This window comes from Lissotriton vulgaris, chromosome 2_1 (genome assembly GCF_964263255.1).
Source record: "Lissotriton vulgaris chromosome 2_1, aLisVul1.2, whole genome shotgun sequence".
In the NCBI taxonomy this organism is placed as follows: domain Eukaryota; kingdom Metazoa; phylum Chordata; class Amphibia; order Caudata; family Salamandridae; genus Lissotriton; species Lissotriton vulgaris.
The window spans coordinates 246,669,801-246,813,979 of record NC_141687.1 but is presented as its reverse complement, the minus strand read 5'-3'; the positions used below and the strand labels follow the sequence as shown (position 1 = coordinate 246,813,979).

The 144,179-nt window shown below is 45.8% G+C and overlaps 1 pseudogene; it reads right to left on the bottom strand.

Moving 5' to 3' along the window:
• Positions 1–35,125: 35,125 nt before the first annotated feature.
• Positions 35,126–133,452, bottom strand: LOC147729920 (uncharacterized; annotated as a pseudogene).
• Between the last annotated feature and the right edge of the window lie 10,727 nt (positions 133,453–144,179).

Sequence of the window (144,179 nt, the reverse complement as noted above, 5' to 3'; positions counted from 1 at the left end):
GATGATCTGTTTACAACATAACCCGGGAGGCAGGAAACCTGTTCTTAGCGGGAATTTTGCGCCACCTACCCTCCCTTTTGAAGTTCTCCAGATGAACTACATACATATGGAGCGTGGTAATAATCTTAAGTATGTTTTGGTCTTGGTATGTGCTTTTAGTAAATGGGTGGAAGCCTATCCAGCCAAGGAAAACACTGCCCTGGCCACAGCAAAAGCTCTAATCAAGGAGTTTTCCCCCGCTACGGATTGCCTCAGGTGATCTGGACAGATAACAGGGGGCATTTTAATGCAGAACTCATAAAACATGTTTGTAATGGGCTACAGATTAAAAAGAAAATTCACGCAGCTCGACATCCACAATCTGCAGGGTTAGTGGAAAAGTACAATGGAATACTGAAATTGAAAATGGCTAAAATACAGAAAACAACGAAACTAAAATGGCCTGACACTTTGCCATTAGCTTTGATGTCAGTAAGAGTTACCCCTCATTCCCGATCAGGATTGTCACCTTATGAGGTTGTCTTTGGACGACCAGCAAATGTCTCGAGGGTGCCAAGACCTAGGTCATTTAGAGACATTGAGTATCCTATGTTGACATATTACTTGTATGCATTGACTAAGGATCTTTGTTCCATTCATCAGCAGTACTGCAGCCCCTGCCGGATGGGCCGGGACATCACTTGGAACGCGGCCAGTGGGTACTGGTCAAGAATTATCAGCGAGACTCCAGCCTGGCTCCCAGATGGTCTAAGCCGCACCAAGTTCTTCTGGCCACATGGACAGCGGTAAAGGTGGATGGTAAGAGGCATTGGATACATGTCTCCCATGTAAAACGGATACCACTGCCGCTTCCTGGTGATCAGCAGCCTCCAGAAGGAATTTTGATCCAGGAGAGTGAGCAAGCCACTTGCTTTGTTCCTTTTTCCGATGCCCAGGAAGTTGAAAGAGGGCAAGAAAGAGGAGTTCCAGAAGTAGACGGGGTATTGCCAACTGCTTTGGCAATTGCCCCAGGATCTGTTGTTTCTGCAAGTGATCAACAAGCTCTTGATATTCCAGAGGTGGCGGATGCATCTTCTCCTATTTTGTTTGCTGATCAGGTAACACCTGGCCATGTTCGCTACAAAATGTGGCCCAGAAAACGACACGATACCCCAGATGAAGCTGGTAGGAGACAGGGAAAGACTTAAGTGACAGGGTCTGTTAGAACCCTCTCTGGGGTACTGAGCGAGACACTGGACTGAACTAGTTGAGAGCTCGGAACACTGGTATTCCTCTGTTCAGAAAAAAAGACTCAGAAGCAGTCAAGAAGCCCAGGTTGTAGTTTTCTTCAAGGGTTGTGTATGGACATAACCCTAACGAGAGGATCTGTTTGGATTGCTTTGAGATGAACGATAGGAGCCTGCCTGTGAGGCTCTAGACGGACACAGGAAAGAAGCACCTTCTGGCAGGTTGGACTGCATTGTCAGAGTTTAGTTTTGGACTTTTAGCCAGCATGTATCCCTTTGCCCGTTTTGTCCCTGAAGAGGAACGACCTTTTGTACGCCATCATTACCCCGCTTACATACCAGTTTTCTCTAGTTGGACCATTCGTGTAAAAATTCCTTTTGTGATTACTATTATGATTCTGTTTATAACAATGATGAGTGTTTTTGTATATTTGGAACTTCGTCAGCCAATGCATACTGTATTAGGAACTACTCCCTCACCTCCAGAACATATGTTTTCCACTTTGGCCCCTCACAAGGAACAACATCGTCAAACATATGCTAAGAATGTAGAATGTATTTGTTGAAATGCTTCACCAAAATCATAGAGCAACCAACACTACAAATTGTTGGGTATGTGGTCTTTTACCATCAGTGATGTATAAGCCCGAATTGTTCATATCATTGCCTTTGTCCTATTTAGGAAGTTGTGAGGCCTGGTACAAGATATTGTCAGCCATGTACATGCATTATACCATAGACCCCAAACAATATTCTGAAAAAGATTATACTATGATTTTAGCATATATAGAAGTACATCAAGGTTTTGACCCAGAGGTTGGGGAGGGAGAAGGATCACTAGATCCTAATGCTTGTATGAATTTGTATACTACCTACGAGAATGTTACTTGGCTCCAGAACAAAATTCTTTATTTTGTTGAGTTCAACCATACTCAGTATTTTCAGCAATTTATTGAAAGAAATGTTACCGATGATAGAATGTTGCCTATACCTATTTTGAATAGCACCTCTGCGTTTTGTGTACAGGGAGCAGGACATGTCCTGGTAGGAGAAAATGAGTGTAATTTCACTTATCGTTTAAAAACATTTAGTAGCCCCCCACTTTTGACTCCCCCGAATGTATATTTTGTGTTTGGAGAAAATGCGTATACATGGCTCCCAAGTGGATGGTCAGGACGATGTTATTTGTCCTTCCTGTACCCCCCAGTATATATAGCTCCCTCCAATTATCCTAAAGATCATCGTCTGGATGATCCAAGCCTGTCAATTTTTAGAAATAGGAGACAGATAGATACTTCTGATGTAGATCAAACGGATGCTCCTCTGCAATTGTTTTCTGATATTGCAAAGGGAATATTTCCTATATGGGGTCCAATCCTAACGAGTAGAGAAGTGCGACAGTTGTCTAGAGTAGTTGAGCGAGTCATTAATATTACTACGGATATCTTCACTAATATGACAGAGGAGCTTCAAGCAACGAGACTTGTCTCGCTTCAAAATCGAATGGTGTTAGATGTTATCTTGGCCAATCGAGGAGGAGCTTGACGCGTGATCGGCAGCTCCTGCTGTGTGTATATTCCTGACTCGGCCCCCACTGTCCATTTGGCTATCCAGAAATTGCATCGCTTAGCCTTAGAAATTCATGCAGAGAATGGCACCTGGTCTTTCTCTGGGTGGGTCTGGGGATTATTGTCTACCTGGGGTTGGAAGCTATTAATGATTCTTGTAGGGATAGTTGGGGTTATATTCATTTGCTGTCTTTGCATACACTGTGGGCCAGCTTGCTGTTCCTATTGTGCCACTAGACTTTCTTCTGCAATAGTTCCTTCTCAACCCGCGGTGAAAAAGGAGATGGTCCGGCAAGAAATAAATGATCTAATGAAGACTGATGAAGGTATTTTTAGGGACTGAGTTACAGTTAGTTAGCTACATCATGCTAAAAGGGTGGATTTGAAGGATAAAACTTGTTTTCTTTCTCAGTTATCAGCATTAGACCTAGTTATATAGTTGTTAGCATGATGTACCTATACATTTTCGGATATATGTCACATACATGTATCAGGGTATATACTTCTCTATATTCAAACACGAGTGTTTTAGTGTGTTCCCTATGTTTAGTAAAGTAGGCCGAGGATCCGTGTAGACGCCATTTTATTGACCCTGTTCTGTGTTGAGCCAAAGTCAGGTATTCTCCTTTGCTACCGATAAAACTCTTTCTCTCTGAGTTATAGAGGAGCAGCTGAATGTGGACTGTCTTTCCCTCTGTCTGAAGGCCCAAGGTTACATCTGGGTTTGAATGCGATAAAGCACATTCCTGTAGGTGCCGTGCCTGTACTTCCGAGTGCTGGGGCGAGGGGAGTCAAACTCTTTGACCTTACTATAACGAATAGAGTTATTCTGAGCCAATTCTGTGTGCCTAATATGGTCTTTCCTTGAGGCCCCTAGAAGCCTCCTGTAATTTTCCATTTAGGGTGATTGCATGTGTATTCGAAAAGTATATATGATCTGTCTTGACTGTAAACCAGCAGTTCTCTCTGTGCACCTCGAGGGATGAGGTCGGAAGAGGCTGCCAACTTACTGATTATTTATTTGATTAAGGCATTGGGCGAGCTGGGGTAAGTACAGCTCTATAGGTGATTTATTTTGCAATACGTCACAAGGACATACACACACTGTTCGTGCTCTCGCCTGACCACAGACTGACCAACACATGCTCAACCAGAGCAGGCAGGGAGTTTCCCAGATGCTTATTGTCTTCATCTTGTGCACTATGTCCTGCAGGGGCCCAACAAATACCATCTGCTGACTTATCAGATTGACCTATATCTGTTGTATGCTTTAAACATGCTTTTCACCTATGCCCTGCAGGGGCCCAACAGTGACCATTTGCTAACTTATCAGATTGACCTATAATTATGGCAGTCATTGTTTACTGTACACATCCCCCCTTTTGCACAATCATGGTGTTCACGCAGGGTGGGGATGAAGGGTATATATGACGTGGAACCAAAGTGCTTGGCAGACTGCCTCCTCAGCATCTATGGGTGTCTGTTGTTGATGCTTTCTCTCTGATGAGATTATAATAAATATCCTTTCTCTCCGTGCTCCAGTGTTGGTCTCAGTTTGTATTTCGGACCCGTGGACTATAGGGTGACCCTGCACCTTTGGGTGGTCCCCCAAAAGGCCCCCAAATCCACATCGCTGCCGCACTGCCCACCCTGGATTCTACTCGAAATCCGGCGACAGTTACACCACAGGCTTGGCGGTCCTCCTGTTGGTGCACCGATGTTGGTCCTACAGGAGGACCACCAAACTTGTAATCAGGCCTTCAGTCTGTCAGCACAAGGTCTACCTCAGTGAAGAAGCAATTTCTGGGAAATATATGAGGATGGTAGTGAAAAAGTAGAGAAATCTTGAATACAATAGCAAATTAGTGATGGTTATTTTGCCCATGATAGAAAGGGGACGTTTTTCTAAAAGTAACCAATTGTGTGTAGTCGATAAGGTTCTCATTTGGTTTCCATCTTTCAGGTCTGTATCCATTCGATGTAGACATAGCTTCCCATGTTTAGATGTGTATCTCACTGACCCTTCCAAGGATCACCTGTGCCCGATCATGGTCTCTCACATAATTTCAATATGTATCAGCCCATCATCCACATATAATGAAATACTGCATGTGTCCCCTATCCTTATTCCACTAAGTGTACATTTCTTGCAAAAATCCTCCTTCCATTGGCTCTATTGCCAGAGCAAACAAAATTGGAGACAGAGCGCATAGAGATAGAGGGCACCCATTGAGTGTGCGTTGCATGATGTAGAATGTTTCTTGCACTACCTTCCCTACTTTTACCCTTTTAGTCAGGTCTGGATACAGAAGTGTTATACATGTCACAATTTCTGGGATAAAGCCAATTGCCACAAATAAATATTTCCAGTTAGGAGAGCCAACAGACTTCTCCATGTGTATGGATGCCTAATCCCATAGCCATCCTTACTTGCAGCTGATCATGACATGGAAGAGTCTCCTAATATTTGCCACCATGCTTCTCAATGGCACAACACCTGTGTGGTCTGGGTTGCCTAGAGCAGACAATAGCAGCAATATCTTATTTGCAAGTATTTTACCATTAATTTACAGTCCAAGTTAAAAAAGCGAAAGAGGACAGTACAAAGTCACCTCCAGTAGGTCGTGGAGGAGCTTGGGTTGCATCACTATTACAGCTTCTGTGTCTGTGGGCAGCCACAAACCGTGTGCCGGGGTACATGGCATGGCATTTGGGGGCCAGTATCTCACCATTATAAAGAGAAGAACTCAGATGGGAGTCCATCTCTACCAGAAGGTTTGCCTTTTGTCTGATCCCTGTTTGTTATTTTGACCTCATCTACAGTCAATGGTCAGTGCCAGTGTTAATGTTGTATCTTCGTCAGGTTGGTGACTGGATTGCTGCCAACTGTTTAAAACTTAATACGAGTAAAATGGAGGTCTTACTCTTCAGTGCCCACACCAATTTCTGGTCCCCGATCTTTGGCCTTTGAAGTTGGGTCTTCTACCAACGCCAGTAATCAAGGTGAAGAATCTGGGAGTCTTAGTTGACTCTAAACTCTTGTTTGAAATTCATGTTAATCAGGTTACTTCCCTTTTATTTTACACGCTAACGCTTCTGAGAAAGATTCTCCCATTCATTCCAGATGAGCTACATTAACTAGTAGTCTCAGCACTTGTTCTATTTAGAGCAGACTATTGTAACAGTCTTTTTTATCAATCTTCGAAAAAAGTGGCTGTCCAAATTACAGGTGGTGCAGAATACTGTGGCACGACTTTTGCTTAATGTCACAAGACATAAATCTGTTTCTAGGATGCTCAGAGATCTGCAATGACTTCCAGTTAAGAGACAAATTGAGTTTAAGGATCTGTGTATTGCTTTTAAGGCCACGCATGACATAGGGCCTGGTTTCCTAAAACGAAATTTACTACTATTCCCGCTCGAGCATTGGCAACAACAGGAACATTTTTTATCCTTGGAAAGCTCAGATACTTTTTTCCAAATGCTAAATTAATGTAAAATAAATACAAACACACACACATATATATATATATATATATATATATATATATATATATATATGTATATATATATATATAATTTTCAAAGTTTTACCGTAGTAAGCATCACATGCACTCAGAAAGGTACAGCTGGTGAGCGTTTATTCCCAAAGTCACGCTACGCGTTTCAGCACAGAAGTGCCTTGTTCACACGTTTAACCTAAGTTGAGTGAGGAACAGTTTTAAGTACACACTTACAGATCACAACGTGTAGTAAACATAAAAGAGGTACATGCTGTCCAAAGAAACTTTGGCGGCCATTGTTAAATGTACTAATTCACATAAATCCTCTATAAACTCATAGGCTTTCTGTCAATTGTATGATAGAATTCAAATTAATGCAATCATTGTAAAACAGTGTAACTGGTTCTGAAAACATAAAAAAGGGGGGGGTCTAATAGGTAGTTATAGTTAGGATTGTTTTCCATAGGAAATCCGCAACATTCTATTGGGAATAACTTTGGCTTTAACTTTGGCGCCGGTTGAGGAATCTGCCTGTAATTTTCCTTAAATATGCCTCGCTGTGCTCCGCTCCTTCCCTGAAAGTTTGGGGGGGATTCGTCAAGCTAAAAGGGGGGTCTCAAAACAAAGCTTGGCAAAATTGTAGGGACTGGTAGCCCGATGTGCCTTTGCTATGTCTCAAGATATGTGCTCCAGTGGATTTTGAGTAATTTAGGTTCAAAAAAATATATATATATCTGGGTGTAGCCTAACCACACATCTGATCTGATTGGCTGTCAGCACTTCATCCAAGAAGTGTTGGCAGCCATCTTGGGACCAATATACATGATAGCACCTCATTAAAAAGCATTGTAGTTAATTGAGGGTTTTAGGACTTTAGTTACATTATAAATCATTTGTTGATGGTACCATACTCATTTTAGGAATTGTGGTGTGTTCTAAGGTGATTTTACCACGCGAAAAGGCCTTCTGCTGTGATATCATGAATCATGTTTGAAAGAAAACTAATATCTCATGATTTTCCCACAGTGGTTTGGAAGGGGATATATAAGCTAACCTGAAAGCATATTTTCTGTAAATCCACATTATCTTTCTCAGTCATGTGAGAATGAAGTCTGACATTCTCAGTAAAACATGTACATCCAACAAGGACAGAGACTGTCAGTTGATTCCTTGGTTTTGTACTGCAGCCTCCTAGAGGGTTCTAAAGAACAACTAGAGCGCTAACAGTCCTACTTATTACAAAGGTATAGCACACCTGAAGCCATCGTGATGGGAATAAAGTGTTAACTCTTAAAACATTTAATTTAAAAAGGAACAAAATGAGGGGGTATTTTATGCCATAGAAAGTATTATTAGTGCTGCAGAAAGAAAAATTAGGGCACATTTTGAGTGACTTCTCAAATCCTCTTCTATTTCATTAAAAAATACTGACATGCAGTCTCCAAAGATGGCCACCAGAGACAAAAGAGCCCAAATGTAGCCCAAATATCACCCAGATGTAGCCCAAGTATAGCCCAATGACAGAATGTCCCAGAGTGTTCTAAAGAACAACTAGAGCGCTAACAGTCCTACTTATTACAAAGGTAGGGAACACCTGAAGCCATCTCGATTGGAATAAAGTGGTAACTCTTAAAACATTTAATTGAAAAAGGAACAAAATGAGGGGTATATTTTGCCATAGAAAGTATGATTAGTACTGCAGAAAGAAAAATTAGGGCACATTTTGAGTGACTTCTCAAATCCTCTTCAAAATTCTGACATGCAGTCTCCCAAGATGGCCACCAGAGACAAAAGAGCCTAAAAGTAGCCCAAATATCACTCAGATGTAGCCCAAGTATAGCCCAATGACAGAATGTCCCAGAGTGTTCTAAAGAACAACTAGAGCGTTAACAGTCTTACTTATGACAAAAGTATGGCACACCAGAAGCTATCTTGATTGGAATGAAGTGGTAAGTCTGAAAACATTTAATTTAAAAAGGAACAAAATGAGGGGGTTCATTTTGCCATAGAAAGTATGATTAGTGCTTCAGAAAGAAAAATTAGGGATCATTTTAAATGACTTCTCAAATCCTTTTCTATTTCATTAAAAAAATTCTGACATGCAGACTGAAACATGCACTTTGAATACCAGCAGCAGACTTCTCTGGTGAACAGCAGCTTTACTACAGTGATCTAATGAGCAACTAGAGTGCTAACATTCAGAATTTATGGCAAATGTGTGACACATCTGAATGCCTTCTTGATGGAACCAAAGTAAACAAGCATTGAAAATGCAATAGATCTCGCCCTCATTTAAGTTAAAGCCATTCTGTTTCTAATGAGGTGGCTTTTTAGCTTTGCTTTTATTAGTGTTTTTTAAACTTTCATGTAAATAACATGCATCTGTAAGCATATATGTATATGTATGCATGCATTTATATTTGTATTTATATAGATATACAGATTATATATGTTTATATATGTATGTATATATATATATATACATACACATACATATATATAAATGCATATGCATATATATGCATATATATATGTGTATATGTGTGCGTGTAGAGAGAGGTAGAGAGGTAGAGGTGTAGAGGTAGAGAGGTAGAGGTAGAGAGGTAGCGGTAGAGAGGTAGAGACTAGTAGAGAGAGAAGTAGAGAGAGGTAGAGAGGTAGAGAGTAGAGAGTGAGTAATAGAGAGTAGAGAGTGAGTAGTAGAGAGTAGTAGAGAGTAGTAGAGAGAGTAGCAGAGAGTCAGTAGTAGAGAGTAGTAGAGTGAATAGTAGAGTGAGTTGTAGAGAGTAGTCGAGAGTGAGTAGTAGAGAGTGAGTAGTAGAGAGTAGTAGAGAGTAAGTAGTAGAGTGAGTAGTAGAGAGCAGTAGAGAGTGAGTAGTAGAGAGTAGTAACAAGTGAGTAGTAGAGAGTGAAGAGTGAGTAGTAGAGAGTGAGTAGTAGAGAGTAGTAGAGAGTGAGTAGCAGAGAGAGAGAATAGTAGAGAGTGAGTAGTAGAGTGAGTAGTAGAGAGTGAGTAGTAGAGAGAGAGTAGTAGATAGTGAGTAGTAGAGAGTAGTAGAGAGTAAGAAGTAGAGCGTGAGTAGTAGAGAGTAGTAGAGAGTGAGTAGTAAAGAGTGAGTAGTAGAGAGTAGTAGAGAGTGAGTAGTAGAGAGTAGTAGATAGTGAGTAGTAGGGAGTGAGTAGTAGAGAGAGAGTAGTAGAGAGTAGTAGAGTAGTAGAGTATGAGTAGTAGAGAGTGAGTATTTGAGAGTAGTGGAGTAGGAGAGAGTAAGTAGTAGAGAGTAGTGGAAAATATTCCAAAGTTTGGCACAGCACCACTTGCACAATAAGTCCAATCAAATCATATCACTTAGAGTCCTTATTGAAGCGCTGAATCTTGGTATATATTCAAATGCTTTTATTTTCCTTAAGTTTATGTACCACAGCCAGCCGAAACATTTCGTTCCGTACAACAGAACTTCTTCAGGGCGTTCCTATTTCCTTCAAGTTATGTCGGTATCCTGTTGTCATATAACTAGATATTTCTTCCAAATGTTAGACAAAACGTAAGTACATTGTTATTCAAAGTGACTAGGTATCAATTTTACCCACACAATTCGGGCAGACTTGAGTAATTTATAGCATCCTCAAAGTCAGTCTTTCAAAAATTCCAAAGTATAGGACATTATAATCCATATCCAAATGTTTCTCAAGAAAAGTCATTTTCCATCGTTCGGAATATCGGTGTTTGGGCAGATATGACCCAGGGACCCCCAGTATGCAAGGGGAATTAGTCCCCCCTCTGCAAACGCGCCAGTGGCCTGCGTTGCAGAGAGGTGTAAAAAGGGGCATAGCCTCATTACACCTCTCTGCAATGCAGCCCCCTGGTGAATACTGGAGGCTCCTGGTGGGCTAGTTGGCCCCCAGGGACCCCCAGTATGCAAGGGGAATTAGTATCCCCTCTTCAAACATGCATGGGGGCTGCATTGCAGAGAGGTGTAAAAAGGGGCGTGGCTTAATTACACCTCTCTGCAATGCAGTCCCCTGGCGCATACTGGAGATTCCTGGTGGGCTTTCAGGTCTTACATAGTTAGGAATTAGCATTTAAAAACCTTGCAAATTCACTTAAAAAACCATAGGTTTCAGGACTTATAAAGTTAGGAATTAGCATTTAAAAAACCTTGCAAATTCAATTAAAAAACCATAGGTTTCAGGCCTTATATAGTTAGGAATTAGCATTTAAAAAACCTTGCAAATTCACTCAAAAAACTATAAGTTTTAGGGGTGTTATAGTTAGCTGGACATTTCTCTCATACAAAACGATTGGAATTGCTCCTACATAGTTAGTTGCACTAACTATATTTCGCGCTTATATCGTATGCGCTCGGGTGCTTCCGGGTGCGCTTACGCCGTGCGTATCACGCGGACGTGGCTACGCGATACGTCACAATGATGTTTTCGTTGGCGGCAATAGCGCAAACGGGACGCTCACCGGTACGCGCACCGGGAGCGCTCCAGGGCAAAAAAAAAAACAATGAAGAATATACATAAAAAAATAGTATTACATAAATATACAATATAGGATTCATTATAAAAAATATTATATTTGATAGCAATAGAAATTTGCTATTAAAAAACCTTTGAAATTCACTGGAAAAAAAACATAGGTTTGAGGCACTATATATAGTTAGGAATTAGCATTTAAAAAAACCTATTAAATTCACTGAAAAAACCATCGGTTTGACACCAGTTATAGTTAGCTGGAAATTTTACTGACATAAAACCATTGAAATTCCCACGTTATAGTTAGTTGGACTCACTATAACTTGCGCGCCTGCAATGCACTGCTGATGACGTCACATATTACATCACTCATGACATGGTCAGTGACATCACTCCAGGAGCATTGGGAGGCAGCGAAACGTAGGACGGGATGTACTTTACACTCCTGCCTCTGCCGGTACTTTGACCTGGAGCATGGGGCGGCAGCGGAGTCTGGGGACGTAAGGAGACACGGCAATATCATTACCCACAGGATATAGGCATTTTCACACACCGGTTGTTGTCCTGTACCCGCCATTCCACTTTGGACAGAATTCCCCCGCGCAGCACCTACCTGGACTATTGGTGCATCCTGGGACCTGCAGTTTCTACAAATTGCGGTCTGGTGAGCAAACATGAGGAAAGGGGGCGGAGCGGATCCCCACCAATGGGGAAGTGGCAGGACCTGTATATTTCGGTGTTTCTAAAGCCGCCTGAACATGAAGGCATCAGAAGAAGGCCAGTGTCGGCCGAAATGCATCATGCCGTTGTAATTGAATAAAGTGTTTCCTGAACATCCCCTGCGTGGCCTTCACTCTTTCCCTGGGAGGAGATGGTTTGGATATTTTCACGTTTGCCAGCAACGTGACTTGGAGGCTCCCGCTGCGCAAGTGGCCGCGGACATTACTGGCAGCTGCTTCGCCAGGTTCTTTGGTGTGTCCGAGGTATCGGGAAGTCCGTGGCCAGCCTCTACATCCAGGAGCATTGGGAGGCAGCGAAACGTAGGACGGGATGTACTTTACACTCCTGCCTCTGCCGGTACTTTGACCTGGAGCATGGGGCGGCAGCGGAGTCTGGGGACGTAAGGAGACACGGCAATATCATTACCCACAGGATATAGACATTTTCACACACCGGTTGTTGTCCTGTACCCGCCATTCCACTTTGGACAGAATTCCCCCGCGCAGCACCTACCTGGACTATTGGTGCATCCTGGGACCTGCAGTTTCTACAAATTGCGGTCTGGTGAGCAAACATGAGGAAAGGGGGCAGAGCGGATCCCCACCAATGGGGAAGTGGCAGGACCTGTATATTTCGGTGTTTCTAAAGCCGCCTGAACATGAAGGCATCAGAAGAAGGCCAGTGTCGGCCGAAATGCATCATGCCGTTGTAATTGAATAAAGTGTTTCCTGAACGTCCCCTGCGTGGCCTTCACTCTTTCCCTGGGAGGAGATGGTTTGGATATTTTCACGTTTGCCAGCAACGTGACTTGGAGGCTCCCGCTGCGCAAGTGGCCGCGGACATTACTGGCAGCTGCTTCGGCAGGTTCTTTGGTGTGTCCGAGGTATCGGGAAGTCCGTGGCCAGCCTCTACATCCAGGAGCATTGGGAGGCAGCGAAACGTAGGACGGAATGTACTTTACACTCCTGCCTCTGCCGGTACTTTGACCTGGAGCATGGGGCGGCAGCGGAGTCTGGGGACGTAAGGAGACACAGCAATATCATTACCCACAGGATATAGGCATTTTCACACACCGGTTGTTGTCCTGTACCCGCCATTCCACTTTGGACAGAATTCCCCCGCGCAGCACCTACCTGGACTATTGGTGCATCCTGGGACCTGCAGTTTCTACAAATTGCGGTCTGGTGAGCAAACATGAGGAAAGGGGGCGGAGCGGATCCCCACCAATGGGGAAGTGGCAGGACCTGTATATTTCGGTGTTTCTAAAGCCGCCTGAACATGAAGGCATCAGAAGAAGGCCAGTGTCGGCCGAAATGCATCATGCCGTTGTAATTGAATAAAGTGTTTCCTGAACGTCCCCTGCGTGGCCTTCACTCTTTCCCTGGGAGGAGATGGTTTGGATATATATATATATATATATATATATATCTATATATATTACCTACTGGCGGTCGCCAGTAGGTATATATAGTTAGGACCTAGTTTCCGTAGGGAATCCGCAACATTCTATTGGGAATAACTTTTGTGCCGGTGGATGAATCTTTGTGAATTTCTCAAAGAAGATGGCCCATTACGCTCCGCTCCTTCCCTGAAAGTGTCGGGGGGATTCGTCAAGCAGGGGCCGAGAAAAAAAGGGGGGTCCCAAAATGTGTTTTCCCCATGTTAATTTCCATAGGACCATTAGACACGGCTACAGCCCGAACCGCTGAACGGAATTACACCAAACTTGGCAAAATGGTAGGGACTGGTACGCAGTAGGGCCTTTTGTTTAAATGGTGTAAATCCCTCCAGTAGTTCCTGAGAAAATCAAAAGAGAAAACAAATATATCTATAGCAGCTTACAGTAAGCTTACTGTACAGAGTACAGTAGGCTTACAGCAAGCTTACCAAACGTGTAAGGTGCACATACCCCACGATTTAAAAAAAAGACAAAAAAACATTTTTGGGGCCTGGGGGGTCCTTGTGGTACCCCCTGAGCAGGCCTAGGGGGTCAGGGTGCTTCTACCCTGCTCACTTTGCGTGTTTTGCACCTTTGTTTTACTGCTTTCTTGTGCCTTGGTTCTACCGAGGCACAAGATGACAGCCAACACTACCTGGTTTGGAGTGTTGACAGACAGTGGCAGCCAATCAGCATGGCTTCCCGAGAAAGCTGCATGCTCATTGGCTGTCAATACTTCTAACCATGAAGTGTTGGCATCCATCTTGTGCTAGTGTTAACAGACAGTGGCAGCCAATCAGCATGCCTTCCCGAGAAAGCTGCATGCTCATTGGCTGTCAACACTTCTAACCAGGAAGTGTTGGCATCCATCTTGTGCTTGATAGACAAAGGCAAAAGAAAGCAAAAAAACAAATGTGAAGAACACAAAAAGGGGGCAGGGTAGATACACCCTGACACCCTAGGCCTGCCCAGGTGGTCCCAAAAGGACAAAAAAGGACCACATTTTTTTTTTTAAACCTGGTCTGTTTTTTAAAAAATTACCCCCCGGGGGACCAAATCGCGGGGGCATAGTGATAAAGAAGTGTGGGGGGTCCACAATCCCCCCCACACTTCCCCGGGGACTGCCGCACCTGGGACAAAGCAAGGCAGCCCCTTGGCGCATACTGTAGGCTCCTGGTGGGCTAGTTGGCCCCCAGGGACCTCCAGTATGCAAGGGGATTTAGTTCCTACTCTGCAAACACGCCAGGGGTTGCGCTGCAGAGAGGTGTAAAAAAGGGTGTGGCCTCATTACACCTCTCTGCAATGCAGCCCCCTGGCGCATACTGCAGCTTCCAGGTAGGCTAGTTGGCCCCCAGGTACCCCCAGTATGCAAGGGGAATTAGTTCCCCCTCTCCAAACACGCCCAGGGGCTGCGTTGCAGAGAGGTGTAAAAAAGGGTTCGGCCTCATTAATCCTCTCTGCAATGCAGCCCCCTGGCTTATACTGGAGGCTCCTGGTGGGCTAGTTGCCCCCTAGGGACACTCAGTATGCAAGGGGAATTAGTTCCTCCTCTGCAAACGCGCCAGGGGCTGCGCTGCAGAGTGTTGTAAAAAGGGGGCGTGCCCTCTGAACACCTGCCTGCAAAAAAGTAGTAAATCAGTATATAAAAAAAATGGGTTTCAGGCCTTATTTAGTTAGGAATTAGCTTTTAAAAAACCTTTGAAATTCAATCAAAAAACTATAAGTTTTAGGGGTGTTATAGTTAGCTGGACATTTCACTCATACAAAACCATAACACCTACGGTAAGCATAACCGCCTACGGTATGCGTACCGTAGGTGTACGTGCGCGTACCCTTATGGGCACGAGCGAGTTTCTGATCGACTGGCAGTCGACTGTCAACATTCCAAACTGCCCAAACCAGGAAGTGTTGGCCACCATCTTGTTTTTCAGGAGAACTGAAGCACAAGAGAGCCCAAAACAAGAGTGGAAAACACGAAAAGCGGGCAGGGTAGAGAACCCCAACCCTCTAGCCCTTCGCAGTGGGTCCCAAAAGAACCCCCAAGGGCAAAAAAAAAATCGCAGGGTACGCGCACCGTACACGTAGGGTACACGAACCTTGCGCGTACCCCCCGATTTAGAAGGGCTAGGGGGATCAGGGGGTCACAACCCTGCCCTACCCTGCTCCCTTTGCGTGTTTTGCACCTTTGTTTTACTGCTTTCTTGTGCCTTGGTTCTACCGAGGCACAAGATGACAGCCAACACTACCTGGTTTGGAGTGTTGACAGACAGTGGCAGCCAATCAGCATGGCTTCCCGAGAAAGCTGCATGCTCATTGGCTGTCAATACTTCTAACCATGAAGTGTTGGCATCCATCTTGTGCTAGTGTTAACAGACAGTGGCAGCCAATCAGCATGACTTCCAGAGAAAGCTGCATGCTCATTGGCTGTCAACACTTCTAACCAGGAAGTGTTGGCATTCATCTTGTGCTCGATAGACAAAGGCAAAAGAAAGCAAAAAAACAAATGTGAAGAACACAAAAAGGGGGCAGGGTAGATACACCCTGACACCCTAGGCCTGCCCAGGTGGTCCCAAAAGGACAAAAAAGGACCACATTTTTTTTTTAAACCTGGTCTGTTTTTTAAAAAATTACCCCCCGGGGGACCAAATCGCGGGGGCATAGTGATAAAGAAGTGTGGGGGGTCCACAATCCCCCCCACACTTCCCCGGGGACTGCCGCACCCGGGACAAAGCAAGGCAGCCCCTTGGCGCATACTGTAGGCTCCTGGTGGGCTAGTTGGCCCCCAGGGACCCCCAGTATGCAAGGGGATTTAGTTCCTACTCTGCAAACACGCCAGGGGTTGCGCTGCAGAGAGGTGTAAAAAAGGGTGTGGCCTCATTACACCTCTCTGCAATGCAGCCCCCTGGCGCATACTGCAGCTTCCAGGTAGGCTAGTTGGCCCCCAGGGACCCCCAGTATGCAAGGGGAATTAGTTCCCCCTCTGCAAACACGCCCAGGGGCTGCGTTGCAGAGAGGTGTAAAAAAGGGTTCGGCCTCATTAATCCTCTCTGCAATGCAGCCCCCTGGCTTATACTGGAGGCTCCTGGTGGGCTAGTTGCCCCCTAGGGACCCTCAGTATGCAAGGGGAATTAGTTCCTCCTCTGCAAACGCGCCAGGGGCTGCGCTGCGGAGTGTTGTAAAAAGGGGGCGTGCCCTCTGAACACCTGCCTGCAAAAAAGTAGTAAATCAGTATATAAAAAAAATGGGTTTCAGGCCTTATTTAGTTAGGAATTAGCTTTTAAAAAACCTTTGAAATTCATTCAAAAAACTATAAGTTTTAGGGGTGTTATAGTTAGTTTGACATTTCACTCATACAAAACCATAACACCTACGGTAAGCATAACCGCCTACGGTATGCGTACCGTAGGTGTACGTGCGCGTACCCTTATGGGCACGAGCGAGTTTCTGATCGACTGGCAGTCGACTGTCAACATTCCAAACTGCCCAAACCAGGAAGTGTTGGCCACCATCTTGTTTTTCAGGAGAACTGAAGCACAAGAGAGCCCAAAACAAGAGTTGAAAACACGAAAAGCGGGCAGGGTAGAGAACCCCCAACCCTCTAGCCCTTCGCAGTGGGTCCCAAAAGAACCCCCAAGGGCAAAAAAGAAATCGCAGGGTACGCGCACCGTACACGTAGGGTACACGAACCTTGCGCGTACCCCCCGATTTAGAAGGGCTAGGGGGATCAGGGGGTCACAACCCTGCCCCATTTTCGCGTTTTCCACTCTTGTTTTGTGCTCTCTTGTGCCTCACTTCTCCTGAGAAACAAGATGGCTGCTCAGGTGGTCCCAGAAGGATAATAACATATATAAATGTTATCCGCTAATAGAATTAGCATTTACAAAACCTTTGAAATTTATTGAAAAAAAATTTAGGTTTCACGCCTGATATAGTTAGGAATTAGCATTTAAAAAACCTTGCAAATTCACTGAAAAAAACCATAGGTTTCAAGCCTTATATAGTTAGGAATTAGCATTTAACAACCTTGCAAATTCACTTAAAAAACCATAGGTTTCAGGACTTATAAAGTTAGGAATAAGCATTTAAAAAACCTTGCAAATTCAATTAAAAAACCATAGGTTTCAGGCCTTATATAGTTAGGAATTAGCATTTAAAAAACCTTGCAAATTCACTCAAAAAACTATAAGTTTTAGGGGTGTTATAGTTAGCTGGACATTTCACTCATACAAAACGATTGGAATTGCTCCTACATAGTTAGTTGTACTAACTATATTTCGCGCTTATATCGTATGCGCTCAGGTGCTTCCGGGTGCGCTTACGCCGTGCGTATCACGCGGACGCGGCTACGCGATACGTCACAATGATGTTTTCATTGGCGGCAATAGCGCAAACGGGACGCTCACCGGTACGCGCACCGGGAGCGCTCCAGGGCAAAAAAAAAAACAATGAAGAATATACATAAAAAAATAGTATTACATAAATATACAATATAGGATTCATTATAAAAAATATTATATTTGATAGCAATAGAAATTTGCTATTAAAAAACCTTTGAAATTCACTGAAAAAAACATAGGTTTGAGGCACGATATATAGTTAGGAATTAGCATTTAAAAAACCTATTAAATTCACTGAAAAAACCATCGGTTTGACACCAGTTATAGTTAGCTGGAAATTTTACTGACATAAAACCATTGAAATTCCCACGTTATAGTTAGTTGGACTCACTATAACTTGCACGCCTGCAATGCACTGCTGATGACGTCACATATTACATCACTCATGACATGGTCAGTGACATCACTCATGACATCACTGATGACACCATCCTTGTGACAGAGTAGGTGTACGTGCGCGTACCCTTATGGGCACGAGCGAGTTTCTGATCGACTGGCAGTCGACTGTCAACATTCCAAACTGCCCAAACCAGGAAGTGTTGGCCACCATCTTGTTTTTCAGGAGAACTGAAGCACAAGAGAGCCCAAAACAAGAGTGGAAAACACGAAAAGGGGGCAGGGTAGAGAACCCCCAACCCTCTAGCCCTTCGCAGTGGGTCCCAAAAGAACCCCCAAGGGCAAAAAAAAAAATCGCAGGGTACGCGCACCGTACACGTAGGGTACACGAACCTTGCGCGTACCACCGCGATTTAGAAGGGCTATGGGGATCAGGGGGTCACAACCCTGCCCCATTTTCGCGTTTTCCACTCTTGTTTTGTGCTCTCTTGTGCCTCACTTCTCCTGAGAAACAAGATGGCTGCTCAGGTGGTCCCAGAAGGATAATAACATATATAAATGTTATCCGCTAATAGAATTAGCATTTACAAAACCTTTGAAATTTATTGAAAAAAAATATAGGTTTCACGCCTGATATAGTTAGGAATTAGCATTTAAAAAACCTTGCAAATTCACTGAAAAAAACCATAGGTTTCAAGCCTTATATAGTTAGGAATTAGCATTTAAAAACCTTGCAAATTCACTTAAAAAACCATAGGTTTCAGGACTTATAAAGTTAGGAATTAGCATTTAAAAAACCTTGCAAATTCAATTAAAAAACCATAGGTTTCAGGCCTTATATAGTTAGGAATTAGCATTTTAAAAACCTTGCAAATTCACTTAAAAAACCATAGGTTTCAGGCCTTATATAGTTAGGAATTAGCATTTAAAAAAACATTGAAATTGCTCCTATATAGTTAGTTGTACTAACTATATTTCGCGCACCCGCAATCCACTGCTGATGATGTCACATATTACATCATTCATGACATGGTCAGTGACATCACTGATGACATCACTGATGACATCTCAAATGACATCACTGATGACATCACTTGTCTAGGCCCTGGGGACCGCCACCCCCCAGGGCCGGCTCCTGCAGTGTCCCGGGGAGCCCACCCCCGGGACACTTCTGTTTGCAATGGCAGGGCGGGAGCCTCGCAGCTCCCACCCTGCCATTGCAAACTGCTTTGCTTCATTGAAGTGAGAGCAGGGAAACCTGCTCTCGCTTCAATGAAGCAAAGCAAATTGCTTTTCCATATGGGGAGCAGCATGTTAGCTGCTCCCCATATGGAAAAGCAATGCCGGCTCCCGCAGGAAGCGTGGAGCTGGCAAGACCGTGGGGGTGTTCCTGATCCCTCCACGGTCTTGCCATGGGGGGATTGGGAACCCCCCAGGGTCCTCAACGGTGAGGGTCAGCCCCAGGGATGGGGTCCCCGGGGCTACGAGTGCCCCGGGAGGGGGGCCATGTGGCCCCCCTTCCCATTGTGGAATACATATATATATATTTTTTTGAAAGGCCGGCCCTGGGGGATGGGTCCCCGGTGCCTTGAAGTGGCCTGAGGAGCCTCCTCCATAAAAAAAGAAAGTGAATTGGCCATGCCATGGGGTATGGGGTATGGGGTCCCCGGGGCCCGGAATTGGCCACGGGAGGGGGGCTGTAAAAAAATGAAAAAATATATATTTGGGGGTCAGGCCCTGGGGGATGGGGTCCCCAGGGCCCAAAAAAAGTAAAAGGAAGGGGGGCCACACAGCCCCCCTTTCACATTTTTTAAAAAAAAAGACGCAATAGTCTCTAGGCCCCGCCCCCTCACAAAAACACACTCTGCAAACGCGCCCTGTGGTGCGTTTTCAATTTTGGGGAATGAATTCCCCTTCAATACTGGGGGTCCTTGGGGGCCAACTAGCCCACCAGGTACCTCCAGTATGCACCACAGAGCTGCGTTGCAGAGAGGTGCTCTAGGCCATGCCCCTTTTTACACCTCTCTGCAACTCAGCCTTGTTGCGCCTACTGGAGGTACCTGGTGGGCTAGTTGGACCCCAGGGACCCCCAGGATTCAAAGGGACTTAATTCCCCAACTTAAAATACGCCTCAGGGCGTTTGAACAGTGGTGAAGGGAGGGCGCGGGTCCTGAGTTCATATGTGTGCAAACACGCCCTGTGGCGCCGTTTAAGTTGGGAAATTAATTCCTTGTCAATACTGAGTGTCCCTGGGGGGCCAAATAGCCCACCAGGTACCTCTAGTAAGCGCCAAGGACCTGCGATGCAGAGTGTTGTAAAAAGGGGCGTGGCCTCTGAACACCTCTCTGCAACGTAGCCTCCTGGTGCATACTGGAGGGACCTGGTGGGCTAGTTGGCCCTCAGGGACCCACAGGATTGAGGAGGAATTAATTCTCTAACTTAAAACGCGTCACAGGGTGTGCTTGCAGACATATCACCTAAGGCCACGCCTCCTTCCTTCACCACTGTGCAAACGTGCCCTGTGTTGTGTTTAAGTTGGGGAATTAATTCTCTTTCAATACTGAGGGTCCTTGAGGGCCAAATAGGCCAACAGGTATCTCCAGTATGCACCAGGGAGCTGTTTTGCAGACAGGTGTTCAGTGGCCACTCCCCTTTTTACACCTCATTGCAACGCAGCTCTGTGGCACTTACTGGGGGTACCTAGTGGGCTAGTTTGACCCTAGGGACCCTTAGGATTGAAGGGGACTCTCAACTTAGAATGGTGACAGGGCGCATTTACACAGTGGTGAAGGGAGGGGAGGGGCCTGACATGATGTGTGCAAACACGCCCTGTGGTGCATTTTAAGTTGGGGAAAAAATTCCACTTCAAACCTGAGGGACCATGGGGGCCAAGTAGCCCACCAGGTGCTTCCAGGAAGCGCTACTGCGCTGCGTTGCAGAGAGGTGGTGCAGGCCGTGCCTCTTTTTACATCTTTCTGCTACGCAGCTCTGTGGCGCTTACTGGGTGTACTACGAATTCGGATTTACTCACCTGTTATCAGGAGAGACCTCAGTGTAGCATCTTTGAGCCCAGTACTGATCCTGAAAAGTAATTCTAACCATACTTACCAGTAGCTTGAATTTCCTTACATCGGCTAACATTGACTGGTTTCACTTGGAAATTCTTCTGAGTGTGTAGTTTTGGAACTTTTAAATATTCACCTAAAATCATCTGAACAATGAATTCTGATTGACTCACCTGTTATCAGGAGAGAACTCAGTGCTGCACTTTTTTAGCCCAGCACTGACCCTGAAAAGTAATTCTAACCATACTTACAAGTAACTTATATTTCCTTCCGTAGGAATTCATTGTCTGGTTTTCACCAGAAAAGTTTCTAAGTGTCTATTTACAAATATTCCTTACAAATCACCTGTATGACTTAAACATTCTTTCAACTGTTTACAGGAGATGCACCAGTGCTGGATCCAGGATCTACCACTGAGTAAGAAAAACTAATGATAACACTACTTTCTTGCTAAGTGAATTTCCTCCCATAGGATAACATTGGTGTGTCAACTTTTAAAATACAATAATATTCCTTAAAAATCACTACTGTAACCAAAACGCTTTTACTCAACTGTTTACAGGAGATGTCCTATGACGGAATCTTGGATCCAGTCCTGTGGCTAGAAAAGCAATCCATAAAGTAACTAATTGCATTTAACTAGAAATTCCCATTCAGCTCAATGTTGCATTGTGTGGTCCATTGCAACAACTGTAACTACTGTACTTAAAACTATATTGGGTATTTGCAAAGTATTTAAACTAAAGTAATTCATTCTGAGAAATTATATTTTGTAATGTAATGTATAATGTAATTATAATGTAATTTAAAAAATGAAATATCTAAAAATAAATAGTTTTAAAAAATTTAGTAAATCAGTATCAAAAAAATAAATATAAGAATTAATGCATTTAAAAATTGTAATTTACAAAACCTTTGAAATTCACTGAAAAAACCATAGGTTTCAGACATGTTATAGTTAGGAATTAGTATTTAAAAAACCTTTGAAATTCACTGTAAAAACATAGGTTTCAGACATTTTATAGTTAGGAATTAGCAATTAAAAAACCTTAGAAATTCACTGAAAAAAACCATAGGTTTTAGGGGTGTTAGTTAGTTGGACATTTCACTCATACAAAACCATTGAAATTCCCACATTATAGTTAGTTGTACTAACTATAACTTGCGCGCCCGCAATCCATTGCTGATGATGTCACGTATTACATCATTCATGACATGGTCAGTGACATCACTGATGACATCACTGATGGCATATCAAATGACATCACTGATGACATCACTGATGACATAATCCACGTGACAATCTGATACATCTTATCATACACTAGTATAACCTTTCAACACTCATTATAAAATATGGAGTACCATATTTGAAACCATTGACACACCAATACAAGTTTCTAAAAACCCACTCAGTGATTTCTACATCTACACACACACATCTAAACACTTACCTATAGACTCATACATGCTAAGAAAGATCAATAGAACACTATCAAATATACTTATACACCTACATCAACATTACACACCAGCACACATCCTATTCACTTATGCAGGCATCCTACTCACTTATGCAAACAATTGATCATACTTATATTTGCTAAGCTACAAACTTACACAAACACCACTCTATTTATTCATATAGATAGTAACTCATACTTAGGGGCTCATTAGGATGGCGGGCGGATTGCCCCCGCCAGGCTGGCGGTAGCCACTGCAGGCCTGGCGGGGGCAATGTACCCGCCATCCTCAGCTAAATGCCCCCCGCCATATTAGTATGGCGGGGTGACCACGGCAGACGGAAAGACCGTCCGCCGCTTTTCCGCCCAGTCGCCTTGCGACCGGGGCGGAAAAGGTCTAACATGGTGGCGGTGTCTATTTGACCCCGCCAGCCATATTAGGATGGGCCAGGATAGATGCCTTTCCGTGGCAGCATGCAGTCTTCACTTTGGGGGCCCCCTGCAGGCCCCCGGAGTGAAGGAGAGGTGGGGGGTGCACAGGGGGGTACCTGTGGTACCCCCCTGCATTTGCATTAACAAAGCGGCAGGCACCGTACGATGCCTAGCGCTGTGCTAATGCAAATGCATTTGTGCATGTTTAGCATTGTGGCGGGAGGTGCTGAGAGCCCCGCCCGCCACAATGCTAGACATGCAGGATGCACCCGCCACAGTGGCGGGCGCATCCTAATGCCCCCCACGGGACCCCCGCCCTTATGGCGGGCGGTCCTAAAAACCGATAGTATGGCGGGTGGACTAAGTCCGCCCGCCATCCTAATGACCCCCTTAGTGTGTTACAAAATCACTATTACAAGTATGCAGTTATCCATACGTCACTCATACAATCACGGAGTCTTATGTATACTTATTTAAATACGGTTGGTTAAAATAGGAGAGGTACCCCTTAACGAGAGTCAAGGGAAATAGGGTTCACCAACCAGTATAAAAAAGCAATTCCCTTGAACAAAGTCATATACATAAACACTATAAATGAGAAAAAAAAATTTAAGGAACTATGACAATTAGATCTGGAGTAAAAAATTCAGCAAAATTTATTGTATACAGTAAAGTTAAAAAAGCAGAATATAATAAACTGCTTAACACAGGTTAAAATAGGAATTATAAAAAAACAGTACATAAACAATATTGACCCGCAATATTGCTAGAAACAGACAGAAAAACAGTAAGACATATGATTTGTTCAATACAAGGCGTGTGTTCTGATGCTCTTTTGGGACAACGTAATGTACATATGTGGTAATACTGTATCAACAACGATGTTTGAGCCACGAATCACACTGTATTAAGGCGTCGACGCGTTTCGGTGGTCTTTTGGAATTCTATCCACCTTTATCAAGACAAAAAATCAATTTCTGTCGTGGTGTACATATGGTCCTCTTTGGTATGAGAGACCGATCTGTATGGTTAGAATGATCTTCCTCTATGGTGGCATGGTTGATTGGGCCGAGAGTGTCTTAGAGCAACGTTCGGGCTTTGTCTTTGTAATTGTCCCTTATCCGTAATGTGTTGAAAGTTTATGGTAAGGTGATTCAGGTCTGGACACAAAAATGATTCCTTGTATAATAGCTTTTATTCTGGCCTTGTGGTTCAGAGTACCTGCAATCTGTTAGGTTGGATGGCAGTGTACCGTCAAATTAATTTTGTTGCACAGAGTTTTAATTTTCAAATGCGCTGCGTTAGACCAGAGGCGCATAAGTCTTGCCCCAGTAGCGTGAGTCTTTATTCCCTCTACGTCTGCTGGCGGCTGCACGCTTCTCTGGTCCTAGTTCTCCAATGTGACTTATTTATATACAACAACTGTCACATACACTGCCTTTTATATATCTAGTTTGTTGGACATGTATCATTGAGAAATATATTTACTCATCAACACACCCATAAAGAGATTCACTCACCTAAACAACTGTTTCCACATACAGTCTTAACCTCATATACCTACTAAATCAACTATTTACACATCTTTAGACAGTCACACACCTCCCACCCAACCACTCACACATTCATTCACTATCCCATACAAATACTCACGTAACTAATTAATAACTAATATAGACTTTCACCTAGCTAGTAACCAACTTATGTAGTAGTTTACACAACAAGAGATAGAGTGATACAGGTTTTCACACAGTTTAATTACTATACTATATATTTAGTGAGATACTTTAAATTCGTCACTTAGACAGTCAATCACATTGCTACTAAATCCTCCATTCAGACACTTATACATCCACTCAGTCTTCAAGGCAGATTGCTATATATATACATATATATAACACTTATTAAATACCGAAGCAAACCACATTCACTGAATGATGTCATCGGTGATGTCATTTGAGATGCATTCAGTGATGTCATCAGTGATGTCACTGACCATGTCATGAATGATGTAATATGTGACATCATCAGCAGTGGATTGCGGGCGCGCGAGTTATAGTTAGTACAACTAACTACAACGCGTGAATTTCAATGGTTTTGTACTAGTGAAATGCCCAACTAACTATAGAACCCCTAAAACCTATGTTATTTTCAGTGAATTTCTAAGGTTTTTTAAATGCTAATTCTTAACTATAACATGTCTGCATGTTTGAAACCTTAGGTTTTTTCAGTGAATATATATATATATATATATATATGTATATATATATATATATATATATATATATATATATATATTACCTACTGGCGGTCGCCAGTAGGTATATATAGTTAGGATTTTTTCCCTATGGGATTTCTGAAAATTCTATGCCTAATAACTTTGGCGTTTGTGGACGGAATTGGCTGAAATTTTCAGGAAAATGGCACATTTTGTTTCTGAGCAGCCCTTGAAAATTTGGGGGGGTTTTGTGGAGGGGGGGCCGAGAAAAAAGGGGGGTCCCAAAATGCGTTTTTTCCATGTTAATTTCCATAGGGCGGTTGGACTCACTTTTAGCCCGAACGGCTGAATGGATTTGCACGAAACTTGGCAAAATTGTAGGGACTGTTAGCCCGATGTGCCTTTGCTAGGTCTCAATATATGTGCTTCAGTGGATTTTGAGAAATTAACGTTTAAATCAAGATATATATCTGTAACAGCGCTCCGGGCAGCGATCCGGTTAGCGAACCTTTCGCGTATCGGAACTTTGCGATGCGAAGCTGATTGGCCCTCCGGTGTCTGTCAACATTCTAAACAGTCCGGAGCGGCCGCCATCTTGTCTCTCAGTAGGATCGAGAGACAAGAGGAGGCCAAAACAAAGGGGGAAATTACCATAAGGGGGCATAGTAGATCCTCGTTGACCCCCTAGGTTTTATGTGGAGGTTTTAAAAGGGCCTAGGAGGGTCCAAAAAAAAATTTATTTTTTTTGCGTGGTAAGCGCCAAGTTCGCGAACCGGAAAGCGTTCTGGGCAGCGAACTTTAAGGATAAAAGAATGATAGACTTTTCTAATACTGTATGTTAATTATTTGTTGTTTTTGTTCGTTTTTTTATTTATTTATTTATTTTGATTTAAAAAAAAATTATTTATTATTTTCATAGTTCATTAAAACTTCCAGCATTATATCATCTGGTATCTCGTCAAACATGGATGTTTCTGTCTCTTGTAAGGTTTGAATAAATTGTTCGTCAAAAGATTGATCCATAAAATCTTCATCCACATTTTCTTCAGTTACAATGTCTTCGGATGTAATCTCGAAGGAAACATTAGTTTTTTCTTGCTCCCCTTCCATTTTTTTGCTGTAAATTGCATAAAAAAAATAATTAAATTAGAAGAGTTAGGGCACTGTTGGGTTTAAGTTCAGACAGGTAGTTCTGTTTTTTTAACAGTGAACTTAAAGTAAGTAAATTCATAATTATAGCAGAGAAGTGTAAGTCAATCAATAAATATAACAGAGGAGTCTATCTGTATCTATAACTATAGCAGGGGGACAGTAAATAATTATCAAAAAACGTTTTTACAAATTAATTTAAAGTGCCACTTACAAATTATCAATTTAATTTACAGGGAGGTGAAAAGGCTCTTGAAATGTAGTTCAGGAAGTAGTAGTCAAAATGGCTGTGTTTCCTTCTCTTCCTTTATATATATTCAGGTACATAACCAATCAAATGTCAGGAAAAAAAAATTGAAAATGAAAGTAACATTTTCATTGGTTGTCAATTCCAACACTTCAGATGTGTTTTGTGAAGTAATTTACCTCACGGTACTTAGAGAGGTCTACAGGCTTAATGGCTAAATGGAATTTCAATCAAATTTGTGAAAATGAAAGGGATTGTTATGTAGTATGAGCTAATCTATATTTGGTGAGAGTGTCTCTAGTCGTTTTTCTGTAAATTACTTTCCCACCTTTTTTTAGGACCGCTTTCCGGAAAGCGGCCCGGTTAGCGAACCTTAAGCGTCACGGGAGTCCACCATTTTGTGTTTCGGTCGCATTAAGATACAAGATGGAGGGCAAATAATGTTTAGAATGGGTAGAAGGGGTCATGGTAGACTTATCTTGACCCCCTAGGTTTTCTGAGGGTGGCTGAGGAGGCTTATATGTGCGGAAAAAAAACATTTTTTAAAAAAATCCGCGAGGTTAGCTTTCGGTTAGCGAACCGGGTAGCGCTCCGGGGAGCGTATTTTGTGGAAAATTAGTGAAAAAAGTTAAAGAAAAATAATAATTGTGAGTGATCAGATGTAGGGTAGCTCTGAGAAGAGCTTTTGGGTTTATGGTACATTTAGGTACTTATAAGTAGGTACCAATGCACAGTCTTAAATTCAGAATGAAAATTCTGTTGCCCTCATCTGAGAAGTGAACTCCATCTCCTCTGTAGATATCTTGCATGTAGTAACGCAAGTTATTGTTGTACAGAGAGCCCATTCCATGGTCTCTCATGTAAGCTGAAACAGATTTGTTTACATGCTTCCTCGCTTTCTCAATTTGTGGACAAAATTGGTTGGACCACCTCCATTTCTGTCTTTGGCATATATTGGAATATACCAAGGCAGTTTGAGGAAAAAGTGCCATTAATTGCTCAAAGGTGTCCTTTAAAAGCATTTCCAGACCTACCCCTGTCAAAGTGCCCAAATCATTACCTCCACAGTGCACTATTAACAGGTCAGGTTTTGGCAAATGCATAAAGGTTTTCACCAATGGTATCAATTGGTGACATTTTAATCCTCTTTGGCCCAACCACTTAATTTCCACATCTTGTAAATTGAGGTTAGGTAAATTTCTGTTCTCAGCATACCTTTGAGCCCAGTGGATGTAACTATGTCCAACAATCCAGACCTTAAACATGGTGGGAGAAGGTTGTTCTGCAGTCAGATGAAGTGTGGTAATGAAAGGGCAGTTGAAACAGTAGGAGTTTCTAAAGAAAAAAAACTGTGGATTTCCAATGCTAATGATTCATTAGCAGTGATTGGTGCATTTCCATTTCTGAAAACAGAAAGTTAGGGTGCATGGATGTGTTCTTTGAAACATGTAATTTGAATGGTCAAGGAAGAAACATTTAATGAAAGATTGCACTGGATACGCAGGTGCACTGAGAGTTCAGAGTTCAATTGAAACATTGTTGTGTGAATTTGCAAACATGAGAGGTCTTCCAGGAGGTGGTTGCTATGGAAACAAGGCAGAGAGGGCAGAGGGGGGAAGGGTTTTGATTTGAAAAAAGTGAGGGAAGAGGTATGATTGGCTAATATGAGAGATATGTGAAATGAATATCTGTATTTCTGTGCTTTCAATAGCTGCAGCCTTTGGAGTGCATCCCTTTTCTTCTGCTGAAGACAATTTGGTGTATTTCTGAGACTGTTTTCAAAACTCAAAAAATATTTGCTAAGGTGAGATAGAGAATAGTATGATTTAAGGAGAAAATGATGAAGAAAGCTGTGTTTTTAAAATGTGGTTTTGTCTCTAGTGATATACTAATAGAATTAGTTTCTTTGAGAAATTGTAATTGCATATTCGGTGTAGCATTCTGGCATGCAGTAACACAAGTTATTGTGGTACATGGAGCCCATTCCATGGTCTGTTATGTAAGCTGAAACAGATATGTTGTTTTTAAAAACGATTTAAGAAATCAATTACATTTGTGGATATGTACTGCTAGAGCTTCATAGGTTGTTTTGAGCCATATTTATAAGGCATTTGAGTGTCTTTGATGTTATGTTTTCCTTTTAAAATGTAAAGTGTTCCTCATGGGGCAAGTGTCTTGTAAATACGCTCCCACTTGTGCTTTGCAAATTTAGATTTTGATTATGGGAGTTACATAGCCATGTTAATAATGTCCAAACAATGGTGGTAGGGCATTCAAGAAAACGTTTTTCTGTGTCTCTAGGACATTTTCAGTCCTTTCCTCTTGAATGCAGGTATACAATTGATTTATATGCTGTGTTTAAAAACGAATTTTCAAATCAATTACATTTCTTGATATGTACTGTTAGAGCTTCATAGGTTGTTTGGGGTCATATTTAGAAGGCATTTTAGTGTCTTTGATGTTATGTTTACCTTTTTAAATGGAAAGCGTTCCTCATGGGGCCCTGAGCAGTTCTGACCGCCAGTAGGTAATATATATATATATATATATATATATATATATATATATATATTCACAGAAAAAACCATAGGTTATAGACCATATATAGTTAGGAATTTGCATTTACAAAACCTTGAAAATTCACTGAAAAAACCATAGGTTATAGACCATATATAGTTAGGGATTAGCATTTAAAAAACCTTATTTTACTCGCATAAAACCATTGAAATTCCATATATAGTTAGTTGCACTAACTATATATCGCGCACCCGCAATCCACTGCTGATGATGTCACATATTACATCATTCATGACATGGTCAGTGACATCACTGATGACATCACTGATGACATCTCAAATGACATCACTGATGACATCTCAAATGACATCACTGGTGACATCACTCATGATATCATTCATGTGATAATACGATGAACCTCTTCAGACTCTAATATAACCTTAGATACAATCAGTGTAAACAGACACTCACAGACTGTCACTCATCCATGGAGTTACTCACACAACTAGTCAGTCATGCAAACAATCAATCACACCTCCATTTCCTGAACTATACAGTTATACAAACTTTACTTATTCAAATATATACTAACACATATTTTCTCTCTTATACAATCCCTGATACAAGTTCACAATGATCCATACAGCCACTCACACATTCACTGGCTCTTATGCACAGTTATTTATATATGTCAACTCTCACATGTACTGTCTTTTACATATGTACTTACTTTGACATGTAGCACTGAGATATCCATTCACTCACCAATACACTCATACACACAGTCAACCACCCATACAGTTGTTTCCACATGCAGTTTTGAACCCATACATCTAGTGAATCAGCTGTTCACACATCTATGCACAGAGTCACACACCTCCCAGCCACTCACACACATACTCAGTCTCCCATACAAATACTCGGGCAACCAATCAATAACCCATATAGTTACTCATATAGCTACTGATCAACACATGCAGCAGTTTACAGAACAACAGATATAATGATGCACAAATTAATACAGTTTAATCACTAACCCATGCACTCAGTGAGACACATTTAATCACTCCCTCATACAGTCAGTCATGCACCTACTAAATCCTTCATCCAGACATTTATACATCCACTCATTCTTCAATATGTGAGACATATTTTAACTTTACAGAAACATACAGTCACTGGGTGTTGTCATCAGTGATGTCATCAGTGATGTCATTTGAGATGTCATCAGTGATGTCATCAGTGATGTCACTGACCATGTCATGAATGATGTAATATGTGACATCATCAGCAGTGGATTGCGGGTGCGCGATATATAGTTAGTGCAACTAACTATATATGGAATTTCAATGGTTTTATGCGAGTAAAATAAGGTTTTTTAAATGCTAATCCCTAACTATATATGGTCTATAACCTATGGTTTTTTCAGTGAATATATATATATATATACACACACACCTATATATATATATATGTATGTATAATGAAGAAACATAAACTATATTTCCACAAACATTGTCAAATATGTTTAACATTATATGATTTATATAAATAATTATAACCTTAAAATATGAAATCAATATATAAAATTTAACATAAAAGTACATTACCCAAGGATATCAATTAAAAAAAATTAAACCAAAAATATTTTACGAAATCCCCAAAAATAAATTAACTTAATAATAAAAATAAATAAAAAGCTATTATTCTAAAAAGTAATAACACTATAAAATATCCAAATAATTCAAAAACAATTACAAATTCAACAAAAAAGAATTATCTAATTCACCAAGTAGTAATTATAAAATGGTCAGATTTGTATAATTATCCATTCAAAAAACAATGTACATAATGTTCTACCAAATTAATATATTAACACCTAAAAAAACATAACTAATAACAAAATTACATTTTTTTTAAACTCCATACCCTATTTTCCTATAGAGGAGTTGGCCTAACGGCTATGGTGGGCATCATCGAATCTGGGGAATTGGGTTGGAGTCTCAGCAACGACGCCAAACATCCTGTATTTCTGGGCAAATCACTTAATCTCCACGTGTCTAAAAAAAAAATGTGTGTGTCCTCATGTAACGCAACTGGTGCTATGTAAGGCACTCTGATTACGGATTCGGGTCAAGTTTGCACTATATAAAACTCTGTAAAAAAAAAAAACACCAAAAATAATTCTAATAAAATAATTTGTGAAACATATTTAACATTAAAATAATCCCAACTTACAGGCCAAAAAAGACAAAAAATCAAGAAAATAATTAAAAAACAATATTATGTTCAACTATATTTTCATAAAGTGAGATAAAAGGCTTAAAAATGATATTCTTACCTTCAATATTCTGTCCCACAATATTTTTGCATCAGAGTATGTTTGCCACAATGGTTGTATTTATTGATATTTTAGACACAATAGTTTGGTGGAATACCAGCTTTAAGTTGTACCTTGCTTATAAGTGGTAGCAGAAAAGTTGGAGGTGCCTGATCGATTTAGGGCCAGTGCTTAATTCGAACCAGTCGCTGCAGGTTGGGTGCACTTGCAATCACTTGCTGGGATCAACACTTCTTTTTTCTCCTCTGACTTTCACCCAGGGCAAGCGAGAGAAACACAAAAAGAGGGAAAGAAAGAGGAAGAGAAGGAAGGAAAAACAATGAATCAGAGAGAAAGGCAAGAAAGAGAGCCAAAAAGAGTAAAATTAAGTAGCAGGCAGGATCTAGTAGTGGATTGAAAAGTTATGAGGTGAAATTAGCACTACGCAGTCTTGGTATTTGGCACCTCCGATATTCTTAGCGCTGGCTGCACATTTCTTAGCAAAACTTTGAGCTGAAGCACTTATTATTACATGGTTGTAAATAGGGGTCCCGTGGGTACCCCATGGGCCCGAACGGACGCCTGCGGGTGAAGGGGGGCCTGCTACGGGCCCCCAAAGTCAGTTTCTGACAGCCGTTCTGTGTCAGACAGACCGATTCGGAAAGGCTGTCCAAAACCGACATCATAATATGTTGTTCGGAAACGCAGTCCATAGACCTGTACGATTCAGCTTCGACCGATTCGGAGTCTCTGAATGGCAGTTGGAATCGAGTCTGCAAGACCAAACAGTTACCTTTCCATCATAATCGCTCAGTCGGAAATGTTTCTGAGTCAGTCGGAAACATGGGTTCCGACACGGGTTAGGAAAATCCAAATGCCGTTAGGAGCCTTTCCGACCGACAAAGTGATTAGGCACACAGTTGTGTAATGAGAATACAACGGCAACAACAGGACATCCATTTTATCTTTATCAATGTCCATCCAAAGATCCATAAATCCATACAGGAAGAGCCTTGTCTTGAAAGTACAGGACGACAATACAGTAGGATGATTGTCTTGAAAGGACAAGAGTTGTGTAATGAGAACACAAGGCACCACAACGGGCCTCCCAGTTTATCTTCATCAAGGTCCATCCAAAGATCCATAAATCAATACATGAAGAACATTTGCAATGTATGATTTCTTATAGGCCACAATCAGATTTCCACAATGTTGCCAATTAAATTTGCGAACGCATCTTATTTGCAACCAGAGATACCCAGCTGTCTAATATTAATTAAAACGTTTAAATCATTATAGCTAGAAGCCACTTTCATTTTGGTTGTGCCCAGGTGCCAGCTGTAAGATATCTTTCCTTTTTTTTTTTTTTTTTTTTTTTTGATGCTCAGCAAGATTTAATGTTTGGATACACTTTGGGGGAGCCTGTGCTGGGTTAAATTGTGCAATCCTTGTGAACAGACAATGGCAGCTCTTTTAAATTAAATTACTTGGTAATCAAATGTTCTATACAGAAAAGAAATGACAGAGACTTTACACTACAAGCAGAGTGCAGGAAGAATTAAGCTAAGCAACAAAAAGGTTAATTTCATTTTTGTGTTGCACTGTGCCATCCTGTATTTCCGGGGTGGTCACAGTTTATTGGTGCAATATTTCTGGACAAATTATTAAATTAGAAATATAATTTTAAATCCCTAGCTGCCAAATCTGACTCTTGCTTTAACACATCTCTGTACCTCCACGAGGCAGTGTTTAATTAAGCATGGTGGCATAACAAGTATTTTTTTTTAATCTTGTTGAGCACATGACAAACTTTACACCCCCTTTGCTTGGGGCTCTATCTTTCAAGGGTCAAGTAGCAACTGCCCTCTTGGGTGCCCTCCCCTCTGATTATCGATAATTTCTGTGCACCTGGATTCAACATCTTATGTTATGTTATACTTTTATTTGTATAGCGCACGGCTACTCAGAAAGAGTGTCCCGGCGCTTTGTACAGGCAGCTCAGCGTTAACAAACATAACAGCATAAAACAGAAACAGAAGAAAAGAGAGACAACCTAAAGGTTAAAAAGCCAGGTCTTAAGGCTCTTCCTAAACAGGAACAAATTGGGAGTACTACGTAAAGCCAAAGGTAAAGAATTCCATACCTGGGGGGCCCTGAGACTAAAGGAACGACCCCCGGTGCGCGCCTTCCTCACTCGAGGGACCACGGCCGTGAACAGAGATTCCGACCGAAGTGAGCAAACCGGGCTATAAAAAGCAAGCCTTCGCTGCAGATACCTTGCTCCCGAGCCAAAAAGTGCTTTATGCACCAAAGTCAGAGTTTTAAACATAATCCGCTTCCGGATGGGCAGCCAGTGAAGCGACTGTAGCAACGAGGATGCTCTCACTCGCCTATGAAGGCCAAAGATGGCGCGAGCCGCGGAGTTCTGCACCACCTGCAGCAACTGAACCAAATAATCCGGAAGCCCTAAATAAAGGGCATTGGCATAGTCAAATCTAGAGCCTATTAAGGCTTGAACAGTGATCTTTCTGTGCTCTTCTGTAAGCAAAGGTAGAAACTTACGGAGCATCTTCAAGATACCAAAACAAGTGCCCGTCAGACCAAGAATGTGAGATCTTAGCGTGAGATTGTTATCCAACTTGACTCCCAAGTTTTTGGCCACCTGAGATGACTGAGCAGGGGGACACATGTCCGTTGGCCACCACTCCCGCCATTCAGGGTCTGCGGCACAGCCAAAGAACAGAACCTCCGATTTGCTGGAGTTGGTCTTAAGGCTGTTCCGCTGGAACCAATCAAAGACCATCCCCAGACACCCCCGAATGCTCTCTCCATCGAATGCCTGATCTTTCCTGCACGTAAAGAGCAGTTGCGTGTCATCCGCGTAAGACACGGTCTGGGCCCCAAGAGCCTCCACCAGTGCCGCCAGAGGGGTCATAAAGATATTAAAAAGAGTCGGGCTCAACACAGAACCCTGTGGAACTCCGACTCCCAAAGGAGGCATCTCAGCAGAGCTCGGGGAGGCCCAGACCGTTTGTCGGCGGCCCTCAAGAAAAGATGTAAACCATTTGAGCACCGTCCCCTTAGACCGATGTCATAAAGTCTGGCGAGGAGCGCCTCATGGGGGACGGTGTCAAAGGCCGCCGACAAATCTAGCATGACAAGCATGGCCTTGCCTCCTGCGTCCAGTGTCTCCCGAATACCCTCTGACACCTCAAGGAGTGCCGTCTCCATACTAAATTAGGCCGGAATCCGGATTGTGAGGGGTGCAGTAGGTCATTTGATTCTAGAAAGCCAGAAAGAACGCCATGCACATGCTTCTCCGTGATCTTAGCCAGAGCCGGGAGGAGGGAAATTGGCCTGCAATTGGCCAGAACCTCGGCATCTAATCCAGGCTTCTTGAGGAGGGAGATCACCATAGCGCTTTTCCAGGACCGCGGGACCCTTCCCTCCCTCAAAGACGCGTTCAAGAGAGGATTGACCAATGGGTTCACCACCGGCGCCATCCTGGCCAGAAATTTGGCCGGACAGGGGTCTAATGGCGAACCTGATTTAAGACTGGCCAAAAGCACCAGGGAGGCATCGCTGGAAACAGCGGGGAACTCCGCCAAAACAGCATCTGGCGTGGACGATGGAGCAGGTCCCGCCCCAATGCTGAGAAACCCTTCATCGGACCTCTCTGAAAAGGAGGCCTGGATCGCTTTGATCTTATCCGTAAAGAACTTGGCAAGATCACAGACCCACGACTCAGATGACACTAATTGAGGCAAATTGGATCTAGGGGCCGTAAACTCCCTCACCACAGCGAAGATCTCCTTGCAAGAGTTGGAGGACGCCTCTATCCTTCTGGCAAGATATTCCTTTTTAGCACAGAGAATATTGCAATGGTAGGCTTTACCTGCCAACCTATAGGCAAGTCTGGCCTTACTAGAATCAAATACTGTTCCTCCTCTCCCCACCAGACACCAATAGGTGCGTCTCTACCTACTGCTCTAGCATGTGCCTGGATACAAGTGCAAACATTTGTTTGGTGGCAGCCTAGTGTGTTTAGCTAATGATCCTGCTGATTGCTTGCAAAGATGGAAAGTCATCGTCCTCAATGTGCAGGGTTTTGTGCGCTGCAGTGTCCTGCTGGGACAGTACTTGCTTGCAGGTGGGACAGGTGCAGCAGTCAAGTTGGTAAGTGCTGGAATTATTCTGCCACACATTCTTCTTATTCTTCTTCTGTTTGTTGGATCCTTGCTTTTCTTCGATGAGAAAGTCATGGTGGGCAGATAGCAGCTCTTGTTGGTTGCCATTATCAGGAAGGAGAACCAACAACTCATTAAAGATTCTCATGAAATTGTCTCCTAATAGTAATATCTTTCCTGTACCAAAGTACATAATTTTAGTTTTATTTCAACTGACTGAAAGGGCATTCATTTAATTATAGCACCCCAAATAATCCAGTCCACACTGTACCACAACCAGTCTTACGTCAAAGAATAGTAGATCATCTGTAAAGAACAGAGTGGAAAATGGATACTTTTCCAGTTTTGAGGAAAAGCGTCCTTTACCCATTCCACTCTCTGAAAATCACTAATGTAGGTATTAAACAAGATAGGGAGTACTCAACCCTGTCACACTCCAGAAGCACCATAAATTCATGTTGGCATCTTTATGTCCCCCAGATCCTTGAGAAGGGTCCGTGCCTCATTACGGATTATGCACAATAGATGAACTAACCATTGTGCACCCACAGAAGAGCATCTATATCCATCACAAAGCTTGATTCACTTTCTCAAATACAATCCACATATTCATAATGCATTGGCACACCACCATCCCTAGAGGCCTACCTTGCAATTAATATACGTGTCACTATATTGTGCATAGTTGATATTCCCAATCGAAAATCATATGTTTTCTAGTAAATGATATTTCTGCAAAAACTTAAGCAAAGCAATTGTACATTTGATTATTATTTACGAAGTATATGGTTACTGAGGATAAGGTCACCAGATGAAAATCTACTATCAGTAGCACCATGGACTTGCATGAGTTGTAATCCCAGATCAATTCAATTGAACTACATTTCTATATAACAATGTTTGAGGATGGAAAAATGTTGTGTGCCTGATAACATGGAACCAATTTGTGGTGGAAAAAATTATTTACTAGTAAATATCAGGTTTAAAATGGCCTAGTGAATGTGGCACACTGATTTTGTAAATTTACAGTGGTCATATTTTCAGTACGGTGAATAGACGTCCGCTCTGTCAGACTATCGTCCATCGTATTTTGATATCTCTACCAGCCCTGCGGAGACGTCTGTGCCTTCAAAAGAGCTCCGCCAAAGGCACAGATAGTTTGCTATGCGGTCCCAATGCTTTAGTGGCCGCTCAGTAAACTTTTTGGGGAGTTTGTTCCGGATTAACAGGAAACTAATAACCCTGATAGTTTTCGCCCAGGGTGTGTCAGTCATTTTTTTTTTCAGTTTGTGAACACCAGAATGTTCCTGGCCGTCCTGAACGGAATAAAAAGTAGACCAGAACGTCTGCTCTAAATGGGATGGATGATCTGATGCACCTACACAGACGCCCCCAACTCTGACGGGCTAGAGTTTTCACTGGCAGAGACAGCAGGGGTAGCGCCATCCGAAACATGAAGGTCTAGTGGCTCAAAATAGAACGAGCGGACTGTCAGTATGGAGGACAGGCTACTTGGCTTCTTTTGTAGCAGAGTACCCAGTCCACCAAATTCAAATTCCGCCTCCCCTGTAAGGTTAGAAAATCCATGCGTGATGCAAAATAAGAACTTATATATTGTGGTAGCAATGCAATTTGGTTTTACAAGTGTAGGAACATCTTTTTTTTCTTCAAATAGCTATTTTGATAATTCTTATTAAATTATGTATTGGAATAATGTGGTGTTTTTATTATTCTTTATGTTTTTTAGGCAAAATATATAAAAATAAACAAAAGTTGACTTGTTGGTTTACTACCACCCTTCACTGCATATTGGCACTGCAGAACACAGGAGAGAAGCAATGTCTGTGTGCTAAAGGTATTTACCCTTATGCATCAAGGTTCTCAGATCGAAGAACCAACTTCCTATCGCTTATCAATAGGTGGAGGTTCAACGGCTGGTGATCATTTATATACATTTATACATGTATGAAGTCTTCACTAACATATCTCAGGAAGTATTTCTCTCTATTACACAAATGGCTTATAGAGGCACTTTTTTTTATTTCTTTCCTGATTCCTCCATTGGTCTCACAATTACGTCACTGAGAAAAACATTTTTAAATGACAGCAACCCCCTTGAACTCTCTTATTATTTTCTGCAAGAAGCTGGTACCTGATTAACTGTGATATACAATTGTTAGATTCATGCATGACCAGCACACGTAAAACAGTCATGTAAATGTTCACTAATTTATGTGCCTCTTGCATGCTCTACGAAGAGTCTCTTCATATTCATCAAATGCCTCATTGCCTGCTCCATCCATGAGAGGCGGTAAATATTCGAATACACCCTAGCCTTCAAAATTAATCACAAGTGCTTACTTTCCTTGTCATCATTAATGGATCCCAGGAACATATGATATTACCTACCTTGAACCTTTCCCTCCATTTCATCACTGGCTAACCTGAGTTTGCTAAAAGCAAGCAGGTGTGGCACAATCAACTGTGTGGTAGCAGCAATGGATAATTCCCACACTGGTTTAATACAAACAGTGCAAGAGCTTTACATATATCCCTTGCAAAATTACCGAAAATGTGTATCACTAATTTTACATGTTGCAAAAACTCAAAATGTAGGTTTTTTAATGGATTCAAATTCTACACAGGAAGCGAGCACCTCTCTGAAAAGTGCTTTATTTTGTTGCTGGCATAGCTACACTGCATCCAGGTACACACCACAGAGTACTTCCACCATGTGATCCTTCCTACATGGTATAAATAATAATTGATACTTGTATAGCGCACTACTCACACCGCAAGGGTCTCAAGGCGCTTGTACGAATACCGCTGTGGAACCAATCCTGGCTTTCCCTGTGAGGCGTCCACTCCTGGGCACCCCCAAGGTGTAGGCCAGGCATCCTTATCGTTGTGGGGGCCGTTGTGGAGATTAAGCAAGCTATTGCCTACAGTTGCAGAGTGGGACTCCATGATTGGAATAGGCACCGAGGCAAGAATTATCAGGTCCGTGGAATTTTTGAGCCCTAGACCCGCCGAGGCGGGGAATTGAACTCTGGTCCCGGGCTAGACCTCTGCATCAGGCTCTGCCGCTCTAATCATTGAGCCACACTTCTAGTTAGCTTAATGTCCATGTGTCTTACAGTCTTCAATTGTAGGTGGAAAAAAGTTGAAACGTTACTTGGGGTGTGCACTGCACATATAGAAACACATTTTTGGGTAGCAAATCTTGTCTCTACTTTGCATATTATGAGCATGCGCTTCACTGACATGTGCACCATTTCTCAAAAATCTGGCAATATTAAACACAACGGTAAACTACATATTGCTAAAAATAAGTGAACTGGTGCACTCTCAAAATGGCCGCAATCAACAGTGAGGCTTGTGTTGGGTCTTAAGTGTGGGGTAGAACTGGAATGTATATTGGAATGCAAGTGTTGGGTAGAACTGGAACGTGGGTTGGAATCTGGAATGGTGTTTTTGAGGGCAGTGACAGTTGCTTGTTTCCCTGCTGCCCTGCTGGTTGTGTTTCCCTGCTGAAGGAATAAAGTTAATTCCTACCGGAGTGGAGCCTCTTCATTCTTCTGACGCAGCATTCTTTCAGCTTGGCAGGGTAACTCGGACAAACTTAGATAGAAGTAAAGGCAGATTGGTATGACACCACATGATCCCAAGAGAAGGGGTCACCAAATGACAGATGTCGAGAGAACCATTATGACAGAACATAATATCGACACACTCGCTGTGCAGCCAGTCACCTTCAAGATGGCAGACACTTTAAGAGGTGGCCTAAAACTGAACTATTTCTACGAGAAATAGAGCTGTATATTAAGCCTGCCAGCCCAAATCCATTTTACTTCACAGATCATATTTTAAATTAGCAGGCGACGATTTACAATCCGCTGTCTATTGATGTTAACACACCTCCCAGTGCCAGTATGGTGCGTGGTGCCTTTATTGAAGCACGCCGAGTTCCACAGTAGGAAGGCTGCAGTGAATACAGAATAATAGCTCTGCCAATGTCGTGTCTGAAACCTGGTAACAGGCCGCAGGACAAGGCAAAGCTCAAGAGCTTGTAGTGCATAGAATTAAATAATAGAGACTTCCAGCTAGGCAGGTAGATTTCCTAGCATAAGTATACGATAAACATATCCGAGCAGCAAAGGAGTGTTGCTTGTAAAGTTAGGAGGAATGTCACGGAGGCCGCCCCCACAGGGGGCTTAGAGGGCCGGCGCCTTAACCCACACCAGGCACCCCCCGGAAAAAAACAGTTCGGGGCACTCCCAGAAGCGGGAAAGTCCGTGCCACTCCTCCCAACCCCCCGCTAGCTGCGCCAGGTGGGCGACGGGCCCACCGGCCAATGGGGTCAGCGCAGGGGTCAAACCCCCAATAGGAAAAAGGGGCCAGCTAGCCGGAGATGCAAAAAATGGGGCATAAAAGCGCCGCGCCCGAGTCCAGCTGGCATCATGGACCGGGGCAGCGGCAGCACAGCAGAGGAATCTTGGACCTGGCGAGATCACCTGGGGGATCCGAGGCGAAGCGCTGCCCGAACAGCAAGCGATCAGGCTGAACGAGTGACAACCCCTCCCCCGACCTCTCGCGGAGGCTCTTCGTGGATGTAGCGTTACCTTTGGGGGGCAGTGCCGAGCTGAGCCAGGAGCACAGGGCAGAGAACAGCAGAGAAGCGGTCATCCGGGATGCAGCGCTCACCGGAGGCCCGTCGGAGAAGGGAATACACAGCGTCAAGGGCCGGCGCCTGCAAAACAGGAACCGGAAGCGGCCGAGCAGTTCCGGGGCAGCGGGGCCGGGTCAGGCTAGCGGTCCAGGCGCTACGGGCCCGGAGCATTCGTCACCCCAGCACAAAGACGCACGGCAAGCGGGAGGCCAGGGCTTGTCGCCTGCTCGTCAGTAGGGCAGCGGCACGCACACGGCTCTGAGGCCGAATCTCAATGTCGGAACTGTGCCAGCGGGAAGTAAGGCACCAGCAGGCAGCCCGGTGTCGGTCTGGAGCCTCTCCGGCCACGGGGAAACCAGCAGGCGGCAAAAAGCATAGGTTGGTGCATCAAGCAGGCGGCAGCACCCCGCCAAGGACCTAATACTTTGAAAATCGGACAGCAGAGTCCCGAGAGGGCAGCAAGCAGTGTGAAGGCAGGGGACTGCAGGGCGGCAGACAATACAGCTAAAGGGTTAGATTGGTACATTGATCGGGCAGCTGCACCCCGCCAGGGACCTGAACAATTGTTAAATAGGTCAGCAGAGTCACGTGAAGGCAGCAAACAGGTAGCAAGCAGTGCAGCTACACACTGGCAGGAACATTATTGGAAACAGCCGGAGGCAAGGCGAACAGCAGGTGCAGTAGCAGGCACAGTCACACGGCAGCTCACCCACCCACACTTCCAGCATGAGCAGTATCCGGGCAGCCTCCGAGGTGCACGGAACGGAGTGGCTGCAGCCACACTTGGGGCTGGGCGCAGGGGAAGGACCAAGCAATCAGCCGCCAGCAGGAACAGAGGAGCCAGCGCGAAAATGACTGAAAAGACCACCAGCCAAGCTACAGGACGCGGCAGCAACTAAGAAAACACAACAGAAAAGTAAAGCCCCCCCGCCTACAGACAACCCAAGGGCAGCAAGACCGAGCGGTGTGATGGAGACAGCAGCAACACGTGGTGCTCATCATGCAGGGGCGTAACATGCAGGGGGATGGGAGTACTAGCGACCCAGGGGAGGGGGAATGTTCTGCCATGGCACCTGATAGACCCAGGGTGGGTTAGACAAGCACAATTAAGTGCACAAGGCCCCATGCCAGGAGGGCAAGGAGGTTTAGGGTCACCTGTAGCAGGCTGGGGCGGACCACCCATTGCCCCTCCGGTGCAGGAGCCATATGCACGCCCCTCCCCCGGCCTCGCATCCTTGACAACCAGGGCCACGGGGCTAGCAAGCCTGATACCATTGTCAGTTAAGGAGAGATTTTGGGAAAAAGAATTTATAGACATCTTTACATTATTAGAGATCCAGTTAGATGGGCTAGACCTCACAGCCTGTGACAAGAAGGACGAGGATAGAAGAGAGAGGAGGAGAGAAAGGAAGGAGCGGAATTTTGACAATTGGCTAGACGCTTTTAGGATCATGGTGTGCATAATTGTAGAGAAGTTCCCGCGCTGCACTGCAGACCTATGGCTCTATGAATCTAACATACACAATGCACAGAGGCAGTTCCCCGGGGATGCATGGTTAGAGTATGACAAAGGTTTTCGCTTAAAGAGGCAGAGCCATCCAGAAATGGAATGGAATGAGGAGGATGTGTCTGGCTTCATCCACAAGATGATGATTGCCAAGGAGACCAGGAGCTGGACAGGGAGGAACGAGCAGCCCTTTCGTTCCCCCTTTCACAAGAGAAAAATAGGACTTTCCAAAAAAGCAGAGCGCGCAACACATGGAGGGCCTCGCCACTACGGGGAGGGGCAGCCATATGCTGGAAGTACGAAGCCAATGAATGCTCATGGGGTCCTCTTACAAGTTCCTACACATTTTCTCCAGTTGTGGTGGAGGGCACCCAGCAGCTGGGTGCAAGCACAAGGGCGACCAAGGAAGAGACAAAAAAGAGAAAAGGAAGAAGCATTAAGGCGACAGCAGTGCGCAGAGGGGGTCCAAGGGATTTTCAACAATATAACCTGGCCAGGTCCCCCATCTACACAAAACAATTGCGCAGGCTTGCAAACACTTACAACAACAAAGCGGACGCAGCGATACTAGTGAAAGGTTTTGAGGAAGGATTTGTTATCCCGTTTAGGGGAACCCCACCGCTAGGCGGTGCAAAGAACCTAAAATCCGCCCTCCATTACCCTGGGGTGGTCTCCAAGAAGTTGAGAAAAGAAAAAATGTTGGGCAGGATAGAGGGCCCTTTGCCACCCCACATGCATTCAGGGCTGGTGGTCTCACCATTGGGGGTAGTTCCAAAGAAGGAGCCAGGACAATTTAGATTAATTCATCATCTGTCATTCCCTGAAGGGTCATCCATTAACGATGGGATCAGCCCTGAGGCTTGCTCAGTGGGTTACGCTACAGTGGACGACACCATTGACCTACTGCGGGCATCGGGCCAGGGGGCCCTTATGGCAAAAGCAGACATAGAATCGGCATTCCGCCTCCTGCCCATCCACCCAACCAGTTTCCACCTTCTGGGATTTCAATGGGAGTGGGAGCTCTATTTTGATAAAGCCTTGCCCATGGGTTGTTCAGTGTCCTGCGCATATTTTGAGACATTCAGCACCTTCTTAGAGTGGGCCCTTCACGACAGGCACCCAAAAGGGGGGAAGCTCCATTACCTGGATGACTTCCTGTTTACAGGCCCAGCCGCAACAGACGATTGCGGCCGGGCATTAGCGGCATTCCTAGCATTAGCCGAGGAGCTAGGGGTCCCCCTGGCAGCAGACAAAACAGTGGGCCCTACGACAACCATAATGTTTCTTGGGATAGAGCTGGACTCGATAGCAGGCACCTCAAAGCTCCCAGAGGAGAAGGTGAAAGAATTCAGGGAGGACATCAGAAACATGTGTGGGAGAGAAAAAGCGACTCGCAGGGAGCTACAGGGGCTGATAGGTAAGCTCAATTTAGCAGCAAGGGTGATCCCAGCAGGCAGGGTTTTCGCTAGACGGCTGACCCAGCTGACATCAGGTATGACACGCAAACACCACCATGTTAGGTTGGGTGCGGGGGTCAAGCAGGACCTGCAGATGTGGGACTCCTTTTTAACGAACTTTAACGGGATTCTCATCTGGAGGGAAGGATGGGTGACATGCAAGCAGATTGCACTGTTCACACATTACGCCGGCAGCCAGGGATTTGGGGCCATCCTGGGCAGCAAATGGTGCAGGGGACAATGGCCAAGTGAATGGGACAGGTCAGGTAGAACTGGGAACATAACATTTCTCGAGCTATTCCCCATCGTGGTGGCCTTCGCTATTTGGAGGCACGAGCTGCGCAATATGAAACTCACAATCTGGTCCGATAACAAAGGGGTAGTACAAACTATCAACAAAGGGGCAGCCAGGTGCCCGGAGATACTGACACTAATGCGCCACCTGGTTAAATTGCAGTTGGAGGGCAACATAGACCTGAGGGCACGACATGTACCAGGGGTGGAGAACGAGTTGGCGGACGCCCTTTCAAGAGCGCAGATGGACAGATTCAGGCAACTGGCACCCGGGGCAGATCAGGACATGACCCCTTTTACCGCGCACCTGTGGGACCTGGGGGAGTAGACCTCCCCATACTGGTAAACCAGGCCCTCGCCCCCGAAGCAGCCAAGAGGTACAGGAAGTATGTGAACACAGTAATGCAGATAGGGGGTATTCAGAACCTAGAAGACCCGGGGGCCACAAGCAGGGCAGTGGAGAATTTCCTTCTGTGGGATTACAACAGTAAAAAATCAAGGTCCTGGGCTCAGGCACACCTAGCGGCAGTGACACACTTCACCAAGTTAGCAGCAGGGCATGACCCGGCGGCATCACATTACGTCAAGGCAGCCATGAAGGGCTGGAGGCATGACGAAGGCACGAGGAGGGACAGCAGATGGCCAATAGGTTTTCCAAATTGGCGCTCCTGCTGGAACCCCTGGGTAATGTCACAAGAGACACATTTGTGCTCCGCCTGTTAAGAGCAGCCTTTGCCACTGCATTCTTCAGGGTCTTCCGGTTCAGTGAGCTGCTGGCCCCGAATAGGAGGGGGCCCGCAGCGGATTGCTTACAAGCTGGGGACATAACACCAGAAGGGGCCCAGGTGGTGATCCGGCTTCGGCGCTCCAAGACCGACCTAGCTGGGGCAGGGAGCACAATCCCGCTGCATTGCATCGAAGACCCGAGGTATTGTGCGGTATGCTGCCTGCAGGCGTTTATGTTAATCAGACCAGTAGGGGAGGGACCAATCTTCAAGCACCAGGATGGCAGCCACCTTAGTAAATTCCAATTCACAACGGTGATGCGTTTGGCCCTAGTCAAGGCGGGCCTCCCTCCTGCTTCCTTTGGGTTACACTCATTCAGGATCGGAGCTGCCACATCTGCAGCACAACATGGGATGTCAGAGGCAGGTATAAAAGCCGTAGGGAGATGGCGGTCCCGCGCATTCAAGGCATACGTTAGGCCCCACCTGCAGTAAAAAGCCAGCCGCGCGCCAGGGTGGCCCCAGCAGCACCACCACTCCCCCGAGCAGTGACCAACGGGGAGCTGACCATTGGGACCATTAATTCAGCAGGGAAAAGACCGCGGCTGGTGCTGGTGGTGGGCCACTCTTTTGTGTCCAGGATGCAGGTGTGGTGGCAACAGCGAGGCTGCAAGCGGAAAGGAAGGCCAGTGGAAAATTGCATCCGTTGGTTGGGCAGGCCTGGGATGAAATGGGAGCAGCTAACGGCGGCGCTGGAGAGAGTGCAAGCAGACACACCCTGGCTCCCTGACATCTTGATCATCCACCTGGGGGGGAACGACCTGGTGAACAGGGGTAGGAAAGCGCTCCTCCATGACATCCAGAGAGACCTCACGGAGACAGCCAGGTCATTCCGGAACACGGCTGTATTATGGTCGGAACTCATCAGCAGACGGGAATGGCATGAAGCGGAGTCAAGGAGAGCGGTAGAGAATTCCAGGAGGAAGCTGAACATAGCCACAAGCAAGTTCTGCAGAGTCAACTGGATGGAGAGCGGGAGGCACAGGCTCATCCACCCGGGCTGCACAGAACTCTATGCAAGCGACGGAGTCCATCTCTCAAAAGAGGGGATGGAAGTGTTCTGGAGCAACATATGGGGTGCAATGGCACTGGCAGGGTGCAAAAAAAAAAAAAAGAGAGAAGAGGCACCTTTTTTCGGACACTGGGTGGGAGCTGCAGGAAGACGTAAGCCTCCCTGGCGGCGTGGCGGTGAATAGGGAAACAATGGGCACAACAGAAACCAACAAGGTGGCGAGTATGGTCCTAACTCCTGGAAGGAAGCTACCCCCGCGCAAAGTAAGCGCTGAGACAACCCAAAGGAACTAACGAACGAACTGCCAGTCCAAAGGGAATAGACGACAGATGGGATCAGCAAACACAGACTGATGATTTATGACCATGCATAACAATTTACAAAATAGTATTGTATGGCAAAAACCACATGTGACGTATGACAAACAGTATCGCATGTATTGTAATAAAAACTGCGGCCAACACTGACCACTAAGAACCAAACAGGTGTTGGCTTGTTCATTCAAAAGACCGGCATAGGTCCTATACATGTGTGTACATACTCTGGGGTTGGGGCACAGTGTGAGGGTTATCGCAGAGGCCGCCCCCACAGGGGGGTTAGAGGGCCGGCGCCTTAACCAGCGACAGGCCCCCCCCCCCCCCAGAAAAAAATGGTTCGGGGCACTCCCAGAAGCGGGAAAGTCCGTGCCACTCCTCCCTACCACTCCCGCTAGCTGCGCCAGGTGGGCGCCGGGCCCACCGGCCACTGGGGTCAGCGCAGGGGTCAAACCCCCAATAGGAAAAAGGGGCCAGCTAGCCGGAGATGCAAAAAATGGGGCATAAAAGCGCCGCGCCCGAGTCCAGCTGGCATCTTGGACCAGGGGCAGCGGCAGCATGGCAGAGGAATCTTATCCCACCCACCCACACCGAAGAACAGCAATGTCGCAGTGATGGAACACGGGCGGGGAAGGGGCAACAATATGGCGGAGAATAAGGAAACATTGGTTGCTACGGAGGCGCACCATCGGGCGGTGTGTAAGAATGGGCACCCTCACACTGGGATGCCGGACGGCAGGGTGAGGGGCCAACCAATGAGAAAGGAGGTAGCAAACGGGGACGGCACTCGCTGCCCAGCCCCCGCCGGTTGGCAGGGCACAACAGTAACCAACAATGTGGCGAGTATGGTCCTAACTCCGGAAAGGAAGCTACCCCCGCGCAAAGTAAGCGCTGAGACAACCCAAAGGAACTAACGAATGAACTGCCAGTCCAAAGGGAATGGACGACAGATGGGATCAGCAAACACAGGCTGATGATTTATGACCTTGCATGACAATTTACAAAATAGTGTTGTATGGCAAAAACCACATGTGACGTATGACAAACAGTATTCGCATGTATTGTAATAAAAACTGCGGCCAACACTGACCACTAAGAACCAAACGGGTGTTGGCTTGTTCATTCAAAAGACCAGCATAGGTCCTATACATGTGTGTACGTACTCTGGGGTTGGGGCACAGTGCGAGGGTTAAGGGACGGAGCTATGGGATTGATGCAGGACAGAACGAGTTACATCTAACAATGACGGATAAGGGGCTCCGTAAGCAAATGAGTTGTAAATTATTTTCTAAAGTGCAGAACCGATTGGTAAGTCCAGTGTCTGGGGTTAAGACCTTCCTGATCATGGGGGGGCGGGCTACAAAAGGCTTGTTTCCACTTTCTTCATTTCTGTACTAATTGTTGTTGGGAGTGGCAATATCTTATGCTCTTTTAATGTTGAGAAGGCAAGAGAAAGTACATGTTTCTGCCACTTGAAGTTGTGTGCTGGGCACTTCTGCTGATGAAACCTGTGAAAGAGTAGATTAGGTCGTGAGTGGTATTGGCATTTCTTGTAGTTGTTTAACATTGTACTGAAAATTATGCCCTTTAGTGGGGGAAGCATTAAGCAAGGAATGCTAGCGAAATACGTGTTGGCAAAATTCATAAGGCAGTTGAGAATGATTCACACTGAAGTTCTACAATCTATTTCCAAAAGGTACGATTGCATACCCTGTACAAGTTATGGTGCTACCCATGCTGGGTAAGTTCTCTGAGCCACACAAGTCTTCAAATAGAGATTACTTTGCAGGATCAAGCTAAGGGATTTGTCACAACCAGGAAATTAAGTGGGAATACATCTAGGATCATGTTTTGAGTCAGTCCTAAATGTAGCATTTATAATAGCTTTTGTCAATGAATATGAACTCAGGTTTTGCAGAAGTAAAACTTAGAGTCGGGGATAAACATTGGGCTAAGGGGTTGGATGCAGCTGACATATTAGATTTCCAGATACAGCTACAGTTAATTTGGGTACACACTTTGGCTACGTGGTTGGTGCAGAGATTTCTGAAGGGCTCGATGCAGAGGCTGAATACTGCGGGGGTCAGGATCATTCTCTGGGATGCACAACAAGCCGCTGGCAGTTTCTTAGATTTAAGGGTGCTAGCTGTATGAATTGGTGTTGGTTGGAAATATATGTATGCACAGACGTATGTGGTATTTGATTAGTGTGAACATAGTCAAAGGCAGTAAAGTGTAGTACAGAGCAAAGGTAAAGATACACTGGATGTGTGTTTGGAGGATACACTGACAACATATCAGCCCTCAAAATATTCATACAAAAATATCGGGAACAAAATATCGATTTCAAAAATATCAACGTCCTATACTTACAATGGTAAGTACAAAAATATCGGGGGGAAATATTGATGTCAATATTATACTATATATATATAAAATAAAATGATACATTTTGAATATATTAAATAGTAAAATTAATAACAAAAATTTAAAAAATATGTAAGATATATCTTAAGAAATATAATAAAAAAAGTTATTTAAAAAAGTTAAACACACATATATAATAATTAAAATATATTTACATAAATCTACTTACCAAAAAACTAATCATTTTAATTTATATTATAATTTAAAAATAGTAAAAACAAATAAATATATATATACATATACCATTAACATAAAATCTTTAAACAACACACCGTTATAACGAAATAAAAAATTAAACACATTAAAAATACTAATAATTAAAAATATTATAATTCTAAATAAACAAAAACATAATAATATAAATTATAACAGCATAATACATATACTGATCCCAACACAATTTACCTGGCTTCCAAGAGTCACCTGGAGGCCCAGAGGACTGATGGTGGTTCTACCAGGCCCCCCTACAACTCATGCCCTAGGAAGAGTATGTCTTGAAAATCCTACATCCGTAGGCTTGAAAGGAATACCTGGTCGAGTGGTGTCTGGTGAGCAATGTCCGGTTTGTCCTCAGCTGAGCTCTTGCCAATTTGTTCTGCACATATTTTCCTAACATAGAAACTTAAAGTATCATGATCAGATCATTTGGATTGTTTGTGTGAATCTGTTGTGTTGCATCTAAGATTACAGGTGTCATTTTCTATTACATGGCACAGATAATGTAGTGCCTGTAAGTTTTAGAACACTAAATAACCCATTACCCATATGTGTGTAAATATATATATACATATACCATTAACATAAAATCTTTAAACAACACACCGTTATAACGAAATAAAAAATTAAACACATTAAAAATACTAATAATTAAAAATATTATAATTCTAAATAAACAAAAACATAATATATACATTATAACAGCATAATACATATACTGTTCCTACCACAATTTACCTGGCTTCCAAGAGTCACCTGGAGGCCTAGAGGACTGGTGGTGGTTCTCCCAGGCCCCCTTATAACTTATGCCCTAGGAAGAGTATGTCTTGAAAATCCTACATCTGTAGGCTTTAAAGGAATACCTGGTCGAGTGGTGTCTGGTAAGCAATGTCCGGTTTGTCCTCAGCTGAGCTGTTGCCAATTTGTTCTGCACATATTTTCCTAACATAGAAACCTTAAAGTATCACGATCAGATCATCTGGATTGTTTGTGTGAATCTGTTGTGTTGCATCTAAGATTACAGGTGTCATTTTCTATTACATGGCACATGACAGCCTTCCTCGAGACGAACGGATCCCTCGACCCCTCGCAGTCCGGCTTCCGAGCCAACCACAGCACCGAGACCGCCCTCATCGCAGCCACCGACGACATCAGAACCCTGCTCGACAACGGAGAAACAGCGGCCCTCATCCTCCTGGACCTCTCTGCAGCGTTCGACACTGTATGCCACCGCACCCTAGTTCAACGCCTCAGCAACATCGGCATCCAAGAGAAGGCACTAGAGTGGATCATCTCGTTCCTCACCGGAAGAACACAGAGAGTCCGCCTCCCCCCGTTTCGATCCGAGGCAACCGAAGTCATCTGCGGCGTACCGCAAGGATCATCACTCAGCCCCACCCTCTTCAATGTCTACATGAGACCTCTTGCAGCCATCGCACGCCAGCACAACCTCAACAACATCTCCTACGCCGACGACACCCAACTGATCCTCTCCCTCACCAGAGACCCCGCCACCGCCAGAACGAGCCTACACGAAGGGATGAAAGACGTCGCCGAGTGGATGAAGAACAGCCGCATGAAACTGAACTCAGACAAGACGGTGGTCCTCGTCCTGGGACCATCGCCCTCCGCCTGGGACGACTCCTGGTGGCCCCCCGCTCTGGGCGCCACTCCCAAGCCAACAGACCACGCACGCAACCTGGCTTCATCCTGGACTCCTCTCTCTCAATGACCAGACAAGTCAACGCCGTCTCCTCATCATGCTTCAACACCCTACGCATGCTCCGCAAGATCTTCCGATGGATCCCGACCGAAACCAGGAAGACGGTCACCCAAGCACTCGTCACCAGCCGACTGGACTACGGAAACACCCTCTACGCCGGAACCACAGCCAAGCTACAGAAAAGACTCCAACGCATCCAGAACGCCTCCGCCCGACTCATCCTGAACATCCCCCGACACAGCCACATCTTCGGCCACCTGAAGGACCTGCACTGGCTCCCCGTCAGCAAGAGGATCACGTTCAGGCTCCTCACCCACGCACACAAGTCTCTCCACGACCTGGGTCCCAAGTACCTCAACGACCGCTTGACCTTCTACACGCCCACCCGCCAGCTACGTTCTACAAGCCTCGCCCTCGCCGCCGAACCACACATCCGAAGAGCCACCGCCGGAGGTAGATCCTTCTCCTACCTGGCGGCCAAGACATGGAACTCCCTCCCCATCCATCTTCGGCTGACGCAGGACCATCTCGCCTTCAGTAGACAACTCAAGACCTGGCTGTTCGAGCAATAGCGGACCCCTTCCCCCAAGCGCCTTGAGACCCTGCCGGGTGAGTAGTGCGCTATACAAATGTTATGATTGATTGATTGATTGATAATGTAGTGCCTGTAAGTTTTAGAACACTAAATAACCCATTACCCATATGTGTGTCATTTTGTAAGTGTCTGTCCCATTTCGTCTGCATATTTTCCAAAGGTACGCTCCACTAACCATTATGCAAGTATTGGAAAGTTGTCTTTGAAATGACTACAACTACTATGATGCCCTATTTCTGCTTTGTCACAAGAATATTGCTATGTCATATTGCTTATTCTCTCTTGTCTAACAAATTTCCACATATGGTAAAGTGTCATGTAGTGATCACTCCCTATTCAATCTCTATCCTGAAAATGGTTTGTGTTGTTTTCTGAATGTTGTCCTGTTCTTCTCAACCAATTGAATTAATGTCATGAGTTTCACAAATCAAATTATGTTTGCCCAAAAATGATAAGGTATGAAAATTGCTATGCTGGATATAAGTTGTAATTGCTATAATTGACTCTGCAGTGTTCACATGATGACTAATGCCAAACATCCATCCAAGTTGTGTAAATGTCTATTTGGAAGTCAGCTAGACCTTGGAATTGTCAATTACACATTTCACCTCTCCATTGCATTGGGTTGAATGGTTGGGAGATATTAGATATACTTCCTAATCACTTCATAAACATTTCTGGACATCTTATTACCTGCTTCTTTGAAGTTGTACTGTTTGAAATTGCAAACATTTAGCATTATATGTCCAATACAACTGAAAGCTATAATCATAATAATCACTATCTTTTTTTCTAGGTTTCTACATTGTTTGTCTCAAAAGATGTGGATGCATAATCCACACTTTTACTAACAAAAGTATTCACATTAAGTCCAACTACTGGACCATGTGTCCAGGAATCTGCCACTGAAGAGAACTTCACTCCAGCCCAGGATCAAGCCTTCACTGATGACAATACTCTTGGTAATCTGGATGAGGATCCGTGTTTATCTGGTCAGCCTGGGCAGATGCCTCCAGTGAGTCTCACTAGGCCCACACAACACCTATCACCCTACCTATAACACCTCTGCTAACCAAGTCTCTACTTCCTGTGTTCCTACCACTGTAACACCAATCATATTTTCCCCAGTCCTGGCTAATGTTGAGACCACAGCACTACAAGCTCAAGTTCTGCCAGGAACCAATGGGAATGGTGCACACTGGGCCAAGGGCACATGGTTGTAGGAGTAGGGGTCGTGGGAGGGATTCTGTGGACTAGCCACTGGGGTCACTCTCACCCAGACCACCCTCGACCAAGTCTTGAGAACCTTTCATCAGTCCCAAGACATGTTGGGCCAGGTACTCACCAAGTTCCGTGGATGAAGTAATTGCAGAGGAAGCTCAATTATCAGATGGAGGCACACAACTCCAATATGGGCTCCCTGACGAGGGTGCTGCAGGACATTAACACCCACATATGCAGGGCTTTCCCAGCACCATCTACCCCTTCCTGTGGTCTTACAACATCTGACAAATCTGCATCTGTCACAGCCACAGGAAGGGAGGCCCTGCCATAGGAAGAACTATCTCTAGCCATCCCAGGCACTGCAACTGTGGATCCCCCCTACCCTGCAGGAAGGGACATCTACCCAGATTATCAGGAGTTGAGGATGGCAAGACCTCTACCACATCAGCAAAAAATCCCGACCCTAATTTCTTCCAGTCTGTAACTACCACTCACTCTGTGGACTATTTCTGGACACATTTACCTTTCCGATGCTAGTCGTATTTTGGACATTGGGCATCAAACAATTTTGGCTCTTCAACTACGTTTTCATTCACCATGACTGACTTCTTCACTTTTTGGTTTGCTCTTTTTAATTTTCACTGTGCCTAATTTCTTCACGTTTGTTCAAAAAGTCACAACTCAAAGACTCATAGACTGATAATGTGTTTCCTTCCATCATAGCTCTAGTGACAAACATCAAATTATTGTGTATAGATATGTTGCACGTAGGCAATGTTTTTCTCAAGTTCCCAACCATGTATCCCCCAAAAATATACCATTCAATCCACTACTACTAATTTTGTTTCATTTGACCAATAATTGCCTGTCAACATCTTCACTAACATAACGTTCCATACAAGACACTAATACTCAGTGCCAGTTTTTACATTTCCAGTTGCAGACCTTTCCAACATGAAAGAAGAGGATATATCCAAAACATTCAGATTGATTATGCAAATTATCATAGATTCATGTTGTCAGGTGGACCAGATCTTCTGGCTCACATAAGGAGTCCCACATTAATAACACCAATAGACAAAAGCATGGCAGTAGTATATTTTGTAGACACAGGATCATTCCCATCCACTGTACCAATATCTGGTGGAATGTCACAACCATATGTTTCAGTGGTGTGCCACAAGAAGTATATCCCATAATGATGAGAACCATCAACAGCTACATACGCTTTACACACAATAAGAATGTTGCAAACATGAAGAGAGATTAGCATGATTTGAGCTAATGAAGGCACACATATTGCCTTAGTGACAACACGTGATAGAGAACAACTCCAATGTAATCTTCAAATCTTCCATTCAATCACAATGCACATTGCTGTGTACAAGATTTGTACACCCAAAGTCTGTGTTTGCCTTTCCCAGGATCATCCCACGCTCCCTTTGTACTTAAAAACAGCACCATTAACCTGCTTATGTCACAACTCTGAAATGTCCAAATGAAGATGATATCAAAAAGGAACCTAAAACAGATAAAACCAAAAAGATTACCAATCAAACAAAAGATGCTAGACCCATCAGCAAGCCAACTTTTGCAGGGCACAGTTTCACAAAATAATCACAAACAATATAACTGCACACAGTAGTCAATGTGTCAAAACTTTGATCAACAGACACCTTTGGCCTGAATTTCCCTGAACTTGCCCTTTCTAACGAATTACCACTACATAATTCTCTCATCATAACATCACTAGTTGGTGTAACAGTGAAAGTGATAACATGTAAAGACATACTTACACTCATGAGAAGATGTCAATGGCATCTTGACGTGAGTCAACTCTTTCCTCTTCACCACTATCATCTTCATTTGGCCTTTCAGGATCCTCACCCGGTGGCTCTTCTTGGTCTCCATCCCCTGCGATGTAAGGGATGTTCCTTTGCAGAGTGATGTTGTGCAGAATGCAGCAGGCCACAGTGATTTTTAACACCTTATCAGGTGAGTAGAGGAGGGCTCCACCAGTTTTGTCCAGACAACAAAATCTTGCCTTTAGGAGCCGGAAAGCCCGCTCCACTGGCCACCGGGTTCTTACATGGGCCTCATTGAAGTGGACTGTCCCTGGTGTTGTTGGATTCCTCAGTGGTGCCAACAACCATAGTAGGTTGGGAGACTTCTTGATGGAAGACAAAAAAAGTACCAAAAATTGAAACACAATTTCAGGTTATTCAACTAGAAATTGCCCACTCACAGTATTATGAAAGATTGTAATGACCAACAAACCAAGCCATCTCAGGTCCACGTTGTGACATTCACAGGTGTATGGAACGTCTTGTAAAACACCACTGAAAGTCGGTTGTGATATTCCCCCAGATACTGCCACAGTGTATTGGAAGAATCCTGTGGCCTTAAAAAATGAAGTACTGCCATGAGTTTGACAGTTGGTATACTATATGTGGGATTTCTGTTGTGATGCTGAAGATCTAACTCCAGCTTATGGCATAATTCCAGTGTAGTTTGCCTATTTAACCTAAACTTCTTACATACTGTCTTCCATGATGGAAGTCTAGAAATGGGTGGCACAATTTAAGGCTCTCCTCACTCTCCCATGGTTCATATGTCTGCATTGGAATATCATTTGAATATTTTTCACATTTTCCACATTTTCCACAGTAACATATTTGATAATTAACACTAAAGTCATGTAGTTCTACAAAATATATGTGGTTTTAATACATCTTTTAATTAAAGTTTTACTTTTTGTCCTTTATTCTTTACAAATGACATTTATAACCTAAAATAAATGTCCAATAAACCAAAATGTGTAAATAATACATTTCAAATTTATTATTTACACATTATTTTTTTACATTTATTTCTCAAAAAAATACTGTCAAAGGATGTGTAAAGAACACTGTACAAATATCACATTTCAGCACAGTAACACACTACATATAAATATTTATTTAAATCGAAGTTTGAATTTGTAAACAAACTAGCTCCCATTTTGAGTGATGGTGATGCATGGCAGGTAGAGCAGGTGAGAGAACCCCGCCTTCATGCCAGAGGAGCTGGAGTTGCTGGCAACTTATCCCTGTATGGCCACCTCTATGGCTCACCAGAGGAACAGGTACATATTTATAATGCATATGTGATTTTGTCTGTTTTTTCCCATTACCACAGGCTAGAATTTCCCTTTGAGTTCCTGAGTGATGTGAAGTGATTGATGTTAAGTGTCATATATTTTGGTCCTTACAAAGGACAATGATGTTTGGGATTTCTAAACACCTAACAATGTTAAAAAAAAACAACATTAATATGTGTTGTGTATTTAGAGCCCTAGATTCCATTTGGTGTGTATGTAGAGATATTTGCATGTATATGTTTGATTAACTTGTGATATGCTGAAAACTCACGTCATGGAACTTAGAAAACACATTATATGCTCTTTATAAATGTACATGAATATGTATTCTGTACAAACCAAATAAAAATGGTGTTAGCTATGTGTGTCATCCCACAAATCACTAGCCTAGATCAGGGCTCTCCAAACAGTTGTTTGGGAGCTACCAGTAGGTCCCAGACCCCTTCAGAGTAGTACACAGCCTTGAGATCACTTGTAGAGAAGTGTGGCTCACTGGTTAGAGCAGGCAGACCCTGAAGCAGAGGTCAGACCCGGGACCAGGGTTCAATTCCCGACGCGGCAGGGTGTTGAGCTCAAATGTCCACGGACTCGATAATTCTCACTTCGGTGCCTGACCTAATCATGGGTACACACTCTGCAACTCTGGGCATTAAGCTTGCTTAATCTCCACAACGGCCCCCCGCGGCGGGATGCCTGGCTTTCACCTTGGGGATACCCTGTAGGGGCTATCTCACAGGGAAAAACCAGGACGGGTTCCCAAGGCAAGCGCGGAGATACCCCTTCGGGGGTCGATTCTGGCGCTATATAAGAAATATAATAATAATAATAATTATAATAATAAGATGGGCACACGATCATTTTTAAAAGTAAAAGTTAAGGGAAGGCTATGTTCATGTGACATCATGATGATCGGGCTGCAGATAGCAGGTCCTGATAATGAGAAGTGCTCAGTCAGAATCAGGGCCAGGCTGGGGCTGAGTCACAGGGACAAACAACTGAGGTATATCTGTCATAAAGATATCCTTGCAAGGTCAAAATTTGAGGTGTGCTCAAAGATATGCCCTTGAAATCTTTAAATGGATGACAATTGAAAGGGAGTGTTACCTAACTTCTTGCGCTAACACTTTCATTTTACTTCCATTTCAAAGTGTGTCATGTCCAAACTGCAAGCCCCTTACTACCAGTGGCCAGTATTCAATTTGCTATAAGTATTTATGTTTAGCCTTCGTGTAGTTCACAATGGCTTGCACTAATCAGAAGTAGGTCACCTCACAGATTATGTAGGAGCCCCCTGGACAAGTTGATGTCACAGGTTTGGATTAGTGAGTTTAGGGATGAGTGTAGTCAACAGGTCACTACAAAATGTATATTAAGATATTTGTTTTAGTCTGCTTGTGCAAATACACATGTTGTATGGAAACTTATGAGTTATGCTTGTAGTAGAAACATCAAAACAGACTAATAAAAAGTCACAAAACCATTGTTTTTTCTTTCATTTCTTTGATTCATACAGGTGAACGCCCATCAGAAGCAGAACATTTGAAAGGCCATTACCAGGAAGGTGTGGGCCCTGGGGGTCTACAAGTGGTAAAGTGTCCATTGTCGCAAGAGGTGGTAAGACATAGGATGATGGACCAGAATGTCAGCCGAAGTCCATTTTTGGTAGTCCTCCCTAGTTTTGCACAATGTGCATGATGATGTGCTTTGTCTATTAATTAGTTGTAATGGATCCCACCTGATTCCTGTTCACAACAAAAGTACTGTTCTGAGCAGACACATGGCTGCCTAAACTCCACGTATACATCAGGCTGTTTGATATAATGAGGGGAAGCTGTACCAAACAGGCCAATAGTCTTTGTTGCATCAGGTGTGATGCTCCTTCACTATTGTGGATGATTTAATGGTAGACCAATTAATTGTGACATTGCATAATATGCAGTTATGATACAGTGGATGATCTCAACGTCACATTGTACTTACTTGAGATATTGTGGAGTCAAATGTGAATAAGTAGTGGCTCTATACTAAAGTGGATTAGAAATAAAGCAAACCCAGTGTATTTACTTATGCTAATGGAATCATTTGTTAATCCACAATGACAATGTATCTACATGTCTTCAGCAGCATAGGTAAATACATATTGTGTGTTACATTCATGAGGTAGTTTAGTACTGAAATCATATGATATATTGTACATTTCTTGAATACTTGAGTTAGTTGAGGTAAGTGTTCCAATTGTAAAATGCCAAAGAAAGGAGACAAGCTTTCAGTTTTCTACAAATATTGTTACAACATTGAAGTATTTGTTGACACACATTGATTCATATTTTACTTTTAGTACGTGTCTTTAATGCAGCTTTTTGCACCTTGTACACACAGTGTACAAAAGTATATTTGGTGCATATCCTAATTGGTGACATAAGTTCACTATTGTGGAGTACAAAGGCCAAACTTGCAGAGGTGTTCAACAGTTCCTTTAGAGAAGTGATTATGGTTAAGAGCCAATATTATATTTGATGCATGAGCTTTCATGGGGAATTACAGAACTGTGGGCAAAGAGTGCCTCAAGATGAACCCTACATACATGAGTTGATGATGTAAAGAACCAAGGTTTGTGAGCCTTGTAGCAGTTCAATATTGAAACTAGGAAAATGTTGATCAGTTCTGTTAAAACTGCTACAGTAAAACTATTGTAAATGTCTTCTCAGCATCATCCAGAAGCAGGCAAAGGAGACGTTGGCCACGAAGGCGTTGTAGCAGCTGGACATTGTGTCTCACCTGGTGAGACACCAACACCGGGGGGCACAGGGCCACGTAGGTGGAGGGGACTGGCATGGAGGGATCCAGCTAAACATCTTGGGAGACCTCCCCAAGTGACCAGTCCCTAGTGATAGCAGACCCTCCTGCTCTTGTTACAACTGCATCCTTGTATCACACAAAGTACCGTCTCCACCTTCCCTCTTGCTCCCCCCAGTTGGCCAACCCAGCTCCCATAAAAGGGGCTTAGCTGCCATTTGCAACAAATAGTTGCTTACCTGGAAGGCATTCACAGTGGTATGTCTGGCCTACAGTGGCCTTTTCAATGCCTGACCTCCTCACCGACCTCAGCCTTTCAACCATCCCAACCATGTACCCCACCTCCCGCCCCTTCCTCATTCCAATTCCCTATTTCCAGCCCTGTCCCAAGCACCTGCACATCTTTGCACACAACTACTTCAACACACATAGGCAGCATGAACCCACATAAACATAGATGCCACAAAAACACATGCACACAACCAAACATACAGACACCGCAGCCATCACCACATGCACCACTCCTATCACCAGTACTTTCACAGACACTGTACATGCACCAAACCCAGCACCTCCACAGCATACCAATCCACACACACACACTAGAATTCACACCCACAAAATTCAAACACGCACACTCATCCAAAAAGCAGACAACTATGAACCAAGACACACCCAAATGTACACAACATACACCAGACCCACAGGCACCTGCACCCTCAACTGACACATGCACATCAAACACTGCCACTCCCTCTACCTCCCAAACCCAACTCCCTGCCAAACACTTTACCCATTTTCCCATACAAGATGTCCTTTTTACCCCTGCCCTAACCCCTTTCTGAACCCCAACCAACCGCTAGCAAATGCAAATCTACCCTTCAGCACCCCAACCCACCCCTACTAAATGCAAATCTACCCCTTCCACACCCTAACCCACCCCTTCCACTTCCCGACCCACCCCTCCCAAAACCATCCTACCCCCAAAACAGAGAAAACCCCTCCTAAACTCAACCACCCCTATAGGACCTTTGAGGTGCCTGCTCTGCAAACTAGATGCTCTTTCCTGAGGAAGTTCCCCTTGGCAATAAATTAGGAGGCAAACTGAGAGCCACATTCTTTATTTGTAGAGTTTTATATAGCGCAAACTTGACCCGAAGGCATCAAAGCTCTGCACAATGTTTGCATGGTAGTAAATGCGAGGTTTACACATAATACATATTGGGGTAGCCAAAGCAGGCGGAAAGGCAGTACACAGGCAGACCTGCTGAGCTACAACTTATTTGGACTTCTAACCGAGGTATTTTGTGTGTGTCTATGCTTCTTGGCCTGCGCAATCATATTTTTAAAAAAACTAAACAAAGTCACTTTCTGAAACTAAAGAGAAAGGTTTGTTTTTTTAATCAGCGCTTGTAACTGCCAACTGCCCTGCTCACCATACAGACTTATCGTCAATGGCTATTTTGGGATTTCCTTGACAGACACAATTTTATTTTCTGAACGTGAGAGAGAGAGAACGCGACTACTTGGTTACTTGTGTTTCTAACTGCCATTTCTCCTCGTGCATCTTTTTTTTACCATATCAGCCTCGAGCACACCTCATACCTTGTTCGTTCCAGCTGCCTCCTCAAGCCTGTCTTCCTCCATCCATAAGTGGGGATCATCCACGTCCTCGTAGAGTGACATCATCGTGTCACATCACGTTGCTTGGAAGAGGCAATATTAACTCTTTGGGAAGTTGATTTTCTTCTGCGCGTAACGTGGTGGCTATTTTGTTGCAGTCTCCAAAAGCTTTGGCTTTCCTTGACTACATGTGTCTCTTCATCGACGGTGACACACACACACCATTTTCAGCGATTGTTAACATCACAACACTTGTCTCTTCATTGTCGCTGACACGCACACCAATTTAGGCCTTCATCTGCTATTTTGGGTGAAGTTTATACATTTTGGGTCTCATTGACAACACGTGTTTCCTCATGGTCGGTAAAACGCACACCAGTTTCAGAATTTGGTTCAGTACTATGCGTAATAAATTGCTAAGATTAAAGTGCTAGTGCATGTTCATCTTATGGCAAATGCTCTATACACATGAACCGGCGCATAAAACATATATAATGTAAAAGATGCAAGTGCAAATTTATATGTACACACCAGGACATGGAACTTATACAGAACACAGCATAAGAACTAGTTTTTTCACAGAACAAATGGGTGAAAACAGATACATCCGTTTCCCCATTAGCTCCTATGCAAGCACTGATGTAAAAACAGAGAGATTAGATCGTCTCTAGCGGTTTTTAACTTGCCAGCCAGGTTGGAAAAAAGGTCGATGTTGTGCAAAATACAGCTAAGCCTAAAGTCTAATGTGTGCAAAAAAGTGCTGTGCAAAAAGAGCTAAAATAAAGTGCCTATGATATCTTAACTACATAGCAGCGGAAGCAAAAGAACATCTATTTATAAATGTGCACAAAGTAGCTTGAGCCCAAGCAATACTATACAGTACATAAAATCTCCATCCATGCAAATATTTACAAACAGTTGAGTTAAAACCAAGGAGACTTCAGAATAATCATGACGCTCGGCAGACTGACTTAGGATATTAAAGAAAGTTTTGTAAATCTTCATTTATATTTAACCCGTTGGGAACTCAAGTGTCTAGAGCAAGAATTAATTGGGATTCTCTTTGTCTAAGCAACTTATCACGGTTCCCGCCCGTCCGGGGTTTGGAACCGATCCCAACACAGTATATTCGAGATCCTTAAGTTTGTTGGCATGGACTGATCTAAAATGCCTGGCCACCGGGTAATTATGGTCTGAATTTACAATCACCCTGACATGCTGAAGTATACGCTTATGTACAGGAAGCTTTGTGTTCCCTGTATATTCCAGAATGCATGTACAGCGTAGTTTGTAAACAGCGTATTCTGTGCGGCATGTCAGATGTTCCTTGATGGCAATCAACTTCTCACTGAAAGCTGTAACATAGTGGGTTGAGTTTTTTGCAAAGGTGCAGGCTCTGCAGAACGTACATTTAAAACAGCCTGGTTTTTTCAACCAAGTGCTTTTTGCTATCACCTCAGGCATTGATTTAAACAGGGCATCCCTCATAGAGGGAACATTTCTGAAGGTGATAGCTGGCAGATCTGGTGGAATTGGCCTCAAAATGTCAGTCATAATTATTGGCCACTCAGAATATATAATTCTACGGATATAGTGCTCCTGTACATTAAATGTAGTAATAAGCCTGACGGGCTGCACTGCATTATCAACTGCCATAGTTGCAGATATTAGAGTCGACTTCGGTTTAAGAAGAGTTTCCCTTTGAATGGCATTAGCTTTATTTAGGCCCGAGGTCAATTGTTTTTTAGTGTAACCTCTGTTTAGAAACCGTTGGAAAGCTTCCATTTGACACTGTCTAGATACCTGTACTGAGCTGTAGATACGACGTATGCGAATATATTTGCCATATGGTATGCTATTTATTAAGTGCCTAAGATGTGAACTCTGGGCATGCAGGATGGAGTTCCCAGCAGTAGACTTACGATGTAACATAGTCTGCAGTACTCCCTATTCAACATATAGCAAAACGTCCAGGAATTCTACCTTTGTCTTGTCAATGGTTGCAGTAAATCTAAGGTATAGATCATTGATGTTAATATCTTTGACAAACTTGATCGCTTCTTCCCCGAATCCTTTTCATATGAGACAAACGTCATCAATATATCTCCAGTAGTGCGCAATGAGATTCCACCAGCGACCGTGGGCCGTTCTGAGAACATGCTTCTCCCACCAACCTACATGTAAACATGAATAGCTGGGGGAGAAGCATGAACCCATCGCGACGCCACGTAACTGCTGGTAGATCTCATTATTGAATTGGAAGAAATTATTGGTTAGACATAATTCAATAATTTGCAGCAACATAGCATTATGTTCCCTCATGGAGATATCACGCTCATCTAGAAAATGCTTAGCGGCCCTATTGCCATGACTGTGGTTGATACTTGTATAAAGGGACTCAATGTCCATCACAATTAAATAGAAGTCAGGACTCCAAATTACATCATTGACCTTGTTGAGAAAATCAGTGCTGTCTTTCAAAAAAGAAGGCAAACTATTCACAAACGGCTGCAAAAAATAATCAACATATTTGGACAGATGTTCATTATTGCTACCCTGGGCAGAAATAATAGGCCTACCAGGCACCGGGTGAGTAAGCTTGTGAACTTTTGGAAGGAAATAAAGGACTGGTGTGATGGGATATTCATTAATTAAAAAACTTGTTTCCTCTTTGGTGATCAGTCCAATCCTCCGCCATTAATGTATCTTTTTGCGTGTCGATTCTTCAGCTTTCCTTATTTCATATTTAGTTGACTTTTTGTAGCAAGTTAGGTCCTTTAAATGTCGATCCGCCTCAATCAAATAACCTTTCTTTGACCATAAAACAATGTTCCCACCTTTGTCGGATTTGTGATAATCACATCCGATTTGCTTTTAAGTTTTTTGATGAGAATATTGTACTGTTGATTCCGATAGTCTCTTTTACGTTATTGTGTCATAACAGTTCCATTCAGAGTTTTCAATTCCGTGATCACTGTGTCACCAAAGACATCAATTGCATCTTTAGGCATAAGAGGCAAAAACGTAGATTTAGGGCGAAAGGGACTGGAAATAGGTTTACATACATTGATCACTTGACTGACAGAGGGCACTGCCCCCTCATCATCCTCATGAGCTAAATCATATAGCACTTGCAGATTTGGATTATCTTTGACCTGTATGCCTTCAACATTGTTGGAATCAATCAGTGCAGCTGTTTTACCTTGAAATGTATTAGGTTGAAAGTACTTAATCAATTTGATTTTCCTAATAAATTTAAATAGGTCAATCCGTGTTTGATTATAGGAGAAGAGATTTTTTGGGCAGAAAGATAACCCCAATGAGAGAAGTTGTTCTTCAGCTTTGGATAGTGTTAGGTCAGTCATGTTGATCACAGTGTTCTCTGTTATTTTTTCCAGGTCCACATTGCATTGCCTCTTAATGAAGGCTTGCTAGTCTGACACTTCTCCCACGCCTTCTTTTGCTTGCTGGTTTCCCTGCATATACAGAGGTTTGCGAGGGCGCAAGGAATATCGCCGGTCCTCGCTCACAAAATTCAGTTCATCAGCTAATGAAAAATGAATTGTTGCTGGTTGAAGTGAGATCGAAGTCCCTGGCCTAATATCATCAGTGTCACTAGTTGTCGTGAGTGATGCAGAGTCAGAATCGCTTTGTATCATTGTTGTGTCAGTACCACTATTAGCTTGCTTGCCTACAGATTTGCCCTCTGACAATGCTTGAAGTTTATAATTATCATATTTACGGGCAAACGTAAAAATTCTTGCAGTGGCATAATCATTTTGGTCTCTTGATAACTTGAAGATCTTACGTTCTTTATCCTAGTCCTTATGAATTATGCATCAAAGTGACTAGAGTTGAAGCTAGTCACAGAAGCCATCACTAAGACTATTGTGGAGTTTCCTAAAAAACTTTGGCTCAGAGAGGGTTTTCCTGAAACTTTGGTTTCAGATAATGGAAAGCAGTTTATTAGTACTGAATTTGCGTAATTTCTCCAAGAGTATGGTGTTAAACACCACAAGAGTTTTCTTTACCACCCACAGAGTAATAGTTTTGTTGAAAGAATAAATCGGTGGTGGGGGAGTGTTTTAAGTGGGCTAAAGTTGGTAGTCATGATATTTGCAAAGCGTTTAATGCTATGATTTGATTTTATATAACTACATCCCACTTGGTTACTAAAATTGCACCTTTTGAATTGATGAGGGGACGGAAACCCAACACTGATTTCAGACCTGCTTGGATGAGTAAATAGGTCAGATCTGAATCTGATGTTGCTCATTTAATGTCTTTGGCATGTGAGAATATGTCTGCTTCACAATCTAAGCAAAAGCTGTGGTTTTACTCCTGCAAAGGTGTGAAAGTAGCTCCGTTGGAGGTGGAAGGCAGCTCCTGTATAGAGCACCCTCAACACCAGCGACACTCTAAATTTGCTCACCTCAAATGTCTGCTTTTCTATCAAAGTTTTTAAGCATTGGATTAGCACAGTGCTATCCACACCGAGATAGAAAAGGACAAAGTCTTTTGCCATTTGTACAGCAAAGTCTATAAGCACAGGATTAGCACAGTGCTATCCCCGCCGAGCTGTAAAATGACAAAAGCCATTTACCACTCCAGGCACAATATTACAGCTTTGGATTGGTAAAATACCTTCCAAGCCAACCTGAAATGAATGAAAGCTTTACTTTGATAGAAAAGCAGACATTTGAGATGAGCAAATCTAGTGTCGCTGGTGTTGAGGGTGTTCTATACAGGAGCTGGCTTCCACCTAAACTTGGGAACTACCCAGAGTTCTCTCCTTCTTTTTTGCATAATTTATGCATCACTCTATGCCTGAAAGGGTATTGTTTTGATTCATTTGCACATAGGTTACCTGGGAGTAAATAGACATTGAAAGGACCAGAGGTTTACAATGAGCTACAACCAGCATTAGAATTAGATGGGTGAGAAAGTTTGCTGATAGCTAGGGATGGCCTCTTGGTGGAGTGGGAATGGAGGCCTGTGGTTTTTCCCTTAGATATTTGGGGCTGAGGTTTTCCTTGACTTCGTGTGTGGCACCACAGGTCTGTCAGAAGCTTTAGGAGGGCATGTTAACAAATGTATTGAGGTGAAGGAGTTTTAGTTTCACCTTAAAGAGGGGTGAAGATTGATTTTCGCCTAAGTCATTCTAGATTTTTGGAGCATTCTCAGAGAAGGAACATGCACAAGATTTCTCTTGCTTGAATTTAGGCAGAATCAGGAGAAGACTGTTAGAGCTTTGTAGAAGTTGCTTTTGTACGGCTTGTGATAGTTTAATGGAGAGGTAGGTTGGTTTATCCTTGTGAAGAGCTTTGTGAGTTATGCATGCACTTTTGAATATAGCTCTTGCCTCTATTAGGAGCCAGTTGAACTGCTTGAGTGTGGAGTCGATGTAGTCATGTCAACTCTCCCCCAATAGTAGCCTGGCCGCAGTGTGGAGTGCTGCTTACAGAGGGTCTAGGTATGTTTTTGGGGCACCCGTGTTAGCTGGATAACCGTAGTCCAGCTTGGGGAGGATAATGCTCGCACCACAGTCTTTAGGTCATCGCTGGGTTTGAAGGGTTTGACTTTCTTTTTGAGTTTCAGCGAGTAGGAAGCACTTTTTGCAGAGGCGTTAATATGATCCTTCGTGTTCAAGTGACTGTTGAGTGTGATTCCCAGGGATTTGACACAACTGTGCAGAAATTTGGACTTTATGGACTGCCATTTGGCTTGATTACTATTTTGAGAGCTTTATCTCATTTTGTGGAATAAACCCATACTTTTGATTTCACCAAATTGTCCCTGGCATTATTTTTCCTTATCAATTGTTTGCTTCGTAGCAATGTTTCTGAGTAAAATGTGAAGTACTTATTCTCCATTACCATGATGACAGGTAATACAACTGATGTCGACTTTGTTAAGTGCATACACTGGTTAACATAGTATGTGATGGTCATTTGAATTTAAGTGCAGACATTCATCATAGTAATGGCCACTTGAACTACCTAATTGATGTTACACATATAGATGTGATTGTTTCACCTTGATTACTGATCAGTATGAACAGTATTGTGGCTTTTGAAACTGGATAACGTACAGGACTTGCACTAGACAAGGGAAAATATTACATAGATGCATATGTTGAATAATTTTACAATTAATTTCTAAGGTACAGGTTACACCTTGTCTAGTGTAATTTCTACATCATGTTACATAACACGTATCTTTATGATGTGTATTGCAAATGTTTTAATGTAGGAATTTTTGAAATTTCTTTAACCACAACTGTATTGTGACTGTTTGATTTTTATGTGGATAACTTTTTTTGTGCAAGTTTCTATTTTTTGAAGGCAGCGTGCACCAAATTTCTACATACAATGTGATCATACGGGATTGTTTCTTTAAATTTCTTAAACATCAACATGACAGACATGCATTGCACATTGGTATGCTATTGCTTGTAAGAGTGTGAAAGTGAGAAACAGTGATTTATTGCCTGATATCCCTTCCATTCCGCCAACTCAGGTGTAGAGGTATTACCACCACACTCACGTCGACACGAAGGCCCATTGTGATTGGCCCACCCTGGAAACTGTCAGTCCTCCCTCTGACAGCTGATTTTGCCTATCCCACCGTTGACGCGGTGGAGATTTCCTGGCGGTGATGGCGGGACTGTAGTGGGCTTTCGTGTATGGGCCCTCAACATTTAAATGGGGCGGGCAGACCGCCAAACTAGCAGGTGCCATGGGCATAGGAAGTGTGGGAGACGCAGGGGATATATCCCCCCCAGATTTTGTAGTGGGGGGACCACGGGGGACAAGGGTACAAAATAATTTCCCCTTTCACTTCTGTCAGTCGCAGGGCTATTAACCTGTTGGAGCACTAATGCTTTGACATGTTAATGGTCCTGCACTTGACCTGTGACCTCCCCGTTTGTTGTGCTGCATACCTCCAGGTATTTTTTCTCACCTTGCTCTCACTGCCATGCTGCCTGAGCCTGCACTTCCAGGACAAGGTAGTTTGTTGATTGCTGTCTGCATCCTACCCCTCCTCAGCCCACCCTCCCTTATTTTACTATTTTACACTATGCAATTCCGCCACTAAAAGGCTAATGTTTTGTTTAAATGTTTATTTTGAGCAGTTGAACCTCAAATTAGCATCAGACATAGTTTAAGCACACATCTTTGGTTAGGGTGTGTCAGATGTGTTGGTCTGTTCTAATATTTACACAAATAACAATTAAATACCACTAGTTTGTCTTATGACCTTTATAACACTACTCACCCCAATCCAGTGTGTCAGAGCACTTTACATCGCACATACATATTATAAGTTGACAATAAGCCATATGTGTGTAAGTCAATTTACAGGATGTGTTACATAAGATAGTGAGGGTTACAAGGTGTAGGAATCACATGTCCTTTCCTTTATAATTAACTGTGCTAAAGGAGAAGGATTACAATTTATGAATTGCAAGTAACTGAAGGATCTCTATGTTAAAAGCAATAACCCATTTACCCATCTACATGAAATAAAAATGTGTCATCTGTGTGTCACATGATGTGCTTTGGGGGATACATATTAACCCTCTATCCTACTTTAATTCAAAACTGGTATGAGACAAAACACCTGTCTCTCCAGCAAGTGCATTAACCTCCAGACTTATCTTACAATTATTATTATTTCCTGAGATTTACTGAGTACATAAAGATCTATGCAGCAGGAGCCTTAACCCTTAAAAGATATTTTAAAATGGAGACTTTGCAACCAATTAGGAAGAACAGATATACTGCCACGTTTCGCCTTGTTGCCAATTTCATTCTGGCAGCGTTTTAATACCTAAATATATACGTAGAGGCCTAGGTCTTGCTCCAGGGTTGCATCACTTTTTTAGAACAGCTGCAAAGCAAAATCTAATTTATTAAATATTGTTTTGTTATGTTATGTTATGTTAATTTATTTCTTCTATAGCGCACGGCTACTCCATTTGGAGCATCCCGGCGCTTTGGCGAAGAATATCAGCAAATAAAAAACAACCACACAACAACAAAAAGCAGAGACAAATGAAAAAGAAAGTCTGTTTCGTGTAGAGCCACGTTTTCAGGTCTTTCCTGAAAGCAAGAAGACTAGGAGCTTGTCTCAAGGACAATGGTAGATCGTTCCAAGCCTTTGGTGCTAGATAGCGAAAGGACCGACCTCCTATTCTCGCACGCCGAATTACAGGAACTGTCATCATGGGCAAACAGGATGACCTCAGGTTTCTGCTAGGTAAGTACCGGGAGAGACGTTTCCCAATATACTTGGGGCCTGTGCCATGTAGAGCTTTAAAGGCCACGGTCAGGCTCTTGAAAATAATTCTCTTTGAGATAGGTAGCCAGTGTAAGGTGTTCAATAAAGCAGTGGCACCAGCTCTCCTCGGGAGTCCATAGATGGCTCGGGCTGCCGAGTTCTGAACTACTTGGAAACGGGTCAAAAGATATTTCGGTAGACCCAGAAAAAGAACGTTTGCGTAGTCCAGTCGAGCGCCAATCAAGGCCTGGACGATTATTTTCCTATGTTTGAGTGATACTAAGGGAAGAAATTTCCTCAACATCCGCAGAATGCCAAAGCATTTTCCTGAAAGACACGAGATGTGAGGCCCAAAAGATAGTTCACAATCCACTATCACTCCCAAGTTTTTGGCCTTAGAGGACACATTATCGGGGGGAAACATGTCTTGAGGCCACCAAGATTTCCAATTAGGTTCGGGAGCGCAACCAAAAAAGAGGAGCTCCGACTTATCGGAGTTGCACTTTAAGCCATGACACCTAAACCACTCAAAGACCGCACCAAGACAATCCCTAATCTGTATGCCATTAAACAACCCGCCCCTATCACATGTGAAAAGGAGCTGGGTGTCGTCAGCGTATGACACGATCTGGCCGTCAAATGACTCCGCGACTGCTGCCAGAGGAGCCATAAAGATGTTAAAAAGCATGGGGCTGAGAATGGAGCCCTGGGGGACTCCAACCTCTAGCGGAGCCATGTCAGCGGAGAAAGGGGGCGCCCAGATCGTTTGCCGGCGGCCGGCTAGAAAAGATTTAAGCCAGTTCCACACCGTTCCGCGAAGGCCACATTCCCAGAGTCTTACAAGGAGGCCTTCGTGAGGAACGGTGTCGAATGCCGCCGACAAGTCAAGCATGACTAACATGGCCTTTCCCCCAGAATCGAGCACTTCCCTGATGGCATCAGTGACCTCGAGTAGAGCCGTCTCCGTGCTAAAATTAGCACGGAAACCAGATTGCGAAGCGTGCAACAGGTCGTTTCCTTCGATGAAACTGGAAATTGTCCTGTGCACATATCTTTCGGCCACTTTCGCCAGAGCAGGGAGAAGGGAGATTGGCCTGTAGTTGGCATGGATGAGGGGGTCCAAGGTAGGTTTCTTGAGCAGTGGTAGGATCATGGCATGTTTCCATACCTGAGGCACCACACCTGTGGACAGGGAGGAATTCAAAAGAGGGTTTACCAAGGTGTTTAAGGCAGATGCCACTTTCACTCATGATAGACCTGCTTAATGCAAGGTCTTTTTTTTAAGTGTTTTATATAGTGCAAACTCGGCCCGAAGGTATCAGAGCGCTTTACATGAGCATTGTTTACGCTACAGACACATTCATTTTTGGTAGGCAAGGCGGGCGATTAAGTGATTTACCCAAAATCACAGGATGTTTAGCGTCCCTACCGAGATTTAAACCCGGTTCCCCAGCTTTGAGGTCAACCGCTCTAACCATTAGGCCACATCCTCTCCCCTTTAAAGCTGATGTCATTTTTCGTGATTTCACTTCCTGTGAGTTCGTAGGTTATGATGTCGCACTGTGATGTCACTTACATACTGCCTAACTTGGTTAGTGCCCCACTTCTTTTATGACTAGTTCCCTGCTAGGAGAAGTATAATGGCTCCAACACCCACACTTTCTGTCCAGGCTGGTAAACTTCTAGTACAGCCTTTTGGTCATGCCAAGCTATCTGAAGCGCCTGGCTGGCCTCAAAATGTTTGGTGGCCTTCTTCATGTACTCAGCCATGCAAGAACCCAGGCCGAGTAGATAATCTACTATGTCCTGTTTAGGAGGCTTGAGAGATTGCTCCCATCCTTCTTTGACTAGACATAATGGAACCCTAGATGGATGTCCAAACAGAGGTTCAAAGAGGCTGTAGCCTACTCCTTCTGAGGAACCCCTCTGTAGGCAAAGAGAAGACAAGTTAGTATTACATCCCATTTTAGCCTCAGCTTTTCTTGAAGTCCAGTGATCATACCTTTGAGGGTGTTTATGAACCTTTCAACAAGCCCATTGCCCTGTGGATGGTATGGTGTGGTAAACGTACTGTTAACACCACACTCTTTCCACATAGCAATGATTTAGCTAAACATGAAGTTGGTACAGCTGTCTGGCAAGACCTCCTTAGGGAACCCAACTCTGGAAAAGATTCCCAGGAGGACCCTGGCCACTACAGGTGCTGCAGTAGTGCTAGAGGGAATACCCTCTGGATATCTAATTGCATGGTCCACCACTACTAAGAAAAAACTATGTCCAGATACTATTGGAGGGTTTAAACGATCTACAATGTATATCCTCACCCTCTCAAAGGGAGCCCCAACCACTGGTAGTGTAATTAAGGGGGCCTTTGTAGCGACACCCCACTTACTACTGGTGTGGCCGGTGACACAGGAGTGATAAGACCCCTTGGTGTCTTCAGACATGTAGGGCCAGTGAAAGTAAGTTTTACTTTGCCCAAGATGCCTTGCAAGGGGAATGTCGTATGCCAGGGATAAGAGGAAACCCCTGAACCTCTGAGGTATTACCAACCTCCTGGTGGCACCAGGCTTGGGGTCACTATTTTCAAAAACAAATGCCCATCTTCCTAATAAGTCCTGTGAGACCCACTGACATTCCCTGATTCCTCAGCAGCAGCTTGTGTTCTGAGTTGTTCAAGTTAGAGGCAGGCCTTCTCCTCCAGACTGAAGTCTTCCCTGGAAGGCCCCCCTGCCCTCAGTCGTTCTGCCTTGTCAGGACAAAGTTCCTCTGGGACCGTTCCTTCACAGGTACTGAGATCATTTACCTCAGGAGGCTGATTCTAATTGGGAGTTTGAGAGGAGGCTACATATTTACCCTTCCTGCTCCTTCTCTTGGAAGCTGGCTGGTCCATTTTTTCAGGATCCAGGGCTCCCTCTGGGCCCAACTTCTTGGCCTGAGCCCTAGTGACAGCAAAGATACTGGCTGAATTCTCATAATTTCTGATTGAGTCCTGAACTCCACTTCAGACCAGGCTGAAGTTTCAAAATCAGTGCCCAGTAGACAGTCCACAAGTAGGTCTGAGGATACCACCACTCGCTTTGGATCTTTTACCCTTTCCCAGCTGAGATTGACAACTGCTATGGATGATCTGTCCTGACATTGCTACATTGGTCATTTGGTAAATCTGACCAAGTAGAATCTACTCAGGACACACAAGTTTCTCTGCCACCATAGTGACACTGGCCCATGTGTCCCTGTAAGTGGAAACTACATGACAATTCATGAGAGGCTGTTGTCTGTATTTGCCCAAGTTAGTGGGATTTAAAATAAGGAAGGGAAGCTCAGTGCCAGACTAAAACAGCTTGAATGGGTGCCCTGACTAGGCCAGAAGTCAATTCAATACCCACGGGTAACCATGCTAAACTTGTGGAGCCTCTACAACTACCAATGCTATTTCTAGGGGCACTAGGAGCGTTAGGAGTCGTATTAGTAGCAGTATTGGTTCTAGACTTATCGAAATTGGCATACTTTGCCTTATGGACACAAATAGCACCAAGGTTTCTTGTTAGATGAGGAGGCGGAAGAGGATTGGGACCCTCCCCACAGAGAAAGATTTTTGGGGACCTTCAGAAGACTCTTTCTTTTTTTTTAGATTTCTCCCCACCTTTCTTTCGGGCCTTAGAAGAATTTTGCTTTTTCCAGTCAACACCACCACCACTTTTGTTTCGCCGTGGTGCAGACCATTGTGTCTGCCTTCTTTCCCAGTTCTTGGGCAGAGGCCAGATCTGAGTACACCAGGACTGGTGCAGTTGCTGATTTTGGCAGTTATTAAGGAAGTGCTCCCTCAGTCACAAGTAAATTGTTCAGTCCTTCATAATCATGCACATCACTTCCATGAAACCAGCCTTCCAGAGCCTTAATAGCAGTCTCTACAAAATCTACAGCCTTGAGTGTGTGCCTTCTGTGTGTTACTAAAATTAACCCTGCATTTTTCAGTGGTTAACCCAAAACCATCTATAAGTGCACTCTTCGAGACTTCATAATTGTCTGCATCTTCTTCCTTATAGTCAAGAGTTTGTCTCTACCTTTGTTAGCAAAGGAGAGCCACAGAATAGCTGCCCACTGCCCCAGAGGAACCTCCTGAACTTTACAAGCCCTTTCTAGCAGTAATCCACTTATGGATGTCATCACCCTCCTGGTAAGGAGGGACTATCCTGCTCAAGCTCCTAGTGTCAAAAGAGTGTTCCCTGACCACTGGTCACTAAAGGTATTCACTGGAGGACTTAAATTCTCCACTAAGGGCTCTTCAGGCTCCTCCTGGACATGCGCAGAAGCAGAGTTATGGGTGTTGGACACCCATGAGTCATCTTTTGGAGCATCACCACCCACATCCAAGTTATCCTGCTTATCTGATCTTTTTTCTGGTAAAAATACTGTTACCCAAAGATTATTTCACTGTTAATATGCAACTCTCCAAATGTCACGTGTAAATAAATCATCACAGTCTTGAGCAAGGCCTCCATGCCTTCAATCTTTGTTTCACTTACAGGCTCAATATTTTGGCTCCAATAATTCTAGCACTAGGCATATTTGCTAGTGTCGTGTTCTTATCTAGGACCCTAATTCGATTTCCCGATTTATGCCCTTGTGAGGTTATAATCAATATTGTCCTGACAACGGCATAAGAATCAGATTCATATTCAGTAATAGCCCATGCAATCAAAAGCACAGCACGGCTACTCTCATCGACTCCTAGAAAGCACAACGCGTTCTTTAAACAAACCAAACCTTCAGCAGCCCGGGAAAACCCCCTGCTTTTGTTTTGATTTGAACAAGAACTCCTGAAGTCCTGCAAGAACTGTTAGTTCTTGGTGACGTCTTATGTCTAACCTTACGTCAAACCCGGCACCTTTCAGGTATAAAATACCAACAGTTGCCTTAAGCAAACACACGGTGGTTTGGAGCAGAGCGGCTATCTACTTGCCCGAGAGCGCAGCTAATGCGAGTGCCCACGGAAGCCGCCCCTCCTGTTTGACGCACTGAGAGAGAGGCTGTCTTTTTCTCCAGCCGAGAAAATCCAGCTCCGGTGTTTCCAGCCTACCCTTGCGGGTTGCTGGAATATCGAGTCCTGAGGAAAGAGATACCAGACCTCCCACATTCTATTACCAAGGTACGGAGCTGACTAAACCCTTAGGAGAATTCTTGATGCAGATTCTTGGCAAAATTAACCAACTTAACTTAAACATCGCTACTTACTTGTCCCTTCCCGAGTATTAGGCTTAGGTCAGGTACACAGGGGTAGGCTTAGTTAGAAGCTCCAGTTGAGTATTTTAGTCAAATGTATTTGTGTATGTATATATTTTATCCATTTTAAAGTATCATATGGCTAAGAAACCGTATCAATGCTTTTAGAGTATTATTTCATAATACTACTTTTACTCTACGCACTTTACTTTACTCTAAGTATTGCAATTGTGGCAATTCACTTCTCTTGTATGAGAAAGAAGACGGCTCAATAAATAACACCTTTTTATTGAAAACGCCCATCTCTCTATTTCTCTGCACTCTGGTAAAACTAAGTATGCACTGCTGACTGAGTGAAATATCTGTCTATTGTTTTCACACGACTCTAGAGATATACTCTTATTCTGAGGGAGCAAAGTTGTCATGTTTATGTCGGAAACTGAATCCCTTCTTGTCTGAGCCAGGGAAGGTTATCCATCCCTCTTCATTCCAGAAAGTTTCCAGTGATCTCTGAGCTAGCTGGCACAAACCTAAATTAAGTTTAGCATAGTCAGTAGAGACCTAGATGACCTCAGTCCTAAGTCTACACTGCTGTTTATGTTATTCCAATGCGCAGAGCCTATTGGGAAAATAGGAACTACACTACACTAGTTTTGGGCATTTTAGTGCATCCCATATAACAAAATGTTTGTGTTTTAGTGCATCCCATGCACCGTTAATTTGTGACCTTCCACCCTCTGTATTCATTTGTAAGCTTCACACTCAAACACTGTTTCTGGTGTTCATCACTAACACCTCATATTTGAGATTTGCCACACATCTCATTCTGTTTATCTCACTATACGTATCTTCTGTGAGCATCTCAAATGTGTCTCTCACAGCAGGCTTTTTACATTGGTAAGCATGTCTCTTCTACACAAACACTATACATCTCATTTTTGGGAGCATCCCACATAAGGCTAATTTTTATTGAAAATTTATCTCATAGGACTTTCTATATTTTTGTGCAAGATAATGCATTTGAGTGCACTCTACACTCATATCACCCATCTGCAATGACACTTCTCATAGATTAGACAACAAAAGTTTAAGTATTGCGGTGTATACTTTGCAATGCATTAAGGGTTTCTCTACCCTCCAGCCACAGGAATGTAGGCAATAAACTTCCAGTGTTTGAGAAAATATTTTCACTCTCCCTGCTAGACCAGGGGTTTCTAAAAGGGATCCAACTGACTTCATAATTCAGACACACAGAATCCTATACCATACTATTAAATCTGCCAACCTTAGGGTGGTCTTCCGCCTTACTTTTTGTCTGCTTACCTCCTCTTTTTGCGTATTATTTTTGGTGGCTGTAGGACTGAGCATTTTACCACTGCTGACCAGTGCTAAGGTGCATGTGCTTCTCCCCTAAACATGGTAACACTGGTGTATACACAACTGGCATATTAAATATACTTATAAGTACCTGCTAAAGTGGTATATCACATGCCCAGGGCCTGAAAATGAAATGCTACTAGTGGGTCTGTAGCACTGACTGTGCAATCTACACAAGTAGCCCCTTAAACATATATTAGGCCTGCCACCACGGAGCCTGCATGTGCAATTTTACTGCCATTTCAGCTTAGTATCAAAAACCCCATGCCAAGCCTTAATCTTTGATTTTATTACACATGTCACCTCAAGGTAGGCCCTAAGTAGCCTATAGGGCAGAGTGCTATGTTACTAAAAAGTAGAACATGTAATTTTAAGTTTTGCATGTCCTTGTAGTAAAAAACACCTACATTCGTTTTTCACTACTGTGAGGCCTACTCCTCTCATAGATTAACTTTGAGAATTCCTTAATACACTATTTTACACTGTAATTCCTGATTAGAAATGAGTAGCTGTGTCATGTTTTATATCTGTGGAATGGCAATGATAAATCCTCTTTACTGGTAAGGTTGGACTTCATATTACTATTTTAGAAAGACCAATTTTAGAAAGTGGACATTTCTCTGCTCTTACAGCTGTGTGCCTGCAGCCTGTCTCCAAAACACTCCGATATTAGTCCAATTGCATTTTGAGATTTAGGAATGTTGTGAAGAGCATTAAGGTTATTCTTCCTTTTTTCGTCCCACCTTTGTTTGCTTGAGGCATGAGATGTAAGATTCAAAACATGTTTTTTCACATTTAGTCTAATTGCTGTATGAGTGTAAATAACAATTAAAGCATACTTGCAAACTGTGACTACATGCCTGCCTTTATCAATGTTTCACTACAAAACTATGCAATTGTATTTGGTTAACAGAGCGTATGGCTCTCATACAATGGGCAATTTGTATAGGTTCACTGGAAAGTTCAAAAGGTTATCCTTGTCCCCAACCCCCCATAAATGTAGAGGCTCCTACATCCCTGGCAGGTGGGAAGACAGGCGAAAAAGTTACTGCAGGACTCGAACTGCCAAGATTTAATCAGGCCCTAAAGCTTTGAGGATAGTACTATAATGTGGGGATTTTATTTTTAAAACCATCATTTTCGTTGTATCATTGTTGTATCTTTCTGTTTCCAGCGCCGGGATACTCTACTGAGTAGCTGTGCGCTCTATAAACCCATTACAATATTAACATTAACATAGCATTACATGCAGAAAATTTAACTAAGACTGATGTGTAGGATTCTTAGAAAGGAAACTACCCAACCCATGAGGATGCACAGTGGGCACGTAGGATGTCCACTGATGGACTGCAGCAACAAAAACTGGAAGATGATGTATGCACACCTGGAAAATATATTACACTGTGTCTATCAATGAATGAATGAATGAATAAATGTATTTGTGTGGTTACTCAAAACCATTAAAATAAAACAACAAAGTAGAAAAAGAACACTCCATTTTAAACATTTGAACAATTTAAAACAATAAACATTGTGATCAAATCTAAGGGTCTAAAATTCAATGATCATTGAGTCCAAGAAAGCTTTTTTTTTTTTTTTAAACTCGGCCAACAGTTGTACATGCTCCCGTTAAGCTAAGCAATTAGTTCAGGATGGTATGTGACCTCAGTGCAGGTGCTTGCCTGATTGCTTAGCTGGGAGAGTCCATCAGCTTCATACGAGTCTGTTGTACAAATGTACCAAACATAGCCATATGCTTCACTGTGTCCAGTGGGTACAGTTGATGGACTGCCTCCTTTGCAGTTCTAGTCCCCCGTTGTAGCAAGATGGGCCTAAGGTAAAGTCTGCGGTCTAGACACAAGGCCGGCAGCAAAATAGAATATGGGCCAAGGACTCACGTTTGTATATGCAGAGCCGACACTCCATGATCGCCATTTTTATCGACCCGGAGGGGTATAATTCTTTAAGGGGGGGGGGGGTAATCTGAATGCTACGATCCTGTGTAGGGCTTGTCTCCCCACAGCCTGCGTAAGATGAAGTTTGGGGTCGTACTTTATATGTGGGAGGCTTTGGGGCTCGTGAGCTCGTGAAAGCCTCTTGCTTCCAATGATTCCATGTCTGAGGAGCGAGAGCAAAGGCAAACTTGTTTTTTTATTGTACTTTTGATAGCAGTATACTTGATTATCTTGGGGTCCCAGTTCTCTATTGCAAGTTTCAAAATGTCTTTGGCAGCGGAAAGGCTGGCTGACCAGGGATTACCAGGTTCCAGAAATAAACTTTTTACGGTAGACTTCATTGTGTTTTCTGGTGCCACCATGGTAAGATAGAAGTATTTGCTCAGAGAGGCCATCTCTTCCAGCTTTTGTTGGTTCAGGTTAAATTCTAACTAAGCATTGGCGAATTTTGCGAATTGGCAATTCGCGAATTTGCGGATTTGCGAATTGGCAATCCGCAAAATTTGCGAATTTGCGCGAATTTGCGGATTTCTTTCTTTTTGCGTGTTCCCGAGGCGCTTTGCGTGTTCGCGGGTGTCGCGAGGCGCTTTGCAATTTCGCGTTTTTTTTTATTGTCTGCTTAATCACTGCCACCCTCTCGTTTTTTATGCCCATCTGCCCTCTGTACCACTCGTTTCTGTGCCCTTCTGCCCTCTGCCTCACTCATTTTTTGTCCCCTTCTGCCCTCTGTCCCACTTTTGTGCCCTTCTGCCCTCAGCCCCACGTAGAATGGCGCCGGCAAGCTGCCAGCGCCATTCTAAAATAGCTAGAAATAGCTTCAACAGGAAGCACTAATAGATAAAGTAAAGCAGGTGCTCCAGTTGAAGGTCAAATTAAGTTACACAATCATTAATCACCCCAAGTTTGGAGTGATTAATGATTGTGTAACTGAATTTGAGCAGCACCTGCTTTACTTTATCTATTAGAGCTTCCTGTTGAAGTTGACTTTTGTAACTATTTTAGAATGGCTCTGGCAGCTTGCCGGCGCCATTCTAAAAGAGTTACAAAAGTCAGCTTGAACTTTTGACCCGATCCGTTCCGTTCCCGGATTTTGCAGGAAATTCGCGAATCTCGCGGATTGCGAATTTACCGAAAATCCGCGAAATCCGCGAGCGGAACGGATTTTCCGCCCATGCTTAATTCTAACCACACTAGATGGTTCCTGGTGCATGCGGGTAGGTGAAATAACTTTTAATAGGCTGAGCAGTGGATTTTTTCTAGGTCTCTCGCTAATTTCCCTGGGAATGCCTGTTGTGCATAATTGAGTGATGGTATTAATTTTGCCCTCAAGACTCTTTGGATAGCCGTTGTTGTGGGGCTATGTAGAGTGGCATATAGCTTGCAGAGGGCGTAAATGATACTTATCCCTTTCGTACGCATTTTATGCAGATGGACTCCTGGGCGACCTGTTTCGCTGAACCAAACCCCCAAGTAATTGTAGTGTTGTGTGCAATCCAGAGTAGCTGGCCTAGCCTCCATTTTGCCAGTTTTTTCTTAGGGTATTGCCCAAAGATTATTGTTTTTGATTTGGATGGGTTGGTAACCAGCTTGTTTTTGGCATTGTAGGCTGCCAAGGCCGTAAGTGCTTTTTGTAGGCCTATTTTAGTATGGTCTAGGAGTACCAGGTCGTCGGGGTATTGCATTAGGTGGATTTTAGTATGCCAAATCCTAGGTGTTGCTAATGTGGCTCCAATCAAGGCTTGACCCATGTCTGTGGTGTATAAATTGAAGAGCATCGGAGCTAAGACGCACCCTTTCTTCACGCCGCGATCCGTGTTAATTTTCTCTGTGGCAGATACGCTTGAAAGTTTGATTCTTACCCAAGTTCTTGAGTACAACGAGCGGATAGCTCGTCATAAAGATGGGCCGATATTCCAGCATGCCAACTTCTGCCAGAGGATGGAACGATATACGCCGTCAAAAGCTGCTGAGTAGTCAATAAAACAGGCAAAAAGCGGCAGGCTTTGTCGTGACACAGCTTTTGTGCTAGATACGAGAGCGCTATTATATTGTCCACTATTGATGCCCCAGGTCTAAACCCTGTTTGAAAAAAGGGCAGAAGGCCTTCAGTACTGGCCCAGTTCGATAATTCCGCCAGGAGGGTGCTTGCGAAAGCCTTGCCCTCAACATCAAGCAGGGCAATCATGCAACAGTTTTGTGGGTTGGATTTTGTCCCTTTCTCATGTATTGGGTGCAATAACGACCCTCTCCAGGAATCTGAAACATCCTCCAAAAACCGGCATTCAGCATATAACTTGGTCAAATTGTCTGTCCAGAAGTCTGTATCGGCCCTGAAGAGGGAGCTAGGCAGGCCGTTGAGTCCTGGTGCCCCATTGTACCTGATCTTTTTAAGGTTGTGCGAACTAAAGTTTTTCCTGGGGGGGCTCGGTCATCCAAAGTTTTTGATGTGTGAGCAGTGGAGTCTAGTTCTCCACTTGCATTAGGGCTTTTATTCAGCAAAGTTATGCTTCTATCTTCTTTGTACAATGTTTTCACATGAGCGGCCCAGGTGCCTGCGTCAAGTGAGTTCTCTCTATGGTTGTCTCCTTGGGTTAGAGTATTTAGATATCGCCAAAACTCTTGGGACTAGCAAGGTCTCAGTAAGTCGAAGACCTTCAGCCATTTCGCCTCAATGCATTTGCGTTTCGCGGCCCAGACTTCCTTCGTGTCTATCAATGTTGGGGTATGGAATTGGAAATACAGCCTAGAGTATTCACAGAAGAGAGTATATATGGCAGTTTCTGTACTATATCCTCGTTGTCACTCAAAGAAGTGTAATGCATACACAAGGTGGGAATTGTCACCAGAGGAAACTGAAATATAAATTCCAACATATCAAAAACTGGATCCCAGGAATAAGCAGGGGATACATAACATGTGCTAAATAGAAAACAGGAAAACCAGAGGAAAGACAAGGTAGAAACCACGGTTCTATTACGTAAAGTATACCACTGTTGCAAAAATAATGCAAATACATTTAACACCAGTTGTGTTGTGGTCCTTTAGTTTTGCGATGGAGAGATCAATTTGGGACTGATTCAAAAAGAAGACTCTTAACTCTGCACTTTTTCACATACTCCTAGATACAGGTTTAGGTTTATAGATTTTTGGAATTCACGTAAATTATAAGTAATTCATGTGGAAAGTTGCACAGTCCTAGGGTTGCAGATGCACGTCTGGGATAGTCATGTGACTTTTTTTCGAGTTCCCGTGTCCCTAATTGTAGGGACAGCACAACTCCGCAGAGGATAAAGGAAGCCTGAAGGGCACATGCATCTTTTTTATTTTCTCTGATTTTCTCCAAGTTTTTTCTCTGTGTAGAAACCGGTCCTTACTTATCCATGAAGTTTGAGATTGTTCCATTCCCATAGTGCCAATATCGGCCCCACTGACCAGCCCACCCGCAGCAACATACATGTAGCATAAATAAGCAGACAAGACAACTAGTTTGGTGGAGAAAATTGCTGCAGGTTTATTAGCATACGAATATGCCAACATGGTGGGTTATCTTACAGGCGATCCAAAGGCAAGCCGCCCCTCGCGGCCTACCACCTGATGGGCCAAACTAGCATTGTGGACTTAGCCAATCGGTGCTTAGCGGTTGTGGTGAGGAGATAGCCACTCCCACTTCCGGTGAACCATCATTCCACCCTCTTGCTCATGCCCCCCCTACGAGGGGCGGAGCGTTCAAGGGACCTCCGGTTGTACAGGTTTCCAACCGCCCATAGGACAGACGGGGCGCCGTCGCACCCCAGGGTCCACTGCATAGACTTCCTGGGGATATTAGGTCTCAGCACCCTTTCTGCTCCTAAAAAAGGGTACCCCTGAGTACCTTTCCGCCTCTGGATCGCCCTGTAACTCCGCCTGCAACACAAAATATAAAGATTAGAACATATTTCCCCCCCACCCTGAAAACGCCGGGTAAGCGGTAGGGAGGGAAACGGCGTCAGGGTGAGGGGACAAAGAGGCCGCCAGGTGGGCGGGGGAGGAAATTATACTTCCCCCGGCCCCCCACCCTGGCCGGAAGTGACGAGCGGGACCCTAAAGGGGTCTCGGAACACTAGGCTGCTCTGTGTGCCATCCTGTGGCACTAAGGGTGCCACCCTCTTATGAGGGTCCCCTGCGGGGACGTGTCGGTCAGCCCGCATAGTGCCAATATCGCCCCCACTGACCATCCCTCCCGCAGAAACATACATGTAGCATAAATAAGCAGACAAGACAACTTGTTTGGTGGAGAAAATTGCTGCAGGTTTATTAGCATACAAATATGTTAACATGGTGGGTTATCTTACAGGTGATCCAAAGGCAAGCCGTCCCTCGCGGCCTACCACCTGATGGGCCAAACTTGCATCGTAGCCTTAGCCAATGGGTGCTTAGAGGTTGTGGTGAGGGGATAGCCACTCCCACTTCCGGTGAACCATCGATACACCCTCTTGCTCATGCCCCCCCTATGAGGCGGTACAAAAGGGGGTGGTGATGGACGGAGCATCTGAATCAATCAAACACTCACACCCAGTCAAAAGATCTGGGTTTAATCCATCACCGTTCTTTAGCCCACTCTGCCACCCCAGTTCAGACATGGCTATATGCAAATCAGTCTAACCCTGTGCCTCATGGGAAAAGTCCAGCCCGAACTGCCAAGCCATGTCTTCCCTGGACCGGAAACAAGCTTCCGAGGACCGGTTTCTGGCATTCCAGCCGTCTTCAGCCCAGCTTGTGTGAATCCAGTGGCAAAGTGAGCAAGAGACTCACGTCTGAGCATACCCTGCCACACTTATGGCGGCCAAAAGCGGTATAAAAGGGGGTGGTGATTTACGGAGCATCTCAATCAATCAAACACTCACACCCAGTCAAAAGATCTGGGTTTAATCCATCACCGTTCTTTAGCCCACTCTGCCACCCCAGTTCAGACATGGCTATATGCAAATCAGTCTGACCCTGTGCCTCATGGGAACAGTCCAGCCCGAACTGCCAAGCCATGTCTTCCCTGGACCAGAAACAAGCTTCCGAGGACAGGTTTCTGGCATTCCAGCCGTCTTCAGCCCCGCTTGCTTGAATCCAGTGGCAAAGTGAGCAAGGGACTCAAGTCTGAGCATACCCTGCCACACTTATGGCGGCCAAAAGCGGTACAAAAGGGGGTGGTGATGGACGGAGCATCTCAATCAATCAAACACTCACACCCAGTCAAAAGATTCTGGGTTTAATCCATCACCGTTCTTTAGCCCACTCTGCCACCCCAGTTCAGACATGGCTATATGCAAATAAGTCTGACCCTGTGCCTCATGGGAACAGTCCAGCCCGAACGGCCAAGCCATGTCTTCCCTGGACCTGAAACAAGCTTCCGAGGACCGGTTTCTGGCATTCCAGCTGTCTTCAGCCCGGCTTGCTTGAATCCAGTGGCAAAGTGAGCAAGGGACTCACGTCTGAGCATACCCTGTCACCCTGGTCCGTCCATCACCACCCCCTTTTGTACCCCCCTATGAGGGGCGGAGCGTTCAAGCGACCCCCGATTGTACATGTTTCCAACTGCCCGTAGGACAGACGGGGTGCCATCGCACCCCAGGGTCCACCGCACAGACTTCCTGGGGATATTAGGCCTCGCACCCTTTGTGCTCCTGAAGAGGGTACCACTGAGTACCTTTCTGCCTCTGGATTGCCCTGTAACTCCGCCACAGCCCTGGGTGTGGCGACTGTCGCAGCCAGGGCACCCCACCAAGGCCGGCATTCCTTCTTACTATTTCTTACGTACTAATTCTAGGGCCTCACCCCTATCCTAGTAAGAAACAGGTCCATGCATATACCGGACAGCTGCACCCCTTCATCCTAAAAACACCCTGCAAATTTGGCATGTAGCCTCATGTCTCATAAAGCCAAATCTCTACTCAAAAAAAGTTTACGCATCGTGCCGATGAACCTCCTGCGCGCCGGCTGCCTCACCTCCCCCAACAGAGCTCCATGCCACGGGAGCAAGGGGTGACTTCAGACCACTAAAGTTCACCTGTCCCCAACTGGTTGCCAATTGCACCTTGTGGCCTTCTTCTAGGGTGCATTACTTTGCCCCATTGACCAGACAAGTTCACAGTTATTTTCGACTGATCCCTGTCAAACAAAGCTTGGTGTCACAATTTGTTGGAGGTAATGAGTGTATGGTGCCTGATAATAGGCACTACAATATTTCAAGAAGAGCCAACTTACGCAGCCTACCCTGCTTGCTGAACCTTTGACCGGTCACCGATGCCCGGTCCCTGCTATTCACCTGTGAGTGCCTTGATACTTCCACCAGTAATGGTGTCGGACTACCAGATTCTGTGTCACCTGTTTCTCTGTAGACCATTTGGTGGATCCGCTTGGACCCTTCAATCGTTGTAGCCAATAAATCTCTGACCCCATGTTCCCCTCGCCTTATTGCCCCCCAACCCACAAAAGCCTGGCTAAAGGGCGGGTCTTTTTTGTCTGTCTTGGATGATCTCCAGGATCCATCATTTGGTGCATGCTTGTAATCTTTTACATATTATATTAGTTGGACAGCCCACTGCCTAGCCGCGAGCTTCTCCATCATGAGTATAAGGCCAGGTTGAGTTTTGCTTAGGCAACATCCCTTCTAACACTGTGTAGAGTATCTCCTCATGTTTATCACTTGTACAAGTCGTCCCCCTTTGCCTGGCACTCGTTAAACCCTATGAAGCTTTTAGCAAGCACCCTATACAACAGTATATACATGTTGTGCAACTAGGGGAACTATTACTTCATCACTCGTACTTCCTGGCATGTGACAACTGCAAAAGGAACCCCTACTTTAGTACCTGAATAACCATAAAATAAAATACTGTCCAGTTGAAAGCTTACCAGTGGACTTAGCTAAAGGCCCTCTACTGCATGTCAACCCAAGTTGTTGCATTTTTGACTGCTAAAATGTTGCCTGCCCACACCCGGACCCTTCAAGTAAAATCAGCCAAAACAATCGCCTACATGGCCATAAACGCACCAACCTGTGTCCAGAGAGATTAGACAAGTTAGAGGCTTTATTGTATCCGCCAGACCCGAAGCGGAGCCAGACTAGAAGGTCCTAGTGGTGTGGTTCCGTAGTTCGAGGGTCTGTGGTTCGTAGATTCTGAACCCGTTCAATAAAGGTCGTCGGATATAGACGATTTTGGTATCAGAGGACCCCAAATCACGAGTGCGGTATGTACGAGTGTTTTCGTCATAACCGATCAATGAAAACACTACGTATTCAGGGATTTCGTTTGAACCCTCGAGTTCTAATTTTGTGTGCGGCAGCCATTTTGTGTGGTTGCCTCACATAGGCCGATGACTATGGCCGAACGAGTCCTTGGGACACGTACAACTTAGCTGACTTTTGCATGACCTGGCCGAACTGACTCCCTTGCCGGAGGCTGACCCCGCTGAGCCAGTTCCTTGTTAAGCAGCTGGTCAGATAAAGATCAAAGAGCAGGACATTGCTGAGTTTATGGTACACACACACACCCTTCTATCTTGCTTCTCATCTGTTTCTGTTCCTTCCTTTATGGCTTAATCACTGATTTGGGGTTGAGGTCTTTATGATGGGTTTGTCCGGCCTGATCGAACAGGAATATTGGAATTTGCTTGGTCATTTCTGGTGTGCTGGACAACGGAAAGTGGGATTGTCGTCATGCGATATGTTTGAAATGTCACTGTGTCATTGGCCAGTTTGTATGTAATCGATGCTAGCCAGGAATGTGAATTTTAGCATAAAAGACGATGCTCCGCTCCTTGAATTTGTGCAGTCTCTAGCGAACCACCCGTGTTGTGCTTCGTAGACCTCTGTTCCTGGTTGCAGCCAATAAACTTGGTCTTTGACGTCATCAAGAAGTGTCCTGTGTCTCTGTTTGCCGAGGCAGGGGAATCCGAAGACATCGGGCGTTATCCCTGGCGCCGCTGGGTTCTAAAACCCGGTTCTTCAGTTGGCGCCCAACGTGAGGCGACTTCAGCGGTACCTGTCCAAGCCCGAAGATTGTGAGGAGCTTTGTGTGGAAATTCTGGAGGAAGGCCTGCCTCTTCATCAACCCCTGTATGTCGTCATGGTCCGAAAGTCTTTGCTGCGAGGTTCCTCGCTTTCCGACGGCTACGAAGGACTGCTGCCCTGACTGTCGCCCTGTCTTGGAGCCATTAGACGATTTGTAGAGCGAGACAATAGACGGGTCTTCTGGTGACGCCATCGACATTTCAGTTAAGTATGAGTGGAGCGTCTCCCAGTCCTTAGTTTTGTTTGGGTATCCTTCGGGATCGCTTTGATTTGCTACCTGCAGGCCCCAAAGCCGAGGGACTCGTGTATTCACGAGACTATCGTTTTAAGATTTCCCTTGAAGTTTGAAGCTAGACTAGTGAGCGAAGATGCCTGGTCTTAGCAGACTTGGAAAGATATTTGGTTTGTACTAGGGATTCCCGATTGGAAGATTTGTGTCCGGTTCCTCCGATTGGAACTCCGACCTATGAGCTCTACGTAAAACATGGAGTGGGCCCCATCGCGTATAATGAAATATGGGTAAAATATACCAGGAAAGACGGCGTCCAACAGTGGCCCCGTTATGGTAGCTTTGAAACAGAGATTTTCGACAATCTCGAAGTTAAACTGTTCAAGAAGAAAGCCCGGCCGACGATGTTTGACTCTTCCCGCACATGGCGAAAGGAAGCCAAACAGAAATAAATTAAGTTAGCGAAGAAAAATAAACGTGAACGAGGTATGTCAATGGTGCAACTGCAATACAGTTTAGGGATAATGAGGAAGAACAAGAGAGCGAACATATGCTTAGGCAACGTAAACTAGCGGTAGACAAGTGCTACCCAGCTTTGCCACCTCAACAGCAAGACGAGAAGAAAGATCTTGTGAAAGATCCTTTAATGTTGCATCTATTGAGTTCGCCACCCCCTTATGCGCAGAATGCTACTGCACCTCCGTCACCAGTTGTCGTTGCGCAACCTCCTGTTGCTTTGCCACCTGCATTTCCTCAACAGCCAGCTCCTCTTGCGTTGGCTTCTATTCCTTTGGTGCAGCCTTCTCAAGGGCCGCCGACTTTGCTGCCTCCTTTGTGTGCTACTCCTACGCCTGTCTTGTATACTCCTCCTGTTACTGTTCCGACTTTGGTTTCCTTTCATTCTGCTCCGTCTCCTGTTCTTTTGTCACCTTCTCCTTCTGCTCGACAGAGAATGACTGATGCGGTTGCTAGTATCTTTTCTCCTCTGTTGGGTTCATTGGGTATGTCTCCTGTTGTCGAGCATAGGCAATAGCGTAGTCAGTTGCCTAGTCCTGATGAAAGGACAGTGTTGGATCACTTAGCGCGTAAATGGGTTTCGTATCCTTCGCACTATGACCTTGAGGGTGGTATGGATGTTTTCCATCAATGGGAAGCACCGAAACAAAGATGCGTTTTTGATATGATGTGTTCTTTCCTTCGTGAACAATGGGAAGATAGTGAGGTAGGTCAAACTCCGCCTGAGTTGTACCGTATACGTTCTGAGTTTGCGAAAGGGACTGTTGTGGGTCTCGAGATTGAGAAAGCAGTTGGGACGTTGTTGTCGTTTAGGAATTCATCTCCTTCTGAGCGATTGTTTGAACCTGATTCGTCAGTTAGGAGAAAGGCGCGTCAATATCCGATGCGTGAGGTTCCTCCAGTTTGGAGACATGCTGATGCAAATGCTGCTCCACCTGTTATTGCACACTTTCAGCATGTTCCTTGGAAGCGTGCTGAAGTTTTAGCCCGTAAGCAGACTTTGCCTGATCCGCGCAAAAATCCAGCAGGGTTTTATAAGGAGCTATCTCAGACTGCGGATTCATGTATCATGAATCTAGCAGACATAGATATGTTGTTTGGGAATGTTGTTCCACAGCCTATTTGGGGAAAGATTCGTCACACGGATCATGCGCATGAATTAGGTGATACATGGAATAATCTTAGAGATGCTGATAATAGACAAGTAGGTGGCGCTAAGCCGGAAGATATAATTGCTGAACTACCTGGTAGGATTATTGATTATATGAAGACTCTGATGCCTGCTTTGCGTGTTAATTGGGACAAGTTGTCCGCATGCAAGCAGAAGAAAGATGAGACTGTGTCCGACTTTTTCACACGGTTCGAGGAGACCTTTGTAGACCACAGTGGTCAGGACATGAGTACCGAAGGTGGTCAAAGGTTGTTCGTCGACAAATTTGTTCATAATTTGCTTCCGGAATTGTACAATAGGTTGAAGGATTCTGAGAGTGCTTGGGCTGTTTCCACGTCAGCACAGATTTTAGCTACTGCCCAGTACTATGAAAATAGGAACAAGGATGAGATAGAGAAAGCGGATAAGAAGACTAAGGAATTGAAGACTAAAGTTCTTCTACAGCAAGCTTATCCGACCCGTAATAATCACGGCGATTATCAACAACCTCAGCAATATCAGAGAAACTCGCAGAGGTTTGAGTCTTCTCAACAGCGTTTTCCCGTTGGTCCTAATCAGTGTGCGTATTGCAAAGAAGAGGGCCATTTCAAGAGTAGTTGTCCGGTTCTGTTAAAGCGCACGAATGGTGCTTCTGGTGAGAGGTCGAGGTGCTCAACAAGCTCCTAAAGGTAGAGGTCGTGGTCAGAATACGTGTTCTTTGCCTCCACAGAACTCTATGAATAGCTTTGATCAGCAGAATGGTGCGTCTGGTAGGACGGCACAGTACTATGCGGATGATTACTACGTCGAAGGTGAGGAAGTGGATGGTAATGATTGCTAGGACAGCCATAGACAAAGAGAGGGAGTTGTTTCAGTTCCAGTAGATCAGAGTGGACCCTATGTTGAAGTGATTGCATCAGGTGTGTCAGAGCCTTTTCTGTTGGATACTGGTGCTGCAAAGAGTTCTATTATGCACTCTAAACTCCCTGGCGCACCTTTGTCTGGCTTAAAGAATGTTTCAGTAGGATTTTCTGGCGCCCCGGTTACGAATCCGATTTGTAGTCCGTTGTCTATTTCTGTTGGACCTCGTAAATTCGAAGCACCCCTCATTTTGACGACTGGTTGTCGTGAGAACTTGTTGGGATTAGACTTGTTAAGGAGAGTTATGTGACGCTATATTGTTCTCCGTCAGGAGTACATCTTACATTGGGTGAGAGAGTGATCTCTCAGATGTACTTGTCTAAAGATCGACTTCCACCTGAATTGTCTTCTCTCCCTGATTCTCTTTGGGCTACTGGTCCGAATGATGTAGGCCTCTTAGAGATCCCGCCGTATGTTGTGACGTTGAAAGCAAATGCTAGATTGCCACGCATTCCACAGTATCGTATCTCGAGTGATGGTGAGAGAGCACTTTTAGCGATCATCTATGATCTGATCGAAAAGGGTGTGATTGAGGAAACGAGAGGTAATGGGTGCAATAGTCCGGTTTTGCCTGTTCTGAAGAGAACTGATTCTTCACAGCCTCCTGTATATACGTTTGTGATCGATCTCCACGAGGTGAATAAAATTGTTGTTCCGCAATTTCCTGTTGTGCCTGATATCACCGCTTTACTGACTTTGATCCCGGCTACAGCCACGTGGTTTTCGGTGATTGACTTGAAGAATGCTTTCTTCAGCATCCCGATTGCCGTGGAAAGTAGAGATATCTTTGGCTTCTCTTTAGGAGGATGAAGGTTCCGCTTTAAGCGCGCTCCTCAAGGCTATTGCGAAAGTCCATCGATCTATAGCCAAGCTTTGAAGACGATTTGTAGAGAGGCTACTTTGTCGTTTTTACGCCACTTGTCTGATTTCCATCACAAGGTTTCTCTTTCGAAGTTGCAATATTGTCGACAAGAAGTTACCTACTTAGGTTACCTCTTATCGAAGGAGGGAAGGAAACTGACCCCAGAAAGAATTCAAACTATTGCGAAAATGAGTGTGCCTACGACACAGAGAGAAGTACGTGCTTTTTTAGGTATTACGTCGTACTGTAGACAGTGGATCCCTAATTTCTCGTTGCTCGCGAAACCTTTGATAGCTCTTACTGTCAAGGATACTCCAAATCTTATTCCTTGGACTGACGAATGTCAGAAGAGCTTTTCAGAATTACGCAGTGCGTTGTGTTAGGCTCCTGTGTTGGGTACCCCCGACTACAGTAAGCCTTTCACATTGTATGTCCACGAGAGAGAGGGATGTGCATTGTCATTTTTGACTCAACAATTTGGCGATGAGCAGCGTTCATGTGCTTATTTTTCATCGACTTTGGATCTGGTAGCTAGAGCATTGCGGAGTTGTTTGGGAGCTACAGCAGCAGCGGCTGTTTCAATTCGACAATCTGCTGGTTTGGTAATGGACAATACACTGATTGTGATGGTTCCACTTGCAGTGGATACCTTGTTGAATTGTACCAAGACACAGCACTTAACTAGTTACAAATTGACCTTGTTAGCGAGTCATGTGCATATAAAGAGATGCAACACGTTGAATGCAGCTACGTTGTTGCCGATTTCAATTGAGTCAGACGACACTGAACAACATGATTGTTTCCTTAGGACTGAGGAAGAAACGAAAGGGAGGATAGATCTTAGGGATACTCCTCTTCCAGAATGTGATGGTACTTTGTGGGTTGATGGTTCGTGCTTCAAGCTTCCAAATGGTGATACGACTGCGGCATATGCTGTTACGACTTTGCATACGATTGTTGAAGCTGCACGTATCCCACATAATTCAGCACAAGCAGCAGAGTTGATTGCATTAACAAGAGCGTGTGTGTTGGCGAAAGGAAAAGGAGTGACTGTGTATACTGACAGCCAGTATGCATTTGGTGTGGCTCATAGTTTTGGACGTTTGTGGAGAGAGCGTGGGTTCCTGACTTCGCATGGGACTAAGATCCAGCATGGACAGTTGGTGAATGAACTTCTTGAATCACTTACTTTGCCATTGCAAGTAGCGATTGTGAAATGCAGTGCGCATAAGAAAGTTACGGATGATGTTGGTCGTGGTAATGCGTTTGCAGATGAGGTCGCGAAAGAAACTGTGAGAAATGTGATGAGTCGAATGTATGTTGCAGGTCCGGCGAGATGGGTTCCAGATGGAAGTATGTGTGAAGATACGATTGAGTGTGTAAAATCCATCCAAGCTGAAGCTACAGAGAAAGAGTTGAATGAATGGAGAGAGAGTAAGGGTAAATTGGATTCGAATGGTTGTTGGATTGATTTGTCAGAGCATCAGAGATGGTTGTTACCTGATGCGTATGTGCTTCCAGTGGTTACAATGGCTCATGGATTGGCTCATATTAGCGTGAAAGGGATTTGCAAGTTGTTGGTTCCGGTTTGGCAGAATGCTGGAATTCCTCAGTGTGCAGAGAATCTGGTTAAGAACTGTATGGTGTGTTTGATGTACAATCCTGGTAAGGGAATTCCAACTCCAGCTGGTCATTTTGCTCCTCCAACGTATCCGTTTGAGGCTTTGCAGCTAGATTTTATCCACATGGAGAGGTGCAACAACCTAAAGTATGTGTTGGTGGTTGTTTGCTCTTTTTCTAGATGGGTGGAAGCTTACCCTTTGAAGGACAATACTGCCTTGTCCACAGCGAAAGCCCTTATTAAAGAATTCTTCCCTAGGTTTGGTTTGCCGAGAATGATCTGGAGTGACATTGGGAGTGAATTTGTGGGTCAAGTGATGAAGAGAGTATGTGACGGGTTAGGTATCCGGCAGAAGTTTCACGCTGCAAATCACCCCCAATCAGCTGGTCTAGTCGAGTGCTATAATGGCACCCTTAAATTAAAATTGGCCAAAATTCAAGCGAGCTCTGGTTTACAATGGCCAGAATCTTTGCCTCTAGCCCTTTTGTCCACTAGAATGACTGTGCATTCACAAATGGGTTTGAGTCCATATGAGATAGTGTTTGGTCGCCCGGCGAACATTTGGGGAGTGCCGAGGCCGACAAAATTTAGTAAGCTAGAACATCCTGTGTTGCTTGACTACCTGTATGAATTGACGGCTAAATTGCGTGTTTTGCATCAACAGGTTCATGACTCGTTGCCACAGGCTTCTGAAGATCCAGGACACGCCATTGAACCTGGATCCTGGGTCCTGGTGAAAAATTTTCAGCGGAGCAAGAACGAGCAGCCCCTTGTTTTGTTGTCGACCCGTTCTGCAGTACGAGTGCACGGTAAAAAGAACTGGATCCACGGCGTACATTGCAAAAGGGCTCCTTTGCCTCTGCCGTACGACCGGTGGGTCCAGAAGGGACTTCCTGACTCCGAGACTGAGACCGTGCCTCGTTTTCTGCCATTCAGCAATGCCTGTTTGATTGGAACAAACACTGAGAAAGAAAGTGATGATCTTCTTCAAGAAGCTGTGCCTCTAGTGAACCGTTTGAAAACTTCTGAACCTGAACTCCTTTTCCGTGAACAAACATTGCCTGGCAAAGAGCGTTACAATTTGTGACCGAGAGTCGCGGGACAAATAAAATAAAGTTTCCTTTTATGATTTTTTTGCAGGTTGACTCTCCTCCGAGGAACTACTTTGATTTTTGTTTTTCGAACCCCCATCCGGGTTCAGCTGTAGGGTCGAGGTTGCCGAAGTCTTGGAGTGCAAGCCGAAGACACTAGGTCGACGGTTCTGGTTGGCCTAAGGGAGTTGCCCTGGGCTGACAGAAGCATTCCTTAGCATAGAACACCCTACCACCGCGAGCAGCAAATTAGAAAGGATGGAGTTTTTCGAGATGGAGAGACCTGTTGAAAGAATAAGCTTTAAGAGCAAAATATGTAAACTGATGACCCGAAAACGATTTTTAATATTGTGTTTGTTTATGTTGCTTAGCTTGATGATGTTTCTAATTGGATATGTGACATTCTCTTTTAAAGTGAAGTTCATGCCCACTACGCAACCTATACCTCCTCCTACTATTTCTTCTCATTCTTTTCACCCTCTGCCCGAACATGAAATAGTTAGAAGACTGGAATTTGCTAACAATTCCTTTGTTCAACTCCTGCACTAACACCAGCTAGTTATGAACACGACAAACTGTTGGATTTGTGGCCTAATGCCCCATACGACCGATAAAGGTATTCCTTACCTGGTTTTACCTTTCAGCTACAAAGGTTCTATTTGGGCATACAGAACGATGTTCATTTATGCTCATAGTGTCTATCCCCAACGTTCCGTGAAAGACAGTCCGAAGACTATGCTCTGGTCAAGGGTATAGTCGATATGATTAGGGGAAATAGTTCGTATGACACTATCCCGAGAGATGAGACACAAGCATACATTGGATGGAACGTTACTGGATATGGAGTTAGTCTGAGTGTTAGCCAGTAAGCAAAAAGTTCTCCACCGTTTTGGATAGTGCCCCATCAGGGTCGCTATTGTCTGCAAGGTAATGGCAAGAATCCGAGAGCTCAGTTAGGGAAGAGTGTCTGCACTGAGACTTATATATTTGCGTCTCAGACTTCCCCAGCATTCCTAGCAGCTAAGGGTACCTACTTCATCTGTTATGACAAAGCGTATACATGGTTGACCCCTGTCTTCTCTGGGACATGTTTTGTTTCTTTCCTGTTGCCTCCCACATTTACAGCTGCGGCAGATTACCATAAGACGAGAGTTGCTAGAGGTGTCTTCAGTAAGGAAGATACCGCAGGGCAAGAGTTGGGAGATTTCTTTAAGGGTTTTCTGCCATTCTGGGGACCGATGGCCAACAGCAGGAACATTCGTCAGTTGACGAGAGTGGTTGAGTCCACCATAGTCGAAACTGCTGGTGCCCTTAGTAACTTGACTGCTGAGCTGCAGTCAGATCGACTTATGACACTTCAGAATAGAGTTGCTCTTGATGTCATACTTGCAGACAGAGGTGGAGTGTGTAAACTGATTCAATCGAGCTGCTGTGTTTTCATTCCAGACAACGCTCCGACAGTCTTCCAGGCCATTTCCAAGCTATATAAGATCTCCGAGTCTGTACATATAGACGAGGGAGATTGGTCATTGATGGGATGGTTTTGGGGATTGATATCCACGTGGGGATGGAAGATTCTGATGGTCATTGGGATGATCTTAGCTATCCTTTTCCTGTTCTGTCTCTGTGTACAGTGTGCTCCTGCTATATGTGGCCTTTGTGCTACTTCGTGCGAGGAGACCTGTCCAGAGAGAGTTGCTAAGTACTAGGATGATGCTACAGCAACATCTTTATGATCTGATGAATATAGACCTGGATTCAGACTGACATGGGTTTGGGTTTATTGCTTATGTAAGGGCAAAAGGAGGGGCTGTTGTTCCATAGTTCGAGGGTCTGTGGTTCGTAGATTCTGAACCCGTTCAATAAAGGTCGTCGGATATAGACGATTTTGGTATCAGCGGACCGCAAATCACGAGTGCGGTATGTATGAGTGTTTTCGTCATAACCGATCAATGAGAACACTACGTATTCAGGGATTTCGTTTGAACCCTTGGGTTCCATTTTGTGTGCGGTAGCCATTTTGTGTGGTTGCCCTCACATAGGCCGATGACTATGGCCGAACGAGTCCTTGGGACACGTACACCTTAGCTGACTTTTGCGTGACCTGGCCGAACTGACTCCCTTGCCCGAGGCTGACCTCGCTGAGCTAGTTCCTTGTTAAGCAGCTGGTCAGATAAAGATCAAAGAGCAGGACATTGCTGAGTTTATGATACACGCACACACCCTTCTATTTCGCTTCTCATCTGTTTCTGTTCCTTCCTTTATGGCTTAATCACTGATTTGGGTTGAGGTCTTTATGATGGGTTTATATACATTAGAAGGGGGTTCCCCAGGGCAATAGGCGATGTAGGCAGGAAGGGAGGGGATCAATAGAGCAATTAGAAAAGAACACCCTTCCAAGGTTGATAATAAAGGGTCCTGTACAGGATCCGATTCTGGTAAGAGGGGAGCAATATTGAATGAATATCAAGACCCAAGACAACAAATAGATAACAGTCAGTTCAGCTTATTATAGAAAATAGATTTTTTTTATTATTATTTGTTTTGATGCAATCAGTCATTTTCAAGAAACAATCACAAGCTAGCAAATTCTAGAATTACTAAAAACCATCAATGAAATTCATCATTTCATGTGGGGACAGAATTTTCTCCAAAGAAATAGGTGTTCCAATCACTCCAGGGTATTTCAAGGGGCTCAACAGACACTAACATCTTACGGGGGTCATTCATACTCATACAGGTTCAACCACTTCACACGGGTAAATCTCGTTTCGCCTGCAACAAAAAGGCTGGACTTATGGTTGCATGGGCGGGGGTGCAACTTGGAAAGGGCAGGTTAGGTGGAATACTGTTGCCGTTCTAGGTGGTAGCGCCAACGCGCATTTCGGTGTGAGGCACCTTCGTCAGGGCTGGCAGAGATGATGGGGGAGGGGAACACACAGGCTGAAATTTAAAACAGAATTTTTTTTTGAACATATTAGGTAATAGACAAAATTTCATACATATATATTTACAATCATTTTTGTTTGAGCATTTTTTGGGTAAATCACAGAGTTTCATACATATATATTTACAGTTACGTCTAATATGTAACGCTGAGTAGTCTTGGTTTAGATATCCATTGGTGGCTCCCAGGATAACATCCCCCAGGGTCGGGGGAAAAAAGCCCAAATCGACAAAATGGCCAAGGTGAAGACAAAGAACTTTTCTTTTTAGCTACACTCTTTCAATCACACTCTAGTTCAAACATTCAAGCAAGTTCACCTTTGCGTTTATACAGTTATCACAGTCTAATGGATCCTTTAGGTAGACGGACTAGGTAGGTAGGTCTACATAGGAGAACAGATTATAAGACAGGGCTAAGCAGTGATTCAGGTTTAAGCGATTTTTTAGGGGAGGATGTAAAATCACCTAGGTGGATACGCTTGGAACAATGCCCAATAGATATAGACGGACATATATATGGGGAGAGCGTGAATTCCTACCTGTCGCTAGCAAGGGACCACAGGTCTAGTACACAATTTCATTCTTGAAGGTCCTAGTATCTTCGAGTATCCGGTATTCGGGGTGTTAAAGAGTTCTACTGGAAGAAAAGACAGGGGAGAAGAATAATAACATAATGTCTACTGAGTCTGGGGTCTCTAAGAATAAGGGTAGCTAGCGGATTTATGAAGAAGTAGATGATTCCTAATCATAGTCAGACACAGGGATCCATGAAGTCTAAAGAGGATCATATGGTAACGAGGCGGCCAAGGTTTATCTGGGAAGGACTCTCTTGAGGGGCGGGGGTGGGTTTAGACACACTCAACTAATAGTGTCACGAGCGTGGGGGCCACGTCTAACACTCAGAACTCGATCGGGGCGGAGTTCCGATCTAGGAGCTTCCTACGGCGTAGTTATGCGGCGTAAGGAGATTCCTAAGGGTGAAAGAGCAACAGGACAGGGGATATATCAGATGTTTGCAGGGGCGTAACGGAGGACGTCAGGTCTGGATATCGAATATAGAATCTACATGCTAGGGAGGGCAAAGCGGTCCCGCTATGTACATTTAAACAAGCTCACCTGATGAATATCAAGCGCTGGAGGCCGCGTCTGGATTGGAGAGAAGGTGGAGAGCGGGAGGCTTCTACCGTCTTTCGTTTTCTTTCGACGAGCCCGGCGTGCTCAGACGGGTCTCTGAGTACAGAATGCAGAATATATTAGGGGGCCAATTCGTACTATGGGGGAGGCGGGGTGGCGATAGCGGGGTGGAAAAATGGCAGGGGATAGAGCGGGGGATCGCAGGGAGAGCATATAGATGCAGGGTTTTACCTCAGTACCACCTATGTGAGTAGGACGGTTCTCTACCTGGTTCCTGCATTTGAGACATAAAACAACCATTAGAAGCCCTGCCCCCCTCATATACCAATATGTATACTCTGCAATGAGAAAGGGCCCATCAATGCCCACCACGCTACCAAGGCCAAGCCTGTTTGTCATTTACGAGAACTAGATTGTCCACATTACATTCTCGTACCGCCAGCGCCTGATGCAGTAGTGTAGTGGCTTGAAACTAAGTCAATTATACCAATGCACAGTCAGATAATGACCATTGCACTTTGGTGCGTGTGATTTAGAACCACATCTTAACTTGTCCCCTACCATTCTACCTACACACACCTCCTCCTCGCCGGCCTTCAAACTGACCTCAAAGTTCTCCTCCTTCAACAACACTTCCAAATTCAATTCATGCCCTCTCTATTATCTGAAGGAAGACCGTTTATTATAGAAAGTTCTATTCTTCTTGACTATGGAAGTGTCTTCCCAGTGTGTTCTTGTGGTTTGAGAGTCTGACAAATATTGCAGTATTACCCCTCTACCTGTGTTTGGAACTCTTTTGTAACATGCACACGTTACTTTTCTCTTGTAATACACTGATTGCTACCTCATACATGTGTTTGCCTCCGGTACTTGCACAAATGGCACCATTGCCTACGTAGCGTATGTTCTTTTGATTGACTGTCTGCCATGTATTGCAATATTTTACCTCTACTTGTATTTAAACGCTTTATGTAACTTGCACACCTGTCACTTTTTCCTCCTGTAATGCCACATTTGCTACCTCTTAGTGTTTGCTCCCGTTTGTCACTTTGCTTCATGTAACTTAGCGTTTGCTTTTGTAACTGTTCCCTTATCGTGCCCTCATGTATCCGCTTTGTTCTTATTGAGAAGCGCTCCGACACCTTTGGGTAAAGTCCACGCTATCTAAAGGCATAAATAAGAGTGAATACATGATCGTGAACTGCAGCGGGATGCATAGCGTCAATACTAGACTCGAACCCGGTTCCCCTGAAATTCGTGCACGTCGGGGAACTACAAGCGGGTCACCACTTCTCTGCTCGTTCCCTTACTTTTCCTCCCAGAACCACCACCTCTCAGGCCTTCCAAACTGACCTCAAAGTTCTCATTCTTCAAGGACACTTCCCCATGAAATTCCTGCCCTCTCTATTATCTGAAGTAAGACCTTTTGCTATAGAAAATTCTATACTCCTTGACTATGGAAGTGTCTTTCCAGTGTGTTCTTGTGGTTTGAGAGTCTGCCACTTATTGCCGTATTACCCTTTTCCCTGTCTTAGGCACTCTTTTCTAACATGCACACGTCACTTTTTACTTGTAACACAATGTTTGCTACCTCTTACATTGTGTTTCCTTTCGATACTTGCACAAGCGCCAGCATTGCCTACGTAATGTTTGTTCTTGTGTTTGAGTGTCTGCCCTGTATTGCAGTACGTTATCTCTACTTGTACTTTATCCGACCTGTCGCGGTTAGTGCGCTACGTGTGGACCATGAACAGTTTAAATGATGTAATCTGCGTAATCGCAAAATTGCATTCTCCATTATGAGTTGCTCCCCAATGCATCACCCAAGCACTGTCCTCGCCAACACGAGCACAGGACAGTAATGGTGTGCCAGCGTGCACCGCCATTAAAAACCATATTCAATTCAATTCAATTCAAATGATTTATATAGCGCGCTACATACCCAGAGGGTCTCAAGGCGCTTGGAGAAGGGTGGGGAATTACTTGTCGAATATCCAGGTTTTAAGTTGCTTTCTGAATGCTAGGTGGTTCTGAGTGAGGCGAAGGTGAGTGGGAAGTGAGTTCCAGGTTTTGGCTGCCAGGTACGAGAAGGATCTTCCTCCCATGGTGGTTTTGTTGATGCGAGGTACTGCAGCAAGGGCTTGGTGGGAGGAGCGTAGCTGGCGGGAGGGGGTGTAGAAGGAAAGTCGTGTGTTGAGGCATTCGGGTCCAAGTTCGTAAAGTGCTTTGTGTGCGTGGGTTAGGAGGCGGAATGTTATCCTCTTATTGACGGGGAGCCAGTGGAGGTTTTTCAGGTGACCAGAAATGTGATCTTTACGCGGAATGTCTAGTATGAGTCTGGCTGATGCGTTCTGGATGCGTTGGAGTTTTTTCTGAAGTTTTGCGGTGGTACCGGCGTAGGGTGTTTCCGTAGTCCAAGCGGCTTGTAACCAGTGCGTGGGTGACCGTTTTTCTAGTTTCGGTGGGGATCCAGCTAAATGTTTTTTTGAGCATGCGAAGGATGTTGAAGCAAGATGATGAAACGGCGTTGACCTGTCTGGTCATCGAGAGTGAGGAGTCCAGAATGACGCCCAGGTTCCGTGCGTGGTCCGTCGGGATGGGTGCTTTTCCAAGGGACTCTGGCCACCACGAGTCGTCCCAGGCGGAGGGGGAGGTACCTAGGATAAGGACTTCTGTTTTGTCGGAATTCAGTTTCAGACGGCTGAGCTTCATCCACTCGGCTACTTCTCTCATTCCTTTATGTAAGTTTGTTTTGGCGGTGTTAGGGTCTTTGGTGAGTGAGAGGATCAGTTGAGTGTCATCAGCGTAGGAGATGATGTTGAGGTTGTGTTGGCGTGCGATGGCCGCGAGGGGGCTCATGTATACGTTGAAGAGGGTGGGGCTGAGTGAAGATCCTTGTGGCACGCCGCAGATGACTTCAGTGGCCTCTGACTTGAATGGTGGGAGGCGGACTCTCTGGGTTCTTCCGGCAAGGAACGAGGTGATCCATTCCAGTGCTTTTCCTTGGATTCCTATGTTTCTGAGGCGTTGTAACAGGGTGCTATGACAGACTGTGTCGAAGGCTGCGGAGAGGTCGAGGAGGATGAGGGCGACTGTGTCTCCATTGTCCAGTAGAGTTCGAATGTCGTCTGTTGCTGCGATGAGTGCGGTCTCAGTGCTGTGTTTGGCTCGGAAGCCAGACTGTGAGGAGTCTAGGGATTTGTTGGTTTCGAGGAAGGCGGCGAGCTGGTTGTTGACAGCTTTCTCGATGACTTTGGCCGGGAATGGAAGGAGCGAGATGGGGCGGTAGTTTTTGAGTTCGGTGGGGTCAGCTGTGGGTTTTTTCAGAAGGGCGCTGAGTTCGGCGTGTTTCCAGCTTTCTGGGAAGGTGGCGGAGTTAAGGGAGCAGTTGATGACATCTCGGAGGTGGGGTGCGATGACGGAGTCAGCTTTGTTGAAGATGTGGTGAGGGCATGGGTCTGTGGGGGATCCTGAGTGGATGGAGTTCATCAGGCGGATGGTGTCCTCAGTGGAGATTGGGTTCCAGTCATTAAGGATGTTCAAGGGGGGTGGGGGTACGGCAGAAGGTGGGGTGGGTTGGTCTCCAGGATGGTTGTCAAAGCTGTTGTGGATGTCTGCTATTTTGTCGTGGAAGAACGAAGCTAGGGAGTCGCAAAGGGCTTGAGAGGGAGTGATGTCGTTGGAGTTGGCAGTGGGGTTGGTAATCTCTTTGACGATGTTGAATAATTCCTTGCTGTTGTGGGCGTTGTTATCAAGACGGTCTTTGAAAGCGGCTTTCTTGGCGGTTCGGATCAGTTGGTGGTGTATGCGGATGGCGTTTTTGAACGCGTCCCTGGTGCTGGTGTTTGGGTCTTTTTTTCATGTCTTCTCAAGGGAGCGACAGAGTTTCTTGGATTTCTTAAGATCATCGTTGAACCAGGGGGCGTTTTTGCTGCCTAGTTTAATTTGACGTTTTTTCAGGGGTGCTAGGCTGTCGGCGCTGTTGGTTAGCCATTGAGTGAAGTTAATGGCTGCTTGGTTGGGGTTCGAAGAGTGGGCAGAGGGGTTTTGAAGAAGCGATGAGGAGATCTGGTCGATGGTGATTTTGTTCCAGTTTCTTCGCAGAGTAGGTTGAGGATGGTTGTGGGTTGTGGTCTTTTTGTAGATAAAGTGAACGCAGCTGTGGTCCGTCCAATGGAGAGCTGTGGTGGGACTGAAGGAGATATGTTTGCTGGAGGTGAAGATAGGGTCGAGAGTGTGACCTGCGTGGTGAGTGGGGGTATTAACAAGTTGTTTGAGTCCGAGGTTGGCGAGATTGTCCAGCAGGGTAGTGGTGTTGCTGTCGTTGCTTTTTTCCAGGTGAAAATTGAGGTCTCCCAATAGAATGTAATCCTCGGAGGGGAGGGTGTGTGGGGTGATAAAGTCAGTGATGTCTTCACTGAATTGTGCACGGGGTCCTGGTGGCCTGTAGAGGAGGGTGCCTCTGAGTGTGGTCTTGGGGTCGGTGTGGATCTGGAAGTGAAGGTGTTCGGCGCTAGCGAGGTTGACGTCTGAGATGGTTGAGATGCGGATGGAGTTCTTATGGACGATAGCGATGCCTCCTCCTGTTTGCTTGGTGCGGTCTTTTCGGATGATCTTGTAACCTTCCGGGATGGCAATGGTGATGTCTGGAGCTGAGGAGGCGTTCATCCATGTTTCTGTTAGGAAGGCGACGTCCGGAGTGATGGTGTCTAGTAGATTCCAGAGGTCGATGGCGTGTCTGTGGACTGAGCGGGTGTTGAGCAGGATGCATTTAAGGTGGTTGGTGTCAGGTCTCTGTTTGGTGTTAGTGGATGAGGAGTTGGTCTTGGTGCCGTCAAACTTGCAGGAGTTGCATGAGAAGGGTTCATGGGTGTGTCCGGGGGCGGCTTGGGCGCAGTTGGGGAGTCGACCGGGGTTAAGGGCTAAGAGGGTGGAGGCGGCGTATGCAATGCGGGTGGGGTGGGTGGGACGGGGGCCAGGGGGTCTGGCGCTGGGCGCGGCGTTGGCGCGGACGGGCGTAGACAGGCTTACCTTTGGCGCACCTTCGGCGCGGCCGTAGCGCGTGGACGCTGCGCGTTGGGGCATTCGACCTAAATGAATAGTCGAGGGGGGCGGAGCGTGGGAGAGTCAGCAGGGAGGCGTTAGCTGGGAGGGTAGGCGGGATAATCGAGTAAACAACAAGCCAGGTTCCAAAATGGAGTTTGGAAAGTGAAACTGGGACAGACTATGTTTAGTGCAAAGCTAATACCACAATGAATGCACAGTCGAGGCAGCACAAGAATGCAGATTAAACAATGTCAGCAGTAGCTACAATCACGTGAAGTTAAAGCACAATGCAGAAAATGATGCGAGGTACGGTGCTATTAATTAGTCAAAGCGCTATGTTTAAAATAACAATTTCTATCGTGCGCGATGATGCCAGGTCAGTTTCACTCAGGCGCTGTGCTTCAATGTCAAGCGCGATGTTCAGAGTGCACTTTAAAAGCTAATTGACTCGAACCCGATGTTCAGAGCTCCTTACAATCACGCGCTATGTTTAGTATGCTGATGCAGTCGAGCGCGAGTTACAAATGCTGCTTTACAGCTATGCACGATGAAATAAAGTAATTGCAAGTGAGCGTGATGCTCAAATTTCTACAATACCAGCGTGCAGCAGATCTCAATGGCCAGGGAGCATGCAGAACAGTTCCCAATGTGGGAACTGTTCTGCAAGTGTTTTAGAGAAAGAATATGAATGTGAGAGAAAAGACAGAGGCTCTGCACACTAAACTGAAAGATCAACTTGGCCATGAGTTGGATCACATTAATAATGTCTTGTACTTAGAAGGTCTAAGCACCTGAGGTCCCTAGGCGCTGTATGTGCATGCACTGCCATTAACACTCATTACTCACTGGAAAACACAAGTTTTTACTGAAATACTCGCTATACCGTGCTGGTATTCGAACACCATGTTACGCAGATCAATACCCTGGAGGAGATGCACCCTCCGAGCTATCTTTGCCAGCAAGAAGCAAACAATTGGAGGAGTAATTACGGACACATAAGACCCTTCATTTTTGCGCACCCGATCTAATAGGGGAAGGTATTAGAATAAATGTTAAAAGCAATCTGTAGCCGGTGAATATCTGTAATAAAAGCAAACTGAAAATTAAGCCAGTTCGAGCTCGACCTAACACCTTACTGCCACAGCATGGTAGAGCCAGATCATTTTATATCAATATATAGCGTTAACTCGACCAAAGTATTGGAGCGCTTTCCCGAACACTGTATTTACATAACACATAACACATTCAGCCACGGGGAGATTAAGGGATTTGCCTGGACGCGCTCACGAGGCTCGAACCCCGGTCTCCCACACCACATTCCGCAAAGAAACAAAACAAGAACGGACGCCTGACACCACTGATGAGACATAATGCACCTTGCCAATCTATGCAGCCACCACAGGTCTGAATTCTGCGAAAAAATTCCCTATCAGACGTGAAAGGGCTCTTTCTAAGAGTAGTTATATGTAGCTAATATCGGTCGCAGTGGCCAAATCCGTGTACATTTCCTTTGTCAAGACAAGCGTGAATTACAATGGTGAGGTTAACATGACGCATCGCTCCGACCGCGTGTTAAAAGGCAGCTGTACAGACTAATGCAAAATAAATAAAACCAGTATACTGTACAGACGTGCACCAGGCGCACCACTGCCGGATGATAGAAAATAAGGAAAACCAAGGGTGAGAGCTTTCCAGGCCAGACAAATGGCAAGCTAGATTCCACCTAACTCCGGCCCGTGAAAAGCATATGGGCAGGCAGTCTAGGGGGCTCACAATCTACAAACTGTGCCTTACCCCCCAGCTGACCCTCGGCTGGCCTCCCAGGTGCCCGACAAACATGTTGGACTCTGGCCTGCCCAGGCCGCGGGCCCCCACAAAGCAGCTATGTAACCCCTTCGCAAGCCAAGAAACCTTCCTCAATCAAGCAGCAGCAGCCGTTTGACCCGCCCTAACCTCCGCACATATTTGTTTCGGAGCCCTGGACACCCTCTGCCCACAGTCGTCCAACTGCACGGAAGCTGTCTGCAACAGCATTCGACGCCCTTGCGCCGACGCCCCCTTGAGGCTGGACAGAGTGTCCAGGCAGTCTGGGGTATCCACAGGACAAACCTGTGACCAAGTCAATTCCCCCATGCACAACACACCGCCAGGCCAGGGTGGCTCAGGGACCACATGACCCGAACCCCTGCCCAGCGCGACCCGGCTCCAACACGCGGTCGCAGCCAAAAACAGATTGGGATAAGAGTTGTGTGTGGGGGGGGGGGTGACGACAATGCCCACACACTCACCGGACAAAACCGACGCCAGATCAAGGTACCACGGCGTCAACAGGACGACCAAACGGCGTCAGGGTAAGGGGACGGGGGGCTTGGTGGGGGCAGCCGACCCCGGGGAGGTCTCCCCCCCGGGCGGTTTGGGAGGGTCTGGTGGGGGGGGGGTGGGTCTCAGGCCCCGGGCGCCTTTTTACAAATTTGGGCTTTCTTTTCCTACTAGAGGAGCCCAAGATTAAATTATATTGGGCTCCTCCTCCTGGCCACCATTTTAGGTTTGGTGACCTGGTGGCTGGGAGTTAGCTTAGGAAATTTTTTTCTGGTAGTGTTTAGTGCGGTCTTTTCTTAGTCTTTTTCGACTTAATTCTTCAAAATTATGGCGGCTGAAGATTACAGGGTCTTGGAAGCCATCCGGCTTCTCAGTGAGGTGGGCAGGTTAGATCTGGTGATTGGTAACGTGGAGTGCCCTTCGCGCCCTCACCATCAGGCTTCCGACGGGGTAGCCGCTGTGGTGGCTGCGTGTGTTACGCCGAAACGCTCCCACTCGGGGGCGCTGAGCGAACGTGGCTGCTCGCGTACTCAGAGGCCTGCCTAGCAGCGGTCGAAGGAGGTGGTGACCATCAAAGCCCAGCGGTCTTTTGAGCCGGTAAGACCCGCGTTGTGGGGGGGCTTTCTCTGAGGGGGCGCCGCAGGAGCTGGCTCTTGCCCCGGCGGCTTTAGTGCGGGCGGGTTCTGTGGCGGGACAACGTGGGAGGAGAGGTGCGCAGCGCGGAGGCCAGAAGCGTTCTGCTTCGGCTTCCGCGGTTCTGTCCGAGACAGTGGCCCGGGAGGGGGGGGAGGAGCGGGCGCGCGTGTCGCGTTCACCGTCTCTCCCTCAGCACGCATTTCTGACAATGGCAGGAGGGGGCCAGGTTTTCAAGGAGGTCTTGGGCTCTGAAGCGGTGCATGTTGGGAGGGCGTTTTCTAAGGAGGTGGCACCTTTGCAGCATAATCGGACCGTTGTGAGTGGTCAGGAGGTAATGGTGCAGGAAAAGCGGCTACAATTCCACTCTACGGGAGAGGTTTTTGATCAAGTGGAATCAGGGCAATTCAGCCCTTTGTTGTTTTCCCCGGCAGTGTCCATTAGGGATGAGGTACTTTCTGTGCATAGTGGGTCGGTGGGGGAAGGTGAGTGGGCTCAGACAGGGGGTTGGGTGGATATGTCTGTTGGAGCACTTGGAGAAACAGGTAAGCTGTCTTCCCAGTTTATTCCTTGGGGTCTGGCAGGGTGGTGCCTATTAATTTGTTGCAGGCTGGTTCCCTTTCTTCTTCTGGGGTGGTGAAAAAAGGGTCTGGTGTGGGAGCTCGGTCTTGGGAAGGTCTGGATGTTTTTCCTTCTTGGTCTGAGGGTATTCGTGATTCTGTCAGGGGTAGGAGTGGAGTGGGGCTTGGTTTTCAGGGAGAGTCGGGGCAAGCTTTGACATTGCATAAACCTAGTTTGGGGAGTCAAAGATTACAGGCTGGTGATATGCTAGTTCAGACACAGGTGAAGCCTAGTGGTCAGGTTCAAGGTCCTGCGTCAGCTGTGTTACAGGCTATGCTGGATTGGAGCAGTGGGGAGGAGGTGGTGGAGCCTTCCCCTCCTCAGCGTAGAGTTTGTTTCCAGTCAGGTGATGTGGTGTTACAAGACGAAAGGTTCATTCAGAGAGATCTTGTGAAGGGGTCAGTTGGTAGTGGTGTAGTTCTTTGTCAGGGGCCCAGCACATCAGTCCAGCCTTTTTCTTTTCAGGTTAGGGATCAACGTGGAACAGCAGACTCAGTAGGGCGGAGTCCAGCCCATTTTCGCCGAGGAGAAGGGAGGGTGGAGCCAAGCGCGGCACATTCCGTACCGTCGGGGGATCCCGGCGCGGTCAGCAGATGCAGGTCCAGCACAACCTCGCTGGCCCCTACAAATCTTCACTCACGACAGATGAATTTTTCTGCAGCAAATATTTACAGGAGTAGTAGAAAGTCAGAGGAATACCGGCGTGTACAGTCGGCTCCTCCTTTGAGTGATCAACAGAGGGTTGGTAAGGCCCATGCTAGTGTGGTGGAGCAAGGTAAAGCTCAGAAAAGGTTGTTGGCGCCAAGTCCTCCTCGGTTGGAGGAATCCTTACTTTTGGACTATGATGAGGAGAGCCCCGAGGAAGGGGAAATTTGTGATATTGTGTCTGGAGGGGGCATTCTCATGCTTCTCATAGTGTTTTACAGGCACCGGTGGCGGTGCAGGCAAAGAAAGTGGTGGTGTCCGGACCAGCTCGAGAGCGCGGCCCCGCAGGAAGGGTTCCTCGGATGGTGGACAACGTGGACCAAAGGACATGGAGGTCGGGGTCAGGGCAAGCCCCGTGTTGAATCCAGGTGAGCTTCATAACCCACAGGCCAGACCAAAAATGGTGTCAGTGGGGACCGGGGGTGAGCCTTTAGATGGTGAATCAGGAGGTAAATTGTTTAAGGGCTGCTATGTTAAAGATCAAGGGGTGGGTACAGGTGAGGCTGAAAAGGCGTCCTCTAAGGTTGACAGTGGCATGTGCACTGAGCCAGCAGGGGACGGGAAAGATCCTTTGCATAGTAAGGAACTGAAAATTAAGAAATTACCTTACATGGGTGTCACTAAGCCTTTAGGTGCACATTTGATGCTCTCAACTAAAGAAAGGATTTGGAAAGGTGAGTATGTGGAGCTTCTGAAGCTGCTACATAGGGAAGTGCGTTCTAAGGAAGGCTCAAAAGAGGAAGAATATGAGTTGGCTAAGCGCCCTAAAGTACCGCTGACCATTGAGAACTGGGCGTCAGCATTTTTAATCTATGCTAGTGTGTACTGCGAAAAGTTTCCTGAGCGCTGTGTTGCATTATTCAAATACATGGATGTTATCAGGAAAGCTCAGATTACTGGCAGTGGTTTTGCTTGGGCGCAATATGATGAGGAGTTCAGGGCCCGTATGGCATGGGACCCTGACGCTAAGTGGGGTGAATTGGATACCGATCTTTGGCAGCACACAATGGGTGTTTCAGTGGGTGGTAAGACCATTTTCACAGCTAGCGGTTTACCGTTAGTTTACCGGCCCTTTACAGGAAAACTCACCAGGGGAGGGGTGGGAAACACAGCAGGCACACAATCAGGAGGGGGGGCTTGTTGGGATTTTAACAAGGGGTTCTGTTCAAGGGAATTTTGCAGATTCCGACATGAATGCTCTCAATGTGGAAGAAAACACCCTTCAGTCAAATGCTGGGGGCCTAGACCGACAGGGGGACAACAGTGGCCGCAGCAGGGTGCCGGCACGTCCGGCCCTTCCCAACAATCTCAGGCTAACAGAGGGGGGAAGAGTGCTGCTGGAGTTGGGCCCAAAGGTTTGTACTCCGGTTAAATTGGTCCAGTTGGCTATCAGCCTGTCGCAATATAGTGATGTGCGAGCTCACGAAATGTTGTTGTCTGGTTTTCGTGAAGGTTTCAGATTAGGTTATACAGGTCCTCCTCTGAGGCGTTGGTCTAGGAATTTAAAATCGGCTGATGAGCATCCAACAGTGGTACAGGACAAACTGAATAAAGAGGTTTTTGAAGGTCGAATGGCAGGCCCCTTTGATGATTGGCCTTTGGAGGATTTGATAATTTCACCTATAGGAGTGGTTCCTAAAAAGGAGCCTGGTCAGTATAGGTTGATTCAACACTTATCATGGCCAGAAGGGGCATCAGTGAATGATTTTTTTGATGATGAGTCAGCTTCAGTGTCCTATTCCTCTGTTGATGTGGCCATGACTTTGGTGGTAGCAGCAGGTCCCTTGGCTGAGATGGCAAAATGCGACATCAAATCTGCATTTAGACTGCTTCCAGTCCATCCTGAGGACTGGTGTCTTCTGGGAATCCATTTCCATGGTAAATGGTACGTGGACAAAGCACTGCCAATGAGTTGCTCGATATCCTGTGCCCTTGCAGTGGTTTTTCACTCGCCGTTCTGGTCACGAGCTTGTCACGCACTATCTAGATGATTTCTTTTTTGTGGGGCCTCAGGAATCATCTGAGTGTCAGGTAGCACTGGATACATTTCAACAACTTATGGATTACTTAGGGGTGCCTTTGGCCCCAGAAAAGACCATGGGTCCATGCGTGACCATGTCTTTTTTAGGAATTGAGCTTGATTCAAGACTCATGCAAGCTCGATTGCCACAGGACAAGAAGATGAAAATGCTGGATCTTTTACAGATGATGTTGGCAAAACCAAAGGTTACGGTGAAAGAGGTACAGGTCCTATTGGGTCATTTGAATTTTGCCTGCAGGGTGGTGCGAGCGGGCAGAACTTTTTGTAGGCGTCTAGGCAGGGCTCTGTCTGGACATCATTTGCCCCATCACCGTGTGAGATTGACTGCAGGTGTGAAAGAGGATTTGCGGATGTGGTCCACCTTTTTGCATTCCTTTAATGGGATTCCTTTGGCCCGGGAGGAGGACTGGCTGTGGGAGGTTCAAATTTTTTCAGACGCGGCAGGCAGTGATGGTTTTGGAGTTTACTGGCAAGGTAAATGGTGTGCAGAGAAGTGGCCGGAATTGTGGAAGGACGGTGGCAGAAGCATTGCTTTTTTGGAACTGTTTCCAGTGGTTGTTGCTTTGACGCTATGGGGGCAGCAGTAAGCATGAGCGAATTTTGCGGATCTCGCGTTCGCGAATTTTGCGGATTTGCGGATTCGCAATCCGCAAAATCCGCGAATTCCCGCGAATTTGCGGATTTTTTTTTTTTTGTGTTCGCCCGTGTTTCTGCCAGTTCGCGAGGGTTTTGTACACTTTCGCAAATTGCGAACTTACCTGTCGGGTCGCAAGTTTCGCGAACTTGTTGTTTCTACGTGTCCAGCCTGTTTGGGACACTCTTCTTCATCACTGCCACTCTCTGTCACCACTGCCACTCTCTGACTACTCATGCCAACCTCTGGCCCACCCATGCCACCCTCTGTTTCATCACCACACCCTCTGGTTGTCCAGTGTACATTATTTTCGGCAAAGCAAAGCACACCTTCCCTGCCTCAAGTGACCTGAATTAATTTGGGGCTGATTCATGTGTCACAGAATATTTTTTTAGCTGGCACCTGCTTCCTTAGTGCGCCCTGATTAGTGATCTTTTGCACTTGCTAAGTGCTTTCATTGTTGCAAAATTAGTTACAACACCTGCCCTGCCCCAACTGACAATAATGAATTAGGGGCTGATTAATGGATTTTAACTTCCAGCCTGGCTCCTGCTTGTCTCCCTTAGCTGTAATTCAGGACCTTTGTGGCATATGTGTAACTATTCTGAGGTTCAGAGCAGGGTCACATACTAGTTTCAACTGGCAACTGAACTCTGGAGGGGCCCCTCAGGAAGCACTCCAGGAAATGGCTACTAATGATGAGCCTGAACTTTTGAACCTGGTAAGTAGTTACTTTCAGTTTTGCTAAGATCGTATTTCTGCAATTTTGCACTTATTCGCGGGGCGCGAACTCACGCGAACAGTGCGAGCAGTGCGAGCAAAATCCGCTGCTCGCGGATTTGCGGATTTTGCGGGAAATTCGCAAATCTCGCGGATTGCGGATTTCCCGAAAATCCGCAAAATCCGCGAGCGGAACGGATTTTCCGCCCACGCCTAGGCAGCAGTTAGCTCATAAGAAGGTTCTGTTTCGGATTGACAATCTGGCTGTGGTGGATATCATTAACAGGCAGTCTGCCAGGGACCCCCAGATTCTGAAATTGCTACGGGTTTTTGTGTTGGGGTGTCTTAGGTATGACATCTGTTTTAGGGCTCTGCACATTCCTGGTGTGGACAATGACATTGCGGATGCTTTGTCTCGTTCACAGTGGGAGAGGTTCCATGGGCTTGCCTCGGAGGCGGACAGAATGCCAACACGTATGCCGGAGCACCTATGGGAGGTCGGCAACACAGGGTCCTACAGTTGGTGGTAGGTTCTTTGTCTTCATCTACTCAAGCCGCTTATGACCGGGCTTGGAGAGAATTTTTGGCATCTGGAGCTGTTAGGCGTGAACCTGGCTGGAGGCGTTTGGATGATGTGGTCCAATTTATTCTGTCTTTGATTGATAAAGGGTTACCCAAGGTTACCATTGCCGGTAAGTTAGCTGGCATCTCCTTCATGGGTAAACTCCTTTGGGGTTACTCTCCTTCGGCAGGTGAAGTAGGGAGGAGATTGTTAGAGGGGTGGTCACGTGAACGCAGTGTGCATCAGTCATTTCGGAATCCCTTGTCGTGGCAGACTCTGGCGCAGGTGGTGGAGGTACTTCCTTCTGTTTGTACTGATGCTTTTGAGGTGTGTCTGTTTTCCACACTTATGGTATGGATGTTCTTTGGTGCATTCAGGGTTTCTGAGTTGCTGGGTTCTAAGTTTAATGTGGGTGTTAAGTGGGGGGATGTTCACTTGTCCGAGAAGGGTGTCCACATATGGCTGCATCGTACAAAAACAGATCAAAGAGGCAGAGGTAAGGGGGTTTGGTTGGAAGCCTCTTCCCCCTTTGAGACGTGACCTCTGCAGTGGGCTAGGAGGTGGTGCACTGTTTCGGGTGGGGTTATGGAGGCTGGCGTTTTTCAGCACGCAAATGGTTTCAGGGTTTCTGATTATCAATTGCGCATGGTCCTACGCAAAGCGTTGAAGAGCATTGGTTTGGATGAAACGAAATTTGGCACTCATTCCTTCCAAATTGGGGCAGCCACAGAGGCACATAATAGGGGTTGGTCTGGGCACAATATCATGCGCTTAGGGCGTTGGTCCTCCAAGTGTTTCCAGCGCAATGTACGACCTGAAGTGGGCGAGGCGCTGGCGTCATCCTCTTTGTCTTAAAATTTGATGCTGCTTTTCTCATTCCAGGTTCGGTGGCTGGTCCTCGGTCCACGGCTCTGACCATTTGGATTGTGGGCCATTCTTTCGTGAAGTGGGCGCAGATTCATGCACGAAATAGCTATTTTGGAACGCAGCTTGGTTTTAATGAACGTTTTTTCAATGTGGTTTGGAGAGGTAAAGGTGGGATTAATCAATCAATCAGGAGTTTGTTAAAGCGCGACTACTCACCCGTAAGGGTCTCAAGGCGCTAGGGGTGGGGGGGGATGGGGGGGTGCAGGTTCCATTCCATCAAGGAGGGGGTCTGTCGAAGAGCCAGGTTTTGAGGTTTCTTGCGAAGATGGGGAGCGATGTTGTCTGTCTGAGGTGGAGCGGAAGGGCGTTCCATGCTTTGGCCGCGAGGAAGGAGAAGGAGCGGCCTCCCGATCTGGTCTTTCTGGTGCGGGGGACCACGGCGTAGGAAAGCTGGGCTGATCGTAGGGTCCTTTGGGGTGCGTGGAATTTGAGTCGACTGTTCAGGTATGCTGGTCCGGTGCCGTGGAGGGCCTTGTGTTCGTGGGTGAGCATCTTAAAGGTGATTCTCGCCTCGACGGGGAGCCAGTGGAGTGTGCGCAGGTGCTGGGAGATGTGGCAGTGTTTTGGCAGGTTGAGGACCAGTCTTGCGGCGGCGTTCTGGATATTCTGTAGCTTGCGGATGAGGTTTTTGTTTATTCCGGCGTAGAGTGCGTTGCCGTAGTCGAGTCTGCTGGTGACCAGGGCGTGAGTGACTGTCTTTCGGTGTTCGAGGGGGATCCATTTGAAGGTCTTACGAAGGAGGCGGAGGGTGGGAAGCAGGAAGATGAGACAGAGTTGATCTGGTGGTCCATTTTGAGCTCGGAGTCCAGGATGATTCCCAGGTTGCGTGCGTGGTCTGTGGGGGTTGGCGGGTTTCCGAGGGCGGTGGGCCACCAGGTGTCGCTCCAGGCGTCGGGGTTTAGGTAAAGGTGGGATGTGCTGGAAGGAATTGATTCCAGCTCTGAATTCTTGGCTGGGTGGGGGTCATTGCCCTGATGTTTTAGTTATTCACCTGGGGGAAAATTATCTTTGCAAAGTTAAGGGAGTGGTTCTACTGCGGGCTATCAAAAAGGATCTTTCTCTATTGAAGCAGCAGTGGGCGGGGTGTCATGTCTTTTGGACGGAATTGGTCCCCAGGAGATCTTGGGGAGGAGCTAACAAACCCAAAGCAATTGATAAGGCCCGGAAAAAGATTAACTCAGAGGTTTCCAAGTGTTGCAGGGATCTGGGTTTTGGTCGGGTGTCACATGGTGACATTCGGTTTGATGGTTTTTTCGAGATGACGGTGTTCACCTTTCTTGTTTGGGTATTGACTTATATCTTTTGGAGTTGTGTGAAGTTTTGTCGCGCTGTTTGAAAGTTCAGGAGTTTGCTGGTTAACTTTTTCTTTTCCTTAGCTCTTTCGTGCATTCGCGAGGTTGGGGGGCAGAAAGGGGGGTGTATTTCTCCCCCCCCCCCGCTTTCTGGGTGGCGGGGTTTAGTTGATTTTGTCAGGGTTGGTAAGTTTGTGGTTGGTTGTTACTTGGTTGGCACATTCGGTAGGGGGATTTGGACAGGTTGTAGGTTTGGGATGGTTCTATACGTTGGGGGACGAAGAGGGGTTTGAGGGCAAAATGTGGAGTTTGTTTTATGGTTTGGAGGGTTGATAATTTGAAATGTTTATGCGGGGTGTTTGCATTGTTGTTTTTGTAATTATGTAATGCTTGGGTGGGGGCGGGGTCAATGACGTTTTAGGGGTGGGGGTGGGATGGGGGAAATTAAGGTAGTATATTTTAGTTAGTGAGGTTTTTAGTTTTGTAAGGCATTGGCCGAGGTTTTAATTTGTTAATGTGCACCTGTTTCAATAAAGCGGCCTTTTTCACACACATACTTTGTCTGGTGGTCTGCTCCCCCCCCCTCGCCCTCCCTCCCAAGGTGGCTTGGGGGGGGCAGCCGACCCCGGGGAGGTCTCCCCCCCGGGCGGTTTGGGAGGGTATGGCGGGGGGGTTGGGTCTCAGGCCCCGGGCGCCTTTTTACAAATTTGGGCTTTCTTTTCCTACTAGAGGAGCCCAAGAATAAATTCTGTGGGCTCCTCCTCCCGGCCACCATTTTAGGTTTGGTGACCTGGTGGCCGGGAGTTAGCTTAGGAAATTTTTTTCCCTCCCTCCCAATTTTTTGAGTTAGGTTTTTTCCGGTTTCTTTTTGTTCTGGGTATTGTAATTTTTTATTCCGTGGGTTTTTGCTCCTTTTTCCTTCTTTTTAGGCGTTTTTGTTTGGAACAGGTGGACATGGGTTCCTTTTTGTTATACTTGTCGCTTGGAACAGGTGCTGTGCGGGGTTTAGTTGATTTTGTCAGGGTTTTGTAAGTTTGTGGTTGGTTGTTACTTGGTTGGCACATTCGGTAGGGGGATTTGGACAGGTTGACGGTTTGGGATTGTTCTATACGTTGAGGGACGAAGAGGGGTTTGAGGGCAAAATGTGGAGTTTGTTTTATGGTTTGGAGGGTTGATAATTTGAAATGTTTATGCGGGGTGTTTGCATTGTTGTTTTTGTAATTATGTAATGCTTGGGTGGGGGCGAGGTCAATGACGTTTTAGGGGTGGGGGTGGGATGGGGGAAATTAAGGTAGTATATTTTAGTTAGTGAGGTTTAGTTTTGTAAGGCATTGGCTGAGGTTTTAATTTGTTAATGTGCACCTGTTTCAATAAAGCAGCCTTTTTCACACACATACTTTGTCTGGTGGTCTGCTCCCCCCCCCCCCCTCGCCCTCCCTCCCAAAAAGAGGACGCCAGGTGAGCGGGGGAGGAATTTATACTTCCCCCGCCCCCCACCCCGGCCGGAAGGGACAAGCGGGACCCTACAGGGGTCTCGGAACACTAGGCTGCTCCGTGTGCCATCCTATGGCACTAAGGGGGCCGCCCTCTCCTGAGGTTCCCCAGCTGGGACGTGTCGGTCAGCCCCAGGGCCGGACTGGTGAGGGCGGGCACCGGGCAATCCCCCGGTAGGCTGGAAAAAATGGGGGCCGGTTTTGTCACAGGGGGCTGGTTTAGTTACTGGGGGCTGATGTTATTTTAATTTTCAGCAAAATCGGCCGTCAGTAACAAAATCAGAAGGCCACAGTGACAGTCCGTGCAGTGCACTCTGCCCTCTGTACTTTATGTGCCTGCGGTGCGTGTAATCGCCAAATGCCTTATTGTGGCAGTGCATGCAAACACCAGAAGACATCAGGAGCGCCAATGATTAGTCCGACTCGCACATCGCACCCTAAACTCTCACTGTCTTTGCCAATGACAGAGAGGGTTTAGGGCAAGATGCGCAAGTCAGACCAATCATCTGCGCCCCCTCTCCAAGTTCACCCGCCTGCAGCATTGTACACAGCGTGCCACCGCCCTCTTAGTCAGTTAGGGAGTCACACGCACCGGAGAAACAAGCAGCAGATAACACAGCATTAGTCTGTGTAGGCCTGAGGCCTCCAGACGTTTAAGTAAGTGTAATTTACTGCTTTTAAAAAGGATCAAATAAGAAAACACAATAGATGGTGAACTTTGTGTACCTTTATATAACCTAACAACAACGTTTTAGAAAGGTGCACAATGAGGAAAAGTGCACTAAGCATGAACCGGGCAGTAAGTAGGTCGTTTCATGCCTTCTGCACCATTGTTTTCCACTCCTTCTCCTACCATAGGCACTGGAGAGGACTCTCTTGTGGCTGATTGCACTCCCCTTGTTTCTGCTTGTGTTTGGGCCTCCTACCTCAGTCGAGGACCAGTATGCATTTTCATTGTTTCACAGCAACAAACAGGGGTGGGGGAGCCATGATTCTCTTGAATACACCGCCGCTCCAATGGTCTTAACGAGCCTTTTGTGGGCGGGGCCCTAGTCTTTCCTATGTATCCAGGAGCCTGCTGTTTTGGTTAGCCACCACTCGCCCTATTTGTCTGTTTGTGGGGAACCCTGTATCCTGTGCTGCAGATCCTGTATTCCACCTGGGATGTACGCAGGGTGAGAGAAGGTATCGCTTTAAGGGCCAGGGAGGGCGTTGGATATTCTCTCGCTCTGATCCACTGACCGAGTTTGCTTCATTTGCAGCATTCCCATCAATCCTCATGTCTCAAAAAGGCCTGTTATAGGGGGGTCTCAATTTCGAGCGTTCGGAGTCCTCTCTATTCAGTTTCCAGATTCACCAGTTCTGCGATATTCTCATTGGGCCTCGGTAACGGCCCGGCCTCCCCACCGTCTGCTCCCAAGTCCCCTACTTATTGCTGCAGTGACACTTGGGCTGGCTGTAGGATCATGGGTCTCCGCCTCCAGCTCCTTGCGGGGTGATGAGATGCTCTGGTCTGGTCGAGATGCCCCTAGTTTTGAGTTGCATGCACTCCTGGCCAGTGCAATTTGCCACAGAGTGATGACCGCTGACAAAATGCATGTTGTGAAGTGGGATGCTAAGATCGGTCCTATATTTTTTTATTTACCATTCTCACGCCTGTCCCTTGATTTCTCATGCAAAGGTGACTGGCAGTCAAACAGATCATTTCAAGTAAAACTGGTTTAAAGAAATGCACATTTTTGAAATTTTTGCTGAGGAAAAATTCTCAATTGTATATTTATTTGTGTATTCAGAGGTTTTATAAAGCGCAAAAAAGACCCTGGGGTAGAAGAGCGTTTGTACTGTATAAATTTCACATACATATCAGTTCAAGATGATAATTACAAAGCTGAAGGACAAGGCTGTGTGTTTACAGAGCAACGAGTTTACAATTCATTATAACTAGAAATACATGGCATATTCTGCGAGTGCAAGGACAAGCTAAGTATCATTAGTAAGGTTACACAGAACAATTTTACCAAACACAGGAACGGGGAATTCCATGCCATATTCAGACCGGTGGAAGATGAGGGCGATCGATAAGTTTGTCAGGAGTTACTTAGTGAGAAGAGATTTGACTTTCCTCTCCAAGACGGCTGGGGGTAGTTAGATCCCAATTTTAGGTGTACTGCCCGAGAAGGAGGTTTTTTGTTTCTTTATTCTTTGAGCTTCCAGTAGTTGTCAATCAGCACTGAGTAGGGTGTGGTTGCCTCTAGACAGTGAGTTTGTGGCCAGGTATTTTGGGGTACCGAAGTGCAGGGCTTTGAGTAGTGCAGTCTACCTTGAGGGAGGCACCTTGCTTCTATTGTGAGCCACTTGAGAGTGACGAGAACAGGTGTAATGTGTCTGAATCACTTTTGCTTCATATACTAGCCTAGCTGCCGCATTTAAGATGGCCTTCATTGGTGTTATGCATGATTTTGCTGCAACAGTCAAGGGTGCACTGCCATAGTCAAGTCTAGATAAGACCATATCCTTCATTGCATTATTCAACAAATAGGCATGAACACCTCACTACCGACACAGGATCGGGAGGGGCTGGCTTCACGGCTCTCCATGACAACAACTCAACAGGGCATTTAACCTCCAATTAAGCAGAGGTGTCACCGCTACGATGGATTTCTGTCAGCATTGGGCAGTGTTGGTTTTGGTTAAAACACAGTTTAACTTTATTCCTGACAGTGATGTAAAAAAAAAAAAGTATAATAATTAAAATAAAATTAAAATAAAATAAAACTTATAATAAAATAAAACTTAAAATAAAATTTTAAAAAATAAAACTTAAAATAAAACTTGCCTGTAATGTGAAAATAAAGGCAAGGGGCCCGATTCACAGAACTAACTTAAGACAAAATCCTAAACTTACTACTTATGGTATTCACAGAAGTTAGGATTTTGTCTTAAGTTTGTCTTAAGACAAACTTAAGACAAAATCCTAACTTCTGTGAATATCATAAGTAGTAAGTTTAGGATTTTGTCTTAAGTTAGTTTTGTGAATCGGGCCCAAGGAGTTTACAAATATTTTATGCTGTTTCACACTAAGCTCACATGGCCTGAGTCACAACAAATATCACTACTAGTATCATTACGATTGCGGAGTCATCTGCTGCTTAGCCATGAATCTATGTTATATACTGTGAAATGGACCTGGGATTTGATACTGCATTGTTATATTTTGAAACATGAGCCAACAGTCATATAATTTGTTATAAATGCAGGTCTCAAAAAACTTACTTATGAGTGTCCCGCTGTCCAATACCATGGTTGCCAAATACCAAGGGCAACTTAGTCTTGCTTTCACCTAATGAATCTTTCTTTTGCCACCTACACATCCTGTCTCTTTAGCTATCTCTCAAAGGTTATTTTCCATCACAGGTTTCTCCCTCTCTCAATGTTTTCCTAGCTTCCTCTTTATGCTTGTTTCCCTCTTCCCCTTTTTTTTCTTGCTTTGGTTCAAATTCTAATGATGGAAAATAAGAACTTGTCTCCACAACTGAGCCTGTGAAGCAAGTCATGTCTGAGACCACCTATCACCTTTCTGATTTACTTCTTAAATGCCCCCCCCAGCCTTTTTACAGCACTAACAGGTTAGGAATATTAAAGACTGAGTCAGCCTAGCTAGCAATCTAATTTGTGACCTGCAAATCACCTCACCGATCTATCCTGCCTGACATACAAAAAATCGCCACTTGCACTTTTCACTCTCTTTAGAAACAAGGGCAGTCCTCTTTTGGCAGCTGTCCACGACACAGCACTTGAACCACAGTGGGCGACACTACAGCATCCAACTCCAAGCATAGCTAGATATAGACACATCAGTCTCACCACACGTCTGCTTTGTACTTGCGTTAGGTAACTACCACTTCCTCTGAGTAGACACTCCTGCACTCTCCCAGGTTACCCAGATAAGGCACCGCAGTGGCCCTACTACCTTGGTGCTTAATCTCATTTTGGACCTCGGAAGGGGGTGGGGGGGTCCTGCCATATCCATGTGCGCCTGGCACACTATTTGAACCTCAGTGTCATCTCCAGTCCAGGCTTCACCCCTGCATAAATATCCCTCCACCCTCTTCACCCTTCATGATGCTTGTTCAAATAAACAAGTTAGACTGTTACAAGAGCCATGGTGATGAGTCTGTATTAGCCTGTGTGCATACACATACATATATATATATCACATTGACGAAGCATAGCAGACCAGGATAAACAAAGATAAATGCTTCACCACTGAAGAAACTGAGAACGGTGCCTGAGTTAGTATTTTTTTCCACTTAATTTTTAAAAGTGACTGCACAGTGCCACAGGACTGCCACCAGTGGTCTGACTTATACTTTATGTTCCTGATTCACTACTCTTGTGTCTATTTTTAGAGTGTTCTGTAAGAATTTCTATGGGTACAGATGACTGGGTAACCTGGTGCTCTTTAAGGACATAATTGACCATTTACTGTGCTTTGAAAGTTAATGCAATTTAATATGTAATGAAAATGTGTTGTAAATGCATCATTTTGGTCTCTTTGTCCAAAGTTTTCTTGGGGGGGGGGACCGCCCCCAGACCTCTGCCAGCAGTGGTTGTTGCGCTCGCTCGCTGTGATCGCTCACTCCGCACTGTCCGGGGGCTGGTCTGACAAAATTTGCCAGGGCTGCTTTCAGTTCCCAGTCCGGCCCTGGTCAGCCCGCATTCCCACTCACCCTCGAAGGGAGTGTACTCCAATGCTTAGGTGTAAAACAATTCCGATCATTTCAAGGTTGGGAAAAAGTCATAGAGGAGTTTTTTAAATACCCACAAATTGATTCATTTGTTGATGTACGCAACCTCTCACAGCAAACTATGACGTGATCAGCCCTTTCCCATTGTCGCATGAGACTTTACTACTCTGTGATTGTGTATGGCTGCGACATACAATTATGCTAAAAGCAATTTCGCCAACTGGGTATCTTTCTTGCAGATACCAGGCAGTATATAAATACATGTATTTTCATCTCTAAACGTATCCTTGTGGTCGAACCATATTAATTAAACATGTCCTCCTCACCTGTTAAATATTTCTGAAATATCTCGGCCACGAACCTTTGCACCCCGCCTATTTCCTTCTGCATCTCCTTTTTTTGCACTTATTCAGAAACCAAGACAGCCCTTTTTGACTTTCCCTGTCATGTAGGCAATCTAGGAAAACAAGCCGCTTTCGGAATATCAGAAGAAATGTTTCTATTTATTTCACCACAGTGCAGCAGGAGTATCCCTGTGATGTCGGAAACAATCTGCGTCAAGAAAGACGGGTGACACCTGCAAAATAAAACAAAAATTGAAAGAAACAAGAAACGCTGACGGGCAGAAGGCGGCAGAGCCGGAGAGCATAAGAAAGGGAAGATTACAGATCTACTTCTGAGAGCTGCCGGGTCGAAGGTCGTGTTTGTTGACTTCAGACTTCCGTCCTGAATCATTTGTCTGATTTGAACAATAATACTGTATGCGCCACCTTTGCAAACCCTGCAGAACTTCAGAAAAGAGTCCTTTTGTCTCATTAAGGGGAGCCAGAATGACTGATGTGCTCCAGCGGTGCGAGGTGTCGTCCTCTCATCTTGACAGTCGAGTCTGATAACCAAGTTGAAGCTGACCCTGGCTGACATTCTCATCTTAAAATATCTGTGTTGCGCATGGCCTAGATAATGCGGTGGCGGCTCTCGTAAGACTAGGGTTTCGCCCAGGAGGTGTCGGGCGGATGGTGACATTTGAAAATAGTGGGGCGTAAAAGTTCGGGCTGAGTGCCCTGTGGTGAGCCAGTGAACCCGGCTATCATAAGTGGGGTTCAGGGTAGGGTGGGTCCGCGGTTGGCCTCTGGGAACATTTTGAAGAAAGAGTGGGCAAATGGTGCATTTTCAAGCAAATTTGAGAGAACTAGGTTAATAAAGCGATTGTAAAATTGTAGCTATGACCGGCCATGTGAACCCTCACAGTGGATAGGCTACATTTAGGGTCAATGATCAAGAAAACACTTATTGCTAAACATACTATTAGACTCGAATTCAGCTGCCCTGAAAAAATCAAGAAACATTTTTCTGCAAATATCATAGGATTCTTACAAACTTTGTTCAGAGACAGTGCCATCAGTGCTTATCTTAGTGCAGCAGGTGCAGTGACACTTGAGGTTCAGATGTCTGAGGGGCCCACTGCACACCAATGATCACTGTTTTTGAATACTAAGCATGGGAGTAAGGGGCAGAGGCTAATTTGTATTGTTTGCATTAGCGGGCACGACATCCTGGCTAGCCACTAAAACATGCAGCTCCGAAAGTGGGCAACATTTGCAAATCAAGGCTGATTTTAACTTGTAAAGACAGCGTGAATAGGTGTTTGGCAAGGTATGGGAGACTGCATTTGCGCTTGGTGCAATCAGTGCTGGTGGTAATATTAAACAAATCAACAGTACAGACCGATCTACCAGACCATAAAACAGGCCCACAAAAAGCCCCCACACTGGTCTGTCAGAACAGCCCTTATGGCACTGCCAAATTGAGGTATAGGGCGGTGCGCCCTTGCCGTCCTTTGCCAGTATAGGACAGTTCCTTCTTCTCTTGATGAGACATGCCATCCTTCCACCTGCGATCCTCTGACCCCTTCTGCCCCTACTGAGGTAGAGCATATTCTTCTGTCTGGCCTCTCCTCAGCGAGGCACTCCCCATCAATCCCCCAAGAAGTGAAACTTCTCTCTAGCGCTTAAGGCCTATGGAGACAAAAGCAGGCGGAATTATAAGACCCAGATATCATGTAATAATCCTACTAATGACACAAAGAAGCATGCGAAAGGAGGCTGGGGAGAAGTCTTCCCGCACTCCTCCGGATAATTATGGATTGTTTATCGAACTCATTGGTTTTTAGAAGCTCTTCAACTATATGTTATTTTCGAAGTTCTTTCCCATCAGTTGTTACTATTTTTTTGTCTGAAACGTTATGTTACGTCCATAACTGAGGGCTGGAAATACCGCAATTTTGTCTATAGGCTGCGGTGTTCCCTTGCACTCCCATAGGGATGGCATTGTGGCTTGAGGGCCAGGGCGCCACTCCGGTCTTCGGTGGGCTAATGTTAGCACACAATCAGAGTCCGAACTACTACGGGGCTGGGCCCGCGTCTCTGAGCTGCATCCATCCCCTATCCACTGTCCTGAAATCAGTCACCACGCTTGCACCACACCGCTCACACCGTCATTAGTCACCAGCATAGGTGCCAATCTTTCCAGCTCTGGCCCCTTCACCCGAAAGCGCCATCCTGCCTACATTTGAAAAACAACCTAGAGTACTACTCATTTTAAATATGTGTCCAGGACCAGCACTTAAGGCACTGGCAAAACGTTCATCCAATAAAGATGGCGCGGACAGGAAGTCCCAAAACAAACCCAACTGGCATTTCAAACGCAGTCATGTTTTCATAAAAAAATAACTGGAGCCTCAAATATTACACGCATCAAATATATTAAAATAAAGTTAATCTCTGGAATGTTTTCTGAAGTTTTGGCAAATCCGCATCTCCCCGTCCCCAGAAAGCATACAAACCATCTCCCCTTTATAGCTCTGCGAGACAAAACATCTTCATTGAGGGCATGCAGAAAAGGAACCAAGAAGGACTGCTTGACAGCTTCTGAGCAATGTGCCAATGTGATTTAATGGGGCACACCTCACCTTCCACAAGTGACTTACCGTCCGGTCCGTCTTGGAGAACACCACTCATCGTGGCTTTGCCTCCAGGCAATGGAACTTGTGACCACCATCTCACCCTCAGTTCAACCCCCAAGACTCCTGAGCCAATCTAAACACTACTTGTAGTTCATGTTAGAAAACAGCATGATAGCAACGCAAGGATTGGCATGGTCAGCGACTGGCTGCCGCCCCCCCGCCCCATACTGTGGGAATTAGCAAAATTAATGTACCTAAGCGGCGTTCATTTGCCCTCTCCCGTCCCCCTCCCTGTAGACACCACGTATACCCTGAAATATTGACCGTATCACTCCGCCAGTAAACGCCTGTGCCCATATGTACATGACAGCCATTTTAGGCACCTTGGCCTCTTGCCCACTCATTAGAATCACTGGCTTCCCTCCTGCGCGCATTTGAGCACCCCCCTCCCACTCTCACATGCATAGACCATGAAACCCAGCACTCTGCGCGACCCTGCTATGAAAGGCAACCCTCCTGCTTGGCCCAGGCACCCCCCCCCCCCCATTTCCCTCTTGAAGAGGCATCCTTCGCCTCAGCTGACCTAGCCCCCCCAGCTGTATCTGACTGCCCCTGTTCTCTCATGTACGGGTCATAAGATCTCTCTCTCTCTCTGTGCGACTCTGACCCTGCGCGCACCCTGACCCCCTCCTTCTCCCTCACATGGACAAGTCATAAACCTTCCTCCTCTGCAAGACCCTGTCCTTGGGAGTCACGGCCGCGCCTGACCAACACCTCCTTTCCTTCCATGAATGCCCCTCTGTTGACGAGCCTTCCCTCCGCGCTCGATTGTCCACGTGGCATGAATACCACTCCTTTGATGACCCCTTCCCCCGAGTCCGGCTGACCACACATGTCCGAGGCCATCGCCTGAGTCAGGGGATACCATTTACTGCCCTTATTGTATGCCACTATTGATCCTAGCCACCCCACCCCCTGGGCTATGATCAGGCGTACACATCCTAAACAGTTGACGGAACACTCAGCTGCGTGATTGCCCTCCCCTCTTATCAGCAGGTCAAGGGTCCCCATTGTGAACACATGTGGGGTAGGATCACCACGAGGATTATAGGGATGTTCTTCTCTTGCGTCATACAGCCCTGATTGTGTTATCGAGTGTTCTGTAAGGTATAAAACCAAGAGTCTCAGCTCACTTGTTAGAGCACCTCCCGATGGCACCTTGTTTCGTGTCTGACATGACAGGCTCTCCTCATGAGAATTAAACTCTGTTCTTGATTCCTGCTTCCAGCGCCCGTCTCTTTATTTGGTAATTATTCAGAATGGGAACTAAGAGGCGTCTTGCGCCAGCGGCCTGGGCATCGATAGGGTTCTGGGCTCTGTTTCCACAATTGGCGCCCAACGTGGGGCCCATCAGTGACATAAGGTCCAGTAAGAGAGATCCAGACGATGAGGTGAACATCTAAATGATCGGAGTATACCTGCCTTGAGAGGGCCCTCGTCCGGCTGCCGATTGAATGAACTTCACCTATTCTGAACGGACCTCTCTTGAGTGACCTACTGTCCTGACTGGAATCCCACAGGACTGCTGCGGTAAAATCATGGAGTAAGAGAACGATCGGGCGCTGGAAGGAGGAAGGCGAAGAACTGCCCACACGGTCCGGTCCGGGTAAGGTCGCGTAAATGCGACAAATTGTGAAATGATTGTTTTGGATAATACTAGTATTACGCTTTGTTGAAACCTCTGGAGATTCACCGTCTGCAAACGGAGAAAACAACAGGCTCTCTCTCTTTGCAAGCAGTGAAGGATAGGTAACGCAGACTTTTGTCCCCATTGTAATCCGTCGTACCTGTCTTCCTCCCCCACTGTTTCCCGAACTGTCGTTCGTGGATTATTGTCTGGAGATTCTTTGTCTGCAAACAGGGAAGAACAAGGTCTCTCTTTGCAGGTAGAGAAAGAGTGGGTAGCGATAACTTTTCGTGCCCACTTATTCTCCCCACTGAATTGTTTGATTGGCCGATTGTTCGGTATTGGTTCTTTTGAGGTATTCACCGCCGCCAAACAACGGAGAATAGAAATATTCTGCCTAGTCTTTGCCCGCTGTGATAAGATAGGTAATGCAGACCTTTGTCCCCGTTGTAATCCGTCATGCCTATCTTCTCCCCACTGGTTGGTAGCCTGTTTAGCCCGGACCGCTTATTAGAGATGAACCACCCAGCTCCACTGGAGGGTACACCTAATAAGGACATGTTCATTAAGTGTGGACTAGTCGCTATAGCTTATAATAGGTTATGGCATAAAAATACAAGAAAAAGAGTTGAGCGAAATCAGTAGGCCACTGATGAGTTATCAACTTCGCTAAAAATAAAATAAGAAATGTTAGAAATAACTTGCAATAAGAAACATAAAAATGGCGAGGGAAGACAAGCTTGACACCAAGGCAGCCACGAGGTAGCTAGGCTCCATTGCCTACTCCTGCTCCAAACATGTCTGCCTCATTGCCCGCCACGCCCAAATAACGGTCACATGAGATAGAAACAATTCAATAGGTACCTACCCCCATTCCGGAAGCTCCCGAAGTGCAACAGGTCCGCGGTTACGCCCATCCGGAAGGCGAGGCCTCGAGGCATGCGAGGCTCGCCTGGCCGCGGTCAGAAGGAGATGATGTTGGGCAGGCGGTCCAAAGAATGGCAGAGTCCTCTCCTTCTCTCCTGCTGCCCTGCGGGCCACGGGGGGGGGGCTGTCTTGCCTCAGCCACCGACCACCCCCCCCCCCTTCTGTCTCCCGCCTGGTCCGACCCACGAAGAAGGCCGAAGCCAAAAGCGAGAATGGCGGAGCTTGCAAGTAGTCCCGCCACATGTCAAATCCCTGGATAGTTACAGGTAGTGCCGCCACATGTCGACGCCTGGACAGTTCCAGGTAGTCCCGCCACATGTCGACGAGAAAAGGGGGGGATGTCTTGCCGCAGCCACCGACCCCCCCCCCATCTTCAATGGCTGGCACGGCCAATATCGAAACGACGGAGCCGAGGAACGGCGCGGGGTCGCTGGAAGGGGGAGGTGACGCGAACGATCCTCCCCCACCTCCCTCCAGGTGGAGGCTTCCAGCGACACCCCAATGCTCTTACTTAAAGAGGGTCAACATCAAAAAGCGGTCTTCTGCCCTGGACGGGCGCACGCCCCATGTCTGTTCTTCTCCTCAACCTTGAAGATTCTATAAGAGCCGGGGGGCACCCCGATCCCTCCGCATGGGCGCCCCCGTCCCCCTCACTGGGAACCGCGACATCGACGCACTCCTGCCAGCGCCAGCTTCAGTTTGGAAATGGCTAAGGTGCAGCCACGGCACAGACTTGTTCAGTTCCGGAGGAACACCAGAATGACCCGGTAGGAAAATTGTTGCCGCCCTCCCCACTCTTTGACTATCGTTAGACTGTTACCACATGATTCAAAACTTTTTGAACTTCCAACGGAAGGCCCCGGTCCGACCACGAATCATTGGAGACATTCTGACTGTGCTGGAACTCGCCTGACCCCACCCAAAAATGGCGCCGACATAAAATGAAACGTTTTGAATAAACTTTGTTGCACCCTGATTGCGCAGCCTTTTGTCCCGAGATATATGCGCAGTTTTTGGATAATGAAAGTAGATATGAAGATTATTAAGTATGTGCTTGGACAATGAACTGACTTAGAGTGGGTACTGATTATAATATGGAAAATGAATTGGTGCAATTTAGGTAACGAATGAACTTGGATAATGAATTTATGAATTTATTAAAGATGAATTACTGACGTGCATCATGCTTGCTCTGTAGGGAAGTTTAACGCGATTTTATTACACTGCTGCACTTTATGCAATAAACTGCCACCTATTTCGTTCTTCTTATGTACAGTTTCAATCTGCTTTGTAGCCGGCCCACCGAGTTGCAGGCCTGTATTTGTACATCAACACTTTTTATTAAAAGTATTTTGAAAAAGAAAGCATGGTTGTAGCAGTTGCATTTAATGCGTTTTGGATGTCTTACTACTGTGAGCGAAGAATAAGTATGATGAAAGATGTAGAATCAAAAGGGATCAGATATTTAGCAGCTACATTGCGTGTCACAGGCAGCCAGAAAAGTGTTTTGGACACCCTTAAAACGACACCACGGAAATGCCACCTGACCGCCGCCTTTGCACCCGACGAAAAGGGGTTACGACCAAGTAGCTCATGTAGATACGCAGATCACCAATGATTATCTATCTGACACCACTGGTCCCTCTGGGCTTAAACGCCGAGATGGTAAAGAAAGGCGGTACGTGGAGATAGGTCGAGTAAGTGGTAAGTAAAGGCATTTTCGGACTACTGCATGCTGATGTACTTTGAATGCTGTCCCCCACCCCTTCTTCTTCCTCCCTTCTGCAGGTCACGTCAGAACGACGGATGAAGTGTGGGAGAGCGACGGTCGAACCACCGACGAAAAGGGAAAGAGGGGATAAGTGTATAGTCCTCATAACGATAAGTTTTAAAAAAGACGTAGACTTAAACATGACTGTTCCTCCTTAGAACATAGCGGCTGAAAGGATAGACTGACATAGAAACTGGACAGGTACTGAATGACGAAAAATTGACTGGAAATGACATGTTAAATAATGTAACTGGACGTTTGACTAGGTAGGGAAAGGACAAAGCAAAATATACGGGTAAGGGTTGCCACGGCACCACCCGTCTAGGAAGTTAGAAATGTTGCTGATGTTCAAAATGCACTGCCCCCCTTTTTTTTCACACTCTTATAGATATAGCCAAGCTGCCCGACTGTTCTCCCGATCAATACTTGCTGTTGCCTCAGCCTGGAGAACTTCCCACCAGAGGAAGGGACTGAAAAATGGTTTAAGATCCAACCATGGGTAAATAGCACGACCAGGTTAATTTCTGATCGACTAACCGAGGTGTAAGTATTGGCAATTGAGAACGCTCGAAGAAATAACAAGCGAGAGGGAAAAGGAGGGAAAGGTAAAAAGAACTAAGCACGTAGATAAATAGGATAGTAAAGATAGGAAGGATATAAAAAAAAAAAATATATATAATAATATGGATTTTGTTGGCCAACTATTGTTTTCTGTTTTGTCGTGAATGTCTTATATATATGTAAAACATGTACTGTCTTCCTCTGTCTGAGTTCGTGTGTGTGTACTGTAGGGGTTTATGTTCTCCCTTTGTCTGCGTCTCTCCGTTACCTGACCCCCTGCTGTTCTGTGTTGTGAACGCACTAAATGACCTATTTTTGTACACATCTCTCTGTCTTTCTCTATCTCTATCCCACCTTTTTCCTCTCTATATCTCTCTCCCTTTCTCTCTCTCTCCCTTTCTCTCTCTCTCTCTCTCTCTCTCTCTCTCTCTCTCTCTCTCTCTACATGTCATACGTGTACCAAATGGCTCGTTTAGATTGCGGATGACTCTCGCTCTCTATGGGAGTCTCCCTATTTCCTCTTCCTTTGTATGGTAAAGTTGTGCCTCGCTGGCACTAGTCTGATTGGAAACTTATTGAACGCGAAGGTGTTCAGCGAAATTGACCGAAACTAAAATGATTGTATCTCGCCATATTACTACCTCTCCTTTCTGCAAAAATGAATGAACTTGAATTGGCTGAGAAGGAAAGGACAGGTAAGATGACTAAGGTCCCCCAATCTGGCCATTTATAGGGGAACTGTATGTCAATGGCACCTTATTTTTCTGTTCATCAGAGACGAACACCAACGTCTAGATTGACCCCCAATGCCCAGATTGCCCCACCCCCTTTTGCACCCAAGTGCGAGCGCCCGAAGCATCCCCGCCCCATTTGATAGACCCCAGCTGCTGTCCCGGATATAAACATGATGACCATGAGTAACTGTCGTCCCTCGAGAAACCCCTGTTTTACCTGACTCTCGATGATGGCACCCCCACCCTGTTTGAAAAGGTTAGCCAGCCTTGAAGGGAAATGTTCCGAAATGTTGAATACGATGAAATGCACAGTTGATGGGAAATCTTATTTATCCTCACTTGAGTTATAAATAGGACGATGAATAAACTTGGCATGAACTCAGTAGGAATGCCGACATATGCACTGCTTGGTAATAGACCTCTGACTGTGACCGATGAGCGTATCTCCCAAGTGCGTTGGATTGAGGGAGGAATTCACATGCATAAATGTCTTCTCCTGACCAGTTCTCTAAAGCTTGTTTTGTACCTATTTCAAAGATATACGATCACCGGAGGAGAAGGGTCGGACGTGACACACAGCCTAGCTGCAGATCTTGAGACACATGTGACCTCGACCAAAGGTGGAGCTGCAGCGCAACAAGATGCGGGACGAGACAGCAATTTCAAACGTGGAAAATGAAACTTGACGGGCTGCCCTGAAGCCCTCCGTCTGCTAACCCACGTGTGCCTGGAGTCTCCGTCCCCCTTCTTTGGGCCCGATTGATGGGCCTGCCTGCTTGTTATCCTTTGCTCCCTTGGTCCCTTTTGTGTGTCCCAGGAACTCTGACCCAACTCCGCTCTCTCTCCTATCGACTGTTTGAACAACACACACCCTCTTTTCCATGTGACCTCACGCCAAAAGGAAGAAAGGCATTCAGGTGGGAATAGGGTGTTGCCACGGAAATATAGGTGCCGAGCATAAGGCGCCGCTAAACGGATTGTTTAGGGAACAGGACTGTGGTCTAACAGCAGAGGACTGACCGCACCCTGCAACGCGTAAGGATAGAACCGAGCTGGACCTATAGCTCCACCGCCGGTGCTCAACAGCGCCAACGAAAGGACACGGACTAGAGCCTACCAGTGATGGCTCACTGATAAAAGACACTGTGACGAAGAGACTTTGTATATTGAACTGATTCCGCCCTCAACTGCTTGGTCAAAATGTTCATTGGTCACATTTTTAAGTCAGAAACATTTATGCTATGTAGTGCTTTTGAAATGATAGGAACTCGACAAATGCAATTTCCTATGTGCTGCATTCTGCCCATCACATCAACTGTTCATGATTTTTATGCAATATGTTAGTATTGACAAATGCTATTTCATCAACCACATGTTTATATGTACGCCCCTTAACTAGGAAGGATAGGAAAATGAACTCGCTTATGTTAAAAGCGGCGACTGTGGGAATTAGCAAAATTAATGTACCTAAGCGGCGTTCATTTGCCCTCTCCCGTCCCCCTCCCTGTAGACACCACGTATACCCTGAAATATTGACCGTATCACTCCGCCAGTAAACGCCTGTGCCCATATGTACATGACAGCCATTTTAGGCACCTTGGCCTCTTGCCCACTCATTAGAATCACTGGCTTCCCTCCTGCGCGCATTTGAGCACCCCCCTCCCACTCTCACATGCATAGACCATGAAACCCAGCACTCTGCGCGACCCTGCTATGAAAGGCAACCCTCCTGCTTGGCCCAGGCACCCCCCCCCCCCCATTTCCCTCTTGAAGAGGCATCCTTCGCCTCAGCTGACCTAGCCCCCCCAGCTGTATCTGACTGCCCCTGTTCTCTCATGTACGGGTCATAAGATCTCTCTCTCTCTCTGTGCGACTCTGACCCTGCGCGCACCCTGACCCCCTCCTTCTCCCTCACATGGACAAGTCATAAACCTTCCTCCTCTGCAAGACCCTGTCCTTGGGAGTCACGGCCGCGCCTGACCAACACCTCCTTTCCTTCCATGAATGCCCCTCTGTTGACGAGCCTTCCCTCCGCGCTCGATTGTCCACGTGGCATGAATACCACTCCTTTGATGACCCCTTCCCCCGAGTCCGGCTGACCACACATGTCCGAGGCCATCGCCTGAGTCAGGGGATACCATTTACTGCCCTTATTGTATGCCACTATTGATCCTAGCCACCCCACCCCCTGGGCTATGATCAGGCGTACACATCCTAAACAGTTGACGGAACACTCAGCTGCGTGATTGCCCTCCCCTCTTATCAGCAGGTCAAGGGTCCCCATTGTGAACACATGTGGGGTAGGATCACCACGAGGATTATAGGGATGTTCTTCTCTTGCGTCATACAGCCCTGATTGTGTTATCGAGTGTTCTGTAAGGTATAAAACCAAGAGTCTCAGCTCACTTGTTAGAGCACCTCCCGATGGCACCTTGTTTCGTGTCTGACATGACAGGCTCTCCTCATGAGAATTAAACTCTGTTCTTGATTCCTGCTTCCAGCGCCCGTCTCTTTATTTGGTAATTATTCAGAATGGGAACTAAGAGGCGTCTTGCGCCAGCGGCCTGGGCATCGATAGGGTTCTGGGCTCTGTTTCCACAATCTGACCACACCAACACCTGACACATGAACATGAGACCTGGTTATCTTTGGAAGGCGGGAGGTCGCAAGACCCCCCGGCCGTATTTATTAAGATATGAAATTAAAAAGGTTTTTAATTGCATGATCAACAATTTATACAAAAATCAGCAGGACATTAGATACAATATTGTCAACAAGTTTGAGAGGCTAACCTTAACAGAAACTCTAATACAGATTGTTTCCTAACCGAAGCTAAGATCCTCATCTTGATTTTTGTATACTACATTTCTGGCCATATGGCAAGGTCGCTAACCGGTGTCAGGTCCTACTAGCTGCGCCTTACCTAGAGATGTGCGCATGCGCAGCCGGGCCTGGTAATTACCCGGTCTACGCCGTGAACTCCATTTACCCACTAAAGGAGGGCCCTTACTCTGCGCCATCCGGTGACGTCATAAGTATGCGCGCGCGGGGTGGCTACCAGCCTAAGGAAAGCGTGACTACTCCAACCCGCGCCCCTTTGAAGCACCAGTTACCTTGCCCCTGGAGTTCTTGGAGTGGCCAATGGCCCCTCCCCCTGGACGGGAACCTCCCATGGATGATGCCCGCCCCCTCAGACCTTAAAATAGCTGCTCACCGGTCATGACCTTACCGCATGCCCCAAACCTAATAAATACGACGACCTAGGAGAAAATTCTAATGACAACTACTCTAGCTAACACATCAAAACATCAATTTAAAGCTACAAAGGGAAAAAAGTCCTAAGCACAATTGCAGTATCATAACATGTTTCATCACAGTTCACTAAAAGGGGGAAAAAATTCCTAAAGAAAGCATCACCAGCATAATATACAAACCAGACACAGATCACTTATGCATATCAAGGATATCAACAAGCACGTACAGATTACGCTTAAACTAGACTAAGACAACATCAATCATTTAGTTTCAGGGATGGTGGGTGGGAAAACAAGAAGCCCCGAGCGCGGGGCACAACACGCTGTGGAGGAGCGTCCAGGGAGAAGAGGGTCTCCTGGGCGCTCCCCGCTTCTTTATCCACAAGGGGCTGGGTGGGGGTGGCTACGCCCCCCACCCAGCCCCTCCCGGCACGCCCGCCCCTGACCCGGACATACTACCATGGTATCTGGGTCAGGGAAGGCACCAACCAATCGGTGGTGGGGCGCGCCCAGGAGGGCACGCCCCACCACCGAGGGGCACAAAGGGAGGGGGCGATCGCCGCGCCGCCATGCGGGCGGGGGGGCCAAGAGCCCCCCCCTTTTCACATGGTCAGCGACTGGCTGCCGCCCCCCCCCCATCTGACCACACCAACACCTGACACATGAACATGAGACCTGGTTATCTTTGGAAGGCGGGAGGTCGCAAGACCCCCCGGCCGTATTTATTAAGATATGAAATTAAAAAGGTTTTTAATTGCATGATCAACAATTTATACAAAAAGCAGCAGGACATTAGATACACTATTGTCAACAAGTTTGAGACGCTAACCTTAACAGAAACTCTAATACAGATTGTTTCCTAACCGAAGCTAACATCCTCATCTTGATTTTTGTATACTACATTTCTGGCCATATGGCAAGGTCGCTAACCGGTGTCAGGTCCTACTAGCTGCGCCTTACCTAGAGATGTGCGCATGCGCAGCCGGGCCTGGTAATTACCCGGTCTACGCCGTGAACTCCATTTACCCACTAAAGGAGGGCCCTTACTCTTCGCCATCCGGTGACGTCATAAGTATGCGCGCGCGGGGTGGCTACCAGCCTAAGGAAAGCGTGACTACTCCAACCCGCGCCCCTTTGAAGCACCAGTTACCTTGCCCCTGGAGTTCTTGGAGTGGCCAATGGCCCCTCCCCCTGGACGGGAACCTCCCATGGATGATGCCCGCCCCCTCAGACCTTAAAATAGCTGCTCACCGGTCATGACCTTACCGCCACAGGCCAGCATTGTTAACCGACGATCTGGCCTCCCCCTACCTAGACCCAAATCAGCAAGCTTGTTTAGCAAAACCCTCTAACCAGGCCCAGAGATTGTTAGACCACAAAACATTCCCCGCCTCAGTCAAGTGTACTCCATCCCCTAGGTAATACTGTTCGCCCCAGATACACCCATGTGGAATCGTCTGCAACCGGGGGGCCCGAAATAGTTTGTCCAATTGTGTGTTGATCCTCTTTACCGAGTGATTCAACGCCCTAACCGAGTCCCCCCCTCGCCACTGCCACCGAGGGATAAGTTGCGACCATACTACCGTGCAACCCGGGCAAGTCCTGGCCACCCACCCCGCAGTGGAGATGATCTCCTCAATAAGGATGCGTCTCCCCAACTTGGCCAAATCATTCTCCCCCAGGTGAAGTATCACCACTGACGGGGGGCGGGCTGTTGAGCTAAGAGTCCCTGGAAGAAGTCCCTGAACTGGGTGAGACATAGACCCCCTCTCCCGAAGAATGAAATGTCAAACCCCTTTTGCGCGGCCCTTTTTCTACGGTCTCCTGTAAGAAAAACACATTCAGCACGCCTCACATACGAGTGACCCACGATCCAAACCATTTTCTTGTGTTGATCCCGATGCTTGTTCCGTGATGGCGTAGATCGTTGATGCCCGGTGGAGAGTTCCTCCCCTGCGTCACAGGTTTGAGAAACTGCAAAAAACCAAAAACAAACCGGGTGTGAGCACCATCCTGTCACAACATGTCAATTCGCACATATCGTTTATAACATTCAGAGGACCATCTCCCAATTTCCTTCACATTTTTAACCGGGAGGCCCCTTGCCACTGCCTCAGTTGCTGCCCCAATCCTAAACGAGTGAGTGCCAAATTCCTTGGGGTCCAGACCTGCCTGTCTGATCGTCAGCTCCAAGACCCTTCTAAACTGGTACCTGGTCAAGGGCGTACCGTCGGCGTGACACAACAGTGCACCTCCCGCCGTGCCCCCTCGCTGTTTATAGAAGATTTCCACATGAGCAACCGGGCAGCAAGGATTGGCACGGGCTCGGTGGAGCACTATGGTGTGACCCCGTGACTCCTGATCGGTTTTGGATTTCTGAATTGTCACCCACATGGTATCCTCCCTGATCTTTACACAGGCCCCTTGTAGGCCGCCCTCTGGTCATGTTTGGACGCTGCTACCAACTCACCAATTCTCAGAGCCCCATAGAAAGCCAGGGAAAATGCAGCTTTGAACAGAAGTACCTCCCACTCCGAGCTACAGACACTGTGCAGTGCCACCAATAAAGATGTCAGCCGTGCTAGCCCAATGGGCCTTCTTTTATCAGCAGGGTGACCCTGTAAACGGCGCCAACCCCTCAAGGCCTTGCGCACCATAAAGGTGTTAGTGGGGTCTCGCATGCCCTTAGCCTGCGCAAAGAAGGAGACCGCCGCCCTATGCCTGCTCGCAGCCGCTACGGAGCGACCCTCCCTGTGCATCCCTTCTAAGTAGGCCGCAAAGCTGTCCTCCTGTGCCCACCTAACCTCCCATTCCTGCCCCAAGAAAGTACGGTAAGACAAAAACGCCCCTTCGTAAGCTGTCTTGGTCTTGGGGGCTAAGCTAGCAACCACGAGGTCCTGTAATCTGGGGCACCAATCTGCCAAAGTACTGCCGGGAAGTGAGCCGGAGAGGGGTCTGCTGCAGGAAGATGTTCCCTGAAAACCTGCATTTTAAAGCGAGAGAGGGAGTCAGCTGCATTATTGAGAATGCCAGGGACATGCTTGGCTTTGAAGACCACATTCATTTTCAAGCATTGCAACACAATCTCCTTTATCAGGCGCAGTATGAAAGGACAGCGCGCCCCCTGTTGGTTTATGCACTCCACCACAGTCATGTTATCTGACCAGAACACCACTGATTGATTACATAGGTGTTCAGGCCAGACCTTCAATGCCACCCAGATTGGGAAGAGTTCAAGGAAGCCAATATTGGTGGTCAAACCCCATGCTCTCCATTCTTCCGGCCATCGTTGGGCGACCCACTTGTTCCCCAGGATGGCGCCAAAGCCCACACTACCAGCCGCGTCTGTCCATAAGCCCAACTCTGCTGATGTGGTGGGAGGACCGGGCCACACTACCCTGCCATTGAAATCCTCCAGGAATGCATCCATATGAGCATATCCTGGCGAACCTCAGATGACAACCTCGTGCGGTGATGTTTCTCCCGTAGTCCCTTCATTGCCTGGGCAATGGAGTGTGAGAACGGGCGTGCCATAGGGATAACCCGCAGAGCGAAGTTCAGTTGCCCCACCACCTCCTGTAATTGTTGCAAGGAAACCTTGTGTTTGCGTAGGCATTGTCGTAGCGCTGCTCTAAACCTAGACACTTTGTCCTGGGGCAACCTGAAGCATCCTTCCACTGAGTCAATTTCAATACCGAGAAATTCCAAGCAGGTGGATGGCCCAAACGTCTTCCCCAGCGCTAGCGGGACCCCAAAAGCCCGCATGAGCACGCAAAATTCCTGCAGTGCCCAGGCACACTCCTGAGAGCCCGCCGCACCTAAGAAGAGAAAATCATCCAGGTAATGCATGACCTGCTGGTGGCCCGTCGCCTTTCTCATGACCCATTCTAGAAATGAGCTAAACGTCTCGAAATATGCACATGATATGGAACAGCCCATGGGCATGCATTTATCCATGTAAAACTTGTCTTCAAAAGTGAAACCTAGGAGATGATGATCAGCTGGGTGGACTGGGAGGAGACGGAAAGCAGATTCTATGTCTGACTTTGCCATCAGGGCCCCTGGCCCCAGGGCACGCAACAGGTCCACCGCCTGGTCAAATGAGGCATATTTTACACTACAAATCCCTTCATCAATCGCATCATTCAAAGACGCTCCTCTGGGCCCGACAGGTTGTGGATCAGTCTAAACTGGCCCTTCTCTTTTTTGGGAACTACTCCTAGTGGTGAACACACAAAATTGGGGACGGGCACCCTCACAAATGGGCCAGATATCCTGCCCAGAGACAGTTCTTTGCTAATTTTTGCCGCCACCACTGTAGGGTTGAGTTTCACTGACAGTTGATTCTTGCAATGGGCGCTACCTGTGTACCCCCCTGCCGGGATCCTAAAGCCTTGGGAGAAACCTTCCTGAAGTAGTGTGGCTGCTGTGTGGTCCGGATATCTATTTAACCATGGGATCATTGCCAGAACATCTACAGGCGTGGGGGTCCCCAACTTGTTTGTACTACACTGGCTTTCCTCTTCCCCTCTGACCATGGTTGCCCTGCTTGGACCTGCAAGATGATTCTGGGTGTGAGGGGTGACCACAGGCCCCGCATGCATGTTTAAATCTACAGGTGCCCGGGGCCCTTGTGCAGGTGCGCTTATTAAAATCCCAGCACACCCCTTTCTTCTCTGACCCGCCGCCCCTATTCCTACCCGGGACCTCACCCGCTTGGTGTGGCCGAAAGGGCTGTTGAGGTCTGGCGGAAAAAACCTTGACTGCACTGGTGGACTGATGGGGGGGCGAGCTCTCTGAGAATTGCTGATGCCATGACATAGAGTCAACCTTGTCCCATGTCAGTGATGGATTAAATTCCAAGGCTTTCCTGAAATTGACATCATACCCTTTCCACGCATCCCCAGAGTACTGTTCACTCCACCCCACAATCCTGCTCTGGTAGCACGCCAATGGCGCCTGCACATTGGGGGGTCGTTCGGCCTTGATAGCTGTGAATACTGCAAAAGCCCTGATCCAGTTAAGCAGAGTTTCCTCCACCCTAAATCTAGAACACTGTGCCCTCCATTCACTTGGATGCATCCACTCCTTTAGCGTCTTTGCATGCTCCATTTCCTTATTATCAAGCAGTAATGAATAAATGTACACATATTTATCAGCCCAAATCATCTCCTTCACAGTCTGTGACACATGCTGTGCTAAATTCTCACTCCTGGAGGGTATAGAACCATCTCCCAAGAGAGGCAGTGCCACCTCCTTACCATTTCCGGGCACCTGGGCCGGCTGCCCACCATCTCCGTTCGGTTGGGCGGGACTGGAACCTGCGAGGGAAGAAGATGAGGGCACTGCAGTACTGTCAGCCACCGCTGCAGATTTAATCTTTTCCACCAATTTTGCCGCTTCTGCGGCATGATCTGACGAAGCCGGGAACACCCCCCCCTTCTGTAGCTACGGCATCAAGGCCGTTATCTGAGATACCAGTTCAGGGGGGATCGAGTCTAAATTGCCTGCTGGGACTGCCGGCGCCACCGGGGGCATAACCAGTGGCAGAGGTGTAGGAGGCAAGGGCGCTGTCGGTGACGGTAAACCCGTAAGTGGGATGGGCACCACGGGTGAAGGGGCAGGCCCGGCAGGGGGGGGCGCCGGCGGATTGACAGGGGCTGGCGCTGCAGGAACAGGAACAATTGGCGTAGGTGCCAGAGGAGCTGGAGCCGCAGGAACAGGTATAATAGGTACCGGAACTAACGGCTCTGGGGGGGGGGGGGCGCAGTGTACCTGGGCTTCTTGGCCTTAGACCTCTTAGGCGGGGTAACAAAATCCCCCCTTGGCAAGGGGGCCGTCCTCTGGCGAACAGGCCTACCCGATGGGCCAGGAGCCTCATCAAACCTCTCATTAAAGCGAGCCTCTAATTCATCAATTTTCCCCAATCGCTTGTTAATGTTGCTCATTTCAAGCATCATGGTCTGCATCATAACCTCCATCCTGGACCCTCCTTTACCACCCCTTGGCCCTGGCATGTTCTGAACCACACAAGAACTGCCTACACTCCTAGTGATACAATTTGAGCGTACTTGCGCTTTGTACCTTAACCAGATGGAGGATGTCCAGGGGGCTGTAAGCACCATGCAACGGCGGCCGCAACACCACCGGCTTATCCGGCTATGTCAGGGGTGGGTAAACCTAGCGTAGACCCACCCGGCGGCAACCAGGAGCAATGAAATGCTAGCCCCCCGCTCTCCTCTTACCGACCAGTCCTGCGTACTCCCCCCGGTATTGTGTCTGCAACCGCGTCCCACGTCCACCTCTTTGAACCAATCAATTGAGCTGCAGCGATGTTTTCTTTAAGCGCCTGTAATAGAAAAGATATCAATACCTGGTAGTATAAGGCTGAAGCAGTTGTTGAAACCAGCGCCTAAAATTATGAAGATGGAGCAGAGGGTTTGCAATACCTGGAAGCTTGACCCCTTATGAATCCCCCCACCTCACACTGCTTGACCCCTTATGCCTTTTCCAGTATGTCTGTAACAATCAACAGCACGCCCCAGATTTCTTTCAATAAAGGGGGGCCAATTAAACAAGATATGCTGGTAGAAAAACCCTTGCTTCCTAATTAAAACGATCCCAGAATTGCAGTAGTTAAATTAAATGCATTCACATAGAAGCAGGCACGCCCCAGATTTCTTTCAATAAAGGGGGGCCAATTAAACAAAATATGCTGGTAGGAAGACCCTTGCTTCCTAATTAAAACGACCCCAAAATTGCAGTAGTTAAATTAAATGCATTCACATAAAAGCAGGCACCCTTTACCCTGGTCTCCCATCCAGTTCCTGCCCTGGTCGACCCTGCTTCGCAAACTACACAGCTCAACCTAATGCCTGGCTGGATTCACCGCCCCTTGTAATGCAAAGCAGCCGGATATGAGGAGCGGAGAGGGCGCTACGCTATGGCCTCTCACCCCTCACAGCATACACCCGTTCGCTAGCACGTTTGCCCAGATCCCCCTACCGCTATTTTCCCGAAGGAGAAATGCCTCGCTCCTCCGCCTGGTCCTTTGGCCTATGCAGCCCAGTTGGTAGCGCTCCACGTGGTTCTGGCGGCGGCGCCCACCCCCGTTAAATAATACCTCGCGTTGGGCGATTAAGAAATTGCTCTCCGACCCGCTCCTCAGCCGCTTCGTGTCCCGGTGACCTCCGCTCCAGCGCGATGCCTCGAAACGGCTGCCGCGATGTCCACGTGCAACTCGGCAACCCTGGGACCAGTCGACGGATCAGCTAAGCCTGTAAAATAAATTGAGAGAAATTACTAAAACAAGAAGCCCCGAGCGCGGGGCACAACACGCTGTGGAGGAGCGTCCAGGGAGAAGAGGGTCTCCTGGGCGCTCCCCGCTTCTTTATCCACAAGGGGCTGGGTGGGGGTGGCTACACCCCCCACCCAGCCCCTCCCGGCACGCCCGCCCCCGCCCCTGACCCGGACATCCTACCATGGTATCCGGGTCAGGGAGGGCACCAACCAATTGGTGGTGGGGCGCGCCCAGGAGGACACGCCCCACCACCGAGGGGCACAAAGGGAGGGGGCGATCGCCGCGCCGCCATGCGGGCGGGGGGGCCAAGAGCCCCCCCTTTTCATTCGGCCAGGTGCTACCAACGCTCCAAAGGAGACTATGGGGCTTTGGCATCAATTCCCCAGGCTCGTCTATAGCGAAGTAGGCGAGGGTTCATGTGCACATGTCAGGCTGGTCAGAGCAAGGCACCCCTCCAACCTGCCATGTGAACATCACCCCAAGGAGGCCCAGCAGCTTCCCTGTCAATTATCGAAGGCCCACCCAGGTCCGACACCCTAAGTCACTCTCGTCTATAAAAGGAAAACTTTGCCCAGGACATGTCGTGCACTGCAGCTAAAATATAGAAAAGGTAAAAAAAAACTGATTTACAGTGGGGGCAACAAAACAAACAAGGTGACGATGCCCCTACACTCCAATGAAGAAACCCCTGCTGGTTGTGGGATGAAGGTCACTAAACTGTCAAGTTGAAAAGGCTCCATTTACACTTACAATGCTTACAATGCTCCCTCTTGGTGAGTGTACAATGATGAATGGTTGAAAAAATGTAAAATCAATTTGAATAGGTCTTGGACTCAACTCTTCTATGAGCCACGTTGGAAGTCATCAGTGTGGGAGCTGAGAAGTAAAAATGCGCATAGGTATTGTTTTCAGTGCATAAAAGGCAACACATAACCTAGTCTCTCCGTTGGAGTGGGGAAATGTGCATTATGCATGCATACCGTGGACCACAGAACAGCTAGCAATCATCTCTCCAATTGAGCTGGTTAAGTATTTTGTAGGAATGCAAACATAGCTTGAGATTCTGTTTGATTAAGACAGCACAGAAACAGCACCACGTAATGTGTTGTCTTGAGCGTGGACTCACAGCTGATGGATAGTGGGGCTTATAAGGGCTTGAAGCCAGGGGCGTAGCTAATAATGATGTCTGAATGGACCACTACACCCTAATTATAGCTGTCTTTTACTTCACAACCAGAGGTCAGGTAACACTTTTACTTGCTTGTATTACCGCCCATAGAACTCCTGCTTGCAACATTTCACCCTAGTTACCCGATGTAAACTAGGCCATGATGTGTGAAAGGACTTTGTGATCACAAAGCTTATGATTTCTAAAACTTCAATCTCTGTGACTACAAAAGCCTCACTCATATTGTGCTAAAGGTACATTATAAGTTAGAATGGGCGTAAAACTCTGTTCCACTCATTGAGTTTGCGGAATTTGGGGCCTCCACACTCCACAGAAGAGCACATATTTCCTGAATTCCGTCCTACTGGGTGGGAACCTGAGGTTTTTTTGCGTTTGTGGGCTCGAGATTTGTTATGCCGCCTGCTCACGAGCGCCATGATAAACTTGAGCCACTAGCAAGCTCAGGCAAAACTTTGCGCTTGCTTGCACGGCTTCTGCCAACAATGGTGCCAATGTAGTGTCAATCGAGGATGCAATGCTCGAGCAGCTTTTGTGCTCGAGAAGCAGCTGAGAGGCTTTTCGAGTGGATTTTCTTCTCCAGTAGGCCGTTGGAGTTGTTTTTTTTTGTTAGAGAAGTCTTTTTTAAAAACTTTTTTTTAACAACAGGAAGGAAGTGCCCAGAGACTCCAACCTCCTGTTCCTGTCAAGCAGGCTCCTCCCAGTGCCTTTTCTATCTTCTGGTCACTTTTCATTTGAATTTGGGGCTGGAAGGATCACTCTCCTTGTCTGCTGCTGCATATACCATTGTATTTATGGACGCTGCATTTGAAATTTCACAAGCAAGTTGAAAAACTGTTGCATAATGACGTTGTATGTTTGATTGGAGGCATGCACCAGGATTTATTTGTACTTTTATTCGATTTTTTAAATTTATTGTGGTGGGTGGCCTGTAGTTTCAGTATGTTTGCTTTGTTTTCCATGCCTCCTGCTTGTTGTTGTTTGAGCATGTCGCTGGTAGCCATTTTGTGAAAATAAACAAATAGAATCCACTCCTTGTGTTTTGGGTGTATCCTCCGCAATGGGGAACACCCTCCTTGTTTTTAGGTCCCCTCACACACCAACAGGCCCCTTGGTGTCATGCTTCATCATCAGGGTCATCGTACCCCTCTACGGGGTACGGCGTGCTGCAACCTACAGGTACGTGGGAGCAGTTGATAGACTATGTGTGGTGCGGATGAGGGGTTGTTTTTATGTGAGAGTATGGTGGGGTTTAGAACTAAGTGAAGGTTAAAAAGGACCTGGCTCGTGGGGTGACTAAAAAATATTTAATAAGCCCCCGGGCTGGTGCTGTTAAAATTAAAATGTGGGAGGTTGCCACGCAGACAATGTGCGTTACCTCCTCTCTGTGTGCGTCAACATGTTTTGGTGTAAAAACACCTTCTTCAAAACGGGGTACACAAATTCCCTCCTTACTCACGTTTCTCTATCTCCAATAAAAAGTGAGAAAAACAGTGCAGGTAATACAATGTACCTAGCAAAACGTTGTTTTTTAGTCAACCTGTAAAAGAAAAGAAGACAATTTTTTTTTTCTGGTGGTCTACTTCTCTACATCCATAGGCAAAGAGACCAGTGGTTACTGGTGACAAACTTGTGGTCAAGACTAATACTAGAGGTGCCAATTGTGCCTATAGTGGGATGAAAAATATAAAGACAAACTAGACTCACTGACAAAAAACATAAAACACCCACTTTTGTATTGTAGTTATGGTGTTTAGCATGGTTTCAGAGCGCAACACCATGTGTGGTAAAGCAGTATGAGCAAGGTTGTATCGTGCCCCTGTAAAAAGAAATGCTTCATGCTTTTAAGTTTTCACAACATACTGTTTTGAAGTGGATGAAAAGGCTTCATGAGTCAAACGTCAGGATCTGGTATGCTCATCCAATTCAAACTCCATTTTACCAAGCGGGGCCTCAGACAGTTACTTTGGAGTAATCAAGAGAGAGGCGTTAAATAAGGGCTACCTCAACCCACCACCAGAAAGGAATTAAAAAAAAAAAAAAAACATCCAATTAGGGAGACCACTAGGAGAAAACTCCAGGTCTAGGGTAAGTGGTGCACACTAAGCCACTGCCCAGTGGATGCAAACACAAGCTCTCATTCCACCACTGCACACCAATATGTTGGACCTGGAGTTACCAGTCCACATAGGGTAGCCTGGCACAAAGCGGAAATGACTATTCCTAAAGGCAATTGTGTTATGTTTGCGTCACACCCCTCACAGCAACCCAGCGCACATCCACTAAAAATGACACTACACCAGATTAGAAAAATATGGAATGCTTTATAAAAATCTTTAAGTTAGCCTGTTCCGTTAGTCATGTATTGTTTATACCCATCAAGCCCTACCCCCTTCAATTACTTGCATCAATGAGAATTCAACGTTGCATTGGTCCCTAGAGGAAATGGGTTCAATAATTCCACTTATTACTCTAGGTTGCAGGCAGTTCCTTGACAGTTTAGATAAGATTCAGCAGGAAAAACACTTTACATCAAATCAGGTCAGCAAAATTGTGCATTAAAACAGTCTAGGGGCCATTTTGTATAACTCGTTTAGTTAAATTGAACAATGCGTTTACACATCAGGTGCCAGAATTATTCCCCCCTGTTAGAAATAAGAGCAGGCGGGAATTTCAGTCAGTATATGCATTTGTTCAGGTAACTCGTAATACACTGGCCTTTGTTTAACTGTAATGACGAACCAGCGATAGTTCTAGGTCTGGTAGAACTCTAGTTCCAGTGTGATAGTCTTGCCAGTTCGGGCTCCCTTGGCCATTAGGACAGTTTCATTAGGGTTCGTATGGATAGACCATCCACTAGGACCTTTGGCGTGTGCTTTAGTTTCCACATCCCTCACCAGCCCCCAGATCCCTGCTTACTTGTAGCCGAGGGGCTGTTAGGTTTTGTCTCAGCCGTCACAGGCAGCTGGAAGAGATCAGACCACAACGTCAGCCCTTTTGTCCAGCTTCTACTCCCTCGCAGGCAAGGCCGTCTTACATTCAGAGCCTGCACTGGGGAAAGGACGCTTCTACTGACCGGTGCCGCTGTATTCGCCTCGTCATGGCCCCTCACAAAGGCACTTTCTTCGTTTCCCTGAAGAGCTGCGCTAGTGGGTCTGCGCGGGGGAACAGTGGCTTCGATGCGGCACCGCCTCTTTCCTCAGGCAGCCGTCAGGCCCTCCTCCAGACCTGCTTGTGAGAGGTTTATGCCTCAATGCCACTCCGCCCCCTTGGGATTATGATCAGTCCTCTGCTGGGCCTGCGCCAGGATGAGACGCCACAGTTTTACCCCGCCGCCTATTCCGTTTTCACCTCAGGACAGACAGCAGCTCCGGTGGCACCTCCGTCACCGCCCCCCCCCCCCCCCCCTATTCAGAAGGGAACTACAACAACCACCCGGGGCACCTCTAGATTCGAGGTCGCGAGTCAGGCAGCCTTCACACCACCACGGCCCCGCTACCAACAACTTCGTCCCTCGGGGGGGGGCGGCTTCCGTGCAGCGCTCCTTGGCACAGGTGAGAGGGGACAGGCGGGACAAGAGTGGAATCGTTAGCGGAACGGGGCAGGGTGTCAAGTTCTCATAGTCCCGTCCCTACCCTTCTAAAGCTTTTCAGAGCTCTAGAGCAGCTTTTCCTCCCAATGGACAACGGGGCAGAACTTTCCACTCAGCTCAAATCCCCCAGCAGTCTCTCAAGATCACCCCAGTGGCAGGGGTCAGTTCCTCCTAGCTCGCGAAGACACCAGGGCAGGGTTCATCAGGAGAGCAAATAAGCAGGGTCAGGTCTACGGGTAGAGGGGGGGTGAGAGCAGTAAGGAAGCAACCTTAAAAAGAAGTCAACCCTCTGAGTGTCCTAACCCCCTAGCGCCACAGCCTGCACTCCAGCTAGCTGTCCAGCCACACAAAATGGCCGCCCAGTTTCTGATCTTATATACCCCTAGGCCCAGGTCACTAGAATAGGCCGGAAGGTTCTAGATCCCTCCATACTAACCCTTCGGCCAAGCTCTGAGGTAAAACTTTTACAGTTGACAGGCCTTCATTTTGTGAATGACTCTCCCACTCCCTCCATTTTAAAGAAGCATCTGCGCCTCATGGTTAATTAATAATCAGGGGCGCCCAGAGGCCTATGGTCAACACCAGAGAAAAAAAATGTAGTGAACACAAGGAAAATACAGAGGCCAAAAAGGGGATAAAATAAATAATAAGTAGGAGGGACCACCCAAAGGGCTGACAGGTCTAACACTTTGCAACTGAATAAGCAGATCCTATGAAACTCTTTTACAAAAATATCTTAATTTTAATAATCAAGATGATAGAAATCCATTCGTACAAGCAAAATCAGTTCATCAATAAAAGCGCATGATAGATAAACAGAATACAAATACAAACATAAAAACATAAAACTCGAAAGTCTTAGATTCGAGCCCTCTTAAAAAGGAGCCCAAATTACTACAGCTTTTTTGATTGCACCAATCCTTTGAGCATAAAGTTTCTAATGTTTCTGAACACGTTTCATTTTATCGACCCAGAGCTCAAACCATGGTACAGGCACTGGTTTCCATCAACGATTTGGCTATTAGTGACTGAATATAAAAAAGTTGTTGTTGGCGTAATGTTAACAATAACTCAACGGGAGGGATCCCAAATAGTGCCCCTTGTAGATCGGGTTTGACTGGTGCTTGGAGTTCATGACTTAACCCCTCCATAACCTTGCTCCAAAGAGTAAATCATTTTGGGCAGAGAAATATTATATGGTTCCAATCCCCACAGACGTGCCCACATCTAAAGCAGTTAGCCGTCACAGACAAGTTCATTAAGCTGATGCAATGAGGTGTACAATATAGGGCCCATTTTGAAAGGAAAGCCATACGTTTAAAATTGACTCCACATACAGCCTGATAAGCCATGAGATTGTACCGCTGTGAGCTTGGATAATCCATCCTTCCTTCAAGAAGTAATGATGAAGAAGAAAAGGCTAACATGGCCGTAGACACATGCATGTATGAATATAGCAGTTGATACCAATTGCCGACGCCTACAAGCTTCATTCCGAAATGCACTCTGCTAATATAATCTTTGGTGGTGTCGGCTACCTAAATGTACATCCGATAATGCTCATAAATTTGCAGGTAGGAGAATGACTACTCGGGTGTAACTTTTTCCCTTTCCTCAAATATCTGTGCCCTCCTAAAGAAATGACCCAAAACCCAGTGCCCTGCCTTTTCCCATTTCCCGATAATCAATTTCGGAAGGGATAGGCCTAAAGTTTTAATTTCTGATTAAGGTACAGATGAATGGGTCAACGGAAAACAGTGTTCAACCTGAAAATGTCGAAATCTCCATGAGCAGCTGTGTAGTTTAGGGATTTTCAAAAAGGACGGTACAAGTCTGCCCCATTCACTGGAGAAGTGTGGCTCAATGATTAGAGCGGCAGACCCTGATGCAGAGGTCTAGCCCGGGACCAGGGTTCAATTCCCCGCCTCGGCGGGTCTTGGGCTCAAAAAATTCCACGGACCTGATAATTCTCGCCTCGGTGCCTATTCCAATCATGGAGTCCCACTCTGCAACTCTGGGCAATAACTTGCTTAATCTCCACAATGGCCCCCACAATGCTAAGGATGCCTGGCCTCCACCTTGGGGGTGCCCAGGAGTGGACGCCTCACAGGGAAAGCCAGGATGGGTTCCACAGCGGTATTCGTACAAGCGCCTTGAGACCCTTGTGGGTGAGTAGTGCGCTATACAAGTATCAATTTACATCAATTTAAATATTCAGCAAGAAAAAATGCTTAACCAAAACAATATTGTTGGAAAAAATTTAAAATAAATAGGAGGAAAAATGACACTTTAATAATGCCCACAGGGCCAATAATGGCTATCCTTAGGTTCTGGCACTTATTTAAATGCACACAAACTTTACTAAGAGTGGTGAGTATTTCAATTTAAACAGGTTGGCAATGTCACTGGATATATAGATACCTAGATATCTTGCAGGCGAGATGCAGAGAAATGTTGCTGTATTTCCAAAGGAAGACTCATGTGGGGCCAATGGAAGAGAAGCACCTCAGACTTGGCCTGATTAATCTTATAGCCCCCACTTTCCAAGAACAGTTGGATTCTACGAAAGGTGTTGTCGATATTACAGCAATTTCCTGCCAAGTACAAAATATTATCAATGGCAAACAACTTCAGCTTGGGAGCGTTGGGCAGTGGTAGCTGAATTTCAGGATCTTACCTAAGGGCATCCAAAAGAGGTTGTGTAAAAAGAGCGAATAGTACGGGTGACATTGAACACCCTTGCCTTGAACACTGAGAAATGGAAATAACTCCAGCCAAATGTGAATTCACCATTATCGTAGCCTTGGCCTTGGAGTAGAAATTCCGTACTAGTGGGACCATGTTGTCCCACTGTACACGGTCGAAAGCCTTTTCAGCGTCTAACATAATGATGGCTGCTGGAACAACTACCGCCTCAGTAAATTCTGCAGCAATCTCGCCCCCATTTAAAAAGTAATTGAACAATATTACCAAAAGATTGACAATCTGCTGGGCAAAAATGTTTTACCACTCAAATGGTATACCAACATTGCCACAAGCTTTTGCATTCGGAACCAGCTTTATAGCTTCTAGAATTTCGTGCTCTGTAATGGGAGCTTCAATCGTTGTCCAAATGTAATTTTCAAGAGAAGAAAGTACAATAGATTGGAAAAAGGTCTCAATTACATGGGACAAAGGATTGCAGTCTGAGGTATTGAGCTCATCACAATGTTCCAGAGAGACCTTTCTGATCTGGTCAGAATCAGAAGCTATATAATTAGAAGTACCATTCCAGATCTCTTTAATAGTTCCTGAATTCCCATTCTTTTTTAATGACCATGCAAAGAGGCAGCCAGTATGCTCATTCTCTTCATACTGTTTCTGGGGACAGGTGTGCTGGTTCACTATATCATGAAAAAAAAATATTTCTGAAGCCTCTGGCTAGCCTTGGTCAATCTATCCCTGGATGCTTTTGAATAGACCTTAGCATCCAACCGCCTAGATTGATCAAGCTCAGATTGAAGTACCAAAATGTCCTCTTGCCGTGCGATATTACGCTGAGCATCATAAGATATGACCTCCCGAATAATAAATGATTTACACGCCCCACAAATGAGTGGTTGGTTGTGGAGTTGGCATTCCGCTGCCAGAATACCACCAGGCAAGTGCGCATGACCGAATTTCAACCCCTTTGTGTCAGAAAGGATTTATTGAAAGACCACTGTGGTCTTGCCATACAGGAATTGCATAATTTGAAATCTACAAATGTGACAGAGTGGTCTGAAAAGGGGTTGACATAATGCCAGTCCCTACCTTTTGCCAATGATGTGATATTAAAAATAATCAATACGTGATGTAGAGTTGAAACGTTTGGAGAAGCAGGTATATTCCCATCTGATGGGGTAGTCTACGCTCTATGGATCCACATGTGTGAAATCTCATAAAAGGCTAGGCAAAACCTGAGCTGATTTTGGTTTATTCTGATGTTTGTTTGAGCAAGAGCAGTCCCAGTCCACTCGTTGAATGAGATTAAAATCTCCTCCAATGAGAATCAGTCCAGTGAGGGGTACCAACATGTTGT